Source organism: Wolffia australiana, chromosome 13, assembly GCF_029677425.1.
Source record: "Wolffia australiana isolate 7733 chromosome 13, ASM2967742v1".
NCBI lineage: Eukaryota > Viridiplantae > Streptophyta > Magnoliopsida > Alismatales > Araceae > Wolffia > Wolffia australiana.
In genome coordinates this window covers 12,531,488-12,675,666 of record NC_135847.1, presented here as the reverse complement: position 1 = coordinate 12,675,666, position 144,179 = coordinate 12,531,488, and the positions used below count along the sequence as shown (strand labels likewise).

At 38.7% G+C, this 144,179-nt stretch overlaps 10 protein-coding genes across 19 annotated transcripts in view; 7 read left to right on the top strand and 3 right to left on the bottom strand.

The window, feature by feature from the left end:
* Positions 1–3,378, bottom strand: part of LOC144711475 (zinc ion binding protein) — a 3,840-nt gene extending 462 nt beyond the window's left edge. The window contains exons 1-3 of the mRNA XM_078585490.1: positions 3,168–3,378; positions 979–1,890; positions 1–246 (exon numbers count right to left, since the gene is read on the bottom strand). The exon at positions 1–246 is cut by the window's left edge and continues 462 nt beyond it. Coding sequence (XP_078441616.1) covers positions 144–246; positions 979–1,890; positions 3,168–3,355 — 1,203 coding nt within the window. The 5' untranslated portion in view covers positions 3,356–3,378 and the 3' untranslated portion in view covers positions 1–143. The remainder of the gene's footprint in view (positions 247–978; positions 1,891–3,167) is intronic.
* Positions 3,379–23,586: 20,208 nt separating this feature from the next.
* LOC144711189 (pentatricopeptide repeat-containing protein At3g13880-like) lies at positions 23,587–26,971 on the top strand. The gene is made up of 2 exons (XM_078585115.1): positions 23,587–25,677; positions 26,210–26,971. The coding sequence occupies exons 1-2, from the start codon at positions 23,933–23,935 to the stop codon at positions 26,913–26,915; spliced, it is 2,451 nt and encodes an 816-aa protein (XP_078441241.1). The 5' UTR covers positions 23,587–23,932; the 3' UTR covers positions 26,916–26,971.
* A 19,267-nt stretch (positions 26,972–46,238) lies between these two features.
* LOC144711320 (Tetratricopeptide repeat (TPR)-like superfamily protein) lies at positions 46,239–48,224 on the top strand. Its single transcript, XM_078585274.1, has one exon. It carries the CDS (start codon positions 46,358–46,360, stop codon positions 48,035–48,037), a length of 1,680 nt encoding a protein of 559 aa, XP_078441400.1. The 5' UTR covers positions 46,239–46,357; the 3' UTR covers positions 48,038–48,224.
* Positions 48,225–50,971: 2,747 nt separating this feature from the next.
* LOC144711021 (ankyrin repeat-containing protein At5g02620-like) lies at positions 50,972–56,388 on the top strand. 7 transcript variants are annotated; one of them, XM_078584924.1, is made up of 6 exons: positions 50,972–51,180; positions 51,379–51,413; positions 51,631–51,778; positions 52,460–52,982; positions 53,843–54,252; positions 55,448–56,388. In XM_078584924.1, the coding sequence occupies exons 4-6, from the start codon at positions 52,505–52,507 to the stop codon at positions 56,300–56,302; spliced, it is 1,743 nt and encodes a 580-aa protein (XP_078441050.1). In that variant the 5' UTR covers positions 50,972–51,180; positions 51,379–51,413; positions 51,631–51,778; positions 52,460–52,504; the 3' UTR covers positions 56,303–56,388. The 7 variants fall into 7 exon arrangements, with proteins under 7 accessions (XP_078441050.1, XP_078441047.1, XP_078441048.1 ...); XM_078584921.1 differs by having other exon boundaries at positions 51,591–51,778; XM_078584922.1 differs by lacking the exon at positions 50,972–51,180 and adding an exon at positions 51,187–51,298 and having other exon boundaries at positions 51,591–51,778.
* Positions 56,389–61,357: 4,969 nt separating this feature from the next.
* LOC144711107 (uncharacterized) lies at positions 61,358–64,580 on the top strand. The gene is made up of 6 exons (XM_078585032.1): positions 61,358–61,655; positions 62,456–62,641; positions 62,872–62,988; positions 63,430–63,579; positions 64,208–64,266; positions 64,351–64,580. Exons 1-6 carry the CDS (start codon positions 61,488–61,490, stop codon positions 64,484–64,486), a joined length of 816 nt encoding a protein of 271 aa, XP_078441158.1. The 5' UTR covers positions 61,358–61,487; the 3' UTR covers positions 64,487–64,580.
* A 1,026-nt stretch (positions 64,581–65,606) lies between these two features.
* LOC144711106 (Rhodanese/Cell cycle control phosphatase superfamily protein) lies at positions 65,607–67,818 on the bottom strand. 2 transcript variants are annotated; one of them, XM_078585031.1, is made up of 5 exons: positions 67,110–67,818; positions 66,900–67,002; positions 66,579–66,791; positions 66,390–66,438; positions 65,607–65,956 (listed from the first exon to the last, which is right to left on the bottom strand). In XM_078585031.1, exons 1-4 carry the CDS (start codon positions 67,775–67,777, stop codon positions 66,397–66,399), a joined length of 1,026 nt encoding a protein of 341 aa, XP_078441157.1. In that variant the 5' UTR covers positions 67,778–67,818; the 3' UTR covers positions 65,607–65,956; positions 66,390–66,396. The 2 variants fall into 2 exon arrangements, with proteins under 2 accessions (XP_078441157.1, XP_078441155.1); XM_078585029.1 differs by lacking the exon at positions 66,390–66,438 and having other exon boundaries at positions 67,110–67,813.
* A 125-nt stretch (positions 67,819–67,943) lies between these two features.
* LOC144711105 (Vacuolar sorting protein 39) lies at positions 67,944–78,604 on the top strand. Of its 2 annotated transcripts, XM_078585028.1 has the most exons (14): positions 67,945–69,236; positions 70,227–70,502; positions 71,021–71,217; positions 71,357–71,498; positions 72,131–72,340; positions 72,415–72,487; positions 73,334–73,382; positions 74,999–75,263; positions 75,750–75,805; positions 76,190–76,258; positions 76,351–76,462; positions 77,708–77,797; positions 77,887–78,057; positions 78,225–78,604. In XM_078585028.1, exons 1-14 carry the CDS (start codon positions 68,151–68,153, stop codon positions 78,318–78,320), a joined length of 2,892 nt encoding a protein of 963 aa, XP_078441154.1. In that variant the 5' UTR covers positions 67,945–68,150; the 3' UTR covers positions 78,321–78,604. The 2 variants fall into 2 exon arrangements, 1 of the variants encoding a protein (XP_078441154.1); XR_013583466.1 differs by lacking the exons at positions 75,750–75,805; positions 77,887–78,057; positions 78,225–78,604 and having other exon boundaries at positions 67,944–69,236; positions 77,708–77,736.
* Positions 78,605–89,738: 11,134 nt separating this feature from the next.
* Positions 89,739–93,532, bottom strand: OEP37 (chloroplast outer envelope protein 37). 2 transcript variants are annotated; one of them, XM_078585231.1, is made up of 7 exons: positions 93,426–93,532; positions 92,961–93,328; positions 92,255–92,344; positions 91,612–91,809; positions 91,426–91,520; positions 90,565–90,685; positions 89,739–90,005 (listed from the first exon to the last, which is right to left on the bottom strand). In XM_078585231.1, the coding sequence occupies exons 2-7, from the start codon at positions 93,315–93,317 to the stop codon at positions 89,874–89,876; spliced, it is 993 nt and encodes a 330-aa protein (XP_078441357.1). In that variant the 5' UTR covers positions 93,318–93,328; positions 93,426–93,532; the 3' UTR covers positions 89,739–89,873. The 2 variants fall into 2 exon arrangements, with proteins under 2 accessions (XP_078441357.1, XP_078441358.1); XM_078585232.1 differs by lacking the exons at positions 89,739–90,005; positions 90,565–90,685 and adding an exon at positions 90,700–91,279 and having other exon boundaries at positions 92,961–93,457.
* A 1,994-nt stretch (positions 93,533–95,526) lies between these two features.
* LOC144711389 (protease Do-like 10, mitochondrial) lies at positions 95,527–101,488 on the top strand. Its single transcript, XM_078585377.1, has 8 exons — positions 95,527–95,983; positions 96,354–96,599; positions 98,028–98,223; positions 99,375–99,634; positions 99,711–99,838; positions 99,923–100,126; positions 100,877–100,927; positions 101,093–101,488. The coding sequence occupies exons 1-8, from the start codon at positions 95,572–95,574 to the stop codon at positions 101,306–101,308; spliced, it is 1,713 nt and encodes a 570-aa protein (XP_078441503.1). The 5' UTR covers positions 95,527–95,571; the 3' UTR covers positions 101,309–101,488.
* A 9,308-nt stretch (positions 101,489–110,796) lies between these two features.
* Positions 110,797–114,192, top strand: LOC144711441 (GPI-anchored adhesin-like protein). The gene is made up of 3 exons (XM_078585451.1): positions 110,797–111,698; positions 111,786–112,583; positions 113,633–114,192. Exons 1-3 carry the CDS (start codon positions 110,865–110,867, stop codon positions 113,789–113,791), a joined length of 1,791 nt encoding a protein of 596 aa, XP_078441577.1. The 5' UTR covers positions 110,797–110,864; the 3' UTR covers positions 113,792–114,192.
* The last annotated feature ends 29,987 nt before the right edge of the window (positions 114,193–144,179 follow it).

The following is a 144,179-nucleotide window of genomic DNA, read 5'->3' as shown; positions in this document are numbered from 1 at the left end:
AGACAATTAAAATTTATTTTAACTCTGGCAATAAAATTTCCTAAATGCATGTTTGATATCTACATGATTTTTTCCCACGCAAAGGATTTCAACAAATAAGAGAGCACGAAATTTTAAATTAAATAAGCAAAAGTGGACGAAGATCACCTGGAGCTGAAGATGGGCTCAGCCTCTGCACTGGGCTGCGTTCTTCTGGTGTATTTGATGAGCAGGGCTTCGGAAGAGACCCCTGGCACGCTCAGATCTCTGTTGTATAAAGAAAACATGTAATATGGTTTAGCGTCCATGAAAGCGATAATGAGTGGACGTAACGACGATGAATTCATGAACAATGAATCATCATCATGGTTGTTGTCATCATCTTCATCTACTTGTTTTTCACAAGTCATTATCATCATTGTCATTCTCATTGACATACATTAAAATCAAACATGGATGGGGATGACAGATTTATTGCCATTACAGAGTATGGGCTTTTTTAGACAAGGATCAGGCATCACAGTACGCGATCACGACTGCAATGATGATGAAAAATTTGTCATCCTCCGTGCCATCATTGTCAACGAGCATTTTATCATTGACCAATCATCAATTGGAATGTCGACGATAATAAGACAACGGGTTGATGATTTGTTGATGAAGTAGTCAAAATCAACATCAACAAGTCAGGGGTGCTAGTCAATGTCTACCACCAAAAAAATTGACAAAGTCATGATCAACCTGCAGACGATGGTCGGCATCCCATTATCATTCCCATGATGTCGAAGTTATTGGGCATTGAGATTCATGGCACCCCGTCGTCACCATCATCATCATCATGAAAGGGGGTGGACGATGACGATGATGATGATGACGGGAGACGAACCCTGTGTATGGATGATAATGACGATGACGATTACAAATTCTAATGGAAAACAAGGGACAGCAAAGGAAAACTAGGAGCCAAAATCGAAGGAGAGAACCAGAAGTTCTTTCCACCTGATGTAAGGTTGCAGATCTTTCCATGTCCACCTTGCCCGTTCTCGAAACAGCGCCGCAAATCTCTCCTCTGGAGTTGACGGGAGCGCCGAGACGCTATACGGTCTTATCCAAGTCTCCAGGCCAAAGGTCTCAAACAACACCTCTCCCTCTAGCACTCCTAAATCAGCTTTCATCCCCTGGGGAATATTTGACTTCCATTTTCCCATGAAAGCTTCCACCTTCATCTTCCCCCCACGAAGAACCTGTTTAGCCAAGTGAATGGTCACTGGTCTCTCCTCCAGGCTCCAGACGTGGCGGGCTTTGACTTCAACCCGTTGACCGAGAGCGGTCAGACAGTGGAGGACTAATAAAGAAGGAAACCCATCAGAGACTAGCATTGCTACAACTTCCTCTTCATCCAGTAAGTCGATTTTCCAGTCGTGGATGATGCAATTGTTAAGTAACATCTTCAAGACCTCGTCGATCGACTCGTCGGCGATCAATCTCCAATAGCCGTTCATCTCCACTGCTGAGATTGATTTCAACCCAGCCATCAGTTCCTGCTCACTCGCCTGGATTAAGTGTACAAGATCTGCCCATGTGTAGAGCCCTGCACTAGTGTTATCCATCTCTTCTCCTTCTTCTTGGTCTTCTTCTTGAAGAGTGTAAGGTCTTTTGTTCAGGAGGGTTTTCAGCTTATCTAACCTGGGAGCAACTTGAATAAGTTCTATGATTCCTGGAGCCACTTTGAACACTGACGCAGTCTCAATTGATGTGCAGTTGATCAAACCATTTTCAGAAAACTCTTTATGGTCGTCTCCAGGAGGGATGAGAAACACAGAATTTGAAGTTCCAACGAACTTCATAGCATAAGTGGCAGATGTGGTACAAAGAACAGCTTCTTCATCTGGTTCCCCTCGCACAGTAACCCTAAACGATGACGAAGCAACGTAGGCGAGATCAATTTACTGATGGATCAATCCGAAGTTAATGGCAGCCGGAAACCAATTAATCATCATTTGATATTAGGATGTAATTCTACCCTACTTTGAAGTCAAATGAGATCGATTTACTGATGGATCAAAGTAAATAACATCTCCCTCCGAATATAATGAATAACGGAAACCAATTAATCATAATCTGTCATTGGAATGTAAATCTACCAAACTTTGAAGTCCGACGAGATTTATTTACTGGTGGATCAAAGAAAATAGCGTCTGCATTCGAATATGATGAATACCGGAAACTAATTAATGATAATCTGCCATTGGGATGTAATATTACACAAATTTGAAGTCTGACGAGATCGATTTACAGACGGATTTACAGGGGAAATGTGATATAAATCCGAAGATAGTTATTTCAAAAAAAAAGAATCAGTCCGAAGATAGTCTCTACCGGAAAAGAATTAATCATCATCTGCCATTGGGATGTAATTCTACCGAACTTAAAGTCTGACGAGACTGATTTACAGACGAATCGAGTGGAAATGTGATCTCGAGCTGACGGTAGTGACCTCCGGAATACTCAGTATCTGCCATTGGAATCTAATTCCAACGACACTGAAACACGAGGTCGATTTACAGATAGACAAAAATGCGATCTCGATCCGAAGATAACAACCACCGGTAACAGACTAATCATCATCTGCCAACGAAATTGTGAACTGACGACATCGATTTACAGAGGGATAAAGGAAAAAGTAGTCTCGATCCGAAGTTAACAACCACCGGAAACGAACGAATCATCATCTGCCAACGAAATACAAAACTGAAGAGATCGATAGACGGATGAAGAAAAATATGATCTCAATCCGAAAGTAATGACCACCGGAAACAAACTAATCATCATCTGCCAACGAAACTGAAGACTAACAATATCGATTTATAGACGGATAAAAGGAAAATGTGATCTCGATCCGAAGGTAATGACCACCGCAAACAAAATAATCATTATCTGCCAACGAAATTAAAGCCGACGAGATCGATAAACATACGGAAAAAAGGAAAATGCGACCTCGATCCGAAGGTAATGACCACCGCAAACAGAAGAATCATTATCTGCCAACGAAATTGAAAACCGACGAGATCGATTTACATACGGAAAAAGGAAAATGCGATCTCGATCCGTAGGTAACAACCACCGGAAAAAAAAATTATTCATCGTCTGTCAAAGTTATGGACTTCTGACGAACTTGAAACGCGTACTTCTGATCATATATCTCGCGGAGAAGGCCATCATCGACCTCGAGAAGAAGAAGATCACCGTGAGATCCGAATTGAGGACCGTATTTGAGAGAGATCGAGGAACCTGGAGGCAAACTAAGCACAGATCTCGCTCCTCCCTCCACTTTCACAGCTTCGAGCTCGCCATTTGCTCCACAGGCCGCTGCCATTTCCCGCCTATTTTGTTTCTCTCTTCCCGCCACTCAATTTATAGTAGCATTGAGGTTTTGCTTTTAGACCTTTTAAAAACCAGCTAATAAAAAACTTAGCTGCTTTCTTTATTTTAAATTTAGAATTATTCTTCTTCCTCTTCTTCTTATTCTTCGATAAATGCAATTTATATTTATTTATTGCATAAATTTTGTTTTTGGTTCATTTTTTATTGTCTCTAGAATTCAGTTAGTGTCCCACACCGGACAGGATGGGATGGGTTAGGACTACGACGGGACGTGCTGCCTCCAGTCGACGTCTGATCGAGGATGTGGCATACAATGTGTCTCATCCCTATTGTTCACATGTTTGGACCCAGGTATTGGATGCCTCTGTCGAGATGGATGCTGTACCGGATATCCAATATCAGGCTTTACTGCTATCCAGATATTGGATGGCGACGTAGGATATCAGTTGTTACAGTTCCAATATTCGATGATGTAATCCATGCCAACATCCACATAGAGATCCGTTGTATCATGATGTTGGATCCATGCCAACAATCACAGAATTACAGTGCCATGTTCGATGCTCCGCCTTTGACACAAGGGTTGGACGACCTAGATGTCATTATTCCCAATATCCGACATAAAAATTGAAATTAGGACTTAAATGATTTATCATGTTACTTTGAAACATGTAAATGTGTAATCAAGCTATTTGACTTTCATCTTCTTCTCTATAATAAAAACAATGAGCATTGTTAAGTTAATTGATTAATATTCAATTAGGTCAAACAGGTTGAAATCGCTGGAGGAATACCAAGACACTAAAGCAAAACACAAGGTCAAAATCAACAGGAAATTTTTATTAGCCGCACTTAAATCCAAGGGACATTGTATAATTTGTGCATTAAGTTAGGGTTAACTGATCAATCATACAAACGTATTTCCAGGTTTGTTGCTATTTTCTCACTTAGAATCCTAAGCAAAGTATTTATATAATACTTTTTCTCATTATCTTCCAAATGGGACAATGGCTTATTATAAAAAAAATTTGCTATCCGGATTTGGACATCAGTACTCGATACAGATTTCAATATCCACCCGACTTATAATATTGACATCTGAAATCATCTTGACTTCATTTGGATAAAAAATTTTGGGTTGTTCAATATTTGATATTGGATATCTGATGGATATCATATTGGCACATGACCCATTCTCTGCTTCAAGATACATCAGTTCCTAAGTTTCAAAGAGGAGAAAAAAATATAATATTGAGCTCTCATTCCGCTATGAGGAGCTCAGTCACTACAATGATGATAACTTATATGTATATCAGACTTCAAGATACCCGCCATATTTTTTATTACAATTGTATGATATCATGTTATCAAATTTTAGGTTAATACTTCATATTATGAAGCGTTGACCTAAAGTTTCTCAACTTACAAGAATAAGATAAAGTTATGTTATAACATTTTAGTTATATTTCTCAGTTATTTTCTCTTAAATTTCCTAACAGTTGAAGGCCTCCTTTGTATTCAGTCAATGAATATTTACATTAACCCCATAGAAATTAGGGAAATATATATTGAATGCTTAGTACATTGGAAATTGAGACTTTGATTGTCTTGATTGTGCTGGAGAATATTGAATCAAATATGGATCTGACAACTGAAAACATTGATAGAACCAAATCCATCACCTTTGTGTGGATTGAATTCATGATTTCTTGAATCCTTAAATGAGCATCTTCAAGCCATTTAAATGTTCATCTTTTATATGTATTCATAGGATATTTAGAGTGCTAGATCTCCTTTTCTTCTCTTCATATTGTGAGGCTATAAATCTAATTTCTTCTCAATATAGTCTCATTGTAACAATCTAGTTTTGAACCTTGTAGCACTTGGGAAGAGCAAGAGAATAAAGGGGAAGCAACCAAAACGACTTTCATGTGTATCAAATGATAGTACCCTGCTACACTCATACTGTTTGGGAATTTTTTATAAAACTCCAAGAAATTTCATCAAAGTCTCTGCCCCTAGGAACATTAAATAAAAGTCACCAACCTTAGATTATAACTAACAATGTCTAAAAATATAACATGTGACCCTCTAGGCTCATGTATTAGTCTAGTAAATAACTCTAGTGGTCCAAATAATTTCATTGGAAAATTATTATTAAAAATTATTGACAAATAAATTAGTTGATAAAGAATTGATTTAGCCCTATCGATAGGTCATGTTGTGAGTGATGGATATTATGTGGCCGTCCAGCCAACCACACTACCATGTTTATTTAAGTTCATTTAATAAAATATTTGCGTTCATTATTATTCCGTGTGATGTTTATAACGAAGTCCATGAATACGTGCAATGACTTAGTGAATTATGACGAGATCATACTACAGTGATCACTAGTCTTTAAACATGCAGTATAAATATTCCTATTTGATGGATAGCCGAGACAGACATCAAATTATCCGGATAGAATAGCACTAGCTGATCCTACTTATACGATAAGTATAGCTGATCTTGTGGCTATTAATGTGGAGACACTAAGGATACATAATGTCTGCTCTTTGAAGAAAGAGTTCACTGAATTGATCCGTAAAAAATCCCTGAATGGTATTGTATCTAAATGTTAATCAAGTCGATTCATGTCACGGTTGTATAAGTGATCCGCTGACCTGAGACACCAAGGACATTTGGTGAGTGGACGACTACGTTTTGACTATGACTTACGAGCCTCTAATCATGGGATTCAAATAAGTTATAGATCGGATGTAGTAAGAAGCTTACGGAGATGTTTGAGTGGTTAGGATGGGATCATCCGCCCTCAGTATAAGAGGAGATTGACTCGAGGAATATGATGCAGAAAAATCCCTTGCCAAGGTAGTGAGGATATTAGAGAAGACGTTCTCCAATGATCCCTGTTACGCATCAGTACTAATTGAATGAGGGATTAGGGTTTTACGATAAACCATGCCCTAAGTCGTTAGAGAGTCTTGCGTGGATGATGGATTATACATATAAGGTAACCGATGACGGTAAAGGTTCCATAAGAGAGTTTGACACTACTTGGTATCTTCTAGAGCACGAGGCGTAGCTTGGCACCCCATGGGCTGGAAACTTAACGTATCAATTGGGTTAAATCGATCATTAGTTAATTAATCTATATGTTGATATAGTTAATTAATTAGGTCGGCCAATAATTATTATTGGGACACTAAATTTATTAGCTAGAGTGATTCATGGGCCTAGAGGGTCACACGCATAAGGTCATAAGGGCATTGGTGGATATATTTTACTTTGTAGGGTTTTTGAGAAAAACCTTAAGTGAAAAATAAAGTGGGAAAGGGGTATCATTTTAAGCACCCATGAAAGGCTGATTTGAGACACCCTCCTTTCTTCATTCTCTACATCAACCAAGGAGAGAGTCTCCAAGAAGAGTTGAAGAGGAAGAGGTGGAGATCCAAGTGCCGAGTGGTCGCGTGGATACTTCTAGAGGCTAGACGCGTGAACGACTTTGGAAAGATCTCAAAGTGAGCATGTCAAGGGTGGAATAAGTTCCCCAAAACATACTTTCAATGTGTTGTTTTAAAGATCGATTGTGAATTGATTGACACGCTTCCGCATCCATGGAACGTGTTTTCCATGGCCGAACCAAGGCACCGAACCCAACAACTTGATTCTTTGATATCATAGTTTAATACTTCAATAATTTATTTTTCATGCTCTCACTTTTTTTTGGATCAATGATGCTTACTTAGGGGTAAATTTTATCCCCTAGTTAATGACAATTTGTGCTCTAGAATGGTATCGAGATGCTTTTCGATGGCTTAAAATTGTGGATGAGTTCCATGACTCTCATTATCTTGGAGCCACAAACAAATTTGTTGGTCTGTAAAAGGGTTTTAGGATGTTGTGGATGTTGGACGCCATCTTAACTCACTGTGGGAGACTCGCATGTCATAATCCACCATAGCCAAAATTTGAACCTCCATCAAATCATTGACTTCATATTTATCTAATGTGGAATTAACCATTTCATGGGCGTTATTCCACTGTGTTTTGCAGACCTTCCAAGATACGTTTCAGATTCTTTTTTCATATATCTTTGGATGTGTTTACACATTGCTGATGTCATTGAGTCAATGCTAGGATAGTCGTGACCAAGGCTCTTAGTTCGACAACAACATCTCCAAAGATAATTCAAGGTCTTAAAACATTATGTTCAACCTATGATGCCTTAGTCTTGATAAGTTCATCCAAATAATCAATGTTCTATTTTTACAGAACATCGTCTCCATCACAGGCTTCAGTGCCCACCATAGTCCCCTCTTAAGTCTTGGCTGGAACCCCATTTGTACTTTTTGTCAACAAACTGATGCAGAGCGCTAGCCCGAGATCGCAACCATGTCTTTGAAGCCAATCATCATCGTCTTCATCGACCTCTGCCAGCTCACGTTCCGCCCGAGCGGCACGCCCAAAGTGTCCGTGAAGCCACCCGAGTTTAAGCGACCGCCTACGTGCACCGGTGATCCCGTCACCCTAAAGCATTATGCAGCGTCGTCCTGTTCCCGTGGAGGCACCCGGTCGGTCTGCCTTCCCCTACGGCTCCGTCGAGTCGAAGGAAGGCAGTCTGTTGCCCCATCGCAAGAGCCTGCAACCAGTTACGAATCTCGACTGTAGTCGGTCAACGCGGGAAAGATCCAATCAGACGGTGAAGCGGGTCCGTGACAGGTACTCTACAACTTTTTAGCTGGTGGTCACTGGCACCCCCTGCCTACGCCACATTAGATCCACGGTGCTGCACCATCCAAGACCCTGGGGAGTCCACACAGAACCTGTTCCATTGATTCCAGGAACGGTGTCAGCCCATTCCCGCCTATCTAGCGAGTTGAACCGTGATGTTGCACCTCACCACCGAGTTGATTCCACTTGCTCTGGGAGGCTCTTGCATCACCTTGCTTGCGTCTCATTGACCCATGGTGTTCATTCATCACCCCATCTGACAATCGTACCATGCCGTTGCCATCGAGTCCAGCTCGGGGCCACCAACCATTGCAACCTTTGCAGTTCATTCCGGAGCGCAAGGACAACCCCTTCAAGCCGCGTACGCCATTACCGGCTTGGCCAAAGACCATAGGTTGCTCACGGCCCCATCTATTTGGTTGAGCGATCGCGACACCACAATGCTTACTGACTCCGCCCCCCTCCGACATTACTGTTGGACGCTGCTTTCCATAGCCACCCCAGTACCTCTGCGCTGCTTGTCCCATTTCTTTGGGCTCCTCCCCCGACCCCGCATACGCCATCCCTACCCTCTCTAGCGCCTCTCTGCCGCAATCTGCACCAGTTACCACAACTGACGAAGACTCTGCACAACGGGCCACGTGTAGATGAGGTACATTGTTCCCCGTCCGCTCAGCATATTACCCTTTTCAGTATATTGTTGATCATCTCCACCGTGCTCGGGCTAGATAGGTAAGAGAGGAAAGTTGAGAGAAAACTACAAGCACAATTGAGCATCTTTACCGGTACAAACGATTACGTCTGTTACGTGCGAGCCCTACGGATTGATTCCATTCGGCCTATAGGCATCGTCGTCCCTCCGACGAGGTTGGAGAGGCCATCGCCTTCACCTGGTGACCACCTTCGGAGCTCGGAGTTTGGCACTCTCCCTCAGGTCGAGGCCTGCAAGTATGACACGTATGCGCATCACTGCATCATAGTTACATATACCCGTTTAGGGTTTGTTTATCCGTCGGATGACGACACCATCAACTTCTGACATCTCTATCTAGGTACCGAGCGACCAACTCGGTACAGACTGGACGACATCCTAGACGACGTCTGGCATCACAATCCATACTTGGGGGGAGGCACTATAGCTATGGCACAAATGAGTTTAAAATGGTTTGAATGATGATGTTGAATACATGGGCAAAACATGGAATATGTTGATCCATTCTAAATTTTTCATTCACATCCCTCAGCTCTTCATCGAGTAACATTATCATCCGCTCGCTGCTCGTGGGATTCAATGTGACTAAATCATGAAACTAAATTGAATTCGCATTCCTTGAATATGATGGTAAAAAATAGGAAGGGAAATTGTGTTGTTATCAATCCTTATTCTCAGCCCATAATCATCAAATGCCAAAAGCACGATTGTGGGCATATTCTCATCATCGTGCTTTCCTATGAGTTCTTGAATTAGAAAGATAGTTCCGCCAACTGCCCACTTAATGAACTGTGATACTGAGTTGGTTTCACGAATGATTGACAGTCCACATAACCACAATTAGGGACTTTTTAGGGACATTTGATAGAAAATCTATTAGCATTCCCTTTATGACCCCTTACAAATTTAGTATGGTGACCTTGATCACCTTTGAGTATGGCGGACCGATGTCTGTCTTAGTGGCACACTTTCACTTGATCTTGAACCCCCCATTATTTACGATGCTACTTGGTTTTTATGCGAGACATAAAATTTAGGCTATAATTTACTTCGCTTTCTTTGGGATCTTCATCACTACTAAAATCTGTCCATACTTCTCAAGGATGGAACATTGCTCATGCATTCTGTGATGGTTTAATTGGATGTTCACTTGTAATGCCCTTCATTTGCAAACCCATCTTTAATCATTGTTAATCAATTTTGTGATGGTTACACTTTCTGATTGTGACATATTAACCAGGCTCATTTCCCGACCTTCACTATGTATAAAAAGCTTTATTATTTATGCCTTTAAAGTATATCATATATGTGGTGTTCAAAATGAAAAATGCATGATGTCTTGAACATTTTCTGTTGGTGATGCTTGACCAGACTCAACACACACATCGTTTCAAGTGGTAGCCATAAAAACTATGTAAAATACATCCACAGTAAAAGGAAAAAAATGAACATCATTAAACTTTTAAAATTGTACTGATTACTCAATAAATCAGTCTCTGCTCGTCAAAAATACTTCCCCCCCCCACCTGTCACATAGGATGTTACATATTTTAAACCCCTCACTCTTAATTGACCCCAAAAACTGTCAATATATACCAACCCCAACCATCACTAGATACCCCCCCCCCCCACACACACACATAGACACCATAAAACACTAAGCATGACTCTCTGAATACAAGAAACATCAATAAAGAAGCAAGAAAAAATGCATATAAGTGAATTTAATAATAAGCACACATACCACTATAGTTCTGTAAATTAACGTTATTAAGTTATTCAATTATACACACAGTGAATTTACTAATACGTATACATATATGCGTACTAACTAACGGGTCTTTGTAGTTGTTATCTCAATCAGCAAAATAGCAATTATATTCATCACAATATTTCTATCCCATGTGTGAACACATGATTCTATGTATCCCATAACTATTAGAGGAATCATATCGTGAAACTTGGTTATTCATGAAAATAGCTAACATACGTTGTTTAAGATAAATATCAAACTAATTGTCACTGTTTTTTGGACACTCCTATTTAATATTTACAAAGCCAGAGTTGGGATGTTTAGGAACAAACCTACTGTAGGAAAATAGTTACGGTACTAAAATGCATCAACAAATGGGCTGAAAAAACCTAAACCATACAACTATTCCTCTTTTTAAAAGTGATAAAGTAAACATGTGGCATTAAATAAACAACTGATGATGTGAATAAGCAACTGATTCCATTTGATAATTTGAAACAAGTTATTCTTATGCTCTTGGTAAATAAAAAAGTAACAAGTTATTCGAACAACGACGAATCAACCAATCATTTAGCTAAGTCGTCGTGGCATCGTGATTAGAGATGCCATAATTGCCTTCAATGGTAACTAAATTTCATTTTCCTTTGTATGGAACAGGGTGACGTGCCTTAATAATAAAAAAAACACATTTTTTCCCAATAAAGGCACTCCATGGACTGAGGCAATGACGATAAAAAAAAATTATTTTCTCTTTATCTCTCCTTGGGCCGGTAAACGATTGTGGCACCATTGAGCTATCACACGACACATGCCACACACATGTCCTATTCTCATTGGATGAAAAGGGAAATAGCTGACGTGACACACGCTGACGTGCTGCCATGTCAGCTGAGAACTAGATAGTAGACAATATATTACATAATATGCTATTATTCTCTTATTTTGTATTTTCTCCAGAGTAACACGTGTCACAATGAGAGCTGTCAATTGCAGATGACAAGGACGAATCTCAGCCAATGATTGCATTAAATGCTGGTACGAGAAAAAACCCTGATCAAATGACGTGACAACACAAACGAGGATAATGAGAGAGAAATAATTGAATTAAATCAACGGCAAGGAATCATCCAACTTATAGGCTTCATATCTAACGATCTAAAACTCAGATTGAGCTGAAATTTTAAGTGCAGCCTCATTTTGTTGTCCTCTATCCATCCATATAGTCTGATCTATAAAGTGAGCCCCTGATCTTTGTAAAAAACATATTTACACTTCCTTCTAGAGTGGCAGATAGAAAGAAGGTGAAGTTTGAATATTCATCAAGTGTTCCTTGGAGTCTCCATTGCTTATAGAGGTTTAACAGAGAAGTGGGGAGCTTGATCGATAGTAGGAAGGCACCTTAATACGGACAGATATAGGGATCTAAGGTTAGCATTTTGCTTTACGTTGAATCTTCTTCAACACACTTAGGTAACTATCTTAATCTTCCATCTTCACCACCCATCACTGTTACTCATTCACCTTCATCCTCACTAGTCATCTTCTCTTTCCATCATCATCTATGCTTCATTTCACATTTTCCTTGAGCCGTTATGATATCGTTTCATACCTCTCTATTTCCATTTATGCAAACACATATCACCACCTCTCATTTCTACTATCCTCCTACCTCATTCTCACTACCTCCATCACCGAATCTATCCAATACTGTCCATGTCATTACACCACTGTCGTCACAATTTGTCTCATCTCTTCATCTTCATCTATCTTAAACCCTAACTAATAAAACCCTAATTCGCCATCTCTTATCTTACTGTTCACTCCCATCTCGTCTCACAACCTCATTTTTAGTATACCACTCATGTCTACTTTTATCCTCTCATCTTACTCTACCTTTCAGTACTAGTACTAACACGATACTCACATCATTACTACCACCATTGTGATCACTATCATCATGCATTCACTTCCATGTATGATATATATAACTCTTCTCATTGTTGTGACTTCACCCAATTGAGATAGTTCTTTCCCTAACATATGTTCACTACAGAGAGGACTCTTACTTGTCACTAGCTAGCTAAATTAATTATGAGTATAGGTTTATAAATATTATTGATTAAACTCAATCTCACAACAACATAATTTTAACCCCAATTTTGAGTTTATTTGAGATTACCATAAAATATTTTTACAAGCGACCATTCTTGACCTAACAACTAAAGTCTAGGATGGACTTTATCCAGTTTTAACTTATATATAGGGAATTTCCTTTCGCGCAACTAGTGAAAAAAACTATACTATGTGTAGTTTGGTTTCAAACATCAGAATGCACATCAAATGGCTCACATGTAAATTGCGCCACACATCGCACAGAACCTTGTGTGGTGCAAATGTGCGATTTTCTCTACTCTCTTGCTTGCTCCTTTCTCTCTCTCTCTAATGCTTGTCTCTCTTGCTTATTCCTCTCTTCCCCCTCTCCCTATTGATCTTCTCTTACATTCCTCTCTCTTCCTCTAATCTCTCTTGCTCGCTCCTCTCTCCCTATCTCTCCATTGATCTTTTCTCTCACTCACTCCTCTCTCTCTCTCCCTCTCTCTATTGATCTTCTCTCTCACTCACTCTTCTTTCTCTCCCTCTCTATCTCTCTCTCTCTATTGATCTTCTCTCTCACTCACTCCTCTCGCTCTCCCTCTCTCTCTCTCTACCTCTCTCTATTGATCTTCTCTCTCACTCACTCCTCTCGCTCTCCCTCTCTCTAATGCCCATCTCTGTCACTCGCTCCTTTCTCTCTATTCTGCCTCTGTCAGTCACTCCTCTCTCACTAACGCTCTTCTCTCTCGCTTTCTCATGTCTCTCTCTTAGTGGCTCTTCTCTTTCTCTCTCTATCACTCTTTTTTCTCTTTCTCTCAATCATTTGTGCGAATTTGTGCAATGTGCTATGTGTAATGCGAATTTGTGTACAAATTTGCTCCTAACATTGTCCATAGTTTTTAGTGCGACCAAAAGATTCACACAGGTGTGCAAAATTTCAGACTGCACAGCATGACCTTCTTCGCAGTAGAATGAAAATTTATTTTTTAAACCTTGTGTGCACTAAACGAGAAAAAAATTAAGCAATTTCTTATTTATTTGTAATGTACTCTTCTTTTTCTTTTCCAATGTATAACATATCTAAAAGGTTTAAACTAACTGTGCTGGTCTTAAAATAAGTAAAATTATTTATTACTAAATTAGCTTTATTATACTTCAAACTACAACATTTCTTGAGTTACAAAGATGAGAGATATATAGAACATGCTTGGGATTAGGGTTGGTCGTGCAGTCTGGTCTGAATTTTTCGGCCTGTGTGCAATTTTTCTGATCTCAAGAAATCCATGTTCGATGGCCGGTGTGAATTTGTGCGACAAAATTGCATGGAACGTGGCACAAATTTGCACATTCAAAGTCCATTAGTGTCCTTTTTTAATTTTTGTATCTAGAAATGTGACAAATTGATGAAAAAATTGGGAAACTTAGAGAAAAAAGATGAAAGGATCATCTTTCTTTGATTTGAAGAATCTGGACATATGCATTTTTGAAGTCACAATTTTAACTCTCATTTGGCTGCACATATATATAATAGGCTTTGAAATTTATATTGTAATAATTATACATATACATATATATAAATTAATCATTGCTTTGAAAGGTATTTCACAGTAATGAAAGTAATTCAAACACAACTTTTTTATTATTTGAGAGCAGTTATAATGTTATTCAAACTAAGGACCCTAAGTTAGGGCATTATGTTAAATATTTTACAAACACTATTTGTTAAAACGTATGTCATTATGTTCAAAAAGTTTTGTAACAAAGGTGTTAAATATTAGGGCATTATGTTCAAAATTTCAGGAACATTAGGTGTTAGGTGGGCTTATTATGAGAACCAATATTTCTGATTTAGAGATTAATTTTCTTATTATTAAATTTAATCTCAAACTAGATAAAAATTATAGTGGTTATAAAACTCGTAGCATTATGTTGAAATTGTTAGGAACATAGGTGTAAGGTGGGCTTATTATTAGAAACAATATTATGATTTAGAGATTTAATCGCTTATTATTAGATTCCACCTGAAGCTAGATAATAATTATAGTGGTTGTAAAACTTAGGGCATTATGTTAAACATTTTATAAACATTAGGTGTTAGGTGGGCTCTTGGTATTAGAAAAAATATTATGATTTGGAGATTACATTTCTTATTATTAAATTTAATCTGAAACTAGATAATAATTATAGTTGTTGTAAAAGTTAGGGCATCATGTTCAAAATTGTAGGAACATTAGGTGTTAGGTGGGCTTATTATTAGATATTATGATTTAGAGATTAAATTGCTTATTAGTAAATTCCACTTGAATCTAGATAATAATTATATTTGTTTTAAAGCTTATTATGATTCATATAACAACTTCAAACTATATAATAATTATAGTGGTTATAAAACTTGGGGAAAATTGTGTCGTATTATGGATGGAAAAAATTTGGAGACAATAGAAATGAATCATTAAATGTTTACAAAAATGAAGTCAAATGTCATGGCATGTCAACAAAAAATATACAAAACATTGTTTCCAAAAGATCAACATCCTAATCAACACTTGGATCCTCGTAACTATCTTCGTCATCTTTGTTGCTATCATCGTTAACATCCTCATCGGCTGGCCACCAACACTTCATTGTCATGAGTAGCTCGATGCTTTCCGCTGTCAACCTTGTTTTCTTGTAGTTGATGATGGCACGCCCAATAGAGAAAAATCTCTCTGAGGGCGCACTTGTCGCCGAGACTGATAAGAACTCCTTTGCAATTACAATTAAGCCTAGATATGTGTGCTCACCTTTGACCTTCCGCCAATGTAACAGTTCCATCCCCTTGATAAGAGGTGAGCTAATGTAGGCATCTAGCTTGTGCATTGGAATCAAAGGTGGGTGTATGATCATTGGCAACAACTCATCAAGTGCTTCACTGAAAAAGCTGTGGTTGTCCAGGGGGGACAAAAATACCCAAAAGAAACCGAATCAACCATGTTTTGATCATTTCTGCCCTCATGTGTAACTAATAAATTCTACACATAATTGATGACTTTGTCTCAATATTCGTGGTCAATTAATCATGCCTTCATGGATGGATCAATGAGCCCAACAACTGTGAAGGCCTGGTTGCGAGTGAGGATGGTTGACTATTTACTCAGCTTGGTCTTCATTGATAGAAAAGCATTGTAGATAGAAGTCTGGTGCCATGATGAGATGACACTATTTACTTGAAACATGGCCGACTCTCGGATTCCGCACATGACATTATCGAGATGTCTTGTTATCACTCTGAGGATAACAATTGCTTCATTTGCTGTGGGTGACTAAGATTGATAAGAGAGGGCGGTAACCATCATAAGGGGTTGTAGTACCCATGCAAAATCCTTGATCATTTGCCACTCTTCGTCAACCAGCACATGCTTCTTCAACACATCCATTGCCATGACATCAAGAATATCCCTCTTTTTGACGCTCGCAACAAGCATCTCACATGTTGAATTCCACCTTGTCCTGAAGTCTAAGGGGTTCTTCTGGTTTGGTAAGCCGAACTGCTTGCAAAATGATACGTAATGCTCGTTGTGTTGTGTCAACCCATGTATTACAGTCACAATGTCCCTCAGCCGGAGCACTACGTCACCCAACGTAGATGAACTGAAGTCATTATATGGGTTGAACTCTTCACTGTCATTAGCACCACGACTATAACTATCATCCAGAATGACTTGCTCTGATGGTGCCTCCATAACCCGTGGTGAGCTCAGCCCAACCTAGGCTACAAGGTTGATTACATGTGCCATGCATAACACGTGCCTACTTGCGGTGAAGTGAGGGTTCATTTGCTTCAATTCATCTTCTAGAGTAGTGATCATTTTCCTGTTATTTGATGCATTGTCGGTGGTCACTGCGCACACCTGCGTAAAATTACATCATAAATGTGAGAATGACAGCGTACAAACTATTATTGATGAAAATGTTATACATACCTTCAATTTTAAGTCAAACTCCTCCAAAATTTGGAGGACACTTGTGCACAGGTTTTCCCTAGTGTGGGATCCTTTCAATTGGCGTATCCCAAGCACACGATCACACAGTTTCCAATCTGTCTACTCAATGCACTGTCACCCCTAAGAATGCAATGTTGTACTCAGAAGTCCACGCATTAAGTGTTAGTGATATATGATCAATGTCGGCCAATTTCTACCGTATGTTTTTTTCATATCCTTGTAAAGAGCATGTAACAAAGAAGTCTGATGAAGTACTTCTTTCTAACAATTCCCATGGTGAATTGAAAAGACATATGAACCTCCGACAGCTCCGACAGCTCTGTCTATCTTTCTTGGCAACACTTCTTTCTTTCTTGGCAGGGGCTCCCTCCGACAGCTCGGGGATGTTACCGGGTGATAACTTGCAAATTAACATGATTAATTAATGAATTTTACATTATATTTATGTGTTTTAATGACTATATTTGCATGTTATCATATTAAAATAAAGATAAATAACTTACACTTTCATTTTACTATTATTTCTGAATTTGTATCATGTTTCCATGGAATTTAACCTCATTTTAGTGAAGAAATATTTTTTTACAGGGCTTTAAATAATTGACTTAAGGTTGGTAACTGTTTTCATGATTTTTCTGGAATTTTTCCATATTTTTATATAATTTTTTGACCATTATATAGCCAAGAAATGATTTATATATATTTAAATAATACATATTTAATTTATTTGGAATTTTATTATATATATATATATATATATATATATATATATATATATATATATATATATATTAAAGGGCATCCACGTCATTCGCCTGAAATTCGGGCCAATGAGTGGATAATTATTATTAAATAATAAGAGAGAGACTATTATTTTATACGCCCACCGACATGCAAGTGCGCAAGCGTGCATGCGGCGTCGCGTTGCCGCGTGCATTTAACACACGCGGCAACTGACATTTTTGGAATCAACGCTTTACAACGTCGATTTTCTGCGTACACGCGGAAATCGACGCCGTAAATCAATAATTTTTTTTTAAAAAAACTGTAAGCTCACCGCCCTTCTTTTTATTGAAAAAACCAGGCAAAAATTGCGGCTATCAATGGCGCACGTGGGTCAAATAATGCGGCTGTACGATTTAAAATATATAAAAGAGAGAGAGAGAGTCTTTTGTTTATTTTTATTATTTATTTCAGGGAGACGTGGTTCTTTCCTGGCCATTTAAAGAGAATAATTGTTCTCCAATCATTGCGGGCGGCCGACGCGGACAACGAAGTGCCGACACATGATCCAATAAGGTGGAAATGGGCGAAAATCACTTTTGGAGGCTCTCCCCTAGCAATTGGCCGGGAAGGACACAGGAAGGGCTCTTTAAGTCGACAGATCTTGCTTCTGAATTCAAATTTGTAAGTCTCTGATTTGTATTTCAATCATCTTCTTGAACTATTCTAAAATGCCAAGGCATGGGCGAAATGTACATGCCCTAGAAATTTGTTTTGAATGAAATTAGCACTTCATTTTGATTCTGATTCAAGATCTGATTTTTTATCCTTAATTCTAAATCAATTTATAACATTTCTGCATCATTAGATTTTTAATTTAGGGTCGGAATTCATCTTTTCCCCAAATTCTTCACTTCCTCTCTCTAGATCAATTTGTCTAGTTTCTCTCTCTAGATTTCGATTTTTATTATTTAGGAATTTAATTTAATATATAAAAAACCTAAAAAATAAAATTTGATTCGAAAATTCATCCATCTTGAAGTCCAATTTAAAAATCCCTTTCTTGATTATTTAATTCCCAATTTTAATTCATAAAAATTGTCTTAAAATTTTATAATAATTGGGAAATTAATAATCTAAATTAATCTGATTTTAAAATTGGAATATTCCTATCTTGAGCTTTCTGACCGAAATATTTAAAATCAAATTAAGTCTTACTTAATTTTGATTAATTAAAAACATTATTAAGCATAATTAAGATTTATTCGTTAAAAAATTAATTCATCTTTGAATTAATTCATTGAAATTGGATAAAATTCTCACTTGCTGCCTCCCTGTGGTTCGACCCCTTGCTCTATATTCCATATTTAGTTATTAAGAGAAATTATAAAATTTATTGTTTAAGTCTAAATCCAAAATCAACGACATATTTACGTGCATTTTTAGGCTTATCACCGGGTCGATCGTCTCAGCTTGCCGACCCTCCGTACGCGTCGGACATTCTCACCTGCGACCCCATGGGAATGGAGGATCGCGTGGAGCACTCGAGGTGGGAGCGCTTGACCTCTTGCCTAATCCGACGATCTCTCATCTCAAGCTAGAGGGGTGGGCTGCGCCCACCTCGACTGAAGACCTCGCTGCGCACTTCATTGATACCACTTGACGGAGGCGAGGGCATCTTCACAACTGCTCCATCATCGACATGGCGGGGGGCTCTGTTTAGGGACGACGACGCGAATACTTCTCCGAGCACCTACATGGTATCATTTATGCATCATTTCCTTTTCTTAATATTGGCGTGGACGAGTGGGATTCGAGTGTAATTGGGATATTTATGCTCATTCCACGCCTATAAACACTTATAAACACTCCACTTATATATAAAATCCCCTGGGTGGCGTCCAGGGCACGGATGGATCGGTCTACGGGCACAACCGCAGGGTTGGCCGTACCCGGCACCGTGTTTTTTGCCATTCAAAAAAAAAAGAAAAGGACATATGAACCTCAGTAGTTCTTCCTTCTTAATCTCTATCGTACGACCAATATAATACTGCCTCTTAGTACCTACTGCATCAAAATATTCAGCTACTAACCTCTCCCTTGAACACTTTTTCCCTTGCTCTTCAAGGATGCAAACACTTTGCAATGAAATATTTCTAGATGTCTCCACAGAGGAGTGCTGCTTAGATATTTGTTGTGGTATACTATTACATTGTATATGTAGCATCTGAATTTCTGTCGTTCTAGAGACGTGAAGTACCTTACCACATCACATCTATTAAGGGGGGGCTTTTTTTACGTCACTACCATTTGACTCATCCTCCATAGACATTACTATAAACTTCGGGCCGTGCGAGGATTGTCCGCCTTCCATCCTAACAATTATAAGAAAATTAAGACGGGTAAAGCATATGCGAAGTGGTCAGTTCAGGTTCTCTTTCCCCAAGGTTTTGTAATCCACATAAGTGGGGACGACTCCTCTCTCTGTGATGCTTCTTTCAAGAGGGGTAACTCTTTCCCCACTAGACATTCAGTGAGAGAATATCAGAGAGTTAGAGAAGAGAAGAGAGAGAGGACAAGAGAAGATAGAAAAGAGAAGGAGAGAGGACAAGAGAAGATAGAAAAGAGAAGGAGAGAGGACAAGAGAAGATAGAAAAGAGAAGGAGAGAGGAGAAGAGAGCGAGAGGAGGAAGGGGATTAGAGAAGAGAAGAGAAGAGAGGGGAAGAGAAAAGAAGAGAGTGGGAGAAGTGACAATAATAGAAAAGGATAATTAGTGAATAGAAGAGAAGTGAAGGGGATTAGAAAGGAGTGGAGAGTGAGAGAAGTGAAGAGAGTGAGAGAAGACAGGAGAGGGTGATGCGACACGATCAGCCGGGATCGGCGGCTCGCGTTGCAACACAAGGCGAAGGAACGGTCAACACAGAGTAATTCAAAGGATGATGAAAGATGATGCAAATCGAGAAAATAATGAGAAGCACAATCCACAACCAAGTAAGGCGAAGGCCAGGCAGTGATCCGTACGTGCCACATACGATCGGACTCCCAATGACCCGATAGATCATGATGGACACCAACGGTGCGGGTATCCTCGTCGGACTGTATATTCCCGGAGATAGGGGTGAGATGGAACGGCAAAATGGAACTCTCCCCAACCCCACAGAACAAGTAGGTTAAGATGACTAATCCTTGGCGGAGGAGCACGCGAGAAAATATTGGAAGAAGTAACGATGCTCAAAGGGGTGTAGCTAGTTGACCTGCGGGACCATAGTCCGGTAGATCGCGGTGGATCGAAGCCATCTGGTTGGCGTGCATTGGACCATGGGGGCAACGAGCCAGGAGTCGAGCTGAGACGAGAGGCTGTCTGGAGGCTAGGCCGGCGAGTCGTCCTGATGGGATCAACGCCCCCGAACACCGGCACCAGGCGGAGGCGACGGTGCGAATTCCCGCCAGTGGAGGCCCCCAGGTGGGAGCTTATCGGTAGATCAGGGGCGGTGGCGGCTCCCCGAGCGGACGCCCTAGGCCAATGCTGGGGACACCAGCCGTCGAAGGATCAGACTGGGCGCTACTCAGGAGAGTGGGGGGCGGCGTTAACAGGCGGCAGTGGAGGAGAGGCGCCGGGCTGCCGGCAACGGGGTGCCCAGACGAGCGCGGGGGCGATTGAATGGCGCTCACCAGGGCTGGCGGCGTCCGCCCTGAAGAGCACGGTGGCGACCGTGGGAGAAGGCCGTGGCGGTCGGGGACGGACGCCCAGACAGGAACGAGGGCAACCGCGGTGGCGTTCGCGGGCGCGAGCCTAGACGGTCGGCGCGCGCGCGTCCCGGGCAAGGACGACGGTCTCCGCGGCGGGCCTGAGTCGGGTGCGAACCTGAGGGGGCAGTGCGCAGCTCGGGCGAACGCAGGCGGCTTGCTGAAGGGTGTCAAGGAGGGCACCGAAGGGCGATCGAGGGGCGAGCACGGCGGGCAGCGGGCGTCCCGAGCATGATCGGCGACCCCGCGGCGAGGCCTGAAACTAGGCGTGGGCCAGAAGTGGCGGCGCGCGGGCGTTTGCGGGTGGCGCGCGAGCGGCGCGGGCAGCGCGCAGGAGGCAGAAGCGGTGCGCGGCTAGGAGGACTTCATCACTGCACAAGCAACTGCAAAACAACAATACTTCGTCATCTTCCTCTAGGGCACCCCTTATCCCTTTATAGGAGAGTGGAAGACCCTAGGGGTCAGCTCGTAATTAGGGAGAAAATCCCTAATCGAGCTGTAAAACAAAACGTGGTTCGAGATGCGACGGAAGGGCCAAAACACAGAGGCCCTCCCAAAAACACAATAAGGAAAATCCAAGAAGATGCAAAGGAAATGGTTCGGGAAAACTCCCTCCTCAAGCAGTATACTTGAACTCCGGGTCCTTCGCTTCGGCTCGAGCTTCGCGACGTGGCTGCTCGCGTGTCGCAACGGGTCGATCTTGTGCTTCGGCTTGCGGATGGTCCCCCATCAGAGGGAGAGACTAGAAGAGAATAGAGAGAGAGAGAGAGAGAGAGAGAGAGAGAGAGAGAGAGAGAGAGAGAGAGAGAGAGAGAGAGAAGTGAAGAGATGAGAGTGAGAGAAGAAAGTATGATAAGAGAAGAGACTAGAAGAGAAGAGAAGAGTGAGAGAAGGATAGAGAAGACGGGAATGATAGAACTGAAGATTCTTAAAGAAGAGAAGAGAAGAGAAGAGAAGAGAAGGAGAGAAGAGATGAGAATGAGAGAGGACAAGAGAGCGAGAGAAGAGAAGAGGAGAGACTAGAAGAGAAGAGATTGAGAGAAGAGAACATGAGAAACTAAAAGAGAAGAGAGGAAGATAATAGAATAGAATAGAAGAGAAGAGAGTGACAGCAGAGAAGAGAGTGAGAGAATTAAAGACTGAAGAGAATGAGAGAAGAATACAGAGTAGACTAGAAGAGAAGAGAGTGGCAGAAGAGAAGAGAATGAGAGAAGAATACAGAGTAGACTAGAAGAGAAGAGAGTGACATAAGAGAAGAGAATGAGAGAAGAATACAGAGTAGACTAGAAGAGAAAAGAGTGACATAAGAGAAGAGAATGAGAGAAGAATACAGAGTAGACTAGAAGAGAAAAGAGTGACATAAGAGAAGAGAATGAGAGAAGAATACAGAGTACACTAGAAGAGAAGAGAGTGACTGAAGAGAAGAGAATGAGAGAAGAATACAGAGTAGACCAGAAGAGAAGAGAGTGAGAGATTTGAAGACTAAAGAGAGTGAGAGAAGAGTACAAAGTAGACTAGAAGAGAAGAGAAGAGAAGGAGAGGAGAGAGAGAGTGAGAGAAGAGTACAAAGTATTCATTATAATTCAAGTAGATCGACTGTATTGAACCATGATTTATAAAAAATAATTTTAAACTGAAATAGCAGTAATGTTGTTTCAGTCCAGAGATCCAATTAAAATCAGATCTTTGGACGGGATAAATAAATTATTGGTTATAATTCAAGTATATAGACTTTATTGAACCATGATAAAGTACAAGTAAAATCAATATTCAACGTACCTGTTCAGACCAAGAGAGCTTACAAATCTTCAGAAATCCACTGATCACTGATCACCAGAAATGCTCAGAAAACTTCAGCTGAAGTACAAGAAAAAAGAGTATACATTCAGTTTGATTTGTGAACACAATATTAGCCTGAACATTTGAAAAAATTCTAACCTACAAGGTTGCAACTTCAAGTCTTCAGCTTGCCGATTGAACTCGGCAACAAAGTCCTCAAGTTTCGGACGAGGTAAACAAAGCTTGAGTCTTCAGTCAATGGAAGATGTCAGTCGGAAGAGGGAAGAGTGAAAAGTGAAGAGGGAAGAAGGAAGAGGGAAATAGGAAAACGATCTGAAGCGGGGAACGCGACCACAATCCCAATTTAAGGTTTAGTGTTTAGGGTTCGATTTTCTGGACCATCGGGAAGATCAAGCCCAAGCTTGTCAACAGCCGTGTCATGGAGCTCGAGCCGACGTGCAGAACCCCGATTACTAACATCGTTTATTTCTTGCACGTGTCATTTTCTTCGACTTTTATGGAGGTCCCCGCATTTCAGCCTATTTTCCCACGGGTGGCAAGAAAGAACCCACCCTACTTGGGATGGAACTTTACTTTTGAAACCTTACCAAAACAAACCAATATAAAAATGACACATTTGAGAATTCACTATTAAATTAGTTTTCTTCAAAGTATATAACTTCCTGAGTTTCGAAGGGGAGAGATGGATATTTAGATAGATAGATAGATAGATAGATCGAACATGGCGATTTCGTTCTGCTGCGTGGTGCTCAGATTAAGCGAAAGCCAGTCGATTTCTTATTTCTTTAGCTCATTTGGGGAAGGTAGAGAGTCCAAAATCTAAGTTTGAAGACGGCATTTTCAGATTTTCAATGAGACGATCAATCTAGGAGAAGAGAAAACGTGTAACGGAGTTTCAGGGTTTTCTAAGAAGCTGATGGGTTGTTCTTCCCCTGGACTGATCAGATTCCTCTATAGTCTGATCAATTTCTCTGCTGTGCTTCATTTTCGGCATCATTATCATCAAAATCTGTGTTTTCTAAATGCTGACATGCTTGAGAAGGCCAGTTTCTCCGTGCCTTCGAAATCTCGCTGGCAGATCTTCATGCGTCTCGGCGATCTCAATCGACGCTCCATCTGTTTACGAAGAATCTCGAAATCCTCTTAAATTTGACGTCATTTTCAACGACGCGACTTATACTGAACTCCTCCGATCATCCACACGGAAGAAGAATCTGGCATTCGGTAAGCTTCTCCATTGTCACATGATCAAGGTATCATTCAAGAACTCCCTGTTTCTTGACAATACTCTCCTTAACATGTACTGCAAGTGCGGAGATCTCGAGTCTGCCCGCCTCCTGTTTGATCGAATGATCAAGAGAAATTCTGTCTCATGGAACTCTCTTCTTTCTGGGTATTCTCTGATAAGAAACTACGATCAGATGTTGATTTTGTTTCTTCAAATGAAATCGAAGGAAGTTAATCCTGACAAATTCACCTACGCAGCAGTCTTGAGAGCAACTTCTCAGTTGCAGGAGTTAGAATTGGGGAAAATCATTCATAGCCAAGTTGTGGTCAGTGGGCAATCCTCTCAAGTTCTTTTGACCAACACTTTGATCGACATGTACGCAAAATGTGGCTATTTCGATCAAGCAAAGCTAGTTTTCGAACATTCATCAGAACTAGACGTGGTTTCTATGAATTCATTGCTCTCAGGCAGTGTTCATCTTGGTTTCTTTAATCAAAGCTTGGAGATTTTCTCACAGATGCATCAAATAGGAGTTGAGATTAATTCCTTTGCTCTTGGCAGTATTTTCAAAGCTTGCTCTGATTCTACCGTTCATTCTATTGACTTGGGTTCAATTACTCATTGTCTTGCGGTCAAGATCGGTCTTGACGCAGATGTTGTTGTCTGTGGCGCCATGCTTGACATGTTCTTGAAGCGTGGCTGCCTTGAGAAGGCACTCAAGATTTTTAAGCTCATGCCTGAGCATAATGTCATCGTTTTCAATACAATGATTAATGGGCTTTGTGGACCAGACCGGGCGAACCCCGGCGAGGCTGGTTATGCCTTGAATCTCTTCTCCCAGATGAAAAGCAGAGGAATGAAGCCATCAAAATTCACGCTTTCAAGTGCACTCAAAGCTTCTTATCTGGTGGCAGACTTTGAGATTGGAAAGCAGATCCACGCCCAAATTCTGAAGCATGACCTTCAAAGAGATGAATTCATTGGAAGTGGGCTCATCGACTTGCACTGTACTTATGGCTCTTTCGACGATGGATTAAAGTGTTTTAATTCAACTCCTAAGCAGGACATTGTTTCATGGACTTCCATGATTTCGGGTTTTCTTCAAAATGAGCAATTTGACCGGTCCTGCCATTTTTTCCATAGATTGCTTGTTCATGGCCTAAAACCCGATGAATTCACTCTCTCCAGCGTGATGAGTGCATGTGCAAATCTTGCAATTTCAAGGACTGGAGAGCAAGTGCATAATCAATCTTTGAAGCGCGGATTTATTGATTTTACTGGGTTTGTAAATTCGTTGATCTTTATGTATGCTAAGTCTGGGGATTTAGATGCCGCAGGCAGGGCTTTTTTAGAAGCTTCTGACCCTGATGTGGTGACATGGTCAGCTATGATTTGTTGTTATGCTCAGTACGGATTTGCAAACTATGCGTTAACCCTGTTTGAAAAGATGAAGGTTTTGGGCTTTCTTCCCAACAGCGTGACTTTTCTTGGGGTCTTTTGTGCTTGCAGCCATGGCGGGCTACTACAAGAAGGGCTCCGGTATTCATTTTCCATTTCTCCTTTTTACTATCAATGGTTATCTTAGTATTTTTAGTTCTCAATTTTGGAGATTTTTCTACAGATTGTTCTGTTTAATTTATATATTTCCATTTATCTCCTTTCTGGGACAATTTTTCTCTCATTTGCGGCCCACTTAATAATCAGAATTCTCACTTTTTGGATTTCTCTTTTAACTTATACGTGCAAAATGTTGTGTGTACGCATGTCTCCTTTCTAGGACGACTTTTCTCTCATTTCTGTCTAACTTACTCTTCATTGTTAAATTCATTTTTAGTTCCAAATCTGGGGGTTTCCATTTGATTGGTATGTTCAAAATTTTATTTATCCATTTCTCTCTTTTCGAGGACATCTTTTCACTCTTTTGGCCAGTTTAGTCGTCATGGTATCATCATGACCACAGTAATGTTTTTGTTAGTCTCCAAATTTGGTGATTTTTCCCTTAAGGGAAAAATCTCCTTTCCAGATCAACTTTCCTCTCAAAATTGGCTCACTTACTGGTTGACTTTGTCAGATATTTTGATAACATGAAGAGAGATTACAACATGGAGCCAAATTCAAAACACTACGCGACCATCGTTGACCTTCTTGGCCGAGCTGGCAATCTGTCTGCTGCGGAGGATCTGATCCAGAGCTCTGGTTTTAACTCAGATCCAGTACTCTGGAAGGCTCTTCTGGGCTCCTGCTGGCGTCATGCTGATGTCAGTCGAGCAACCAGCGTAGCAAAGAAGATCATCCAGCTAGATCCCAATGAATCTGCGGGATACGTTCTCCTCTACAACACATACACAGATGCAGGGAAGGAATCAATGGCTAATGACATCAGAAACCAGATGAAGAAAATGGGTATTAAGAAGGAACCCGGTCTCAGCTGGATTATGATTGGCCCAAAAGTCCACTCTTTCCCGGCGAATGACAAATCTCACCCCAGAATCGGAGAAATTTGCTCCAAGTTAGAGGAGTTGATCGTCGGTATGAGGAGAATAGAGGGAAATGTTGTGGATAATTTCCACAGCGAGAGGCTGGCTGTGGTTCTGGGGTTGATGGAGTTGCCCAAGTCGGCTCCGATTAGAGTGATGAAAAATCTGAGGATCTGCAGAGACTGTCACATGGTGATGAAGCTGATTTCTTATATGGAGAGAAGAGAGATTATTGTCAGGGACCCGTTCCGGTTTCATCAGTTCTCAGCAGGTTTATGTTCTTGCGGGGATTACTGGTAATTGTTTACACCGTGTTATGACTAGTTCTATTTACCCTTCATTAATTTTTTTCGAAATGCCCCTTTTGTTCTTTCTTTTAGAAAATATAAGACTGAGAGGATGAAGGAGAGGAAGATCAGAAGAGAGAATTGAGCAAGGTGTAGGGAGGAACCGTTCCAGTCTGGGAGTTGGACTGACGAGAGAAAATGATCAACTCACTCTGCAATAATAGTTTCCTGCCCTTATAATGGAGTAGGAAACCAGAAGAGACGAAAACCCAATAATGATTTTCCGAGTGGGAGAAGTCTTCACTGACAGGTTCTTATGAATGATATTATTTTAGTTCTGTTCCTGTGGAATGTCCTTGTGTTGAACATGTACGTGAAAGTGAAGGTCAATGTTCAACGAAGTGAAATACAAAAACACCATCTCATTTGTGACATTTAGACAAGAATATGTCCAAGGTGTGGTATTCGATGAAGCTGCCACACCCTTTTTATGGTTCTACCGTGATGAGCAAGAGTTCAGGTATTTTTGTTCTCAACGATGCTGCAGCTCATAATGGGCATGAAAATTCCAGAATTTTTTTTGCCCATTTTGCAACTACTACTTCCATCGCTATGGAAACCCTAGAATTAGAGAGCCTGTTATAAAATCCGAAACGTACAGCTTTACTTGAGCCACTTTGCCCAAAAGTGCATTATCGCACTGCACTATAAAAGGATTCCTGATTCCGTCTTTCTGTTCAAGAGGCGCCGACCCTTCCCCTCTCCAAACAGACCAGGCCACAGTTGGCAGACCCTGCTTAAAAGCCAACCTACTCCGATACCCAACCCTACTTCCCTGAAATCAAATCACGACTTCCAAGGATTCCTCCTTCTAATCGACCAGGGTTTCCTACCTCCGGATTAACCGCCCTGAAACTCCCAACAAGAAAAGCAGCTCTTTTAAATGAAAGGAAAGAGGTGTTCTCAATCGGCGAAGCCTCACACAAGACAAGCAACTGCTCTTTTTAATGAAAGGATAGTGTCCTTAATCAGCGAAGCCTCACACCCCAAGACTTGCAAGCTCATTTATTTATAAGCCTTTCCCTTCTCAATAGGCGAAAGCCTCACACCCCAGAGTTTGCTAGCGCATTTACAAGCCTACCCGTCTTCGAAATTATTCTTGTATACGGCCCCAAACATGAGAAAATTCTTGCTCTGTCTTCTAACAAATGGCTTCCTCACAACAAACGGAAAACCCACCAAGTTCTAAGCCAAACCTCTCACCTACCGGAGTCAAAAACTTGAGGAAACTTTGGACTCGGTAATTCCAGGTGTTACTTGAAAAAGAGTTGCTCTTTTGTTTGGAAAAATCACATAGTTAATCACAGAAACTTGTCTCATAAGATTAAAGTGCTCGGTGTATAGTCATCAATCGTGACGGTGTATCCTGCTGTACAAGGATGAAACCGAGTGATTTAAGCTGAGGGTCAAGACGAGAAGGCTGTGACTGACTGAAGGATTCATGTCGGGGATATGGAGAAGATGCGGACTCTCCAATAACTTGAGTGATTTCTGGAATCTGTAAAGTCGCCCCTACTGTAAACATTCAACTGAGCGGTCCCCTAGGGCAGAAACCCTGAGATGGGAATAGGGACTAATTCCCCGTGTTTGCGCTAGCGACACAATCGGAACATCCTCTTTCAATGGGGGGTAGGCAATCAACCGACGATGAGGAGCCCCTCACCCATGCAAGTCCTCTGGGAGCTGTTGTTAACTGTTTCATTCTTTGACTTCCTTTTATTTACCCTAAAAAAGAGGACTTCCTTACTTTTAGATTTAGAAACAGAGAATACAAAACCATATAAAAAGGAGTTGATATGAAAAGCGGCCCATCTCTCCTTTATGACATAGATTAGTTTTCTAAAACCCAAAATCCCTTACGAAAGGAATCTCTGTAAACAAGTTTATAAAGCATAATATGAAATCAAAGCCTAAAATGCTCGAGGCCCCTTCTTCCTTGCCTTAAATACTAGGGGCCCTATCTTTCCTTTGATTCAAAACTAGGGGATCTAGTACTTGAACTAAAAACCGAAAGTATAAATGTTACTAAATAGAAGATATGTTACCCCCCAAAGTCCCCTAGGGGGGATTACTAGACTCTTGATCTTGTACTCGAAACTCCTAACAGGACTGTTTGCCAAAAGAAAAAACCTCGTAAACAGACTAGACAAAAAACAATTTTGGGTTCCCACTTCTTAGATCATAGATTTTCAGTTGACCGTGGGTTACTGTTTCAGTTCAAGCTAAAGAATTATGTCTTGAATATATGTTGAGTGATATAATAATTTTGGTTGCAATAGATTCCTCTCAAGTTATTTATAGTTCACTAAATAATCTTTTTGATGCCCTGCATTACTTCAACCTCAAGTGACACAGATTGTCATCATCCATAAAAAATCTGTTCACAAGAAACCCGAGTTTGCAAAGAATACATAATCTTAAAATTTGGAAAGTTTCAGAATAACAAATTTGCAGCAAAAACTCACTCTCAACCCATGACTTGTAGTGGAGGCATTTGAAGATGTCCAAAAATGCCAAGGAAAATGGAGATAAGCAGGGTATTAGCTCATATGAAACTTGAATTTGAGAAAAAACAAACATACCAGTAGAAAACTTCAGAAACTATCGAGCAAAATAAAATGTCAATTTTGTTGTCTAAAGGTAAAAAGCCAAGAAAATTGGTCTTCACTCATAAGAAACCTGAATTTTACATTAAAGAATTTTAATTTTAAGGAATTTTCATAATCTTAAAGAATTTGAATGCTGGAACCAATGTGGTTAAAAATCTTTTATGCTTTTCCAGCCTCAGAACTTTTGCATTTAAATGGTAGCAGCCACATGAGCCTCCTGGTAGTCAGCTATGTGGATGTCGGTGGACAAGAAAGAGAGGCCCCCTGCATTGAAATCACCTTTGAGGCCTTCCATTGGATTATCTTCAGACAAACAGATGAGGGTCAATGAGTAAGAGAGCTTTTGGCAAACATGAAAAGCCATGTTTACAAATAAAATTGTGTGTGAGTCACATATGTGGCATCTTGACACATATTGTAACTTTCCTCAAGTCGAGGAAAGAATATACCTCATTCACAGCTAAAAAATAACTGATTTATTCTATAAAACTGAAACCGGTTGATCACTGTTCTCGAGTGATCTTCCTTATTTTATTAAAAAAATCTACGGTCATGGTAGTCCCTTGGTCAACAAGTCTGCAAAGTTTTTCTTGGTGTGGCTGGGGGATATTCTATGATATTGTTTTCCAATCTATCTTCAATAAAATCAGGAAAATCTCTAGAAGCTTTATCCTCCCTTGTTTTACTGAATCATGAGCCAGTAGGTTGACTCTTTAGAAATGATGACTTTTGATCCAGAAAGATTTACAAATGCCTTGAGCGAGGGCTCTGAACTTGACTTTATCACTAGATCTTGATATGACCTGTTGCTTCTCACTACACTGTGTCACTATATTTGCACAGATAATGGAAAAACATCTAGTCATAGTTCTTCAGTAAAATAATGATGGAAGAAGATAGTTACTACAATTGATTAAATATCTCATTTATATTTCTTATCTCTTGTGGCCCAAGTCCTGCTTCCTCTATTGCAAGCCCTACCATATGAGATCTGTCCCACTTCAATCCAGCAAAGGGGAGGTGACATTGTGAGGTATGTGTCTCCCTCTTTCTCAGACTCTCCCTATATGTTTTATCCTATAAAGAAATATGAAATTATTGTCAACAACTTCACCAAAATTATTTGTTTGGTGTGGAAATGTGCATGTTCTGACCCTCTGAGAGTTGAAAGGTAAAAGATAATCAGAGAAAATACCAGTTTTATAAAAGCTTAAATAACTTCCATCATTTATGTGGGCCACAGAATTCTGGCTGTCTTATAAAGCTGAAATATGAAAACTATCTATATATTTCCTTGTATTTAAACTAATATGTTTCTCTCCTGATGTGATTTTTTAAAACTAAATGGGTTGGGTGCTCAACATATGCAGAAAATGATGTAGTTTAATTTTTATTGAGGTATTTCATTTATCTTTCTCTCTTATGTTATTAGATAAAAAATGGATTAGGTTGTGAATTTTGTTAGAAATAACTATTTGGCTCTCTATCTACCTCTCCCTATTTCTCCCTCCACACTTCTCTCTCTTACCAATTTTCCTTGGATTTTTCTCTCATGAAGTATTTTTCTGTTCCTTCCAGGAATTTCTATTCCATTTGCTATCTGAGTAAATTTCTTTGAACCGAGGAGTTTGATAAATCTATTCATATTTTCTATCCATAAAAATATTTATAGTGTACTGATAGAGAGAATAAGGATAATCATATTATAAATGAATACCATGTAAGTTTTTTAGCCCTACTTACTTATCACTAAAATATTCATGAGAAAAATGAATTCTAAAAAGTTTTTGGTAATATTTATCAAAATTTTAAGTCATAGTTATAATTTTATTTTATCTAATAGACGCAAATCAAGGTTGGTGAATTTTGATTTTGATAACAGGACAAAAACACCAGTGATTTTTGTCCATACAATTATTTCATCCACAAATATGATGGTGACTAAACCTGAAAAATGTGCAAGGAGGAAAGAAATTCCAAACCAGAGGTCATTCCAAAGGAAAAACATGGTTTCACCTTTACCCAATGGTGGCATTTGAGAAAGTTTTGTCCAGTTGTCCATAATAAGATTCTTGGTCAGATTGGGTATGGTGTGTGGACAACAAGCTTTAGTGGAAAGACATGTGGGGTTTAAATCCCACATGGAACGAAGGAAAAAAAATTATCCTTTGGGGACCCTTCCTTTGGAGATTAAAACTTAAGGGCCTTATTCCAGTAGTGACATGGCTGAGGGACTTTTTTGTCCTCGGGCCCACCTATAATTAGACATTTTCCACTACATCACTAGTTATAGTTGAAGTTTTTGATTGGTTAGTGAAATATATTTCCAAAATTGTATTCACTTCAACTCGGATTTAGTAGTCCTATTTGGGCAAACTATTGGGGGAGTTATTCGGTCTACTAATTCCTCAAAATTCAATCTAATAATCTAAGACATTGTCAACAAGTAGAAGTTGATATATGATGACATCCCTTGTAAGAAAACTGATGGATATTATGTGGCCGTTAAGCCAATCATACTACCATGTTGACAATTCATTGAATAAAATATTACGTTCATTATTATTCTACTGTGATGTTTATAATGATGTCCATGAATACATGCAATGACATTGTGAATTATGTTGAAATCATAATACAACGATCACTAGTCTTTAAACATGTATTCTAAATATTCCTATTTGATGGATAGTCAAGACGGACATTGAATTATCCAGATAGAATAACACTAGCTGGTCCTACTTATATGATAAATATAGTTGATCATATGGCTATTAGTGTAAGGACACTAAGGATGGTGCTCTTTGGAGAAAGAGCTTATTGAATTGATCTGTATGAATCTTTGAATAATATTATACCTAAACGTCAATCAGGTTGATTCATGTCACAGTTGTATACGTGATCCACTGATCTAAGACACTATGGACATCTCGTGAGTGGATGGCTACGTTTTGACTATGACTGACGAGCCTCTAATTATGAGATTTAAATAAGTCATAGATCGAATGTAGTAAGAAGCTTATGGAGATGATTGAGTGGTCAAGACGAAATCATTCGCCCTCGGTATAGGAAGAGATTGACTCAAAGAAGAGGATGCAAAAAATTCTTGGCCAAGGTAGTGAGGATATTGGAGGAGGAGCTCTCCAATGATCCCTGTTACGCATCAGTACTAATCGAATGACGGGTTAGGGTTTGCCGATAAAACATACCCTAAGTTGTTTGAGAGTCTCGCGTAGATGATGGATTATACATATATGGTAACCGATCATGGTAAAGGTTCCGTGAGAAAGTTCAAACACTACTCGGTATCTTCTCGAGCACGAGGTATAGCTTGGCACCCCACAGGCTGGAAACTTAACATATCAATTGGGTTAAATCGATCCTTAGTTAATTAATCTATATTTTGATATAGTTATTAATTATTAAGGTTGTCCAATAATTATTATTGGGATAGTAAAGTTATTAGCTAGAATGATACATGGACCTAGAGGGTCACAAGCATAAGGTCATACAGGCATTGGTGGATATATTTTACTTTGTAGGGTTTTTGAGAAAAATTTAAGTAAAATATAAATAGGGAAGGACCACTCATTTCGAGCACCCAAGCCAGCCAGAATTGAGACGATCTTCAACCAAGGATGATGTCTTCATGGTAAGATGATCTTCAAGATTTTCAAGAAGAGTTGAAGATGAAGATGTGCAGATCCAAGCACCGTGTGATCGCGTGGATACTTCTAGATGCCAAACGTTTGAACTGCTTCTAGAGTTCCCCACAAGGTACATTCAATGTTTGATTTTAAAGATCAATTATGAATTGATTACCACACTTCCACATCCATGAAATTGTGTTATCCATGGACGAAGCAAGGCACTGAGACCAACAAAAACTAAACATGAGCTCATAAGATTTATTGTGGGCATAGATTGTCCCTTCACATTAGCGGAAGCCATAGCACTAATTTATTTTTCAAAACATGGTAATGAGCTTTCAGTGTGCTGCCATGCTACTTACATTTGTGATTCTAATGAGACTCAGGTTCTTGTTTTGCGAATAATAGCATATTGTAGTGATGAAGGGAGATCATTGTGCCAACATGTTTTGGTTATCAAACAGTTGATCAGGCTGCAAATGTGAGATAATTTATCTTACTCCTTGTTCAGGGTTTTTATGGAATTTCCTATCATAGACTCCTTGTTAGATGAATTTTATATTGACTATTAATTCATTATTAAAATACTTTAGTATTGGTTTTTTCCACTACTACTGATAATGCCATGAAAAATACATTAATGCTACAATGTTTATCTTTATTTATGGATTATAGTGCAAACTTTGATTGTGAAATATCCTATGGAATGCATTGTACATGTTGTAAATATTAGCATCCAATATGGATTTAACCTATCGGGACTTGAACCTGGACATATAGAGGAAAATCTTGTCAAAAAACTCTTTCAAGGGTTCAAGGATATATCACTAGGTGTCTCTAAAACTTTACTAGGGAAACATATACATCAAAGGAAGTTAACCACTGCTATCAATGCCACCTAAAATGATTATTCACTATCGCAATATGTTTGAAAATATCCTCATGTGAAATAACAAAAAAATTAAGATGGATTTCCCCACAAGATGGAGCTTTGCCTTTGAAATGATAATTTAATCCTTTTCAAAATGAAATGATTTGTTAAAAAAAGAAACGAGGTTTTGAATATGTCAAAAAAATGTCTCATCATTAATGATAAAGAATATAATATTTTGAATGTTTTTTTGCTGTGGCATTGGGTCCTTTTAAAGATGCAATAGAGAGGCTTAGTACCTAAAAGTCTGTATCCATATAAAATTTTATCCTTATAATTTAATTTTTATTAAAATTTTAAAATATAATGTTTATTCTCTAGATGCCAAAATAACAGGCAATGACATTAAAGCGTACGCATGATGTCATGCATATGAAATTCTTATAATACAAACAAGTCTTGACACATAATTCACCCTATTTTATTGCCATGATCCTGGATTAGTGATAATCATGTATTATGTAGGTGAATTAAACGTGTCACTAGTATTTAGCTATGAATAATAATCTATACTCCCTCAATAAAATTATACAAAATGTAGAATGAGAAAGGGATAAGTCCACTCGGAGGTAGTTATCCAAAACAATCTGAATTGATTTTCATTGCAATGCATGCGCTTTTCAAAGCTTTGTTCGTTCAGTGCCAAAAGGTACTCCTAGGACTCCTTGATGATGCTTATCCAATGCATCAATTGCAGATCACAATTGATTGGCTAAAACTTGATACGCCTAACATCTCATAGTATAATGATAGATATAGTGTCTGTAGAAAGGCATACTCATTTAAAGTTCATGATACCATGTCCCATAGAAAAAAGGCTCTCTGATGGAGCACCCGAGGCACAAATTGCAAGGAATTACTTTGCAAGTACTACAAGGCGTGGATATTTTTCCGAACCAAATGTACACCACCAATGGAGTGCAGACTCATGAGAACCAATAAAACTTTCCTTGAGGTAATCATCCACTTCTTCTCGACTAGATTTCGATGTTGCATGCTTACTTTGTTTTTTGGGCTCCATCAATTCAATCATCACTTTTGATCGTTTGACATGTGTAGTAGGTGTATCCTCCATATTTGTCTGGTCACTTGAGGTTGATGAGCTGGAGAATTGATTAGGAAGCCACAAAACAGTATTGATAATGAAATACTTTTCATCCTCATGGATAAATTCAACCTTCCTTCTTGAATCTAATATTGTTGCAATGGCGAACATTTGTTTCGTCGCCGATAGAGATTGATACTCTAACAATTTGTCCTTCTTTGCAATGCATCCACTTTTCGAAGACTTTTTCGTTCAATGCCAAAAGGTACTCCTAGGACTCCTTGGTGTCCAATGCATCAATTGCAGATCACAATTGATTGGCAAAAACTTGATACGCCCATAAAACAATAGATCCTGTAATTACATGTTACTGTGAAACAATTTTAGTAATCGCCCAAAAAGATAGGAGTTCTTGTGAAAGTATTTTCAAGAGATCCCACTCCTCAGCTGTGATAGAATAATTAATTTTGTTTGTATTCAAATAATCACTCGCCATTTTGTCTAATACTTTCCTCTTCTCCCATGATGCTTCAATCATATCATTTTTGGAGTTCCACCTGGTGGGGACGTCTTCAATGAGAAATTTTTTATTATCCATGCCCAACTCGGGGCATAAATTTTGATAGTGATGAACTCGTTGCGGTGAAGCTCTAGCTGCAATGACAACTTTTTGAAGCCTAAACATAATTTCTCTAAATGAAAGTTGCATATTATTCACGGAATTGTTACTTTCATCGTCATCCTCATCATTTGATCTTATAGCCCGTGTAAATGGATGAAAGTATGTCACATACATTTATTAGAGAAACAATAAGATATAAATCATCATAAAGTAGATTACCTAGCTCCTTCAAGCCTCGTTGTACAACTAAATTGAGAACATGTGCCATACATGGAACAAGATATTGGTTGGTGAACTTTGAGCCACAATTCTTCAAAGATCTTTCCAATGCATCAACCATAGTTTTGTTATTGCTAGCATTATCAGTTCTTGTAGCAAAGACCTATAAAAAGAGAATAACTCAAGCAGAAATTAAGTTAAAGAATTCATAATTATATACTTACCTTCTGAGTGAGGTTATAATCCTTCATCACGGAACACAATACCTCTGCCAAATATAGACCTTGATGAGATCCAACTAATTCTTGAACAGAAAAAACTCGTTCACGGAGCTGCCATGCATCATCAATCCAATGCATGGTAATGCCAAGTATGGCAACACATTTGGAGGTGGCCCAAGTGTTCATTGTAAGTGACACTTTTTCAATTGGGTGGAGCAACTCTTTCATCTTGGATATTTTCTATTTAATTTTTTCTGATGCAGCACGTCTTATCGACTCTGTGCTTGGAATAGTCACATTTTCTTGGGCCATGAATTCACAGAATTTTTGAAACTTAGGGTGATCTATAATTGAGAATGGCATATCTGTGCTTACAATCAGATCCAAAATTTTTTCTTTCATTCGTTCTGCAGTTCTGCCCGGAAATTTTGGTGCCCTAGAAAAATAACTGGAAACAGGTTTCACATGGCTAGAACCCTTAAGCTTCCTATGAACTTCGATATGAGAATTTCGTAAGTGGTTCCACAACTTCATTGTGCTACCAGTTTTGTCGTGTTTCACCATCGCCTCTTTTCTTTTGCAAAGTTGGCATTTACAGTCGCCATTAGTACTTTTGGTAAAGTACTCCATCACAGGCGATGGTTTTCTGCCCTGACAAACCTCTATTCCCTTCATAGTCACATCACCCATATAATGTAAATAATTTATTCATGACAATAAGTGTAAATAATAAGTCAAATTAAATATCATAAAAATTAAACACAAGAATACCTCATATTTACCCAACTCCATCGAGCGGGTTCTGTTTCACAGACTGATAATGAGAATGAGAGTGAGAATGAGCTTGAGAGTGTGAGAAAGGGAGATAATTAAAGAGTGAGAATGAGAGTGAGAGAGTGAGATGAAAGGAGAGAATTAAAGAGTGAGAATGAGAATGAGAGGGTGAGAAGAAGGAAGGAGAGCATGAAATAATGGGGGGTCACATGGGGGAAAATTAACTGTAAGAAGGAATAAAAGAAAGGTAATGGGAAAGTGAGAGAGGGAGCGAAACATGGTGATAAAGGAGAGAAAGGGAGAGAGTAAGAAGATAGAGGAAGAAAAGGAGAGAGTGATAGCATCACTTTGACTTTGAGGAAGAGAGTAAAATAAAGTAAGAGAGAGAAAATGAGAGGGAGAGGCGAATAGTGAGAGAGGGAAAGGAGAGAGGGATCTAATGAGAAAGGAAGAGGGAGATAGTGAGAAAAGGAGAGAGGGAGAGAGCAAGAGAGGGAAAAAGGGAGAAAATGAGAGAAGAAGAGGGAGATAGAGAGATAAGGAGAAAGGGAGATGATGAGAGAGGAAGAGGGAGATGGTAAGAGAGGGAGGGGTGAGATAATGAGAGAGAAAGAGGGAGATAGAGACAGAGGGAGAGAGTGAAATAGTGGAATAGGGAGAGAGTGAGAGAATCGTAAAGGGAGCTAATGACAAAGGAAGAGGAAGATACTAGGGAGGGAGAGAGGGAGAGAGTGAAATAAGGGGAGAGGGAAAGAGCGAGAGGGAGGTAATGAGAGAGGAATAAGGAGATAGTGAGAGAGGGAGAGAGGGATAAAGGGGGCTAATGAGAAAGTAAGATGAAGATAGTGCGAGAAGGAGAGAGGGAGAGTAAGAGTGAAATAGGGGGAGAAGGAGAGAGCGAAAGAGGGATATAATGAGAAAGGAAGAGGGAGATAGAGAGAGAGGGAGAGAAGGATAGAGTGAAATAGGGGGAGCATGAGATAGTGAGAGAGGGAGAGAATGAAATAGGGGAATAGGGAGAGAGCAAGAGAGGGAGAGAGGGGGCTAATGGGAAAGGAAGAGCGAGATAGTGAGAGAAGCAGAGAGCGGGAGAGCGAAATATGGGGAGAGGGAGAGAGCGAGAGAGGGAGCTAACAAGAAAGGAAGAGCAAGATAGTGAGAGAAACAGAGAAGGGGAGAGTGAAATAGGGGGAGAGGGAGAGAGGAAGAATGGGAGGTAATGAGAGAGGAAGAGGGAGATAAATGGAGAGGGAGAGAGGAATATAATGAGAGAGGAAGAAAGGGAGAGGGGGAGGAAGAACATGGTGGGGGAGAGAGTGTGCGGGGGAGAGTAAGAGCATGGAGGGGGAGAGAGGGTGCCAGGGAGAGGAAGAGGATGGAGGGAGAAAGAGGGTGTGGAGGAGAGGAAGAGGATGGAGGGGGAGAGGAAGTGCATGGAGGGGGAGAGAGGGGGGGGGAGAGGAAGGGCATGAGAGGGGGGGAGGGAGAGCGGGAGAGGGGGAGAGAGGAAGCGGGGGGAGAGGACGAGCATGGGAGGGGGAGATGAAGAGCCTGAGAGGGGGAGAGAGGGAGAGGGGGGAGAGGACGAGCATGGGAGGGGAGAAGGAAGAGAGTGGGAGGGGGAGAGAGGATGAGGGTGAGCGGGAGAGTGTAAGAAGGGGGCAATGAGAGCATGAGAACAATATAGGGGGAGAGAGGAAGAGAGGGAGAGTGCGAGAGGGGGAGAGAGCAAGAGGGAGAGAGTGTGAGAGGGAGAGTTTGAAAGGAAGGGAATGAGAGCGGAAGAGAGAGAGAGAGAGAGAGAGAGAGAGAGAGAGAGAGTGAGAGAGGGAGAGTGTGAGGGGGAGGGAATGAGATCGTGAGAGAGGGAGAGGGGGAGAGGGAGAACATGAGAGGAGAGAGCGGGAGAGGCTGAGAGAGAGAGGGAGAGAGTGAGTGAGGGAGAGAGGGAGAGGGGTAGAGCGAGACTGGCAGATGGAAAGAGGGAGATAATGTGAGGGAGGGAATGCAAGAGGGAGAGAGATAGGGAGAAGGAAATGAGGCTTACGAAGTGGGGAGAACAGTGGTGGCAGCGGGTGACGGCGAGTCTGGCAAACTAGAGTCCAGCAAACGTGGTGGCGGTGACAACGGTAAGGGGGAATGGCGTCCAGTCTGGATCCTCTCCCAGAGAAGTGTATAAAGGGAATGGATTGATGGAGTGGAGAGGAATGGGGGAGAGGTTGACCCATTCCTCTTCCTCCATAGTTCTTATTGTAATAATAATATTAATATTATTATTTATTTAGGAACAGTCCTGAGTCCGGTTCGACTTGTGAACCGGAGCCAGACCGAAAGGTTCAGTCAGCCCCAAAATGGCTGACCAACAATCCGGTTTGGTCCGGTCTGATCAAAGTTTGGTCGGACTATGTCCTTCCCTAATTTTGAGTACGTTGAATATCCTCCTTCACTTAGACAAGCTCTACTCACGCTCTATCATCATCAAGATACCATCTCGATTGCATTGGAATGGACATGAGCTAAGGGGCAAAGGGAAAAGAAGGGGAAGACCCTGAATAATTCTGTCATGTATTAATTTTGTTCAAGGTCATCCCTTATTTATACTACGTGTATTTTGCATAAAAAATCTCAAAATTTAAGTATATCTTCTGATGTCCCGAGCCACTTGTATGTGACCCTCTTGGCCCATGTATTAGTCTAGTTAAGGACTCCAATCGCCCAATAATATTTATTGGCCATCCAAATAAGTTAGCCGTATCCTCTTATAGATTAATTCATGTCAGATTGAATGAACACAGTCGATAGGTTGAGTCTTTAGCCAAGGGGGTGTCAAGCTACTCGTGCTCTAGACGATACAAAGGAGTGTGTATTGATAAGTTGAACTTTAGGTGGTAAAACTAATTGATGTGTAATTTTGAGACTTATGCAATAAACTTTATTATTCACCCTTATTCACTTATTACTGATGTAAATTTGTGAGTAAGGAGTCGAACTACAAAGAAGGTTTAGTGATTAAGATTGATTTTAAAGCAAATTAACAGTTGAGAAAGAGAATTAGGTGTAAAGAGTGTGAAAGAAGAAATAATTAATGTTATATGATCATTTAATTTAAATATTTTATATGTATAAATTCTTAATTCTGACTCATAATAATTATGAACTTATAACATAGATTAAGATGGTATTAAAATCGTGGAATAAGGATAAGATGAGGGGAATAAATGGATGTGATGAAGAAACCCTAATTAGGTGTTTCCTACGAAAACCCTAATTAGGAATGGGTGATATAAGCTATTAATCCCAACTCATAGGGTTTAATAAGTTATGAAGAGAGTGAAGTGATATGAGAATGTGGAACGGATAGGAAGATGGGGGAAATAGGGAAAAAAATCCTACTTAAGTGTTTAGGACTTACCTCTTCCTTTGGTGATGTGCCCAAGCATTAATCTCCCTTCATGAACCCGTATATTACACCCGGTACTTTAACGTTTTATGATAGACACAAAGATAGATCAAGAGAGGGAAGAAACTAACTTTTGGAAAGAGGAAAAACCCTAAATTGGCACTCGTACACCTTTGTTTCACAGGGTCTCCTTCATGGAGAAAGATTAAATGAAAAACAAGAAGATCCTAATTTCGAGATCTATTTATAGGCTCAACCATAGGTTATGGAAAGAGAAATAAGGGGTGGATCTCCCCACAAAACTTCAGCCAAAACTACCCATGTGATCAGCATTTATGGCCATTTGAATTTTGAGCATTTTTAGGCAGTCATTTATTTGAGTAGTTCCACCAAAATAGGGAGCCACAAGAGTATGTCACATCATCCATCCTTGTAGGGCACTAATTTGACTTGTTGCACAAGAAAAGAGAGCCACCAGTTGCTCCACATCATCTCTCCTTAATGGGCCTTGATTTTGTCATTTTTTAACCTAAAAAAATACTTGAAAAAATCAAGTATAATACATAAAATTCAAAATTAAATATCTCTTTATCTAAAAGTCCTTTTTAGATGAAATTTTCACCAAACTTGTTCTTTTTAAATATACTATCAATTTTAAATAATTATAAACATAAAAATATACTGACTTTAATGAAAGAACAAGTATTTAGTGGACATATGTATTTTTGGTGAAAATTACATAAAATTCATGATAAAACATATAAAATTAGCTTAATTATGCTCTAAAATGCATGAAATAAACATGAATTATCATGCTTATTTGCATGTTATCATGTATCAACTCACTCAAGTAACCTATCTATCATTGGTTATTGTGTACATATAGTCCCTCATTAACTTGATGCTCATAGTACGGCTTAGGATATGGTCATCTGTCAACCCTAATCAATGATTCGAGTTAGTAATGATGCATTTGGAAATAATCAGAGAACTATTTTATGATATTTCACTACAATAGCCAAGGACTTCATTGAATCATCTTTCTTGAGATGTCGCCTCTTATATCGAGGATGATCGATTCCATTATGACCCCTCAATCATCTTTGTGGAATTCTTGATGCACTCAAACTTAGATTCTTTAGGATCCCAAGATTAGGTCCTCGTACGTCATACCCAAGGTACAACTGTCCATCTTTGGTACCTTAGGTCTATGGACCACTTATACAACTATGATGTGAATCAAACAGATTGAGTTTTTGTTATATTGCCATTTAGGATTCAAAGGATTCAAAGGATTTATATGGATCAATTCAATGAACTTCCAATAAAGAGCACCCACCATCTATCCTTTTTTTTACCCACTATCTATCCTTAGTGTTTCCAAACTAATGGCTATAGGACCTGCCATACTCATCACATCAGTGAGAGTAGATAGTGATACTCTATCAAGATACTTTTATATCCTTCTTGAGCATCCTTTGAATAAGAATATTTAGAACGCATGACTGAAGTGTTGACTATTTGTATCTATTTATTGAACTATGACCATTATCATCTGCAATGTCATTATTGTTTTTGCTTGTCCTTTATTGTTGGGGGTAATCTGATCATCCACAACATATAGTTAAGCATATTCATCTTGTGGAGTAGAGGGAATAATGGCTATTAATATCTTCAAAACAGGAATTTACAGAGGCAAAGGAATGATTTTTGCTAATGCCCCCTTGTTATAATTGCTTTATATAGGTAGGATATGCCTAAGAGTTGGGGAGGGGTGAATTTTAGGATTTCAATACATTTATTGTGTTAATTCATCACAGGGTATACTTTCAAGGTGTTGAATGAATGCCTACCCGGGTTGAAAAGCCCCCTACGCAAATACTTGGAAATGTGATATACACATAAATCAAAGAAAAAGAAAAGTCGGAGTCACTATAATGTCCTCAACCACTTATCATTGGGGACCATGTTGATGTCGGATGTCATTGATGACATCGTCCGGTCGGTATCGAGTCGATGCTCAGATATCTAGATGATGTCGGATATCGTCAGTGACATTGTCCGATGGATAATTCCCTAACGGGATATAACTATGTGATGCGATGAAAATCGTAGGTAGACGTACACATAGGCCCCGACTCGTGGGATTCGCCGAGCTCCTAGCTCTAGGGTGAGCAACCGGTGACAATGACAGTGACCTTCTGACCCTCGTCGGAGCATCTACGGCATTGACGGAAAAGTTTCGTAGGCACCGCATGTAACGAATGGGCTCGACTCATACCTAGGGAATCACTCGAGACGCAGGTTTCCCGATATATAATCTCTAACGTATTCTAACTCGAGCGCAGTAGGGAGCAGCCAAAAATATACTGAAAGACATAATATAGCTGACGAGCAAGGGGGACGTGATACCTCGTTGGCGCCGGCGTTCGTCGTCAGTGCCTTCGTCGATGCACGAGTCGGTACAGTCGGATGCGGTGGAGGAGTGCTAGAAGAGGGCACGAGTAGCTCGACTGGCGGCGATGGGAAGCGTAGGAGCGGGGTGTCGCAGAACAGGGGTGAGGACGAGGGAGAGAGGTCTCACCAGCAACATAGGAGACTCGGGTGGCTAAACACGGAGCAGGTCGCGATGGGTCCAGTAGGACAGGGATGCGGGCACGATGGCAGCGTTGTGCTTGGCAGTGGACAAACGTTATGGTGGCGTAGCAGCAAAGGTGTCCTAACAGCTCAATTGGCAATGAGTCAGTGTCTGGGTGTCGCAATAGCAGGTTCGATAGGGCAGAGGGTAGTCGATTCGTGGCGAGTAGCCGGGCAAGGCAATCGCAAGGCTCGGGGATGTCGAGCGAGGCTAGGATGACCAACATGATAGTGAGCTGTGCAAGCCCATCATTCTGCAGTGTCGAGCTGGTGGAGGGCGTCATAGATGTAGGAGGCAATCTTGGGCGTGACAAGGTCGCAAGAGACAATCGTGCGTGATCGTCGGCCAAGGGGGCCACGCATGCCTGTGGACCGTTCGCATCAGATGACACACACACCCTGATATTAGGCAGGAGATCGTGGTCCGTGGCGTGTGCAGGATCAGTCTCAGCCCAACCGTCGTGCATGAGCGTCGCCCAAGGGGTGGGGGTCTCGCAGTTGTGTGATTCATCAGCGACAAATCATACACAGCCCCGTCAGAGGAATGTGATTCGCAGCCACGATCGTTGTGATTGGCACCGTGAGGGTTGACCCAACGGGTGGACTTTTGTGCGCAGTGTCGGCATTCCATCATCAACCCTAGCAGAGGACACTACGAGGGTCGTTGAATCACACAAACACGCGAACTCCTCAACGGACGGTGCGGCAGTAGTCAGCGGGGTCCACGAACTTAGTGAGCCATAGATCAATCAGGAGTCATCATACGGTGGAGCGACGAATTTGATGGTGAATATTCGCAAGCTCTGGTAGATGAAACCGTGAGAAAAGGAGGGGAGTAAAGGGGTCCACGAACCTCCTTATCTCTCTTCTCCTCCCTTCTTCTCCCTTCTCTCCTTTATTCTTCCTACACGAGACCAAGTGGAATGCAAACTTCTTCAAAAATGAAAACCTGGTATGCGAATCTAGGTCACCATCGTGCCCCTTTTTATAGGGGCACGATGGCCCTTACTAAGGGCAAGGGTGCCCTTACTAGGGGGGGGGGGGCGGGGGCGGGGGGTTTCTTATACATAGGACCTCCCCCACTTTAGCACAAAAATACAAATGACTTGATGTGTACGTTGACGACACAGGATGACACAAACACTTGACGATACGAACACGTACGCGACACGACAGATCTCCTCAGCTAAGTCCAAGGAGGCTTTGCCGATTGAGATCACCTCAGCCAAAAGGCAATGGAGGCTTCGCCGATTGAGAACACCTTAGAGGCTTCGCCTCGACATGACAAAAACAAAAACACAAACACGATAAAACGAAGAAGGCGATACTAAATCAAGATACGAGAAAGATAAGGATGTGCTTTCACCCAGGGTGTTTGAACCTGGGTGTTTCCTCTTCAATTTGGCATGCCGATCCGGCTGGATGCGAACTGGCGGGCTTACGACGAGGATGCTAGCAGGTTCGATGATGTCTCCGATGGAGCAAGCTCGCGCACTCCATCACATGTCCTTGATCTGGATGAAACAAAGACAATTCTAGATGCAGAAGAGTGGGAATGGAATCAAAATGACATCGATAAAACAATGGATCAAATCACTTGGGAACATATCGCATCCATGGTTTAATAGATTCTTTTGAGATGCTTGTGAATGCAAACTCTAGACATATCCATATGATCATTGGCACGACAAATCTCCTCCTCCACCATGACTAGCTCTGTTCACGCTCCGACATCATCGTTATGTCGTACTGATCGAATTGGGAATGGAGGGGATCTAGGGGTAGAAGGGAGAAGATACATATGTTACCTAGTACACGTTCATTCCACCATTTTAGATGAATTTGAGATTCATTAATCAACAGAAATCTAGAAATTTAACTTGCCATAATGCAATGCTAAGCCCGAAAAATGATGTATGCATGGCCATGATTTATTGGCCAAAAAGGAGGAAAACATATCGATGGAGTATCTGCAAGTCATGCTGCCTCGTCATGCAATAAATGATAGATTCTGACATGTTATTTGAAATATTGTAGACACGAGTCAAGTCATTAAAAGGAATATGCAGAAATAAAGGTGAATCGTAAGTTGGGATTCAACAAAATTTGAAAAATCTTCAATCAGTCAAAAGGATTTTGTGACATGTTGGTGATCTAGCACGTGGATTAATCAAGAGAGAGATAAATTAATAGCTCAGAATTATACTAATTCACAATGGGACATCTAACACTAGAAGAAGAAATATAAACAGAAAATGAGAAGGCTTTAGATTCTTCAATAGAGAAACAAAGAATTATAAATAAAAAGAGTTTACATGTGATAGATTCTGTTTTTCTAGGCCCATCAGGTCAACGATTTAAATAAAATTGCAAAATGATGTGACATGTATTAGGTTCCATATGATACATCATATTTCTTTATTATACACCTCCAAATAATCAAGACAAATGAAAAGACTTTATCAGAGAGTTAAATGAAGGCACACAATTTCGTACGAAGACAGCAAATGCAAACCTTTTAGTCCTTCCCGCATAAATAGTCTCGTGCTTATCAAGATGGGTGAAGCCCTAATGTATATGGACACGTTATTACTGAAAAATTAGAAGCCATTTTCTGTTTTCAAATAAATCTGAACTTGTACTACTTTACTCGTGGAAAGAATCAAGTAAGTCTCATTAATAGCAGTATTAAGATGAATTTTACGTTGAGGTATATATCATATCCCTCAAGTTTAGAAAATTGTTTTCACAACTGAAAGATTAGTTATCACTTGATATTTTTTTCCAGTGAAAAAGGTAGACCTGATGCAATCAATCATTTGTATGCTTAATATCACAACCCTCAAGTTTAGCAATTTTCTAAACAATTTAAAGACTAGTTATCAATTGGTAAAACATTTTTTCCCAGTGAGGGGGGGAGTTCTAAATAATCAATCATTTGTATGCTAAATTTCATAACCCTCAAGTTTATAAAATTGTTTTAACAACTGAAAGATGTTCTATCAAATGTTATATATTTTTTTCCAATGAATCATTTGCCTGCTAAATTCTCAATCTGATAATGAACAGGACTAAACCCCATAAAATTTATAATACCACAGTCCATAAACCGGAAACTTTATACAATTAAATACTAAAAGTAAGTTAATATACCTTCTACAAAGTACAAACCTCATAAACCTCTTCTTCTTCTTCCTTGTTCTTCGTCTTGCTAAGAAGGTGGCCGCCTCCGAGGGAGAGATCGATCGGTATTCGCTGAAGTAGCGTTTCTAACAACGAAGGAGAAGATGTGGAGATCAAGAGCCGCCGCTCGGCTTCTTCTATCATCAACACGGCGTGTTCCTCAACAAATCCAGGCTCGATTTCATTTCTTTGCTAAGTTTCCCACATTATACCCCAAATACTATGATGGGTCTTCTGCTTCGCTCGATCGTGCTCAAATCTGCCGATTTTTCTCTAATGAATCCGTCCATGGAAGTTTTTCTTCTGCAAACGATGATAATGGCGTAGCCGATTCCCCTTTTGATGATTTGGGCTCCGAATCTGGTACTAGTAGTGAAGATGAGAAGGATAAGGCAGTTGATCTTGGCGAAAATTTTTCAGAGGAGGCTGTTGAGATCGATGCAGAGAAGATCGAGAATTTGCTGTCTTTCTTGCAGAGTACAACTGAGGATTCGTTGGATGTGAATTTTGAAAAAATGGATTTGGAATTGAGCGAGGATTTCATCGTTAGAGTGCTTGAAACTCCTCTCACGCTTCCTGATAAATTGATCAGTTTCTTCATCTGGGCATCTCAGAGGCCTGAATACAAACCCAGTTCAAACACTTTAACTATCCTCGTTCGATCAGTTGCATCTTCTGCTGTGTGCAACAAGAGAGAGGCATACATGTTATGGGATTTGATAAAAAACATCAGCTTGAAGGATAAACAGCTGCTCACAACCGAGATTCTAAACCAATTGTTATCTTTGTTTGGAAAATTGGAGAAATCCAAGGCTGCTCTTGAGGTGTTCAATCTGTTCGACGACATTGGATTGAAACCCATTGGTGAGTCTTATTACTTGACAATCAACGCTCTCAGCCAGAGAAGCATGATCGATGCGGCATGTTCAGTCTGTGAGAAGATGATCAACTCAGGGGAGCTACCAGATGCTGATCAGATGGGCAAAATCATATCTTTCTTCTGCAAGATGAAGAGGGCCAAAGAAGCATACCTTGTTTATCTGTTATCAAAGGAGAAGTCCAAATCCCTACCTGGTTTCTACATTGACTTTCTTGTAATTGGTCTTGCTAGAGATGATGACTCTGTTCTTACAGCCTTGGAATTGCTCAAGGATTACTCAGGCGAAAGGCGTAAGTACTCTATAAAGCCCTTCACCTCTGTGATCAAGGGTCTGTGTAGAAAGAAAGAGTTTCCGGAGGCGAAGAACCTGGTTAATGAGATGATTAACTCTGGGCCTCCGCCGGGGAGCTCGGTGTTTAATCACGTCATTAGCAGCTTATCGAAGGCCGGAGAGATGGATGACGCCGTGTCTCTGCTGAGATTAATGGAGGGTCGCGGTCTCCGGCCAGACATCTTCACTTACAGTGTGATTATGAGTGGGTTTTCAAAGGGAGGCTTGATGGAGGAGGCGCGCAAGATCTTTAATGAGGCTAAAGAAAGACATCCCAGTCTGATCTCCACTGTGTATCATATTCTTATTCGGGGGTATTGCAAGATTGAAGAGTTTGATGCTGCTCTTGAATGCATGCAAGACATGAAGAATGATGGGATACAGCCTAATGCAGATGAGTATAACAAGATGGTGTTTTCTTTGTGTCTCAAGGCTTTGGACTGGCGTTCTGCGGAGAAGCTGTTGGATGAGGTGAAGGAGAGTGGGTTGACTCTGAATCCAATGACCAGAGGATTGGTAACAGCCATCAAAGAACTGGAAGAGGAAGAGACTAGATCTTCGGTGTTGACTTAAGTCTTCAGTTTAGCCTTCATTCCCAGGTGATGATTGATATCCTTGGGACAGAGTTGGATTCATGTTTAAGAAAAAAGTATTTAATTCATGTTTTTTTCAATTTACCCATGTCTGGATTCTGAGGGAATGCACGGTTTTGGGGTTTTTGTTTTCCAAATGAATTTCCTGATATGATCCTATGGCTTTTTGTCTAGGAAGTTTGATTAGTTCACCCCAGGAGGAGTATTTTGGTCATTTAACTTGGGTAGTTTCTTTAAATAGTTTTAGCTGTACCCTTTATAGGGCTGTGAAGAATGATTGAAGATTGTTCATTCGCTCAGCTCCTTGTTCCCCTACCTCTCAAAGAAAAATTCATGTTGAAAAAAAATATCACATGCGGATTCTGTGAATGTGAGGAATCCAAAAACACTTCTTTGGAGTTATTTCCAAATGGGCACCTTGATATGATCCTATGTCTCCCTCTTTGAAATCTTCAACTGTTCAACTCGGGACAGACATTTTGGTCATTTACGTTTTAGGGGAATTCCCTTAAAATATTCAAATATTATTCTTCATTATTGGTTGCATGAATGAACACTTAGGCTTGACTTAGATTGGTCCCACATTTTCGTACATTCTTTGAAATTGAAGGAAATTTGATTATCCAGCGTTATTCTTGTTTGTATCCTCAGCCGACATGCCAGTTTTATGAGATCTCTAAAATTTTAACTCCAAGAAGAAAAAATGTATTTGTGACATTTCAATAATCAGAAGAAATTGTTCTAAAAGAAATGCCATTTGTCATCGTCTTTGTTGGACCGTCTTTCATGAAATCATGTCAAACATCTGGTCCGTTCTGTCATAGTGCCATTGGTTGAAAAAAAGTGGATGCAATTTTCATCAATTATCATACTTGAATAAATGAAAATGATTAATCTGCAGTAGTTTTCATCATTTGTTGACTTTATTGCACTGCACTAAGCAATAACTCGTTGACGGGCATACTATTTTGTACAGTCAAAGAAAAAACGGAAATTTAACTATCTGGCGGTTTTCTCAATTAAATCCTCAACGGACGTGGCAGTTTCCTGAGACCTCAAATAAATCAAACACCAAGCTATAAAAAGTAATTTTTTCTTGATTTTCAATATTCAGAAGTGAATGTTTGAAAGAATGCTTCCCGTCAGAGATTATTAAGAAGTTGACTGGAAGCTATAAAAGTTTTTTTTTAACTATCCATCTCTCTTCTTGTTTATATCATCGACAGAAGTGACAGTTTCCAAAGACCTCTAAAGCATCCAACTCTAAGCATTGAAAATGTTTTTTCTGAAATTTCAATATTTGGAAGGGGTTTTATAGAAAGAACGTCACTTCATCATAGTTTTGGAGGACGGATGACATTATGAAGTTATTTCTGTCATTAGTCATCAGTCATCTGATCCGAGATGATGGATAATGATCGATAGGGAGTGAGTCACTTCTGTCATTAGTCATCAGTTATTATCCGAGATGATGGACAATGACTGAACTGGACTGATGACATAAATCCTCTGGATGGATGACTAAACGGTCATTCAGTCCCATCACATCCATCCATAACTGTCATTTGTCATCCGTCCTCTAAACCTACTTCATTATCGTTGTCAGTCCATCTTATCTATCATGTCAAAAAAATTGATTTGATTTTCACCAATTATTATTTGTCATAAGTTAGTGGACTAAAGAATGCGGGTGGGGATAGACAGAACAAGACATAACAAAATAGGACAGACGGAATGGGACGACCATCTTATTTATCATGTCAGAAAAAAATTGATGTGGTTTTCACTAATGATTGATTATCATGGTTAGTGGACTAAAGAATGAGGTTGGGGAGACGGAAGACAGATAATGAAATAGGACACACGTAAGACGGATACCGTCTTACATACCATGTCATAAAAACTTTTATGTGATTTTCATCAATTCTCGTTTGTCATGAGTAACTGGACGAAAGAATGAGGGTCATGGCGGATAACGAAATAGGACACACGGGGCGGGATGAAGCGGATGCTCAGTCAGTCATCTGTCACAGAGGCTGCAATTTATAAACAAAGATTTGACAAAGTTTAACAAGGGAATGGATGACGGATGACGTAAAGGGCCGGAGCCGATAACAGTAGTTCTGGATCGTTCGGGACGTGGACGATGGAGGGGACGGGACAAAGATTGTCTGGTCTGACGTCTGGATATTCAATTTGTGCAAACCATCCCGTCCAGGGATTCGTCCATTGAAGAAAAAAGTCGTCCGCGTTCCGACTTTGCCAGTTTCGTCTTGTCCGGAGAAAAACCGTCCCGTCCCTTGTCCCAGACAAAAAAAATCATATTTTAAAACTTTAATATACTTTTCTAAGTTTTTTTAGGGAAATATGGAGGAGAGAGAAAGTGGAAGGACATATGTACAATTACTTTTGGGGGCCGTCAGCTTGTGTGCGAAAAAAAAACAGGGACTATAATGCAAAATGTCAAGGAATTGATTAGCGATGCCACGTGTCAAGATCTCAACCGTTGGAAGCAAATCTGACAAATTTTCGTCCATCCCTTACTGTCCATCGGCCGAGACCTCTGGACGGGACGGTTTTTCGTCCGACGATAGGGAAACCTTCCCATCCGTTCGTTCTGGGACGAAGTTCCATCCCGGTTTTAGTACAATCTCGGGCGAAAAAACCGTCCCGTCTGCGTCCCTGCACTATACCCGTAACAGATAATTATCTATATTCTAAGTACTAAGGAAGGGAGGGCCTTTTTGAGATTAAAAAGTTCAAAATGGACTATTTCAGAGAAAAAATGCCATTTCCTTGTCCTCTTCCTCCGTAGGTCGTCGCAGTTTCTTCTTCCCCCAAACCTATTAGTCCAAATCCATACTTTCTATCTCTTCTTTTTCTCTCCTCCCTGGCTCTTTCTCTTTCTAGAAGTTGGGTGGTGGGCTCCATGGATTCTCTCTCTAGCCCCAGCAGGGGTCTATTCTCTGCTCATCAGCAGAGATGGCGTAGCCGGCGGCTTTTGCTGGCCCACGGTGATGGCGACAGCCATGACAGACAGAGCCGCGGGACACTGCGACCTTCAAACGTCGAAGAATCGAGGAAAAAAGAGAGCGCAAATTCGCAGAACGAAGGTGTCGGAAGGTATAAAATCGACCCATCTCGCTGTTTTTTTATTCTCTTCGGCTCTCGATTGAGAAGATTAGGATTTCGATTTGAGGAGATTTGTCGTCTCCGGGTGGCTCTCAAAATTTGATTTTGGGTCGGTTTTTGTTGGGTCTGTTTTTCTTTTGAGGGAATCGCCGATTCTGATGATGAATTGTCCTTCTGGGGCAATTGCAGATCGAAAGTGAAGAAATTGTCATGGCTGACGGAAGGTACTAATTGACCCATCTCGCTGATTATTGTTTTTTTTTTGCTTTTTTCTCCTCTGCTGTCGACTGAGAAGAAAAAGGGCTCGAATTGAGGAGATTGAAGGCTCTGAAAAATTGATTTTGGGTCTGTTTTTGCCCCGTCTTTTCAGGCGAACCTTAATTTATCTCTGTCTTTTGTAGCGGGAATTGCCGATTGTGATGATGATTTATCCTTCTATAGCAATCGCGGGTCGAAAGTGATGGAATCGCCGTGGCCGAGGAGGAAGATTTAATCGTCCGTTTTCCTCCGCTCCCGCTCTCCGCCTGAGAAAATTGGGTTTCGTTTTCCACGATTATCGGAAGATTCTGAAGTCTGGACTTGAATTTAGGTCAGTTCTTTCGATTTCTGCGCGTTGAGCTAACATTTCTCTGTTGTTCGCCGAAAGAACCACCGGTTTCGGTGATAATTTCTTCATGATGAATGTTTCGGGAGAAATTATAGCTGACATAGTGACGAAAATTGCTGTTGGATTCCAAAATTGCAGGACCCAATTCATAGCTTTATCCCATTTGGGCGGGTCTAGCATATATTCCACCGCTCAATCGTGTAATATATTGGGCCGAGTTTAATTGCATGGAGGAGAACAAAAACAGAAATTCCTGAATTAGTTAAGCTTAGGTTTTACTTGATACCTAGCTTGTCTACTGCTCTCAATCAAATTTGATCGTTTTCAATATTTGAAGATCGCCCTCCATGGATGAAGCCCAGGGCATGGTCTGGAACAAGAGGTATGGCCACGGAGAAAAAAATTGATTAGGTTTTCAAGAGGAAGAACTGCTTACAGAGTGAACAAGCTTTTTGGACTGCGACGTCCAATTATTGGGCTGGGTTAAAAATCGTTAGTTTAACAATCAAATTAAAAGTTAATGATTGGGCCGTGCTTATTAGCAATTAGAAAAACAAACACAGGAATTACTGACTTAGGAACATCTATCTTAGCTTCTTTTCTTCAAAAATCTATTTTAGCTTCTCGTCCGAACTGAAGTTTGATCGTTTTCCATGATTGAAGCTCTCTCTCCATGGATGGAAACTAGGGTGATCTGGAAAAGGAGACATGGCCACAGAGAAACAGTTCCTGCGGTCTTTGACGATGGAAAAACCACAGCGCTCAGCCATGAAGAGATTGGAGAGGCGGTTGAGCTTCCAAGGCATCGAGAAACCGAGATTTCTCAGGATAGAAGAAAGGGAAGAAGAGATGGGCGTGACGGATGAGAGGAAGAAGAAGAAGAAGAAGAACAAGAATAAGGGACCTGCGCAGAAGAGAGGGGACAGCCCTCTTCATCTTGCTTGCAGGTCTGGTGATCTTCTTCAAGTAAGGGAGATTCTGTTCAATGGAGAGCAGAGTGGAAATCTGAGGGGCCTCATCTCTGGGCAAAACATTGAAGGGGAGACGCCTATTTATGTTGCGGCGGAGACTGGCCAAGTAGAGCTTGTTCGTGAGCTGTTGAAGCATTCGGATGTGCAATCGGCTTCAATCAAGGCGAAGAATGGGTTTGATGCATTCCATATTGCTGTCAAAGAGGACCATGTCGGTAAGAATTCCATTTCTCTGAGATGTTTGTGAATTTATACGACTTTATGAGCTTCAATTTTGGTTAGCTTTCTTTAGCGAACAACTACATGGGCTAAAATTGATTATGTGAGCAATGCTTTAGCGATGTAAATTTTCTTGTATTTGTGGAGTGGACCTTTTCCAGCACCGAAAGCAAAAGAAATAATATTTTTTGTGGCCAATGTTGGCCTAATGCTTCATACTTATTTGGAAAACAACTTTATGAGCCAGCCATATTTTCTGAGAAAATTTAAACAGCGCAACATTTTTTGTTCATACAGTTACCTTTTTTAGCTCTGTAATGTGAAAAAACTACTTTTTCCCGGTCAATGTTGGGTACTGTTTCATATGTTTTTGCTAAGTAGGTTGATTCGGGAACAAATTGAATTTCGGTTAATCTGAAACATCTTTAGTGTTTCAGTTGAATAAAATTTGGCTCTTAAAGATTATTAAAGAACAATGAAAAGAGCCAAGTTTTTCGCTTGTGCATTAAAAGTTTTTCATCTTTTGAATTTGAAATGAAATTTCATAGCCAACTCTGGTTTGTATTTCGGCGTTTTCTTTTGTTTTTGCTTTCAGGGAGGTCGTTATTTGTTTTTTCATTTTATTTGTATTCACGAAAGGTTTGTTAAGTTTACTTCAGATTTATTTCTTTCTGGTTCTTAATTCCTGTGCGTTTGAATATTATTAGCGTTGTTGATTCTTCGAACCTACATATTAAGGGCTCATATAGCACGTTTGACTCTTTAGCTCTTGCGGATCAACTTTGAGGTTTATTGGACTGTTGTTTATGGGGATCAACGGATCATTAATTTTTGAGTGTTTGAATTCAAATGCTAGATGTGTTGACGGAGCTGATGTCATCGTTGCCGGAGTCGGCAATGACGGTAGGGCCCTCTAACGTGACGGCGTTAGACACGGCTGCCAACCAAGGGCACATCGACGTGGTCAATCTGCTGCTGGAGACTAATGCCAGCTTGGCAAAGATCACGAGGAACAATGGGAAGACGGTGTTACACGTGGCTGCTCGGCAGGGCCATGTAGAGGTGGTTAGGGCACTGCTGGCAAAGGAACCCGGGTTGAACTTCCGGTCCGATAGGAAAGGCCAAGCGGCAATCCACATGGCGGTCAAAGGACAAAACGTGGACGTAGTCACAGAGCTGGTCAGGCCTGACCCTTCGGTGGTCAATCTTGAGGACAACAAGGGAAATTCAGCGCTTCACATTGCCACCTCCAAGGGCCGATCTGCGGTGAATCCTCTTTTTTTCATCTCTCTCTCTTAGTTAAACTCACATGAATTATCTAGACTGGTTTAGTCAACTTCACTCTTGCTTACTCAACTGGAAGGTTACAAAGTATGAATTACTTGGTAACCTTTCAGCAGTTCAACCAAAAAAGCTATGCTTACACACAAGACTATCTTTGGTCTCATTCACATCATCCATCATGCCATTTATCTCTCTTTATCTCTCTCACTCATCCTATGGACATGGGGCTGTATCTCTTAGTCTTCTCTCTGTGTCTATCTTTCATTCGTTGTATCCCACAAACAGTCTATATCTTTCTTCCTATCATTCATGTCATCCATGATGTCTCCCTCTGTTGTTACTATTCCTTCATCTCATCCGTGATTTCCCTACTCTCTCTGGTTCATTTCATCCGATGATCACTTCCACAATCTTCCTACCCTTTCATCATTCATGTTTCTCCTCTATCTGCTTCTTGTTCATGACATCTCATCCTCAGTATCTTTGGTCTCTCTTCTTCTCTCTCTATCACTTTCATCCCTTTTCCAGTCATTTATCTCATAAATGAATCCCCAATCCCTCTCTCCCTATAGTTTGTTCAATGTATCCTGTGATCATTCTCCTCTGGCCTTCATCAGATAATTGATGTACCTCATTCCTTTCTTTTCATCTCTCATTCGTTGCATTGTATGTTCGATCTCATCTGCCAGCCTATCATTTACTTCATCCACGATGTCCCTGACCTCTCTCCTCTTCTTTTGTTCATTCCATCCCTGATCACTGTTTCTCCTTTAATTCACATTCCCTATGGTGCCCCTGTTCTCTCTCTTATCATCATTCATTTCTTTCTCCTCTCACTCTCTCCTTCAACACATCCCAGCATCACTCTCATCTCCATTCATCCATCTAATCCATGATGTCCCAAATCCCTCAATCTTCCTTGCATCCCATGATGATTCTCTCATCTCCACCTATCCTTCATCTCTCTTCATTTTATCTTTATGTCACGGACCTCTCTGTCTCACTCTCACTCTCCATGGCATTCATCAGTACTATCATCTCTCTTCCTAAAATTGGTCCCATCCATGATGTATCTGATATATCTCTCTCTCTTTATCTCTAATGCATAAATACAAAAGCACTGACCTTTGGTCATCGTGTTCTCATATTTGAATCTGACGGATGCCATGGCGCGCAGATGGTCGAGAGCCTGCTCAAAGTGGAGGGTGTGAACGTGAACGCCTGCAACAAGCAGGGGGAGACGGCACTCGACATCTCGGCCAAGAAGCGCAGCGAAGATATCACTTCCCTTCTGCGCCGGGCAGGAGCTGTCGCAGCCTCTGACCGCGCAGCCCCAGCTAGCCCTGCCAAACAGCTAACACAAACCGTCAGCGAGATCAAGCATGATGTCCACACCCAGCTGCAGCAGACCCACCGCACTGGTGTCCATGTCAACCGAATCAAGAAACGCCTCAAGAAGCTCCACACCGCCGGCCTCAACAATGCCATCAACTCCAGCACTGTTGTTGCTGTCCTCATTGCCACCATCGCCTTCGCCGCCATCTTCACCCTCCCTGGCCAATACGTGGAGGAACCCACTCCAGGTTACCGTCTCGGTGATGCCTACATTGCAACCAGCGCTCCCTTTGTTGTCTTCTTCGTGGCCGACTCGCTGGCACTGTTCATCTCCCTGGCGGTCGTCGTGGCGCAGACCTCCATCGTCGTGGTCGAACACGAGGCCAAGAAACGGATGGTGTCAATCATCAACAAGGTTCTCTGGCTGGCCTGCCTCTTCATCTCCATCGCCTTCGTCTCGCTCACACACATCGTTGTCGGGCAGCGGAGCTGGTGGCTCACACTGGTGACGACTGCCATGGGGACCATCATTATGTTTGCAACCCTGGGCTCCATGTGCTACTGCATCGTCTACCAGAAGATGGAGCAAGGCAATAAAAGGAAGCTGAGGAGGAGTTTTGGGGGGAGCCAGTCGCGTTCATTGTCTGGTTTTGATTCTGATTCAGATGTCCACAATAGCAGCATGTATGTTCTTTAGTGGCTATTGATTGAATTCTGCTAGTTCTTGGTGTAGAACTATGAGGAGGAAAGATATAATGCAAAAATACACAATGATTACTGGTCTGGATTGGAGAAACACAAGACCAATTCAATAGTAACGTCTCGCTGTACATGTATTTTACCCTGAAGCCAAAATATCCAAAATGCGTCTGAAAGTTGGGGACTGGAACAAATTACTCGGTCTGATCCTCACGTGAGCATTCAGCTTAATCTGAGGTTCAAGTGACTGAATTCCATTTGACACCTGGTTAATTATCGAAGTTCGTGTGATTCATGTTTCTATAAATGAGGGAATCAATATTGCCTGATTCAATCGATGATGTTGTTAGAGGATGATGATCCACAATGATACACATGATTATTGTGCAATAGTTTTTTGCATGTGGAAGGTTAATCTTTTGTGTTATCCAATTCCTCTGGCATTCCTATGCAAATATTGTTTGTTGAATCATAATAACTGAACAAACATGAGGATTGATTTAGCGGAAGAACTAAGTACCTCAATTCTGCTCTGTCAAATGCTCCAAATGTTAAATCCTATCAAAAAAACTGAATCAATGTTTGCTCCATAAACGACAGTGGCAAAAAGAAAGCAGGGAGGAAGGCGATGCAATACCTGAATAATACAACATTAGGTGATCCTTGTGTGATCACATTTGAAATTAAGATGCTGCAAACACTAAAACTAGATGATTGTGGCATGATCATCTTGGAAAGTAAGATGACATATTTGTAATATTTATGCATGTCAAATCCAACGAGCAATCAGCAGTTGTTTGAATCTTATTGAGATAGACGATGCAGGTTCTTGGGAATGTACCATAGTACAATAATCATTTAAAGCAAGATGCTGAAAACATGAGATCTGCATAATCTGTTACTATTGCAAGATAATATGTTACACATGCTAGGCGTTACTATCTGTTGTCAATGATGAATCTTGCCTTGAGATATTGTTCTGAATTTGAAAGGAGGAATGCAAGTCCTACCAAATATGGAGATCCTATGATCAAAATTCCAGAGTCTTCCTTCCTTTTATAGCTTCCACTTTGGCCAGAGAGATTGATTTCAATTAAATATTATCAAATTGTTCCGTAAAGTATCAACTTTTTAGTAAACAACCAAATCCCTACAGCTAAAATTTGGGGTTTGGCCAATACCAGTCTGACTTGAAAAACCTATGAGGTCAATCATGTATAGTGGGCAAACTCAAAGTGAAAGTTCAAAATTCAAGTTCATAATCAAAGTTAATTAAGTTCATGAAAAGGCAATAAGATTTCAATAATAAAAAGGTAAAGGTTCCTTGCTTTGCTTCCAATTGGCCATTGCATTGCTTCTAATTGGGTGTTGCTTAGGTGCCTTGGTGCAAGATCTCACTCAACTTTTCAGTATGAAATAAGCCTGATAATACATAATGATTATGAATCATACAAATAAACCATATTTTTTCATAAAAAAATTAAGACTACACAAAAAAATTCATGGAACAGTTTGGGTTCCTCTTCTTTATCTTCCTGTACTTCAGACTCCACATTAACCTCATTAGTCTGACATTTTATTATAGTGTCAATCTATTTTGTCTCAGCAGTTAACTGATGGCTTAAGTCTTGTTTATGTTTTGGTTTATTAGATTAAACTACATATTAGCTTGAATGCATTTCAGAAAAATTGGATATTTTCTGATAGAAAATTTGGGATTTTTTAAAATCACTTTTTTAGATAGGAAAGATCTTGGTTTAGGGGAGAATTAAATTGATATAAAACCTCAGAGAAACATAGGTGATTAAAGGTCTTTTATTGCCACGAATCTCAAAACTTCAGATCCAAAGAAAACAAAAAAAACTAATCTAAGAATTTAGCGGTTATAATCTGTATCTATATTGAAAATTGATGTTGACTGAGCAAGGGCAAAAATTTAATCTGATTGGAAATGAAAAATTGAAGGATCAACTTATAGGTCTCAACTTCCCACTAATTTCTCTTCATTATAGTCCTTGATTCAAACTTCATTTTCTCCTTCTGTTAATTATACATTCATGTGAACTTACATTTGAAAGAAAGGGCTGGACCTTAGATTTCCAACCAACACAAAAAATGTATTGGCATGGCATAGATGTTTCCCAAGGTTTGTACAAAAAATAGACTATCATTATGCACTTGTCAAATGATACTCAATAAATAAATATGGATTGAATTCATTATTTATTTAATGCATAAACATATATAATGGACTTAAATGGGAAACAATTAATGAATGGGTTAATGCCTGAGATACGATTTTATACAATAAACTAGTAATAGAGCTCAGGTTTTCAGACTTGAAAGAAACTTTAAACTACAATTATTTTTAAGTTCTTGGAGGTCTAATCTAGATGAAAAGCTTACAATTGATTCACAGCACAAGACTTAAAATAGAATCGTAACTGCATCTACAAAACCATGAAAAAAATCACCTTGGCATGGATTACATCCATGATTCCTTTGATCATTGAATGAGTCATGTAGGGCTTCTCAAGTGTGCAGCCTCTAGAAGTCCTCGAACGAGTTCTCGACACATCGAATCTCCTCCTTCGCCTTGACAAGCTCCGTTCACCCTCCGTCATCGTCATTACGCTGTCCTGATCATATTGGGATTAGAGAAGGGCTATGGGAGAAGGGAGAAGAAGGAGAAGGCCCTTAAAAATTTCTGACTTGAGTGAATTTTGTTCAGAGCCTTCCCCTATTTATACTAAGTGGGTATTTTTCATAAACCCCCCCAAACTTTATGCATTTCTTCCGATGTCCAAAAGATCATTTGCGTGTGACCCTCTAGACCCACGTATCAGTATAGTTTAATGACTCTAGTGTCCGAATAAGCTATATTGACCTTCAAAATTAATTAACCATATCATCATATAGATTAATTAATGTCGGATCAATTTTACCTAATCGATAGCTTAGGTCTCCAACATGTGTCGTGCCAAGCTACACCTCGTGCTCTAGAAGATACAAAGGAGTGTGTGTCAACTCACTCATGGAACATGTCCATCATTTGTTACCATGCACATGTAGTCCCTCATCCACTTATGCTCCTAGGATAACTTAAGGTATGGTCAGCTTTTAAACACTAATTCGTCATCCAAGTTAGTATTGACCCATTTAGAAATCATCAGAGAACTCTTCTTTGATATTTTATTGTCTTGGTCAAGCACTTCATCGCATCATCTTCCTTGATCTGTCACCTCTTGTACTTAGGGTGGACGATCCCAACTTGACCACTCAATTGTCTTCGTGAACTTCTTGATACACCTGAACTAAGACTATTTAGAATCTCATGATCATCACATTTGCACTATAATGAATATGTTCTACTAATGAACATGGAACGAGATATGGAATGTGCGATTGGTTCGCCGCTCACATATATTTCCATCACGCCAACCCTAATTGCCACCTACTAATGCTGAGGGTGGTTGAAAAAGGAACATGTTAGGTGGATAACAAACGAGATTGGAACAAAACCCTTCAATACATCAGTATTTGATATCTATTTTCGAATCCATAATCTAGACCATATCATCCAATTCTGAACCGTTGACCACCTTGTGACCAGTCGTCAATTGTCATTCGGCCAGCAACCCTAGCAGGCATCTACTAGATAAGAGGGGTAAAACAGGATTTTTTAGTTGGATAATGCATGACATATATCAAATATCAAAAACAGTGTCTTCTTTCATGAACAAAATTGTAACAAAATCCTTAAAGATATGGGTATCCGAGAGGCAGTTTAGTACTCTCAGTTCTGAACCCTTAACAGTTTAGTACCTTAACGATATCGGTATCCAATATCCAGCTCAGTATACATATTCTGAACGGTATCATACAATTCTGAACTTCTAACAGTCTTGGGAATTTGTCTCCAGTTATCCGCCATCCTGTCACCAACCCAACTGCCGCCCGCAGACGCATAGGGGAGTATAACGGAAAATGTTAGCTGACGATGACCCAAAATTTTCATCATTAACATAAAGAACATTTTAACGAAAACCTTAACGATTTCAGCATCTGCAAGGCAACTAAGTACCATCCAATTCTGAACCATCAACAAGCTTCTGACCTGTAGTCATCCGCCATCTGTCATCCCTCACCCGTCATCCTTACTCCATCATCTGTCATCCGTCCTCCGTCATCCCTCACTCATCATCTTTACTCCGTCATCTGTCATCCTTCATCATTCATCCTACATCCGCCATCGCCATCCGTCATCTGTCATCTGTCATCCGTCATCTGTCATCCACCATCCGCCACTGCCATCTGTCATCCCTCACTCGTCATCTGTACTCCGTCATCCGTCGTCCGACATCCGACATCCACCATCCGCCATCGCCATTCATCATCTGTCGTCTGTCATCCGTCATCTGTTATCCGCCATCCGTCATCTGTCATCCGACATCCACCATCCGCCATCGTCATTCGTCATCTGTCATCCGTCATTGCATCTGTCATCTGCCATCCGCCATCCATCATCCGTCATCTGTCATCCACCATCTGCCATTGCCATCTGTCATCCCTCACTCGTCATCTGTACTCCGTCATCTGTCATCTGCCATGCGACATCCGACATCCACCATCCGCCATCGCCATTCGTCATCTGTCGTCTATCATCCGTCATCTGTCATCCACCATCTGTCATCCGTCATCCACCATCCGCCATCGCTATCCGTCATCCCTCACTCGTCATCTGTACACCGTCATCTGTCATCCTTCATCCTTCATCCGTCATCCGTCATCCCTCACCCGTCACCCCTCATCTGTCATCCATCATCCATCATGCGTCATCCATCATCTGTCATTCTTCATCCCTCACACCTCACCCATCATCCGCCATCAGTCATCCGTCATCTGTCATCCTTCATCCCTCATCCATCACCCGTCATCCACACTCCGTCATCCGTCCACCAACCCTAACGGCCGTCTACTGATGTAGACAGGGGTAAAACGGGAAATGTATTTTCGGAAACAGAAAGAAAAATGAAATCGTCTTTCTCCCTCGCCCATCCATTCATATCTCCTCGCTTGCTCGCTCGCTGTTCTTCCTTGTTCTTCGTCGAAGAAGGGGGAGGAAACGAGAGAAAATCGAGCGATTCGTGATAAGATAGTGAAAGGAGTTCAATAGAAAGAGCATGGGATCTCCTCTGAGGCTTCTCTGCATGGGCGGTTCCTTCTGCTCCACCTCCGTTTCCTCCAACTCCTCCGCCTATCCGCAGCCGCACAATCCTCGCGTTTTCTCCCTTTTTTCTCCGAGAAGATTGAATCTGAGCCCCAGCCCCCGCCGGCAGAAGATTCAGACGGTATGATTGTTTCCTTGCCGAATGCTGTTCTTGTGTGGTTTTATTTTCTTCGTGGGTTCTCTCTTCAGTTTGAATTATTCATCTTGATTGAGTAAACATCTTCCGACAATTGGGTGATACAAGGGTAGATTTGAATGCGGCTTGTATCCCTCTGTCTGAGACTGTCTGTTGATCGAATGAAATGTAGTTCGCCGTGATTATTTCCTTTGATTCTGTCTTTTGACCTCGTGTGTCTCTCCTTGAAGTTTGGTCGATGGATGCATAATTTTTTCGTTTTAATGACTCTTTATAGTGAGAATTCGGGGCGTACTGATGGTTTACCATCAAGGCCTTTTTTTCGATATCATATGGTTGGCATCCGGTTAATAATGAGAACGAATGAAATTTAGATCATCATAATTATTACAAACCGATTCTCACCCTACATCTCGTGTATTTCTCCTTGCATTTTTTGTCACTTCCTAAATGTTTTTTTTACAGACGATTCATCATGAGGAATTCGGTTTTTTACTCCATTAATTAATTCCCATTAGGAGAAACTTGTTTTTTACTGATGATTCACTACCTGGCTTTTTTTGTCGTAGATGGTGTAGTTGGTTTGTGGTTGATATTGAGAACGTAAGAAATATCGTTCATCATAGTTCTGCCAACCGATTCTCCCCTTTTATCCAGTGTCTTACTCCTTGAATTTGCAATCTATGGTGGCCTAGTTTTTTTCGATTTAATTAATCGTCATGATTGGAAATTTGGTTCTTACTGATGATTTACTACCAGGGTCTTTTTTGTTGGTGGTGATTTAGTTGGTTTGCGGGCACGGCGGGCACGATGGAATCTGGAGGAGCGAAGTCGAGAGGGGGACGAAGATGCTAGGGTTTGATCAAGACGCTCCTGGCCAAGTTCCTACCCAAGCGCAGTCTCTTGTTGAGGGCTCTAGCACTGTGGTAGTCTCAGAGTACAAGCCAATTCCTGATCTTGAATACTTACAGGTTAAGTTATTCTATTTCTCTTTGAATAGATCTTGTGTTAGATTTCTGTCTGTAGTATAAGGCCCTAGTTTATTCGTTATTAGAAATTAATATGAGGATTATTATTACATTTTGGATTTCCAGTGCACGTTTTTGTAAGTTAATGCTACCAAATGTGGTCATAGCGTAGTTTTTTTATTTCATGTGTTCATAAAAACTAACACATTTATTGTGAATTTACGTTTATTCAGGAGCTATTAGCCATCCAGCAGCAAGGTCCGAGATCCATTGGGTTTTTTGGAACAAGAAACATGGGTTTCATGCACCAGCAGCTTATTGAGATTCTGAGTTATGCCATGATCATAACTGTAAGATCCTCAGATGTTGGTTATAATTTCATGGACCTTGATCTATATCACAGCTCGATGCAGTACTACGAAAGTACCTAAGTATTTAGTTTTCTCTTTCTTCATTCAGTCATACATTAGTAATTCTGGAGGAATGAATGAAATTTCCGCTTACTTTTCTGATTGAATTGATTGTAAATAAGTTAAGAATATCTTTTTTCTTTCAAAAAAGAACAAATTTTGATTTTAAAGGTATCAGTATTAGTTCATCATTTTCTGTTTTCGTGTTCTCTATTTTATAAAATAGTTTATTGTTTTTTATTTCAGAGAGAGTTGAAAAAACAGAAGGGAATTAGGAATCTTGAATTCATGTGAAAGGCCAGCCTTTTAGCTCACATGTCTACCTCTATATCTTCCTCAAAAACCCATACATTTTTTACTGTGGCCTTCATAAATTTTCAGAAAAATCACATTTATACCTCGGGGGCTTCTGGAACAAATGCAGCCGTTATCCGAGGAGCATTGCGGGCCGAAAAACCTGAACTTCTGACCGTGATCTTGCCACAGAGCTTGAAGAGGCAGCCGCCCGAGAGCCAAGAGCTCCTCTCAAGAGTAAGATGATCTGTCTTTGAATATATTTTTCACCGAGCATTGATTATTTTCTAGAACAAGTTAATCCGTGACGGGGATTTCATGAGAATTTAGTCAAGGTAATTGGGACATTACAGCCATTTATTAATTTGAACCGAATAGGATGTTTGACGAATAACTTCTTTAAATATTCGGCAACTCATGTTCATTTTGCTCTTCTAAGTGATATTTATTCATATTTTTATTGCTTTGTTGAGTCCCATAAATTTCTAAGATCTAACCACTCTCACTCTGGAAGCATTCTTTATGGGATTTGTACCAGAACCTCATGCTGATATGTATTTTCATTTTGTCATCAATACATTTTAAAGCAAATAAGAAAAAAAAAGTAAATAACCATCGGATTTCTTGGACTACATAAAATTAAGGGAATCAACTAATTGAAGATTCTGCTTAGTACTGCCTAAAATCGGCTATGCTTCTCTTCTGGAATCTTGGCTACATTAATTTTATCAATCTGCAGTGCTATTTTTTTCTTTTGAGGTTGCACTTTTCTGTCTTATACATGCGTTGGGAGTATAACCACCTTTTTTGCTTACCATCCAAGAATTAAGAGATTACATTAATAAAACACATGGTATTTTTTTAGGTGAAAAATATAGTGGAGAAGCCCCAAAACGACCATCTGCCGTTGATTGAAGCCAGCAGGTAATTTTATACATTAATTACTTCATGATTTCACCAATGTCGGCAACCTATTATATATCTTATGTGATTTATGATGAAACTTAGGCTGTGCAACAAGGACATCATCTCCCACGTTCAACAGGTTATCTGCTTTGCTTTCCATGACAGTAGGCTGTTGATGGAGACATGCCAGGAAGCAAAGAACCTGAGGAAGATCGTCACCCTGTTCTACCTGGACTGATCAAAGTCCCCACTCTTTCTCCCCTGAAAGTCTTTCTATTTTCGGCCAAACGAGCTCTAGTTGATGAATATCATTCATTTGATTCTTGATTGGATGCCGGAATCCATGATGTGTGTATAGTTTGGATGCCTCTTTTCTAATATCCTGATTTATCAAGAACAACTTCAAGAAGAGGTTACTTACTCGAGTGGCTGAGATACTCTTTTCCGGCCGATCGCTATCGACCTCAATCTTGTGTTAGAGTCCTGATGAGATGACCGATTCTTGAAATTGAAGGGTTATAAATACCAACTTGTAAGGACATTAGAGGGACTTTTGATGAATGATTATCATGTGGTTTCTTGGCACGGGTAGCTGTATCCGGCTCTTGTGAGGGCAAGAACTCCCGATTTGGAGGTTCTTGAGAGTTTGTTCACCTATCGCTCTCTCTTACCTCTTCCATCCCTCCTATTTTCCTCTCTATCCCTCGTCCCGTGTCTTGATTTTGTTAGATCTCCATGGGGATCATAACAGCTTGTCGCCGAATACGGCTTGCTCCCCGACTCTTCTCCCCGAAAACCGATCTCTGGTATAATGCTCCTGTCATATGCTTTGATGTTTTGTTGATGCGACCTGTAGCAGCGAGTGTGTCTTCTTGTTCTTGTTCTTGGGTCAGCAACTCGGAGCTCAGTCTGCCGCCAAATTGGTGCTACAAAATCATTGTCATTTCACCACAAAATAATCTTTTTAACATTAGTTTGTATTTGTGTTAGTATATAACAGCAGTTGTATAAGCAGTTGTATTGCGAAACATCATGAGGACTAATAGGATTTTAAATAAAGACTAGCTAGTAAAAATTGAACACGTGCTCTTATACTCATTATGAGAGTCAACGGCTAGGATTCAATATAAGTTTAAAGATTAAATCTAGATAGGAAACATTTTAAACGGTTAGGATTACATTTTAAACGATCTGGGCGACCAACAGACCAAAGCTGTCGGAGCAGCCGTGGCCAGGAGGGAGAGATCTCTCGAGGGAGATCTCAATTTATATTTTACTTCATCGTCGCATTCGTGATATGTACAAGATACATTAGAATTCTATTCACGCATGAAGTCAATCTGCCATATTTGGTAATCTTTTTCAAAATTGAATTTTCACAATATCATTGATACAAATAAGAATTGTCAGAGACCTGGTTTACAAAAACATAAATGAAGAAGTATTTCTCTGGAACCCATGAAAAATATTTCTCTGAACAAGTGTTCATTACTTTAGGAGACTGGCAAAGAAAGTGCCGGTTTATACACTCAAAGAAATTGTGATTAGCCCATAGAGTGGCAAAGTTTCATATTTTTTAGGAAAATTGGTGAAGAAAAGAAGCAGGTTATACAGAGAAATAAATGGAGATATCTGCAAGAAGCGTTGCATAATGCTGTTGCTACGGTTTTGATGGTGTTGGCGATGACGGCGGCTTCAAGTCTGGGTACTGCACCCACATAATCAATCATTTAAACTAAGAAATATAATACATCGTCATGGTTGACGGACATGGAAATTTATAGCAATATTATGATATAAGTAAAATACTGTGGCGCAGCTATCATTTCCAGGAACCCCCCATAATCACATGACTTATTTAACATATTAGAACCGAAATTCCATCATTTTAAGTTTTACCTCTGAAATATTGGCTAAAAATGGATGCAAAAAAAAATTCGACTTTTATGTCAAGAAGTTAAAGATCTGAGGATTTCTTATGTCCAAGTGAGGCAGGTATTATCTTGGAAAGACTGACTAGGAAAATGAATAAGAAAATACAGTTCCTGTCATATGATTTTTCAGAACTATAATTATTTTGGAGCGGTTCAAGCTAAATGAAAGTGAGGACTTCCTTTTTTTCCAAGTTCGGCAGGAATTACCCCGTAATCACTGGCTTGAAAATAAATGAACCAGAGGAAATCGCCAAACCTGAGATATGATAATGAAGATATAATATATGATTTCTTTTTTGATGAGGTTCATTGATTCTTGTTCCATAATTTTTCAGAAATAAAACTATCTCGGAACGATTCAACTAAAAGTGAAAAGAAACAAAATAAAATGCTTACATTGGGGTATGGTGATGAAGATCTGACCAAGGATTTCTTCCTTAATGAGTTTTCTCTCTTATCCTGAACCGGCTTTGCCTTCCCAACTTCATTCATCTCTCCAGAAATCTTCACCTGAGGATCATTTCTCCCTTCTCCACTGGAAACAACTTCTTCTGATGGACTCTTCCTGGGATAAACGCGGACTTCAGGAGGAAGAAGTCCTTGTATGGCCTGACAGTTCATCAGAAATTATCATAATTAGTCAAAGATACAAGTTTAATGATCTCAGAACAATGTAAATTAGCTAATGAAAACATTATTGAAATCATCATTTCCAACCTGCCATCCGTCCTTGCCTAGTAATCCACCTTTGATTGCATAAGCCTCTTTGAACCCGTTCTTCACCAACATTTCAGCTACCTTCAGAGACCCATCATCGAAGCTACCTTGCACGACAAAGATCACACTCAGAAACCCACCAAGATCGAATTACGGGTTCATTTCTAATGACATTTCTACAATCTGAAAGATATAAAAGATTTCTCTTACTTGTCAAGAACACAGACAATCGTGTTGGATGGATCGCGCAGTTTGTTTTGCACCTTCTTCTTGAATTCTTCTTCCTGTCCTTCTGTGAATTCGATCTGAACGGATTCTTTATTGATGCTCTTCAGATTCGGCGAGTTCAACGAATATCGGCTCTGTTCCTTCCTGATATCGATCAACTGGCAGCTCGGATCTTCTCTGAGCTTGACGAAAGCATCGACCGCGGGAACGTACTTGTACTTCTTCCCATATTCTTGAGCGAGGGGGATGACAACAAGCCATACGACCGCAACACCGGCGGCGACGAAGGGATACCGCGCGAAGAAATCATCGAGAGAAACGAGCAAGGATTCCACGCTAATCTTACTCGAGACCTGTTCGGTTTCAGCAGCGATCGAAGCGAGGGGGAAGCAAATCATGGACATCACGGAAACCGGAACGTGAGCCTTCAGAAAATTTCCGATTTCCGAGCGTATAATCAATGACTGTTCTTGAGGAAAAAAAGATCGATTCGTCGAATTGGCGACGGATTTCGGTCTTCGAAATCGATTAGATGAGAAATTGGATTGAATCCGAGATGAGAACGACCGATTTGGAGATCTCGACGCGCTGCATTGCTCTTGGCGAGGCAGAAGAGCAGAAGAAAGCTTCGAAGCCGCGAGAAGTTCCATTTGCAGTAGCAACTGTCGCGCTTCGTCTGCGAAGAGGAAGATAAGAAGGGGCCCAAAGAAAAGAGAAATAAATAAACGTACTTTGAGGTCTTTTTGTAGTTGTATGTTATTAATTGGGTTTTGATTAATTAGTTTTCTCTATAAATCCCGATCTCGATTTTTAAATCCTGTTCTTCTCCAGTGCTGGCATGGAGTTTGAAAGCTTGAGGAAGAAGTTCGTCGATGGAGGCTTCTTCGCCGGCTTGATCTTCGCCTGATTCGTTTGTGTTGCAGATTAATCGGCTTGTTCTTGTTTTGATTCTTTCGTTTTTGTTTTTCTGGCGGCGAATTTTGTTGGATTGATCTTCGTCGGCCATGCGAGGTGATATCTGCCATGAACAGAAGCAGCAGACCGAAGAACAGGAACATCCTGAAGGCTTTTGCCGAATTCGATCCTTCCGAGGCCGGCGATTCTCCTCTGATTATATGCTCTCTTTCAGTCTCCGCCTCGTCTGATGATTCCGAGACTCGGATCTACGCGGGAACTCTTACCGGCTCGATCCTCCTCCTATCGGTCCAGTATCCACCGTCGGATCGTCCTGCAGGCGTTGAGGTCGTGAGATCGACTTCCGTGGGCAGATCTGCTGTCGAGGAGATTCAAAATTTCACCGAGATTAGTAGGCTGGTCGCGCTTTCGGAGGGGTTTCTCTTCTTGCTTGACGTCCTTCTGCTTCAGTCTATTCAGAAATTGGAGGTCAGTGGAGCTACTGCTATTGCAAGGAGGCTGGTTTGTAGTGAACTAGCGAGTGCGGATCCTCTGGGACGTGTTAATTTGAAATCTGAGAGCTTTGTGAGCGGGCAAAGGTTGTTTCAGAGATTCGGAGGTGGAAATCGAGCTAATGGTTTGAGATCTAGAGCTCATGGGGAGAGAAAAAGGGAAGAAGTTCATTGTTTTCTTGCGGTTGCTGCGGGAAGGAAGCTTAAATTGTTGGAACTTAGTCTGCAGGATGGTGTATCTGTTTCCTCCAAAGAAATTCTCGGGGTTGAAGGCGTCAGAACCATTGCATGGTTGGATGATTCTGTGATTGTTGGTACTCTCGATGGATATCTTCTTTTCTCAACTGAAACAGGGCAGAGTACTCCGCTGTTTTCGCTTCCTGAGTTCTCTGGACCTCCTCAATTGAGACCCTTGTTCAAGAGTAAGGAGGCGTTGCTCTTTGTGGACAACGTGGGTGTTGTTGTTAATTCTTTTGGTCAGCCTGTTGGAGGGAGTTTGGTTTTTCAGCAGGTACCGGAATCCATCGCTGATTTCCCGCCTTACGTTTTTGCTTCTGGAGATGGTTGGGTGGATTTTTTCAGGAAGAGTACCGGTGTTTGTGTCCAATCGACTTCCTATCCAAAGAGCAATGGCAGATCTTGTCTCGTCTCCTGCGATGACATGGGGAGTGGGCAGTTTGTGGTTGTGGCAACTCCATTTAAGGTCAAGCATTTAAAAAATAAACTTGTAGTTTATCATATTATGTAAAGAATGTAGTTTTCTTAGTGTTGTACTCATTTATTGTTTATATAGGTAAAGAGTGAAGACTTAGCCAATAACCCTGATAACATGATTCGTTTCTTTCTAGAAAAGGAAAGTTCATTGAAGGTCAATCAAAAACATCTGTTAAGCACAATGTCCTAAAATGATGCAAAGATAATGTCTTTGTGGCTGACCATATCCCGGGAGTGCGTTGTGTTACATGCCCATAAGTCCAAAATTTTTAGTTCGTATTCCACTTTTTGTCCCTGCTATATGCTTCCGTGAGGTTTTCCAACGAATTTGCAAGAGAGCAAAGTCCGTGCAATTGGGATTATATTCATTTCGTAGTCATACTTTATAATCTTTCTCTGAAGAAGTTGATGGATGTGTAAGATATAAATTTATAAGGAAGATGCCGATGAATTTGCTTTTCTTGAAAATAGTAGCTAATTGACATCATGTGGTGTACAGTGATCAGAAAGTGTAAATAGATAGCGACAAATTGCAAAGAGTAAGAAGAATGATTGGACATTCGATGCTTCCTGGACAAGAGGACTGGGTCGCTGGAAGTATCTAATAAAGACTTCAATATTTTCACGCCTTTTCATTTTTATTGTTAACCGTAGGAGTAGAAGACATCAGGTGAGCTGGGTATGTTATGATTGATGAAAATGGATTGTACTTATGTCGAAGTGTGTGACCCCTGCGCATATTAATAAAATAAAACTGAGGTGTTTCTCGTCGTGAGTTTTGGTGAAAACTTAAACAACTAACGTTAAATATTGCTGTTATTTTATGCAGAAAATTTTATGAGGTCGTTTTGAATAGAGGAGATTCAAAATGACATTTAATACTGAAGGAAGTTAAACTTGTGAAAAGATTTTTCCTCATCAATACGTGGGACAACCAGCAGAGTTCATTGCTCTGAGATCTACAATTTCCCTTTTGCAGATCAAATGCTTTCAAATTATATCTGCCGAAGAACAGATCAAAGATCTTTTGAGACAGAAATATTTCAAGGAGGCTATCAGCTTGGTTGAAGAGTGTGAGTCTGAGGGTGAAATGTCGAAGGAAATGCTTTCCTTTGTACATGCTCAAGTGGGTTTCCTTTTGCTTTTTGACTTGCACTTCGAGGATGCAGTAAAACACTTCTTACTTTCGGACACAATGCAACCTTCTGAGATATTCCCATTTATTATGCAAGATCCAAATCGTTGGTCAGCATTGGTCAGTTGACAATCACCATAATGTTTGCTTATTTTATCTGATTTCTGTTTTTCTCCTCAAAATATGCGAACACTTAATGTATTGTGACCATCAAAGTTAGTTGAGGGAGTATTCTGTAAGGATATTCGAAGATCTTTGCCTCATACTTTTGGTATTTTTAATCCCCTTTTATCGCCATCCGCGTCCTTGGTCAACTACAGTGCGTAATAAGTTTACCTTTCATTCACCGGCTATCATTATCTGCATCTTTATGAAGGAAAAATGATGAACACCCTGTTTTCCTGTATATTTTGGATCTACTGTGAGATTCATTTTTTCTGGTAATTCCATGTTTGGTTCTTTAACAAGTTCTTTTAGTCGGAACTAATTTATATTGAACTGAATACACAGACGCTATGCTGCGAGCTTCTGGTGTTGATAAAAATATCTCACGTATTCATAATGCTTTCCGTCTTGTTATTCACTGCATATCTTTCGTTTGAATTTGTGGAAAGACAAGGCTATAATTTGTGCTGCAGGTCCCCAGGAATCGGTATTGGGGATTGCATCCGCCTCCAACTCTTCTTGAGAATGTGGTCGACCAGGGCTTGGCAGCCATCCATCGAGCAGTTTATCTCAGAAAAGCGGGTATAGATACAACTATAGAAGAGGATTTTCTTTTAAATCCTCCCAGTAAAGTTCATTTATTGGAATCAGCCATTGAAAATATCATCAGGTTATTATACACATTAGCTTAAGTTACGTGAGATACCTTTCTGATTCACGATCTCTCTTGATTATTCGATTGATTTGGTCGCTGTAATTTTTTCTTGCTTTCAGAAAGAGTTTCTTCAGGTTTCTTGAATTGAATGCAGATATTTCCTTATTTGCCGGAGTAAAGAGTTGAGCCCATTTGTTAGGGAGGGTGTTGATACACTTTTAATATATCTTTACCGAGCTCTGAATCGCGTTGATGATATGGAGGAACTGGCATCTTCCTCCAACAGCTGTGTTGTGGTGAGTGTTACCCAATAGTTACTCTTTTTCTGTAGTCATACCTTGATCTTTTGATAGTACTGATTGCTTGTCTTCATTTATTCGGCGTCATTACAGACTAATAGAAAGACAGTAAATGCTTTATATGGTACGATCTTGAATCCTATCAGGTTGATCTTGAACAATGTAACAACAATTGTTGCAATGATTTCTTGGTACTTTAAGAAATGATATTCAATTCCAATCGATTGAGTGATATAGCCAGAGGAGAAGTGAGAGGAAGGACGAAGTGAGAGAGAGAATTTTTGTTGATGCCATCCTGAAGCATGTCGTCCACAGATAGATGGGAGAGCAGCAGCAGGCAGAGAGAGAGATAGAGAAGAGGAAGAAATCAAGAGAGGGTAAAGAAAGAGACGAAGATGATGAGAGGAAAGACTCACGATGATTTCTTGCAGATGGGTTGATCTTGCTTCGTCGTATTTATACTGGTGCTATGTTGTTGGCCTGGGCCTCCTCGGGCTGATGGAAAGGCCTTGACATGATACCAGGGTGGCATCTAGCATAATATCGGCCCAGTATCATATCATAATACTACTAATCAGAAGCAGCTTGAATAGTATATCTTTTGATGTTTGTAATTTTCTCGGCTTCAGGAAGCATTAGAAACCTTGTTGGAGGACTCTGGGCATTCGCGAACTCTTGCACTGTTATATGCTAGTAAAGGGATGGACTCAAAGGCCCTTGTGATTTGGCGAAAATTGGCGAAGACTCATTCCTCTAGGGCAACGGATTCAGCACTTGAAGCGTCAAAGATTCTTGAGAAGTCATCTGACCAGCATCTTATCTTGAAACATCTGGGATGGGTCAGTAAGCCTTTTCCCCATATATTTTTATATTTGATTTGTTTGTTTTGCTTATGAAGGCTTTCTCTTTGTAGATCTCTGATGAAAACGCAGACCTTGCAGTTAAAATTCTATCCTCAGAAAGGAGATCTCATCAACCATCTCCCGGTTGCTCTCTTATTTATCCTGTAACTTGTCCTTGAATATGAAACGACTTAAATATTCTCAGTGCAGTTCTTTCATGCATCTATAAGACAAATGTTTAGGCTGCGCTGTCCTTGCTGACGATGACGAGAGAACAAAGACATCATCATCTTTGTCTTGTCTATACAACGATGATGACGATGAAGTCGTCATCATCATTGTGTGGAGGCATCGATGACCAAACTATGAGTTTATATTATCGTTGTCATACTGCAGGCAGACGAATGATAGGATGATGACGATGATAATGAGAGGACGAATATATTCAATATACTATTCTCTCTGTCTCATATGACTAAAGAACAATGACAATTTGCCACGTTCCTCATCATTTGTCTGGCCCAGGATGGCAGTGACCAGGACATGTCATCCTTGTTTGGATGATGATGGACATACTGTCTTCTATATGCTATCCGCAGACCATGACAATGATGATGAATTCATTATCGTTCACCAATATACAAATGGCTCTAATGAGTGCTTATTTTGTTGGTGAAAGGATTATTTACCGGCTCTGAGTATTTGCCTTGATATTGAATATTATGTGGATAACATGGGAAATGTGAGTAAATCCCGATTATAGCTATGCGTTGGAATTTATTTTCTTTGTTTCTCTTTAATCTGATTCCGTGTTAATCATGCAAAACTCAAGGAGTGGTGATTGCTTGTATCTTAGCATTTTCAGCGTTTAAAGAACATACTTAGTAATAATGCTAAATGGGTTTGATATTACCTCCTGTATACACTTTGATTACAATATTAAGACGGGAGTTGTTGTTTCGTGCTAACATAATTTCATGTCTCCTGCAGAAGAAGTTCTTGCTGCAATTGATCCAAGAAAATATGAGATTGGACAAAGGTATTGCTTCCTCTCCTAGAAAACCTTAATTTTCCTAATGTTCAATGAATAGTCTTTAATTTGACCTTCCTTCATCAAGAATACATCTCATGTTAATTCGTTTCTCCCCCTGTATCTGATATGGATTATGTTTTCTGTTGCTGTATTATTGCTAGTCATCTGCTTCGTTTAAACAAAATATTGTGTATTAAAAATTGAAATGCGCTAATGCCTTTGGAATTTTCTCTAGAAGATTCCTATTGGTCTGAGCATATTGATTCTGGCAGTAGATCAGCAAACAATGATCGTCTGGCTGGCTAATATATCCTTTGCCAGGTTTTGAGGGCAAGTTACTGAATGAAATCGTTCAGTTTATACTGTCATTTTTGCGAAATTAGAATGATATTCCTGGATTTTGTTTCATGGGGCCTATCATGGGAAATTTGAATGATGCTCATGGAGTGATTCAAGGAATCAACTTCTTCGATTAGGAATTCAAGAATTTAAGTAGATTTCATTGGAGATGCAAACGATACATGCAGAAAAGAACTGACACGATGTCAGTGTGTGATACGATGCTCTATTCCAGGGGGTATTTTTGTCACTTAAGCTCATTAGGGGCATTTTTATCATTTTGACGTCACATTCCTCTCTCCCCCTGGCTCCTGGCCTGTCGTCTCCCTCCATCCCTTTTCATCTCCCTCTACGGCAAAGCAACTGTTTGTTGCCACCCTTTTGGGATGCCCAACCCCCATCAGGGGTGTTTTAGTCTTTAGCATAGATATTGTTCCCTTTAAATTCTTGTAGCGCATATGCTAGAGTGGGGTGACAAGAAGTTGAATTGGCGGGGAGATCCTCCCGGAGGAGGTTCACTCACTGATCTGGGCCTGTTACTGATATGAAGCTTGATCTAGGCTCATATCGGAAGGGGGGTAGAGGACGAGTAGATGTAGAGAATTCCCGGGGTGGAGAGGTGAAACGGGAAGGGTAGGAGAGGAGGCCGAGCAGGGGAGGTAGGGATCGGCCGGGGACGAGTCGCCTGAAGACGCAGTGAAGCAGAGACTATCATGAGAATGGGGATGGTGGAGGGAGATGGAGCGTGGATATGGAAGAGACGAGAGGGAAGGAAAAACCAACATCCAGTCTGCCCTCCCCAGAAGGAAGGCTGGGCTATTTAAAGGAACATAAAAGGGAAACATGACGAGAATGCCCACGACGTGGCCCGGGCGACCTATCGATTACCATTTTGCTTCTACCTTCTTTCAGTCTGTCCCTCACTACTCTTCCAAGAACTTCCCCCGGGGACACCTACCCAAGCACCATCTCAGGAGCAGGAAAAACCAACATCTTGTGTGCATTTGCCCAAAGGGAAACCCCTTAACTATTTATTGCTATGTGTTAAGCCCAGTGGCCTGACCTTATCCCTCCGTGCTCATCAAAAGGACGATTGTGAGTTGGATTCCATTACAATTTTTTTTCCGTCATTATACTTTTGAACTGCAAGCTTTGAAGAATCTGCCTGCTTTGTTGTATTAGTTATGCTCTTTCTTTTCAAGAGGTGATGTTCAGGTCTCTTCCTGTTTTGTGAAATGTAATATCACCAATAGTCATTGCCTCTTATTTCGGATCTTATACAGGTATCTACAATGGTTGATTGAGGACCAAGATTGTGATGACCCTCATCTTCACACCCTCTATGCCCTCTCTCTTGCAAAGTCGGTGGTGGGGATCGATGAAATTGGCGGGAAAATTCTAACTCCAGGATTGAGTCGAAATAGTGTTGAAGATGCTGGAGTGGAGGCCTTAAGAGAAAGGCTGCAACTTTTTTTACACGGGTCAGACTTGTATGATGCGGAGCAGGTCCTCTTTGTGATTGAAGGATCAGAGCTATGGTTAGAAAAGGTTAGTCAATCATATTTCTTGACTTCTTTGAGTAGGGTTTAGGCAGATGAAAAAATCTCTTACCCATTTGCTTTGTTTCTGGAATTCAAAATCTTTTGGCGCATGTCAACTTCCTCATGTCCTGGCTGGGCCCCTTTTGCTGTGTTTTTCTCTTTAATTTTAAATGAGAATCTTTTGAATTTATGGAATGGTGATTATTTAGGATGCGAACAAGGTCCTTTAATTCTTCCTTTTGCCAAATAGCAGTACTCTGTTTTTTGGAAACAACTTCTGCAGCCTTCCCATTTCGGGAAGAAACAAAAACTGCTATTCTCTCCTTTCAAGTTGAGTAATAGGCCGCTCACTAAGAAAAATCCTGAATTTTGGGAAAAGATTGACTATAAAGGCCTGTCAGTGAATGCATTTTTTGTTGAAAATGGATGAAAATTTCATGATCGTCTTTTATTACTGGAGTTGTTTCAAGCACATAATTGCTCCAAATGACAGGCGATCCTCTACAGGAAGCTGGGGCATGAAAACCTGGTTCTGCAAATTTTGGCCCTGTGAGTTTTCTCATCTTCCAAGCCAACGAGTTCTCAGTCCATATTACATGATAAAACTGCAAAAATATTGGGAAAGAGATGAGATTGATTAGGATCGACATGCCAAGAGGTTTGTCTCATTATTTGTGGATTTTTCGGGACTAATCAGTGATTCATCAAACAGAAACAGAGCTGTAATACACGACCAAAAATTTATCGAGCAGTGGACATTAGATAATCATTACTTATGCTTGTAATCTCATGAAAGTTTGCTACTTAGTCATCTCTCGTGTTTATTTTCTCCGTTTGTCAACAAAATCTCCTGGCCAATGAGTCGGCAGTGTATCCTCTGTTTGTTGACTCTTTTATATGCTTATGGTTGACTTATTATCGGTTCCTCGTCAGGAAGCTAGAGGACAGCGAAGCTGCAGAACAATATTGCGTGGAGATTGGTAGGCCTGACGCGTTCATGCAGTGAGTTTTCCTTTACTCGTCTTTCTCTCCAACCCATGACTCTGAGATGAACAAGCTGAATCTGTTTATTTTGTTTCCTCTACCTCTGCCAGGCTCCTTAAGCTATACTTGGATCCTCAGAACGGAAAGGAACCCATGTTCAAGGCCGCAGTCCGCCTCCTCCACAAGCATGGAGAATCTTTAGATCCGCTGCAGGTCCTAGAGGTAAGGGCTTTCGTGAAATTTGCATTTTATCTCATTACTCCAATTAAAGAGTAGAAACCCTTTGTTGTAAAATTTTAGTTTATAAGCTGTAACGTCTTCCATGGGCTCGAAGCCGCTCTCCTACTTTCGCTCTTCCAGGGGGTGTACAAATGAACCAAAGAGGCATCAGGCCTTATTGTCCTCTTGCATGACGATTCCCCATCGTCCTCTCATCTGAGAGGATTGCATTGAGAGAGAGAAAATTAAATCATATACTTTACTTGGGTATCCATAGTCTGATACGAACCTGGATCTAGGCTCGTATCAGAAGGGGGGGTAGACGGGCGAGGCGAGGTAGAAGTTCCCTGGGAAGAGTGGAGAACAGGAATGGTCGGGGGAAGGCCGAGCTGAGGGGGTAGGGATCGACCGGGGACGAGCCGTCTGGAGATGCAGTGAAGCAGAGATGATCACGAGGACGGCGATCGTGGACGGAGACGGAGGGTGGATAGAGAAGAGACGAGAGGGAAAGGGAAACCAACTATCACTTAAACTCCAAACATTCAGTCTAGATATTGCAATGGCAGGCAGGTCAATTCTTCTAGTTTACATTACATTAGTAGAATGAATGGGTGGCATAGGGGAAGAAGCACTACACTTAGAAATCAACAACGCGAAAACTTTGTTATAAATGACCCCTTTTACTTACTTATCGGTATCGGGACTAATCAAAAAAATGGTTGGGACAACAAACATCCATCTCGTTTGTATTTTGGATACCCATATAATCATCGAAGATCGTTGAAGTGACTAATTCCTGAAAATGGGGCGTTAGGGACAAAGAAATAGTTGGAGTTACCTTTTCTATCTAACTAACACTTATGATTGTTGTTAATAAAAAAACCTCTTGCAGGAAGGATGGCTAGAGATTTCTTGTAAAAATACCAGTCCTGCCCTCCTCAAAAGAGGGTTGCGCTATTAAAAGGAAACATAGCAACATGATGATAATGCCCCCAACGCATCTGGGGAAACTTATCAATAAGGAAACATAGCAACATGACGACAATGCCCCCAATGCATCTAGGGAAACCTATCATAGTTCATCGTCCTCGTCATTCATCTGCGGCAAGGATGATGATGATGATGATGATGATGACGACGACGACGACGACTTGTTATCATCCTGGATGCGAAACCCTTGCCTGCTGTGTAATTGTTTTTGAATTAAGTGGGATAGAAAAGTTACGATGCTATTGATTTCTGCGGCAGAGGCTTTCTCCTGATATGCCCTTGCACCTTGCCTCCGAGACCATAAAGAGAATGCTGAGAGCTCGGGTCCACCACCATCGCCAAGGCCAGGTATATACTTGAAGTATTTTAAATGGCACGTCTCGGTTGCTCGGATTTTCCTTTTTTTTTCTGACCTAATATGGTGGATTCAATTGCAGATAGTGTCGAAGCTGTGCCATGCCGTGAAAGTGGAGGCAGAGCTGGCGAGATTAGAAGAGATGTCCAGGCATGTGCAGATCAGTGATGAAAGTATCTGCAATTCTTGTCGCACCCGCCTTGGTACAAAGCTCTTTGCGATATATCCTGATGATTCTGTCGTATGTTACAAGGTATTCTTCGTCTTCGTCTTCTTCTTCTTCGTCATTTTTGTCTGTTATCGTCTTCTTCCTCTCTCTCTCTGATTCTAAATGTATCACCTTTTTTTGTGGGTTTATATAAACACTTGTAAATTCATATGAGCTTTGCAGTGCTAATTGCGATCAACTTGTTCTTGCAGTGCTATCGGAAGCTTGGGGAATCAACCTCAGCAACGGGCCGAGACTTCAGGGAGGACAGAATATTCAAGCCAGGCTGGCTTGTCAATAGGCGTTGATGAGAGAAAAAAAGGGCCGACAAAGCATTGGGTTATTTATTCAAGTTCCAGATGAGAGATTCATCTCAAGAACACGTTTTTCCGACATCATCAACCCAAGATAAAAGCACTGGTGAGTGAGTTAAACTTGTGTTAGGGCTAACCTGTGACGTTTCAATAATTTTCTTTTCATGTATAGTGTACCCAACTTTCATTTACGTTCTTCCAATCGTAGGCTGTTATTTCTGAACTCGGCAACTGCGCTTATACATTATTGAGTTATTTATTTTATATATATTAGGTCACATTATGTGCTGCATATATTTTTATACTTATCAATCTGAATGTCCAGTCTGAAAGTAACGAGGATTCGATGACATACTGATAATCTCCAAAATTAGGGTTTTAATTCGTCGTTGGTATTTTTAAGATTAAGCAATAAAAATATAAATCTGTACTCGCTAAGTAAATTCAGAGTGATTAGTGAGATGAGATACATATAAAATATAAAGTTGAGTGACAATTAAATGTGAAGTGAGATAATGATAATTAGTACTATAATTAAGATGATGATAGTAGATAGTAAATAGTAATCATTAAGATTTGAGAAGATCGAGTGTGGGTGAGGATGGAGTGATGATAATGAGAATGCACTGGAGTGAGGTAAAGAGTGAGTCTTATAAGGTGAAGGACGAAATAAGATAATGACGAGACTGTGATGTGAAGGTGGGAAGATGTGATTAGATTTAAATCAATCTAAGCAAACGATGATGTCAAGAAGGAACAGTGTAAGACGAGGATATTTATTGTATATCCTTACATTTTGTCAGGTTCATAGGGATTTGCGAGTGTTGGTAAGCTCCCCCTCTTCCATGTTGCCTCTTCACACACACCCAGGACACCATGAACAAGATTGATGGACTTCAAAAACTCAATATCATTCAATCAGCCCACATGAGTAGAAAGAATTTAAGGATGATTTTGATAATGATCTACACCTCTATTTATAGATTGGAGGGGATAGATGGAAAGAAGGGATGAAGATGAAGTGTCTCTCGAAATTTTAGCTCGATTGGCCTTCTAATCCTCAGATATCAAGCTTTGAAGCTAGACCAATCCTAGTCGTCCATTATTTCTCTCTCCTCATAATCGATGTTGTCGCTTCCTTGTTTTCAATTAGCGGGTGAAAATTTCCAATCATCAATCAGTTAATGATTGGCGTGATTGTTTGGTCTTCTATGATTGTGTGCTCCACGAGTGCCATGTGTACTTGTACTAAAGAAAAATACAAAAAGGACTTCAAATATCATTATTGAATTCTAGTGATGTAGCGGCACATCACTCTTTTCCTTTTTTTTCATCCTTTCCTAGTGAATAACACCTTGACAAGGGGGAATATTCCCTAATGATTGTCTGATGAGGCACGTGTTTCCGTATGTCAGGTTAGCATCTATCTCTTTTCTCAAATCAATTGTAGTGGTACATGTGCGTGACACATATACTGACATAATTTTTTACTTTTCCCTCTGCTTTTTTATTATCTTTCTTCTCAGCATATGAATCGTATTTATTGTAATTTAAATCCCTCTTTTCTTCTATTGGTCCACATTTTCCCTAATGAATAAAAAAAATCTCCGTCGTTAATGTTTGGTGCGTTATGCCATCAAAATTCGTGATGCAATAATTACACTTTTTCGCAATGATTAGGGGTAATCATTACAAATGCATTTGATGGTGGCCATTTGATTGAATCGATTGGCGATATGTATCAGGGCACATTTTCAATGTGAAAATACAGTAATAAATTATTATAAATAAATACTAACTTAGAAAAATATAATAAATATATATATATATATCAACTTAGAAAATATATGTATTCGGAATCACGAAATTAATTTCATTAAGGGTATGATGTTGTAAAACTCCTTAAAAATACCACTAAATCCAGAAAATTCAGAATACCACTTCAAAAATTGATTTAATTGTTTAAACCTTGATAACACCCATTTATAATTATTTTAATGCATAAAAAATATCAATTTCACATTAATAACCCAATAATTTGTGTGTTATCACATAAAAAATATGAAGTGTAGATAAAATTTATTGCTTTCTAGAAAAAGGATAAACGTTATTGCACTGTTTTCCAAATATTTTGCTCAAAATTTATATGTAATTTTTTCTCTCTTCAGTCATTAGTTTCCCCTCCCCCCCTGCCACATTATGTCTCTTTTAGTACCTAATTTCCCATCAATGGCAAAGTACATCCTTCAGCTTGTCTTGTCACCATTACTAGATAGTCTTTTGGCATAGAGTTCTAAAATGGAATTTCTTTTATATGCATGTCATCCATCTAAATGTAGTAATAATTTTATCTTTTAGATATACTTTACATTTTTCATCATGTAATGTTCTTTAGGTCATAAACTGCCATATTATTCATAAGTTTGTTCTCTGGTGTGTTTAAGTTCAAAATCCAACATCCTAATGCATTTGCACCTTTAGAGATGTTTATATTGAACTTATTAATTCTTTTCTATTATAATAAATTGAGAATGTGCAATGTTTTCTATAAAAATTGGAATACCGATTTCTCTAGTAAATATCTCACTGCATTGATATTTATATCTTTACAGAATAATAAGCATCTCATTTTAGAAATAGAGCTGCAGTATTTCCTTGCCATCTCATTTATTTTATTGATATCATCAATTGATTTTTTACTGCAGAAATTTTCTGTAGAATCCTTTAATTTATTGAGATATCAAGAAAACACAAAGAAAATGCTTAATGAAATTTAAAATATGGATATTAGAAAGTACATACGGGATACATAAGACCTCATATGCGGGGATATATTGGTTATTTTTTATACCATGCAAGGGATGACTGGCATAATCATATGGGGCAGAGGAGGTGAGGATATATGGATCTAACAAACATGTGTATTATTATGATTGTTGTTTAGATCTAAATATCTACTGATATAAAATACATGGTATAGGATCAAAGCATCTATATCCCTATTCTAGGAGGGTATCCCACTATAACGCATCCAACCTCGGAGTCAAATTTTCCTCTTAATTGTGTGCATGAATGTATACCACACATCTGAACAGTCAGCTTCAATCTCATCTTCAATATTACATGTTTGCATGCCTCTGATTGCATTACCTCTAAACTTTGATATGATAGAACCCTTGGAGGAACTCCGTTTGCTGAATTAACTGAGATAGAACTACTTCACCCACAAATACTTGCGAATATTATTTAATATCACAGCACGGGTGAAGTTCAGTTATTACTAGACATGGTCGTACTATTCTTTTTGTGTGAATTTGTGCGAAGTGTTCATTCTGTTCGGTTTTCCAAACAGAACAAAAAAAATTAGAACAGAACATCACACAGACCCGTGTGCGGTTCTTTTGTTCGCTTTGTGCGAATTTTGTTGTAGTTTTGTGCGAATGTGCAAATTTGTGCGAATGTGCAAATTTTTTTCGTTTTTGAAAAAAAAAAACAGAACAAAGAACAAGGCCCTGTGACGTTCTTTTGTGCGAATTTTTTTTTGTTTAAAACGAACAGAACAGAACAACCATGTCTAGTTCTTACAAACCGTACATCAGATAATTTTTGAATGATACATCTGAGAAAGTACATGATTCAAAAATATCATAAAAATGAACTATCATTCACCTTATATCATAAACTTCAAGTAATATTAAAAAATAAAATAATAATGGTGAGTGTTAATCTGAATTTGTGATTTATATAATGTTGAATTTATGTAATTTAATCGATATTAAATTTGAGGAATTTTCCATTGGATGGGAATCCATTTAACCAACTAGAACACATTTATGTGAAAATGGGGGGGAATGGATGATTTAAACTGAATATTTTTATTACTATAAATATTGATGGTTCCTTTAAAGATTTGTTTCGATTAATTCTTTGCTATGATTAAGTGAAATTGTGAGACTGGACACACACTCAATCCTACTAAACCAATAAAACCTAGGAAAAATACCACTGCACAAAGGATGACCAAGTGTGACAATATCTCTATGAATTGATTAAATATTTTCTAACTACGATACAATATAGACTTTCTTGTCAGCAGAAATATAAAAATTAAGGATGTATTAGGTGACCCCAAAACCTGACTTTGATACTACATGGAGAATAACAGATGGATGTTAGGAGAATGTGTAACTGTACTCTTTTAAACAATTTAAACCTTTTTATGTGTTAGTATCTCCCAATTAACATTGTAACTTTGTCGTCTATGAGTACTATTAGATGTGTACCATGTAACACCAGGTTTCGAAGAGTTTTTTGACTAGTTATGTGTATGGGTCAAGATACTAAGAAGAGGAAGAAACCTCTATTTTATGTATGTGCTAAGAAAAAGTTTGGCCTGGTATTAAAATATATTGTGTCAAATTAGTCTTAGTTCAGATATAGCAAGAAGTACATGAAGGTGATTGAGCTGTCCAGATGGGATAGTCCGCTCTCAGTATAAGAGTAAATTCACTCTAAGAAGAAGATGCATTAAATCTCCATTCAGGGTTGTCGAGACATTAGAGAAGATGTTCTCCAATGATATATGTTTTGAATCAGTAATAACTGAAATGACATATTCGGGTTTGGCAGTTAATCATGTCCTAAATCATTTGAGAGTTCCACCTGGAGAAATGATTAGATAACAGTAATTGATGATGATAAAGGTTCCATGAGAGAATTTATTTACTATATATCTTCTGGAGCAAGACGTGTAGTTTGGTAGCCCATGGGCCGGAAACTTTATACACATTCTGATATAGCTAAGTAATGACTTTAGAGAATTAAATGTGATTGGACCACTAATTTTATTAACTATAATGATTCCTGGGATAACATATATGCACATTTGTGGAATTACTTAGGGATTTTGTGTAAAGTTCCAAAATAAGTATGAATAGAGGGGGTGCCCATTTTATGTGCCCATGCCAGCCAAATCTTGGCAAACCCCTTTGTCTTCTTCCCCTCTCAATACCACTCCCTTTGAGTGAGACCTGATGGTGGGAAGATCAACTAGATCTTCAAGGAGGGTTAAAGAAGTTCAAGATGAGGTCCATGGTTCCAACAATCATGTATTTATACCTAGAAGTCGTGAACTTGAATGACTTTGGGTGCAAAGTGAGAGTGGAATCAATTCCGCACAAGGTAATTTGATCATCTAAGGTTTCCTAGATCAGTTCTGAATTGATTTTTTTATTTTCACGGCATAAAATCATGTTTTTAATAGTGAATCAAATCACTAGAACCTAACAAATACTTCCAAAGTGTCCTCTAATACATATTCATGAATATTATCATTGTAAATACATAATAATTGATAAATAATTTGAATGCCAAAGAAATTGTATTAATGCCAATTATTAGAAAGGAGGGAATCCCTATGCTTAACCAAATGTTCTAAAGGTTCTAATAAATTTTATTAAAGTGCATGGTTCTGACAGTGAATCTAAAACATATTTTTCGTTTTAAAAACTCTAGATATTCATTAGATACGTACAATTAAATTTTAGATGAATTGAATGAGGTATTTAACCTAAAATCAAATGTTTAATAATTTTATTAAATAACTTATTATGAAATACTTATCACTCATCTTGCTTACGACAACAATTACTATCTGTCTCCGCTATTTCCATCAAGATCTGGGTTATAAGTCCAAATGAAAAGAAACAGAAACCTTTTCTGCTAAAAAAATAGACAATCATTGTGAGGAAAATGATTCAAGTTATCTAAAAGGACCCTAAAAAGTAGCTATAATTTGATTTCTTATTGTTGATACGCATGTAAATTTATGGCTGAAACCAGTTTTTCCATTTAGTATTGTTGATGGCGCAGTTCATACATTAAATGTGAGCATTATATCTGTGGACCTAATGTATCATTTTAGGGTTTGATAGATGCCTTACCTTTGTTGAGTATATGTGATAACACACATAATAGGGGGTTAATATGATCCCACTTGCATGTTTACTTGCATTAAAATGATTATACTTATGTGTTTTATCAAGCCTAAAATGATTAAAATGATTTTTTTTGAATGATTTTTTGAATTTTTGGATTTTTGTTATTTTTATGGACTTTTTTGACATCATATTGAGTTGGAATATAATTATTTTACCAATTTTTGTACATCTAATTCTGAATGATATTATTTTCAGGAATTTTCTGACATTTTAAATCTTTTTTTATGAATTTTCTGTCATGTGATTTTTCAAATGGTGAACAAGTGTCATGCAGCTAATCATTACAAAATTATTCCATCAAGGCATCATAAATCATGATGCCATAATGGCCAATCATTGCTTGACATGCCTTTATTTTTTTGTAATGACGTAGACCAAAATAAAATGGAGTGACTCAATTTGCAATAAATGTGCGTACAAAGAAAAAATAAAAAAGTATCAGTTGTCACGACACTTTTAATGATTTTAAAGTTGGGTTGAAAATGAGAAAAGTGTAACACCATAATTGGATAAATGGAAACATGCATGCTGCCATAGTGCATAGAGACAAGCCACCACTCCACGTGTATTAAACATTGTTTCATTGTTTCAACGTTATTATTTTGACACTATTTGACCATACCGGGTAACATGTGACATGACACACGATGATGTATAATCACATCCTGTGTTCAATGAGTGCTTAAGTTTGCCTTTTAATTTTCAGGGATATAAGAAAAAAACAGAGTCAATATTTGAGAGTATATGGAAAATTTGCTGCCAATGATTGGCCACATTATGGAATGGCTAATGAATAAAACCTTAGATGAGATGCAACGATAGTGAAGGCGAAGAGGAGAAACAAAATTCTCAATTAAATCAATGACCAGGCTTCATCTAACTTCCAAACTTAAAATATGACGATCCATAAAGTTGATCAAGCTGAAATTTTAAAGGCTGATGGAACTTCTTCTTTATAATATGTTTATATAATTGGGTATAAAAGAAGAGGCTCCCATCTTTGTAAAAATATTTTAACTCGCCTCCTACCTTGGTTGCCTGATTGAAAGAGAGGTAGGTTTTGGAGATCCATCACATGTTCCTTGCTATCTTGAGTGCTTGGAGAGAGACAACACAGAAGAGGGGATGCTTTCTGCATCAGAAAAATATTGTGGTATTGGCAGAAGGAAAAGACGTAGGGTAAGTTATGTTACCTTACATTGTCTTCTCTCCATGACATTTATTAGGTAGATCTAATTCCTTCTTCATAGTTCATTTTACCATCATCATCAACTCTCATTCCACCATCTTGTTCTTGCATTGTATTATCATCTCCACTCACTAGCAAACTCTGATTTAGGAATTTCTTCATTTCCACCTCTTTACTCTTCTATTTTTTCTAGCTCCATTCACATCCTACTTTCTACTACTAGTATTATTATTCATCTTCTTCTTATTAAATTGAGATTTTCATTTCTTCACCTCGCCATTTCTATCACCTCACTATCCACTATTTTATGCATATCACCTCTTGTCTCTATTTAATCACCATTTAAAGAGCATTAAATCACTAATCACAGTTACCTATGGATACAACCTGTACTCATTGATGGAAATATTTGTGTCCAGCAAGCTAATCACACATTTCATATCTCGTTCCATGTTCATTAATAGAACATATTCATTATAGTGCACGTGTAATGCTTATAATGAAGTCCATGAATACATGATCAGACTTAATGAATTATGATGAGAAGGTAATACGGAGATCACTAGCCTTTAAGCATGTCTTCTAAATATTCTTATTCGAAATACCTGAGAAGAGTTCTAAATATGCTTATAATGTGTTCTAAATACCTGAGAAGGACATCAAAGTAATTGGATAGAACAACACTATCTAGGCTCACTCATATGATGAGTATGGTCCGTCCCATAGCCATTAGTGTGGAGGCACTAGGGATAGATAGTGGGTGATCATTAGTGGAAAGAGTTTGCTGAATTCGTCCACATGAATCCTTGAATGGCAATATACCAAACTATCAATATTGTTGATCCATATCACAGTCCTGTGAGTGATCCTTAGACCTGAGACACCAAAGACATCTTGTGGGCAAAGATTTGTACTTTGATTATGACGTATTTCTAATCGTGGGATTCTAAATAGTCTTAGTTTGGGTGCATCAAGATGTTCATGAAGATGATTGAGTTGTCGAGATGGGATCATCCACTCTCAGTATAAGAGATGATAACTCAAAGACGACGATGTGATGAAGTCCTTGGCCAAGACAACAAAAAATCTGAGAAGAGTTCTTTGATGATTTCCGAAAGCATCAATACTAACTCGGATAACTGATTGGGTTTGACAGTTGGCCATACCCTAAGCCATCCTAGGAGCATCATGTGGATGAGGGACTATACGTACATGGTAACAGATGATGAACAGGTTCTATGAGTGAGTCGATACACACTCCTTTGTATCTTTTAGAGCACGAGGTGTAGCTTGGGATCCCACGTGTTGGCAACTCAACCTATTGATTGAGTTAATCGATCCGACGTTAATTAATCTATATGTTGATAGAGTTAATTAATTTGTAAGGGTAATAAAGGTTATTAGGCCACTGGTGTCGTTAACTAGACTAATACATGGGCCTATAGGGTCACACGCAAATGGGTTTTTCGACGTCAAATGATATACTTAAGTTTTGGGGGTTTTTATGAAAAATATCCACTTAGTATAAATAGGGTAAGGCCCTGAACGAAATTCACTGGGGCCAAAGTTTTTATGGAGCCTTACTCTTCTTCTCCCTTCTCTGCACACCTCTTCTCCATTCCCGATGCGATTGGGACAACATACCAACAATGACAGAGGTTGAACAGAGCTACTAAATGTGAAGGAGGATATTCGATATGCTGAAGACCGCGTGGATACTTCGAGAGGCGCACACATGAGAAGCTCCATGTGACTCATTCGAGGATTAAAGGAATCACGGATGTGATCCGTGCTGAGGTTATTCATGTCATGATTTTAATGATGTCGTTGCCATACCATTTTAAGTCGTCCATTGCGTATCATTTTGAGTTGTTCATCAAAGTCAGGGCCTCTAGGACCCAACACTCATCAATTGCAAGATTTACTTACGTTAGTATCATTTTTTTATAAATTTATTGATTAAACTCAAAAGAAACATGACAATATTGCCCTAATTTTGAATTAATCAATTGGTGTCATTGCCGGGAACAATAGTCATCCAGGATTTTATTTATTTTTATTCAGTGATTTTATTTTTATTACACTAATATCTTCTGAGAGTGAATTCAATCATCCAAGAATGACGAAATCTTCAAAGTCATGTAGAAAAATTATTTGATTACACCTTTGATAGTCCGTCGTTGTGTTAAGAATGGACATAACTTTTTCTAATTGTATTTTTTATTGTAAAAAGAATTCATTTTTTATTAAAGGAATTATGAATATTATGATGATGAATATGATGGAAATTTTTATCATTATCATTATGGTTTTCAGTCATCTTGTTGAAATTTTATAGATTTCCCTAATCATGTTTTCCAAAAGTATGATGCTTCTTATGCTCATCATTTTCAATATTCTCATAATCGAAATGTTTAACCTTCATATTTTAAAATGAATAAATACCCCGAAAGAAAAATAAATAATTATTCATTGATCGAAAGTAGAATTTGACACTGAGATGATTATTTTGGTAGTTATCAATTATTTCAAGGCGCACCAAGATGATTTTGAGTCTCAAATTGTTTTCGATATATTTAAATCATTTTCTAGTCCCAAAATTATTTTTATATGTAGTTTTCAATGCATAAAATATTTATCTAGTAAATTAGAATACATAATTTATTATTTCGTAGGCTTATAGAAAAGGTGAGCTAAACACAAAAAAAGTTAAATTATGATTTCTATGTTAATACATATCTCTTGAAATTTTTCTGTATTTTCCATTTGTGTAAAACCTACTGTACTCTAATGTAGAAAATTAATCCTATCTATTTAATCAGTGCGTAGACATTTCAATTTTGTCATAACAATTATTTGACATATCTAGATCCATGGTATAAACAATCACGTCAGTAAAACCCAGCGTATTACTGGGACAAAAAGTATCTATGGTTGTTGGACTAGGCTAAATTTTAAGGTTGATGTTTGCTGCCGGTGCTGAACTTCGCAACAAACCAAATTAGTCTATAAGATTATAGAAAAGGTGTATTTATTTACCAGCACTTAATAATGTGGCAAACATGATGCTCTTTAAAATAGAAACTATATATAATATTCAAATTGTAATATTACCACGGTTTCTAATCACAATTCAACAAAAGTATACTTTCACATGGTGTTTTTTAAGTGTGTATTTAATCAAAAGTCATCAATCCAATTTTTAATGTAGAAACAGATTACCCTGACAATTTTACCAGCACTTAATAATGTGGCAAACATGATGCTCTTTAAAATAGAAACTATATATAATATTCAAATTGTAATATTACCACGGTTTCTAATCACAATTCAACAAAAGTATACTTTCACATGGTGTTTTTTAAGTGTGTATTTAATCAAAAGTCATCAATCCAATTTTTAATGTAGAAACAGATTACCCTGACAATTTTATTCTTCAATGTACTTACTATAAAGAAAATTCTGTCATGATTTTACTACTGACTTTCTTAGAATCAATAAATAATATAATTTGATCATTACAGTATGTCACAACATCTACTTCAACAAATATGACTTGATTTGAAGGCAGGCGTCCGAGCTTACTAACCCATATGAGTTGAAAACTTGATCAGAAATTTATTTTTCTTATTTGTTTGGAATCCATCAAATTTGGATTAACACACTTAAATACTTGCATTTAAATTCATGACATCCATAAGGAAACTCATCTTCATAAATTAGGTAATTATGCAACTTTTTTAATCTAACTAGTACAGATATTCACAAGGTTTTTCCCACTGATTCCTTTCTTCGCGTTTATAACAGGAATGACATTCATAAATATAATGTCGTCTTTTCCCAGGTTCTTGTATATTTGAGGCCTAGTTATGAAAAACTCATTATTAAAAAAATTACTTCTGCGTTGTCCAATTGAATGATGGAAAACATAAAGTTCATTTTCTCCCAAAAAAAACCTGCAAAGAGAGCTTATGATTGGAAAAGCCCGTTAATGTAGAGAGAAAGGTTTGATTTAAATCAATTAATAGGATGAACGATGGAAATCATAAAGTTCTTGGCATAATCTTCTCACTGAAGGAAAATCCAGGCAAGAAAGTTATGGTCAGCAAAGCCCTTATAGCTTATATTCGGAAGAAAGAAAGCTAGAGCTATACTTTCTGTGTATTGCTGGATTGAACGATGAAAGCATAAAGCCCATATATCTTATATTATGGGATAGATAAATAGATAAAGATAGAGGATATTATTACTACTCAAATGGAGAGATACTCAACAGAAGGCCTACAAGAAAACATGACCAAAGAAACCAACAGAGATCAAAGAATATGTGCAAGAAACTAGGGTGGAAGGGGGGGTCCCTCAAAAGTCCCATCTTTTCTTCACCCTGAACATGAAGAGAGGGTTTAAGATATCATCTTGAGGTACCTGGACCATTAACTGAAGCTTCATCTTCATTGGCGCTGATTTCGTCTTACCTCCTTCATCTCCCACCTGAAAGAAAAATAATCAAAACCCAGATCATAGTGTGATACACAGAGAGAAAGAGAGAGAACTAATCACAACCCAGTTCAGAGAGTGTGATAGATACAGAGAGAGAAATAATCACAGCCCAGGTCACAGAGTGTGATAGATACAGAGAGAGAAATAATCACAACCCAGTTCACAGAGTGTGTGATAGATAGATAGATACAGAGAGAGAGAGAGAGATAGTTATATAGAAAGATAGATCGATAGATAGATTTAGAGAGAGAAATACTTGTGCAACAGGTAGCTCTTCTGTCCCAGAAAATGAAAAGGATAGGCAAACATTCAACTTGAGATTCATCAGAACATCAATAAAAGGACACAAAATTGCCTAATTTTTGGAGACGAGCCACTACGGTGAGAAAGTTATAATAGTAATCTTTGTAAATAACCAACTCTAAATGGAAACGATATTCAGGAAGCAATAATGAACAAACTAATGAGGTATCAAGAACACGTCCGATAAATTAGTTCAATAAGATTTTCCATCTCCATATGAAAGGTATGTTGGGCACGAGTTTCTCACCCAGAGAGATGCCCATCCAAGCCGCACCTCCGAGTCATAACCAACCTTGAGTTTCATATCCTCGCTGAGCCCTTTCTTATACACGGCATTAAAATCATTGGAGTGGAAATGATAGCAGTAGCTGAAAGATGAAGCAATCTTATCACAAATGTGCACATTTATACGCGAACAAAAGCAGAGACAAAGAGTATGAATAAAAGTCTCTTGTGAGATGCAAGAGAATAGATTGAGCAAGGGAGGTAGGGATGAATTGGGACGAGCTGATGAAGATCCAGAGAAGTAGATACAATCATGGGGGTGGGGACTGTAGAGGACTGAAGGAACAAACTAGGAACCTTATCTTCAATTTATAGATACTTTGTCTTCTCTCTGCCCTCGTAAAGGGAGGGTAACAGGTATCTAAGGGGGAAAGGAAAATTGCACTCGCCACAAAAGATGATAAAACCCCTAGTAGGCCAGAGAGACAAAAATACCCCTGAGTTATGGGATTGATTGGGGACCAGCCTGCTGAAGATCTAGTGAGATAGAGATGACCTCCTTAAAGGATGGCTACATGTATTCAAAGAGAGAAATGCAGGAAAGGTTAAAAAACTTAGCACACCCCTCCCCTTTTAAGTGAAAATGGCGGAAATGCTCCCCGGAGGGCTGAAATGACTAAAGCACCCCTAGCACGCAAAAGAAACCAAAATACCCCTGGAGGGGATGGGGTTCTTATCTGCCATAAAACAAAGTATCAAAATTTCAGTGAAATAACGGGCGATACCAAAGGTTTTCAGATGTTCACAACCTGCTAATATCCTGGGTTTCTCTAAGTAGAAGTTTCTATCGTTATGAATTTTACATGAGGAAGCCCAGGCATACCTTAGCTTGTCTGATGGCCCAAACTGTCGTTTGAATGTAACAGAGACAGCGTTGTAGGGCAGAACTATTTCGGGGATGAAAGTCATTTGTTCATCCTGCAATAGCAGACTGCCAGTTATTCGTCCTCACATAAGTATTATCTAGCCAGGCACTTTAAAAAAAATGCAAAGACTTCTTTGCAACAACCTTGTAACAGTATCTCAGTTTCATGTTCCTGTCGGAATCATTTGCCTTCAAATTTGCGTCCACAAACTGCGCGGTGCAGACACCGCCAAGGGCTTTACCTCTTAAAATCCCATCCATTGACAGAGTTTTTTGTCCTTGCTCATCCTGTCTTTCTTCAATCGAAACTTCACCACGCGGAAACTGCAGTCTGGCTTTGGGCTGAAGAGGCAACATCACACAATCTTGGTAAAAGGTTGATTACTTCTCATCGTCAGAATAATCAGATAAATTTGCTACTTTGTATCGGTAATTGACAAGAAATGGATAAGGTACTAATTTAAGGTAAAGGACAGGGAAAAAACAGTTGCCCCAATGAGTTTGACTAAGATTTTGACCAAGGACCTTCAGCAGCTGTCCCAACATTCTGAAAATATACATATATCATACGATCTAACAAACTCATAAAGGGTCAGAAAGAAAAGGATAATTCAGTAATATTGAGGAAAATAAATCAAGCGGTGGACAAAAGTAGGTGGGATTTTCATGAGAATCAAGACTTCCAGTCAGAAATAAACATGGTCGAGCAATAGAAATGGTTGAGAATGAAAAAGACACGAAGATTGAAGAACTTCGAAATATATGCAGAGTTCAGTATTCCACTTACGAGGGAAAAAGACGGAACAGCCGATACCAAAGAAAGCTTGTAGGATGGCTGGGCAAGAATAGTGGTCATCATCACCTCGCCTTTTTTTTCCTGAAATTATTTGAAAATGAGACTCTTTTTAAATTATAAAACCAACTGAAAAGAACAAAAAATTGTGTCTTTTTACAATGCCCCAGCCAGCAGGAGAAAACTGCCTCATGGGAAAAGAAATTGCAACATTGAAGTGGATCTCATTACAATGAACGAGATTTCCACTATTAAACCAAAATCTTTGTGTTAAAGATCATTGATCACTTAAAAACAAAGCAAAGGGTGAACGTTGTGACAGTTTAATTACCACGAAGAACAATGCTACGTATTTATAGAAGCATCATGTAAAGAATTGAGTCAAGCAAGCCCAAAATCATACTTCTAAACAATGGACGAGATTTCCACCACTAAATCAAAATCTTTGTATTAAAGATCATTGATCATTTAAAAACAAAGCAAAGGGTGAACGTTGTGACAGTTTAATTACCACAAAGAACGAATGCTACGTATTTATAGAAGCATCATGTAAAGAATTGAGTCAAGCAAGCCCAAAATCATACTTCTAAACAAAGTCGTTTAGCCTCCAAATCCACCGTAATTGGAATCAAACAAAAAGAAATCTCAGAAAACGTAAATTGTCAAACAATTATCATAAATCCGAAGACGAGCTCATTACCTTCAGATCATGGTAAGTCTCAATCTCGACATTCTTTCCAACATCAAAAGTCCCCCTGACGAACGCATTTCGAGCTTCAACATCGTAATCGACGACCAAACGCTTCCAAAGGTCGAGACGAATCATGGGAGTCGAAATCTCGCCATCTCGATTGTTCATGAACGAAATTCTGAGCTTGGCGAGCTCATCGATGATCTTGCAAGAAACTTTGTGGTAGAAAACCTGGCTATCGCTATCGTACTCCGAAGTCACTCTCACAGCAGGCCTGCTACGGTTCTTTGGCGCCGCCACGGAGACCGACGCGTCGGAAGAAGGCTGCTGAGCTACCTGCAGCGATTGCGCCGCCGGTTGCGCCATCGCCGATCGATCTGAGATGAGAAAACAGCGAATGAACGAGAATTTGAGAAGAAACTACAGAAATTCCTCGGATTTCCGAATCTATTATCGCTTCAGACGTCGATCTACCTCGAAATTTTCCACAGCCACAGGAATTGGCGGGGATTCACGCCACCTTTTTATTGAGAATTTTCATGGGCCGACCGGGCTGATGAATGTTGGGCTTCCTTCTTAGCTTGCCACCTGTAGACAGTCAAAGAAGTTATCCTCGTCGTCGTCATCATTGTCATCATCGTCGTCGTCATTGTCATTGTCATCGTCGTTGTCATCATCGTCCTCGTCGATGTCATCATCATCCTCATCTTCGTCATCATCGTCGTCATCGTCCACCAAAACCCATCATCTGTCATGTCACCTGTCATCATCGTCCTCATCATCATCGTTGTTACCGATGTCATCGTCGGCATCATCATCGTTGTTACCGTTGTCATCGTCGTCCTCCAAAACCCCTCATCTGTCACGTCACCCATCACGTCACCTGTCATCGTCATCATTGTCGTCATCATCGTCGTCGTTGTCATCCTCGTCGGCATCATCGTTGTCATCGTTGTCAGCATCGTCTTTGTCCTCCAAAAATTGTCATTTGTCACGTCACCCGTCATGTCACTTATCATTGTCATCATCGTCGTCGTTGTTACTGTTGTCGTCGTTGTCATCGTCCTCCAAACCCCGTCATCTGTCACATCACCCCGTCACATCACCTGTCATCGTCGTCATTGTTGTTGTCATCATCATCATCATCGTCATCATCATCATCATCATCGTCATCGTTGTCATCGTTGTCGTCCTCCAAAACCCGCCATCTGTCACGTCACCCGTCACATCATCTGTCGTCATCATCATCGTTGTCGTGATCATCGTTGTGTGATTGTTGTCGTCCTCGTCATCATCCTTGTCGTGAACGTTGTCATCGTCGTCATCCTCCTTGTTGTCATCGTCATCATCCTCGTCATCATCATTGTTGTCATCGTCATCATCGTCATCCTCCAAAACCTGTCATCTGTCATGTCATCAGTCACGTCACCTGTCATGCATCTGAACTTTGGAATTACCTATACTGTTGCCTAATGTCAGGTGGCCTTCACTAGCGCAGCAGAAGTCTTTGAGTACATTAATAGTTATAGTGTTGACATCGCATCATTATGCTGACATGAAGATTTATTCATCGTCGTCCTAGTTAGGATGAATGATTTATTTATAGTTATCCCCTTCTCGTTGACAGCAACCACTACTTCCGCCGGAGAATATCATGTGATCATCGTCGTCATAGTCACAGGGACGGAAGGTTTGTCAGTGAACAAACTTCTAAAACCATGTTCGTGTTTGTGTTTGGTTTGTTCTATTTAGTTCCAGATAGAATTCTCAAAACTTCATTTCCATCAAGAATTAAATAAGGTTTTCTCATATTTGGATCAGAAATCTAATAGAGATATATTATGAATATTCTTAAAAAAAAAGTGACATATGAAAATGTTATGCTGTTCATTAAGAAATTCAACAAATAAAATCATATGAAAAAGGCCATTTAAAATAGAATTTCCATGCCCAAAGTTGAATGACAAAAAATTACTTCTATCAGAAATATAAATGACATTAAAAATATAATCTAGATGAACCAGGGAAAATCTATTATCATAATATAATAACAAAATCAATATTAGTTGAAAACTGGAGTTCATGTTCGTGTTTGTTCGCACATTCACGACCGAAAAAAAACAAATCTTCCCATGTCTACAACGTCATTAGCGTGGATCACGTCGACGACGACACAATCACTTAAGGTTTCGAGACATCCAAAATAAACAATGGAACATCCAAAAGCTCGGGCATATCCTCAGAATCTATCTTTGCAAGGATACGCACTTGCAGAATTGATAGAGAAATTCATAAACAAACGAATAATTAAAAAAAAAGATGAGTAATAGTAGAGTAAACAACCCAGGCTAGTGTTTCGAGACGAAGACGAAAAACTAGTATATAGTCATCAAAGCAAGGTTAACAAAGGGATCATGACTAATCACTTTCATTAGTGGCAAAGAGAACACTAGTCTTAAACTCTTAATTCCCCATAATGGGCAAAGATGGAATTTGGTATTAAATGAAATATTTATATTAAAAAATTTAAACCTCTCTAAAGTCTTGAACCTAAATTTAAACCTGTTCTTCACTCTTTCAGACAGTTCTCTCTTGCGCTGTTCAATCGCTACTCGAGACGATGATCTCTGCGCGCGCGTTGCGAAGAATCAGCGCTAATCTTCGTGCCTCGATCTTCCTTTCCAGTGCTTCTTCTTCTTCTACTCGCCATTCTCTATCCGTTGATCCTATTCGCGTTAACGGGTACAATCGCCATTGTTCAAAGCTTCCTCTTTTCAGTATTCGATCTGGTTGCCCTGGTTTTACTACTCGTGCTGAGGATCCTGCCGTCGAGGATGGGTTTGGGGTGGGATGTAGCGTCGCCCCATTCGATGTTGTTGACGATTGCGAAGTGCTGCGATACCGCCAGACGAGCGCGTATGCGGCGATCGAGCTTGCCCTCGACTCTGTTGTGAAGATTTTTACCGTTGCGAGCAGCCCTAATTATTTTCTCCCCTGGCAGAACAAGTCCCAGAGAGAGACGTTTGGATCTGGTTGGTTGAATTGTTGTCAATTCTTGGAATTTGCTTATTTAATGGACATGGCCCGCGTTGCCCTTCCCGCCATTTGCGCTATCAAATATTAGGATGTAGTTTGATTCGGAGAATTCTTGTTTCTCTTTGTTATTCAGCCAAATTTGACTTTACATGCATAGTCAGCTTGTTTTACAGTGGCTTCTTCTTATTATTGTTCTTAAGTTTCGAAATTTTGTGTGTGGAATTTTATGTGGGCCTATTTAATCCTGTTAATCAATTGAATTTCCTCTTTAGAGTGCTTAATTTGTTCAAACACGATGTAGAGCTTATTTGCGCTGTAATTTTTGGAGTTATTCTTACCAAGATGGTTTTTTTAATGGCCCACCAGGTTTTGTTATTCCAGGAAGAAGGATCTTGACTAATGCTCACGTTGTTACCGATCACACCTTCGTTTTAATAAGAAAGCACGGTTCGCCCAACAAGTACAGGGCAGAAATCAAGGCTGTTGGCCATGAGTGTGATCTGGCCATTCTCACTGTTGAAAGTGAAGAATTCTGGGAGGGCATGAGCTCTCTGGAGCTCGGTGACATTCCTTTTTTGCAGGAAGCTGTCGCTGTTGTCGGCTATCCCCAAGGTACTCTTGCAGCAAGAATAGAGCATTTTATTTAGTTAATTATTCTAGACACGTTGAGAGCTTTCTTTTCGTTTACATAATCATCTCACTCACTCCTCGTGGCATAGAGTTTATTCTTTTAGAAAAATGAGGACTTTCTATTTATTTAATGATGATAATGACGAACAGAAAATGGTTATGATGATGAAAAACCATCAGCACCATCCATCCGTTGATGAATCATCATCATGATCATCCGTGTCTCTTCATTCGTCCAAGCCCACCCATGGATGATAATGACGAAATTTGTGCATGATTAAGACAAAGTCGTCATCATCTTTCAACCTAATTTGATACTCTACCAATCATCTCATATTTCTTTAAATTTTGGACTTGTGCTGGAATGTTTTCGTAAAAATTCTACTATATACCTTCCTTTGTTTACATATTCTAAGATTATCTTCCTCAAGCATATATCGTTACGTATATATATTTTTTGGCGTGGGAATTCTACAGTCTATCATTTTTCGCCGCAAGCGTGTGTGACTATGACTCCTTTGGATATTGAGATAAAATCTTGGATATTTGACCGAATCTGCCCAATTTTCATCCAAGACCTAGTTTGATGGAGAGGAACAGATGGAGAAGAACTAGTAAGATGAAAATATGAAGGATAAGAGGATCAGAACTATCCCGCATTAGCTCTGCTTTTCCAGCTCAGGAAGATCTCCTGCCATTGGTCTAATCACTCCTGCAATCCAGACTTTCCAAAAATGATATCTGCTTCTCAAAGGTGTCAGCCACCTCTATCCAATAACACTTCTTCATGGCCTTTATTTTTTATTTAATCTGCACGAGTCTTCCCTGTGAGCATGTGGGCATCTTCCTTGTCTTCAGCCTCAGATTGGACATTGGCAGGTCCTTATCAGACCATTGTTGTCAATGATGACTAGTCATCGCCCTTTTGTCATCCACAACAAGGGCAATAAGCTCATAGCAGCAGGGACTGAGAGAAGGCCTTCACAGTAAGGGGGTGGGTAAGGCGAGAAGGCCTCCAGCAGTGTGACAAGAAGTTCGCGGCACGGGGGACCAGAGAGTGTGACAGAAGGAGACCAGGGATTCATCCTTCCGTCTTCATTTTTGTTGTCCTCATCATTCCCATGGCTAATATGACAATGGTGATGCGAATTTGATCATCATCATCCTATTCTCAGACATGTGGCGACGACACTGACTATCCAGTCATTCTCATCATGGCATGGAGGAACGATGAGGATAATGATGTTTCATCATCCTCGTTCTGTCATTGTCATTGAGGACAGGAAACCCTCCTCCAGTCTCTTAATATCTCCGAGTCTGAAACCCTATTCCTCTCTCTTAATATCTCTGAATCCAAAAGGTCAGCATTTGATTGATAAATGATGCATGGCAGCTTTTAAAAAAATTCAGGCGGAGATAATATATCTGTCACGAAGGGCGTCGTCTCCAGGGTGGAACCAACACAATATGTTCATGGTGCTACACAGCTAATGGCTATACAAATCGATGCTGCCATTAACCCTGGGAATAGTGGAGGACCTGCGATCATGGGAGATAAGGTTGTTGGGGTAGCATTTCAGAATCTCTCTGGTGCAGAAAATATCGGGTGAGTCCTGTGCCATTTTTTGAGTATTTGGTACTCTCATCTCTTCTGGAGTTGTATCAATTGGTTTATAAGTCATGGTCTCTGACTTTATTTTCTCTTTTTTTCACTCACTTTTACTTTAAGAAAAATGATTTCATTTGAGTAGATATTTATTACCTAACGGAACCAGACTGCTTCAATTAGAGTTTGATGACGGTACTGTCTATTACGCATGTCCAGTCTCTTCATCATACCCGACACAGAATCAGATACAATAGCTTGGATCACATCTTAGGTTCTGTCCCAGAGCCCAAGACAGAAGATGAGATGTGATGTGACTCGAGGAGTGCGTCCTTTGAAATATGAGTATTATTATTTATACTATATAAAGAATGGAATAGATATATATTCATCGGCTCCATCTATCCAAAAATGAGTTTTTGGTGAATATCATAATGGTTTATTATATATACTGAGCCCCTCCTGGGACACATTACTGGTTGAGTCTTGCTTGCCGTCCACTATCTCTGGATGCTGGTTGGGTGATATGGTTCTTGTCATTTATAGGGTTAATTTGTACTTTGTCCAGAAATAGGAACATTTTTCGTCATTTGCTTTCCTATATGTTTCCCTTTTAAACATGGCAGTCCCCCCGTATGAGGCAGCGAAGAAGTATCAAGAAGTGAATTTGTTTTCCTTTCCAGTAAAGTCCATCCTGCCGTTATTTCCTTTCCGGGCAATGTCCGCTCCACCAGCATCCCTCCCCTTGGTGGTGCCCATTACACCTTCTCCTCTCTCCTCTCAACTAGAAGGCGACATCCACTCCGCGTCTAGTTCGTGGAGAAGTCCACTCCGCTGTCTTTCGTTCTCATCTCGTTTTCCTTTCATTCTCGCTTTCCCACAATGAGAACCAGGTTCTTTTCATTGGGTTTCGGTTTGTCCCGTTCCTTCCATCCCTTCCCAGAAACAAGTCAAACTATAGCTCTAATTGTCCTCCAAAATCTTCTTGTTGTTCCATGACTTAAAACCACACAGATTTTCACACTTAGATCTGTTCTAGAAAGGGAAGTCATATAAATATGTCTCTGCAATTTTCTAAGGTATATTTTTTTAATATTTATTTGATGAAGGGAATATTGTTAAATATTCTAAGTATAGTATATATTTTTCAGGTATATTATACCCGTACCCGTCATAAACCACTTTATTGCTGGGGTAGAAGACAAAGGAAAATATGTCGGATTTTGTTCATTGGGAGTATCTTGTCAGCCCACCGAAAATCCACAGCTCAGAGAGTCTTTCGGAATGAGCTCCGAGATGACTGGCGTGCTCATCAGCAAAATCAATCCTCTGTCTGATGCACACAGAGTGTTGAAGAAGGATGACATTCTCTTGGCATTTGATGGTGTTCCTATAGCAAACGATGGCACAGGTAAATCATATATTCATCATTTTTGAATCCCTTTGCTTTTCTTAATTTTTGTGCTCCAATTGATTGTTATCTGCAGTTCACTTCCGCAATCGAGAGAGGATAACATTCGACTACCTTGTTTCAATGAAAAAGCCAAATGAGACTGTAAATCTCAGAATATTGAGGGATGGGATCGAACATGAGTTGAATGTTACTCTTCGACCTGTTAGTTCTCTCTCCTTTCTCTCCCCTCTAAATATGCATGTCATGCTCTACTTTCAAGTTTTAACTCGTCATCTAACTTTTCAGTTGCAACCTCTAGTCCCTGTTCATCAATTTGACAGGCTGCCGAGCTATTACATCTTTGCTGGGCTAGTCTTTGTTCCATTGACACAACCGTATCTTCATGAATATGGCGATGATTGGTATAATTCATCTCCTCGTCGTCTATGTGAGCGTGCATTGAGAGAACTGCCAAAAAAAGCCGGTGAACAGCTCGTCATCCTATCGCAGGTATATCGCTTTCCCAATTTCTTGGCGTCATTCTTTAATAAATTAATTAATTAGCTACGATAACTGAATCAGATTGACTCTGTTGGATTGCGATTGGATAGAGGCCTTCGATCAATTAAACAGCTTTGATAGAGATTGAATCAGGCGATCTGATCAAGAGAAAATTAGTAGATCAATCAAAATGCAATCTCGTATAGTTGATAAAGTTGGTTGTCTTTCTGGTTCTTTTCACCTGGTTTGTTTGCCGTGTATGATGTATTTGTTGGTCCTTTAAGTGTTATCAGACAATAACAAAAATTATTAACGGCATCAAAAACCCGTTGTTGTCGGCAATTGAGTATTGATTACATGCAATCGTCATAAGCATCCTTGCCACAGTCCAAGGATATTGCCGATGATGATTTCGTTATCATCTCTCGCCATCTGAGTGACGATAACTGAGAGAGTGACAAGAGGCAATGACTGTACAGAATTGTTGTTGTCATCGTCATCCTACCAGCGGACAATAGATGATGACTATGACAATCTAGTTATCTATATGTTTTCAAAAAAAAGAAAAACAATCTAGTTATCTTCTCCCTGGAACGCCCAAATGATTGGGGGAGGACAAAGACGATGATGACTCCAGGTCCTTTTTGCCTTACCTGACTTATTTGCCTTGGCAGTTTTTTATCATGCTGTACCCGTAAAAAAGGTTGTTTAGAAAAAATTCCTATGTGCATAAAATTACACTTTGGCCCCATGCTTCAGGTGCTAATGGACGACATCAATGCCGGCTACGAGAGGCTATCTGAATTGCAGGTACTCTTCTACCTCTGAAATCATTTCTTAAATTTTTTTATTCATTATCTTCTTCATTAATCCCGATTTTCATAATTTTTCTTTAAAGTAATTACCTTATTATTGAAAAAATAATAATTAACATTTTGGAGGGTCATTGACACTGGATGGATCGGCACTGACCAGGTAAAGAAGGTCAACGGGGTGGACATAACCAACCTGAAGCACCTCTGTAAGCTCGTCGAAGATTGCACTGAGGAGAGAGTGAGATTTGATCTGGATGAGGAGAGAGTGATCGTCTTGGATCATCGGAGGGCCCGAGTAGCAACGGCCAGGATTTTGGGACGTCACCGGATATCGTCTGCCATGTCCAACGATCTCTTGGAGAGTCTAAATGACTGATTCACAAGCCAACATGAACAGCCGAGCTCGACATCTCTGGCTTCATTGCTGACAAAAAATAGAAAATTAAAGCCTAAAATTTTCTTTCTACCATTTAATTTTACCTTTTTTAAACTCATTCAAATATTTATTCATTTTTCTTTCTATATAACACTTCAGATCGTATAAGTTTATATGGACCATTTTCTGTTCTTACCTGTATTCTTTAATTCTCCAAGTAAATGTCCGTTTGACAATCTTTGTAAGAACTTAGGACAAGCAACAATCTGAATACATAATGTAGTTGCATAAATTAATTGATTGTTTTATATGAGTGACATGCCCGTAATATATTCAAAAGAGAAAGTGCAATTCTGGACTCTGCAACTTTTGAGATTTTTTATTAATTTTCCTTTTTTTCCCATTTTCCATTTTCGATCCATGACATTAAGACAGATGACGAGTTCAGTGTGATCCTGGTCCGTTTGTCATGTACCCACGACTCGTAATTTAGCCTATATCAGCAGAACATATTTTCATAAAATAAATAACAACTCAACCTTAATCACACACCTGTAATATGATCTGAATATGATGGGTGATTTTGGAAATGGGAGATTCAAAATAAAAAGGGGAAAAACCATCTTCTGGGAAAGGATCAACTTAATTATGTATTTATATGTTTTATACTAATGCAAGAGATTATTTAAATTATATTTTAATTTATATGTCGGATATAAAGACAATGGATATCCAACACTAAAATCTGATATTGTCAACCAACCTCTGAGATGAAGATGGCACATACAGCAATCAATGTCCATGAATAAGATGTAACTCAAATAGCTTAATTGTCTATATATATGTTTCTCACTAATAGAAAAAAATTATCTAAATTATATCAAGATTTATATATTGGAGATAAAAAAGCGGATATCGAACATTGATAACTGACATTGTCATCGAATCCCTGAGATGAACACAGATATTAATGATTATTTAATAATAGGAATGTAGCAACTAATATCCGGGTATTGGTAAAGCCAGGTTTCTCATTTCTGAAAGCCGTTATGGTATCCAATATCTATATTCGATATCATCATCCAACCTCTAAGATGAAGATAGATGCCAATATCGATAAAGATAGATTTCAGATTTTGTATTTCTGATTGAGAGAATATTGAGAATACCAAATAAACATAAAACGTTGCACACATTTCATTACTTTCACACGGGTTTTATACAGAGGAGATCACAACGGCTAGAAAATGTAACGGCTACTCTTGAGCCGTACACGGTACAGTACGTGGTCCCCACATGCTCGATAATAATCCCATAACACCTCCCCTCAAGCGGCAGAATGAATGTCTTCCATTCCTAGCTTGGACACCAGGGCCTCATGTTGGTCCTTTTTGCAGAGCTTTGGTAATGATGTCAGCCAATTGTTGTTTAGTAGGGATGTAGGCAATGCCGCTGACTTGGGAATAAAGTTTGCCTTTGATAAAGTGACCGTTGATCTCCATGTGTTTGGTGCGATCATGTTGGACTGGATCATGGGCCAGGCTGATAGCAGATTTATTGTTGCAACGAAGGAGTGTAGGTTGGTTAGGTGAGAAACCGAGCTCCTGGAGGATGCCTCAAATCCAGAGTGCTTCACAGATGCCCTTACTAAGGGCGTGAAATTCCACTTCAGTACTGGATAAAGACATGACGATCTGCTTCTTGTTGCGCCATGTGACTAAGTTACCGCATAGTAAAGAGTAGTACCTAGTGGTAGACTTGCGATCAACATGCGGGCCAGCATAGTCAGAGTCAGTATACAGTTTGAGTTGCAAGGACGTACCTCGAGTGAAAGATAGACTAAGCCCAATCGTCACCTTTAGGTAACGTAGGATCCGGAACGCAGACTGCAAATGAGATATTTTAGGATGATGCATAAACTGGCTAAGAACATTGACGGCATATGAAATGTCGGGCCGAGTATGAGCAAGATAAATGAGTTTGCCAATAAGACGCTGATAAGTGAGAGAGTCAGTGTCTGGCTCATTATTGTCTTGTTTAAGTTTTAGATTTGCTTCCATCGGTGTAGATACTGGTTGACATTGCAGATTGCCAGTTTCATCAATAGGATTATATATGTAGTTTTGCTGTGAAAGAGTGATACAACTGGATGAAAGACTGACTTCTATGCCTAGGAAGTATTTGAGTGGACCTAGACTTTTAATGTCGAATTGCTCGCTGAGTTGTTGGCTTAATGTGGTAATCCCGTGAGAGGAGTTTCCCCTTATGATTATATCATCAACATAGACAATGATATTCACAGAGTCCGGAGTTAACCATTGAAAGAAAAGAGTGTGATCCCCATTTGATTGTTGATACTTAAGTTGTTTCATGGCCTGGGTAAACCACTCAAACCATGCACGAGGAGATTGTTTAAGTCCATATAGGGCCTTATGAAGACGACATACTTTTTCTTCAGGTATCTCATAATGGGGGGCGGCGGCTTCATGTAAACTTCCTCATTCAGATTGCCATGTAAAAATGCATTTTTTACATCAAGCTGTAGCAGATCCCATTGTTGATTAGCTGATAAGGAAATCAGAATCCGTATGGTGGTCATTTTTGCCACCGGTGCAAAGGTTTCTGTGTAATCCACTCCATGTTTTTGTGTATATCTTTGTGCCACCAACCGGGCTTTGTAGCGTTCCAACTGACCATCTGCTCGATACTTAACCATGTATATCCAACGACAGCCAATAGGGCATTTACCCGGAGGCAGAGTAGTTAGTTCCCATGTCTGGTTAGCATATAACGTGGTCATTTCATCATTCATAGCTGCTTTTCAATGTGGTTGAGCAAGATCCTCATGAACATTTCTTGGAATGTTGATTTTCTGCAGATTCATTAAAAATATTTTGTGCTCTGGGGAGGAATTCTGATAAGTGAGAATATTGCTCAATGGAAAAGGAGTAGTGCTAATGTTGGGGGGAATGTTAGTTGCTGGTGAGGATACATTGGAGCAGTTGGTTGTGGGGGGAGCAGAGTCAACTGGAGTAGACTCAGGATCAACTGTAGTAGGGATAGGTGGTGCCCGTAGGTGTGTTCGGATGAAATGTTTTGGGAAGGGTGGTAGTAGACTTGACTGACAGATAACAGATGTATGTTCCTCACGTCCAACCTCTGAACCGAGCTCAACTGATGTTGACTCGTCTTCATGGGTGGGTGGCAAATGTAATTCTGATGAACATGGCACCGGAGGGGAGTTATGCATAATTTTATCACTTAAAGTATGTGGATAATAAATTTTTGATTCATTGAAAGTGACATCTTTAGAGATAAGAATACGGCGTGTGGGAGGATGATAACACTTATATCCTTTTTGAGTGTTAGAACATCCAACAAAGACACAAGGGAGTGCACGTGGGGCTAGTTTATGAGTTTGATGTGGATATAGATGAACATAGCATTCACACCCAAAAGATATGAAGTTCCAATTCATGATGTGGCTGAGCATTAGGAAAAGTGTTATTCACAACCTGTAAGGGAGTTTTACCGTTAAGTAAAGGAGTAGGAAGCCACTTTATAAGATAAGTAGAAAACATAGCAGCTTCTCCCCAAAGAAAGTTGGGAGCATTACTTTGAATTGTCAACACCCTGGTCTTTTCTAGGATATGACCACGTTTGCGTTAAGCCACTTCGTTTTGTTGGGGTATATGCGGGCAGGAGGACTCATGAATTATACCTTGTTCTTTAAAGAATGATGCAATGGTAGCGTTCATGAATTCTCAACCATTATCCGTACGAAATCGTTTGATGTGTGGCCCATACTGCCTAGAAATCATGGCCACAAATTCACGGATTATAGTTGGAACATCCGATTTGTGCTTAATGAGATGAATCCAAGTGAACCGACTGACATCATTGGTAAGAATTAGGAACCAACGGAAACCATGTAAGTCCGCAAATGGAGATGATCCCCACACATCACAATGAAATAACTCAAACACGTGTAGCGGAGAAATGAGATGTAGGATATGTAGTGAGTTTATGTTTATCCATATGGCACACTTGACACACAAACTTATCCATACATAATCCTTGACAAATATCTGGAAAAAAGGTTTTCAGCAAATGAAAATATGGATGTCCCAATTGACGATGAAGGAGCCAAAGCTGCTCCTCCTTGTTTAGAAGAGAGCTGGGCGCAGACGGATCCTCTGTCACTAAGTGTGATACCAAGGAAGTTGGACCATTGGAGCATAAGTAATAGAGGCCATCTTAAATCCTAGCTAGCCCATGCTTCAGACCCGCCACCTTGTCACAAAGGAATACATGTACCCTATCAAAGATCAGTTTAAAGGATGTCAGTTGTGCTAATCGTTGGACAGAGATAAGACTGACACGTAGTTAAGGGACATGTAAGACATTAATAAGTACACCAAGAGGATGAATTTCAATACTTCCAATCCCAGCAATTGTAAGTAAAGTGCCATCAGCAGTCTGGCCCTTTTTAGCACGATGGCAGAGTTCATATTTGGTAGATGCAGATTTTGAGGGGGTCATGCGGTCAGTAGCACCAGAATCAAGTATCCATGTTATAGGTGAGTTGGGTAATGTTGGTGCAATAGGAAAACATAAAGCAGTACCTGAGTGAATAAGGGATGTGGAGCCAATAATCTCATTAGCCTTAAGTTGAGTGCGGAGGGAATGCAATTCCGCTTTTAATGTGAAAAGTTCACTGTGGTTGTCCACGAGCAGCACTTGGGCTGATTCTTCCGTAGTAATCATACAGTTGCTTTTGCTATGTAGTTTCTCAGCCCAAGATGGACAACCATGGAGTTTCCAACAGGTGTCTTTCGTGTGGCAATGACGTCGACAGTGACTACACCATAACTGATCTTTATCATCTCCTCGAGGCCCCTTATGTTGGATCTTCTTGGACGATCCTTCTAAAAGAATGGGCATAGGAGCTCGAGGGGCCTGACTTGGCTGCTGCGGTTGTTTGTGTTGAGGAAGGAGTTCCAAACTCGGCTCTCGACGATGACTCAAGTTAGGACCTAATTAAGATTAGTTACTAAAATGAATCTATACTCTATATACTCGTTAGAGGTTTAGAAGATAGGGTCCAATATAAGTTCAAACATAGTTAGGATTCAACATAGTTAGGACACACAATGGACGGCCAGGATTAGATTAGAAAGGATTATAACGGTCAAGATTATAACCGTTATACATAATGGGTCCACGGCACAAATCGACGGCTACGATCGGTGCACCCATCTCATTATAACGGCACAGATTTAATCTAAACAAAACGTTGTTTGAAAGTATACCGATACCGAATCAACGGTCACGATCGGTGCACTCATTCTATTATAACGGACTAGATTAAATCTGTTCTTTTAAAAGAATATATCCGTTGTAAACTGTTACAACGGATATATCTACATAAACGGTAACTTCTAATTCTAGACAATACGACTATTATAAGAATACAACAAATTGTAACTCAACGTACGGGGAAATACAACGATCTTAAGGCCATTGCCTGTGTCCTCTCTTTCTTCTTCTTCTCTCTTCTTTACTTCTTCTTCTTCTTCTTGCTACTGTCCAGAATCAAGATTCTCAACAGTTTGACCATGAAAGCTGAGTTTTGAAGTGTAGAATTAGGCGGAGGCGTAAGTCGGCTTTCTTCTTTGCGAATTTGACTAACAGTGTCTTCAAAATTCAGTTTATGTTCTCAATGGAATAGTTGAGCTCTTGCAGTTTCGAATTCCGCTCGCTATCCCTTGAGATATCGATACACCCGATCACGTAAAACATTCTGTCGATCCACTGAATTTGCCGTAGGTGGATGGTAAAAATCTATTTCCTTCCACTGGGCTTGAAGTTCATTTGCATATTCTAGTGCCGTGTGGTTTTCTTGAAGCAAGGTCATAGATCGATCAACCAAATCCACAATCTGAGATTCGTCTACCCGCATAGAGAATCTCTGCTGAACTAGATCCCATACTTCTTTGACATTCTCATAGTCTGAATAAGATTCACTAATTTCAGGTAGCATAGCATCCAATAACCAGGTGAAGAGGATATCCTCTTCACACCGCCACTTTACATATCTTGGATCACTTTCCATAGGTGGGTCATCAATTAGATGATGTAATTGACCACGAGGACGAAGTGTACGTTGAATGTACTTTGTCCACTGATAAAGATTATGACCGGTAAATAGATTTCTGGGTTGAGTTTGTGGAAGATGGGTACACCACTTATCACCCATCTGAGTGAGTGGGATTCCCATATTCAATTCCATTTTAGCCATAAGAAGAGGCTAATCTTGGAAAAAAAACAGTATCTAAGTCGATAAAACACAAAGTAATTGAGGAGCAATCACACCTAGAGAATCGTCCCCTAGATGAAGAGAGTCATCTGCTCACTTGGAGAATAAGAGAGGCTGCAGCTGTAGTATCCCGGAACAGCTTGCAAACGGGTCTACTGAGCTGTTCAAGTTGGATATCGAGCTGAACGAACTGCAGTATCGAGCTCCAGCGTTGCCTCAGCAAGAAGCTTGGCAGCCAAGGAAGCTCTCTCAGAAGAAGCTTCGCTCTCGCAGAGAAAAAAAAACGTTACCACAGAAGAGGATATGGCGAATGTTTTCGCAGAGAAACATTGCCACAGAAGCAAATCTAGCAGAAGATGGATCTTCGCAAAGTATTGCCATAGAAGCAAATCTCGTGGAGGATGAAGCTGCGCAAAACGTTGCCGCAAAGAAGACTTCCTCGCGATAGGAAAAGATTAGGGCACGGTGCAACTGATTACTCCTTGCTCTGATACCATGATAGAACATTGAGAATACCAAATAAACATAAAATGTTGCACACATTTCATTACTTTTACACGGATTTTACACAGAGGAGATTACAACGGCTAGAAAATGTAACGGCTACTCTTGAGCCGTACACAGTACAGTACGTGGTCCCCACATGCTGGTTAATAATCCCATAACACTGATATCTGTACCAGCATCCAACACCGGTATCTGATATCGTCATCCAACCCCTTAGATGAAGACATAGTCTAGCATCAATATTGAGTATTGGTACTGAAGCAAACAATATCCAGATATTGGTAAAAGCCAGATATCAGATTTCTCATTTCCAATATTCGTTACAGCATCCAACATTGATATCTGATATCATTATCCAACCCCTGAGATGAACATAGATGCTGATAACAATATTGAATATCAATGTTGTAGCGACATATATCCAAATATCAGATTTCCCATTTCTGATATCCATTACAGCATGCTACACTTATATCTAATTTCGTCATCCAACCCCTGAGATGAAGATAGTTGTCGATAATAATATTGAATATTGGTACTGTAGCGACACATATCCAAATATCAGATTTCACATTCCTGATATCAATTATAATGTCCAACGCCGATATCTGAAATTGTCATCAACACAAGACAGATGCCAATAACAACATTAAATATCGGTACTGTAGCAACTGATATCCAGATATCGGTTAAGCCAAATACCGGATTTCCCGTTTTTGATACCCGTCATAACATCTGCCCTGATACCGGGATTGGAAGGGGAACAGTAGGAGAATTCAAACTTAAACATGAAGGTCAATTTTTGAAATAAAAGATGTCAATAGGTTTGGACATTCTAGACCGAGGACCAGTTAAATTGGACCCAACCGGGGCTGTAGGTCCACCATTCGAGGGTGGACTGGTTGGTCGGGCAGGTTTTGGTCTTAGCGTCAACCGGACCGGAAGTAAATTATTAAAGATTTTTAAAATATTTTTCATAAAAAATCTAAAAAATATTAAATCCTAACTCGTCGAAGAGGTTTCTATTGAGCTCAGTGTAGCCGCCATTTATTTGATCATTTGTGGGCATCCACTTGATGCATAGGAGTTTTTGTTCGAAAGCAAGCCGCAAGAACCCATTAAAACCCATTTCTCTATTGAAAGATTCTTCCTTCCTATTCACCCTAGTAGTTCTCCTTGAAGAAAGAAAGGTGTAGAGCGAGAAAGATCTAGAGAGGGGGGAAAGAAGGCAAGAGAGACGAAATGGAATTTATTACCTACGGTTTCAAAGCTCTGTATGTCGATATACATCATAATCATCAACATAAATTTTCTACTTTATTACATTGAATAGTAAACTCTACCAGACGAGGCCCGAACAAGAACATACCAGAATCGGACCAAACTTTAGGTAAGACTGAAGTCTTTGTCAAAAACCTGGACCGGACAGAGACCGTCCAACCCTAGTTAAAAACCCGGACAGGATCGAGACCGTCAAACCCTAAGTAAAAACCCGGACCAAAGCAAGACTGTCAAACCCTAGTTAAAAACCCGGTCCGGACCAAGACCGTCAAACACTAATTAAAACCTGGACCGGACTAAACCCTAGTTAAAAACCCGGACTGGACTGAGATCGTCAAACCCTAGTTAAAAACCCGGTCCGGACTGAGACAGTCAAACACTAATTAAAAACCCGGACCGGACTAAACCCTAGTTAAAAACCCGGACCGGACCGAGATCGTCAAACCCTAGTTAAAAACCCGGACCGGACCAAGACCGTCAAACCCTAGTTAAAAACCTGGACAGGATCGAGACCGTCAAACCCTAGGTAAAAACCCGGACCAAAGCAAGACTGTCAAACCCTAGTTAAAAACCCAATCCGGACCAAGACCGTCAAACACTAATTACAAACCTGGACCCGACTGAGACCGTCAAACCCTAGTTAAAAACACGGACCGGACCGAGACCGTCAAACCGTAGTTAAAAACCCAGACCCGACCGAGACCGTCAAACCCTAGTTAAAAACCCGGACCGGAACGTGACCATCAAACCCTAGTTAAAAACCCGGACCGGTCCGAGACCGTCAAACCCTAGTTAAAAACCCGGACCGGACCAAGACCGTCAAACCTTAGTTAAAAACCCGGACCGGACCGAGACTGTCAAACCCTAGTTAAAAACCCGGCCCGGACTGAGACCGCCAAACACTAATTAGAAACCCGGACAGGACTGAGACCGTCAAACCCTAGTTAAAAAACCGGACCAGACCGTGACCATCAAACCCTAGTTAAAAAACCTGGACCGGACCGAGACCGTCAAACCCTAGTTAAAAACCTGAACTGGACCGAGACCATAAAACCCTACTTAAGAACCCGGACCGAACCAAGACCGCAAAACCCTAGTTAAAAACCCGGACTGGACCAAGACCGTCAAACCCTAGATAAAAACCCAGACTGCACCCAGACCGTCAAACCCTAGTAAAAAACCCGAACAGAACTGAGACTGTAAAACCCTAGTTAAAAACCCGGACTGGACCAAGACTGTAAAACCCTAGTTAAAAATCCCGACCAGACCAAGACCGTCAAACCCTAGTTAAAAACCCAGACCCGACCGAGACTGTCAAACCCTAGTTAAAAACCCAGACCAGACCGAGACTGTCAAATCCCAGTTAAAACCCTAGTTGTCAAATCCCTCCAACAGAGATTCAAAATAAAAATGGGGGGAAAATCCCTCTTCTGAGAAAGGATCAAAGCTATGGAGAGGGCCGCCATTAACAGATCGGCCAAGCTCGGGGGGAGCTCGTCGTCCTCTTCCTCGAAGCTCTCCGCCATGAAATCTGCAGAGAAGCCGAAGCCAATCCGCCCAAGGAACGCTCTCAAGGAGCTCAACTGCAGCCATCTTCGATCTTCTCAACCGAGGGAGAGCTCCAGGAGCGGCTGCTTCGGCGGTCTTCTCTCCAACCCGTCCTCTTCCTCTACGGCCGTTTCCTGCGGGAAGAACGCGCTCCGTAACTCGAAGAACCCCCCAAGAACACCGACTTCAGCTCCTCCGATCTCCAAATCGATCCGGCCTGCCGTTTCTCGGAAGAATCCCGCAAGACCTAGTTTTGCGTTTTTGAAGCGCTCGGTAGGAGATTTGGATAGGAGGAAAGTTCCAGAATCGGTCTTGAGTAGAAGAGGGAAATCGGACAAGCTGTTCGTCCTTGGAAGGGAAATCTCGGCGGAAATTTCTCTTTTTAAACATGGGACAGGTCCAAAAGATCGATCTAATTCCAAATCTCGAGAAGGAAGAGAAGAAGATCGGATTTCGAATTCGAAGACGCCCACTTCAGGAAGAACAGCAACGCCTCCTGTTCAACCCACTATTTCGCCGGAGTTTTCTACTCTGTCTACTCTCCCGACTCCCGCCTGCTTCGCCGCTGGCCACCTTCTAACCGGAGTTCAAGACAGGAGGAAGTGCCGGCCAAGAGGCATTCTCAATGGAGGATTGAACTCCATTGATTCCATCACTCTTGGATCTCAAGCTTCCTTCACTCCTCCACCTCCCGTAGAAGCATCTGTTAAATGGCATTCCTCCCCAAGCTCGAAGGTATGTAGAAATTTTGGATCCAAAGATCTTGAATTGTCTCTCAGTGTGATTTAATCTTGCTTTTACTCTGGTATTTTCTTCATTTAGAAAGTCTTTCCACGTTGTTCTACATCTGGGTGCGTTGCTGAAGCTTCTTCCATCATTGAGAAAAATTCTACCGACAAGTCTCCCTCTGATCGACATCTACTGAATACTTCTCCTGAAGCTTCTTCCATTAATGGGTTCTTCTCCCCTAAGAAAAAAAATTCAGAGAAATCTCCTTCTGATCATCATCTACAGTATACTTCACCAGTGTTGGAGATCTATCGCTCTCCTGACAGTGGCAGTGGCCTCAGCCCTTTCTCTATGATTCTTCAGAAGGCGTCTGGCGTACAGAGATTGAAGAACTGCGACCCAGAAACCAGTGTCAATTCATGGGGTGATTGTAATGTTATGGTAACTCCTTCATCTTGTTCTAGCTCGGGGAGGATGATCATGGAAGAGGAGGCAAGTGGGGGGTTCAGTTGTACACCATTGCCAGATCAAAGTTTGTTTCCACGGTCAATTCTTTCTGAAAGTTTTGGGTTTGGATGTTCTCCTATCTCTCTGGGATCTGTTGATCTGTCCCGGTTTCAAAGACCTTCACATCTTCAGATTTCTCCAAGGATTTCATGGAGAGATGGGCTGATTAGCCGGATATGGTCTCTGGAAGAAGGTGAGATGAGCAAGACACTTGAGGGTTGCTCTGAAAATTCTGACTTTGAAATGGTCGAGGACCAGGCTTCTGCACAAGGGTTTGGGTCTTTTGAGCTCTGGAGAAAGAAGGGTGAGGATATAAGGGAGCATTATATAATGTCGCCGGATGATTCCGAGTGGACTCTCTTCTTCAAGAATCACCTGTTTGAGGTTTGATTTCTTGCCCTTGTATGGTATTTTTCTTAATGATTGCTCATAAATTTTTGGGGATTTGGGTTGAAGTAGACTGTAATCTGTGTCATTCTCAATAACCTATCTTCCCTCATGTATCTATTCTCCCTTCCCGCTTTCTCTCACTTTTCTTTGCCTACTAATCCTCTTCCTTGTCTCTTAAGTTTTCTCTGAAAAATGTTATAGAGGCTACCATGGGCGTTAATGACTTCCTATGACCAGATTTATCTTGTATTTGTGTAATCGAGATAGTTTGAGGGTTTGGAATATATGCGAACATATATGAATGCTTAAATTTCAAGAGTAGAGAAGACAAGTGAAAGTATAGAGATTATTTAATTAGTGAGAAAACTAATTACATATGTAAGAAAAATCTCTAAGTTGGTATAGCTTACCAGATAGAGGAATTAATTTTTGTTTTTGATTAGAAAAGCTTAAGTGAAAGGGGTAGTAATGAGAGTAGAGAGAGATTGGTTTGTATGTATATATCGACATTTATATATATCTAGATGTTTTAGAGCTTTATGGGAAGATGTAATATCTAATTTAAAAGAGATCTGAGGAATTAATTAAGTCGTAGGGAGAAAGAAAGAAATAATAGAGAGGTTGAGAATAATTAGATAGATCTTAAGGTGTTTTCATGATTTTTATATTTATAGTTGTCTTTGGTAGATAGTAATAAAGTTTAGATAAGAATTATATTTCATAAATATTCTTTTTAGGAATTTTCTAATAGGAGAAATTGGAAGTAATGCGAGTATATCTGTCAACACCTAGCAGGTGTTTGACAGAATGCCTCTACAAGGCCGCAAAACAGAAGCAAGTTTGATATGTATATATATACGTATATATATTTATAAGATAGAATCAATAGGAACTTATATAAACTGGTTTATATCTTTGAATGCACAATTCGACGAAATGCCAAAACAAAAATGATTCACAGAAATCTACTGAAATCAATCTTCTCTTCTATTCAAACTGTAATTAATTAACTCAATAGTGCGCATTAAATGATTTCCTACCAGGTCGAGCATAGATCCGACCTGCTTCGCCTTGATCCAATGAGCAAGGGTGGAGGTGCTGGTCGCAGTTGCCTAACCTCGGTGCCATCTCCCTTGCTCTTCGCATCTGTGCTAGTGTGGATCCTCTTCTCTTTGGGCTCTCTTTGGCGCTGTTCTAAATAGTTGGATTCGTTGGAGCAATGTCAATCTCCCCTTCAAGCTCTCGCCGCCGTCAGAAGGGTCCTCCGCCACGACCTCTTTCTAGAAGATGCTTGTTAAGCCTTTCAAAACATGCTTTAAGGGGGTCGAGAGGGGTTCTCTCAACCCTCTAAGGAGTTAGGTCTGATCCAGCGGCTCCTCCGGGGCCATTGGGTCGATCTGTGGTCCCTCATCAGCGGCCTCCGCCGGCTGGCGACTATGAAGGCAGCCAGGGTGAAGGACGATAGGATTTGCTACTTCGTGTGGCCCCTCGGCCGCGTTAGTGCCCTACAACCAATCAGAAAATATTAAACAATCATGTGTATTAAATCTCACAGTCCGATCTTCTTTAAGAAAATTGGACAGTTGAGATTAGATCAGAATGTTTAAGAAAGCCCGTCATGGCTTGGGCTTCGGGCCAGGTCAGTTAGAGGCTCAGTCAATATTTCTTCTGTTCTTCTTAAGATCATGGTCCATCTCATTCTTATCATTATGCCGCTAGACATGCGCCAAACCGTGCAAGCGGATCGCGTTCGTGCAGTTGGGCGCATGTGCGGAGCGGTTGTGCAGAAATCCGCACACGATTTTCGCACACCGCACCGCCCACCGCACAGGGGTTGGTACGGTGCGAAAATCGGATGATGTGCGAATTCTGCCCCGCCGTGGCACACCGCGCCGCCCCCCTCGACCCACCCTGCCCCGCCGTGGCCCCCCCTCCTCCCCTCCCCCGTCGGCCCCTCCGGTCGTCCCCGCTGCACCCCCCACCCCCTTCTTCTCGTACTTCCTCCGGTCGTCCCCGCCGCCCCCCCAGGGCGCGCTCCGCCCGCCCTTAATTCATTCATTGTTTAAGCATGAATCATTGTTTATTCATGCTTAAACAATGATTCATGGGGACAAGGGCAAAGCCTATCCATTCTAGCACTGTTCCATTAATACCCATGACAAAACCTCTTGTTGTGAGTAATCTTTTTTTTATTGGCTGGACCATGGCGTGCTAGATCTTGGGCTCTACCTTCTTTAGAAATTCAGTCTTTAGCTTTGATTTTTGGGGACTTGTCTTCATTGATGTGGTGGTTGTTGTCTTCTTTACGACCTCAAATCCATCCTCGTTGCAGGAAGGCCTTCAAGATCCTAATATCATATCTAAGATCTTGGAGCTATCAACTAACTATTTGAATTTCCCTATTAATTTTTCTAGGTATTCTTCTTTTATGAAGTTCTAAGATATTCCGATATCCTTTCTACCTAGTTTTTTTATCTACTGGGGTCTCCTAACCTATTTCTGAAAGAAGATATAAGGGACCATTTTTGAAGAAGATATAGTTTTTTTCATCTAAATTTGGATGAAAAGAAATCTTCATTAGTATACATATCATTTATATAGTTTTCTCTATTCCTTGTAGTGAAATAATAGTAGTAACTCAAATTTCCTTTCTGTATCACATTCTTTTCCGATTATTCTCTATATTTAGTTAAATTAATAATTATTATTTTACTCTTTTTTCATATATTCTGTTTATTGCATAAAGTTGTATAAAATTTTATATTCTATAAAATTTTTGAGGCCATCCCCCTCAGAAAAACATATTTATAAAAACACATTATTTATTGCACTTATTTCTTAACTTGTTATTTATTTGCATTAAAATAGTTGTATATGTGTGTTATCAAGCTTAAAATTATTGATTTTACTTTTAGAATGATATTATGATTTTTTAGATGTTATGATATTTTAATGGAATTTCTTACTTTGTATTCTTAAAGAAAACACTTTACAACGTCGGAATATTTTTTGGTTAGAGTTGTCTGACATTAGATTTTTAGAGATATTAACTTTTTAGTCATGCTATATATTTTTAGGATTTTCCTGAAATATAATTATTTTACTAGAATTAATGAAAATGTTTGATGAATTTTTGTGGGTTTTATTTCTAATGTACCATGTGTTCTCATCTGCTTTCATTGATGTTAAACAGACCTTGGAATTTATTTGGAATTAGCTCAGAATAACCCATATATTTGTCGATGGAGTGAAGTAATTCAATTTTACCCTCATTTATCAATAGCTTGTCGCATTGTTTGAGTCAAGGTCCTATAAATTTTGTTAATCAAATCAAATATCTACGATGTATTTATGCCCCCAAATTTGAGTTCGTTTAATCAAATGAGGCTAAAATTTTCATATTTAAAAAATCATCTACTTCATTATACTCATCTTTCTCTCTAGTAAAAGTCGCATCATCTTCTTTGATGCACATCATGAAATGTTTTGTCTTCTTGTATCTTTGCCTGATCTAAAGTTGGCTTCATCTCTCTTACATTTACCTTTATTCCTTTATTTGTTACCCTTCTTTGATAATTTTGATAAATAGAATCCTTTGTTACCACAAAAAACATCTATTTATATTTTCAAAGCATAAACTTTACCACACGTCATCAAGTGTTGACTCCCATGTGCGGATAGCTTTCTGCTTTCCTCGTTGGTGAAGAGCTCTATGGTCTTCAACAGAAAGATCTTTGGCTTGTACTTTGACATTCTTAGGATAACTAGTTCATTTTGGGCTTAACTACGAAACCCATTCATTTCCCCACTGGGATCTCATCCAAGTGCTGAGATTATTCAAATTTCACCTTCTCCCTTTTCAAGATGTCTAATGGAAACTTAATGCAATATTGAGTTGATATTTAAGTCTTATTTCTCATTGAAATTATACTCTCAAAACATAATCTGCATAGTCTCCAAACAAACTTGAACCATTCTTGTTGACTTCATAGTTGTAGGTACCTAATAAAAAAATCAATATTATAGTAGAGGGCATTTTTTGGTGGTAGAATTTAATTACATATTTCATGATTTCTGCATTGTCATTTCTATATATTTTACACAGCCTATTTTTAATGATAAGCTAAATCTCGAGCATGTTATCACGTGATATCAGGACAGATGCAATAGCTGATGTCAGAAATGGGAAATACGATGTCCGTTTGTACTGATATCTTGATATCAATGGCCAGAATACTTATATCCAATACCATTATCCGTCCCAATGTTGGCATCCATCTTTATCTCCAGGTTGGATGACGATATCAGATACTGGTGTCCTGTATCGGTTTTTTAATATCTGACATAAAAATTGAAATTTAATTTAATTGATTTCTCATTAAACATATGGATGCATAATTAAGCTATTAGCCTTATATTTCTTATGTGTGTGAATAATATTAATGATTTTTAAGTCAATTAATCAATATTTAAATGAGTTGGACATGATGAAGTTTAAGGAGAAATGTCAAATTTCAAAAGGGATATTTATTGCCCTGGTCCCAAAGGCCTTCGACTTCAGGAACTCTATGCCAAAGCACAACCTTTTTTACATGTATTTGTTTTAAGTAATTTATACTGTTTTCTTTTTTCATTTTCTTCCAAATGGGAAAATATGTCCTTATAAAACCAAACACATATATGGATCTCAGATATTGACTTTGGTATGGATTTCAATATTTCATATCGAGATATTATATTCCTATATCTGGTGAAGGCACCTGCCACTTCGTGTCCCGTACGATATTTGTCCTGGTATCCGATATCTGGTGTATATTCATGATCTGTTCGACATCAGATATTTAAATATCAGATATCAGTTGTCCAATATCAGATATCTGGCGGATGTCAAACGGGCAAATACTATTTCAAGGTAGCTCCTTTATTGGTGAATGGTCTTACTTTTCTTATATCCTCATGCAACCAATCTATTTGGAACCATCCATCCTTCCATCTTGCTGGTATTTAACCACCAGGACATCTCTAGTTGCTTGAGTGTTGGAGTCTCTAGTTCTTGCAAAGATATCTAGGAAACCATGGGTGATTTACTGATAGATTCCTTAAAACGACTCACCAGAAAAGACAAGTTCATGATAAGCTCCATCAATGACTGAGCCTTTCGCAAGGAAGCAAATTCTTGGATAGTTATAAGGCTATAAATACCCTTTGTAAGAACATTTGTCAAACATGAGACAAGTGAACATTGAGGTTTATTCTAGGTATGAGCTAGCTGTACTCAGCTATTATGAGGGCAATAGTTTCCACATTTGTAAATTCCTGAGGCTTAGGCCAGTTTTGCTTCTCATTTTCTTCTTATTCTTGTCTCTTATTTCTTCCTCAATAGATCTCCATAGAACATCTACTTTTTCACCGCTGATCTGAGATTTTATCCACAATATGAGTCTCTTCTCTATCAACTCATTCAAATGGAGAAGACTTAAACCCTTAAGATGGAAACTTTCAAGTGTGTGTATAGAAGACGGTTGTCGCCAAATTCTTCATAATGTTCCTTTGTTTTCTATGAATTTTATTTCTGGGGAGTAAGTCTTATATTTCTGTGGAGTTAAACATTTTTAAAAACATCACTTGGGTAGATGGTCAAATGGGAAAATATATGATGGCTATGTTTCTTCCATTTATTTTAAGATATGAGATCACACAAAGGATTTGTGTTACAAATCATTAATCTCATATGTTTCTAAGGTAATCTGATCTGGTAAAATCATAACATATTCGATCAAATTATATGTGATGATCCAGTTTACAATAAAAGCAAAAGATTTTATAGATGATTAAGGATCACAAATGACCAATATGATCCATTGGGGTATGTTTTCTCTTTGATGTCCATTTAGATTGAAAAAATTGACCTTAAAGATGTTGTATAATTGACCATTAAGCATAATTGATACATTCATCCGTATTAGAATGGGCACCTGAACTCTTTAAAATATTTCGAGCGGAGGCCGATAAAATGCTAGTAAGGCCACCAAAAAATGTCTACCTAATGAATTTTAACATGGTGAGGCCATCAGCAACACAACAATGCCCACTAGTGGGACTGCCAAAGCCATCAGTAGCATAGCTGATTACATGTAAATTACCTTAGAAAAATTATGAATTCTACATAAAATATCTGCATCTAAATGAAAATGTTTGCATGTTAACATGGCGCAAAGTTATTAAAATAATGTTCAATATAGAAGTATGATGTAACCATATTTGTATACATCTTCAGAAAGTTTCAGACTTTAGATCAGTGAATTGGTTTTACAAGTTGGATGATTTTTTGGAATTTCCAAGGACAGTTGTTAATTTTTACGGAGTTTGCTTCCTTTTCTGGAATTTTTATGACTTATTATTAAATAACTTCATTTACAAGCCATAGTGAATTTAAAAAGATATATTTCATGTTTTTTATTGATCTCGATCACATTATCAGTATTTAATTGCGTCTATCCATGTGTTATTTCTCATTTTTCCTTTTTCGGCCAAGTTTCTACTTTACTAAAAGCTAAAAGAGGTATTTAAGTGACATCATAAATAGCAATGTCATAGTTTCCTAATCATTGGATATAATGCATTTTAAAGGTTGACGGGACAAGTGATGCGATGTAAAAAATCTAGTACAATTTAAGGGCATAGAAATGTTGATGAATAAAAAACCCATTATTTTTTGTGAAATTAAAGCAGAATGAATCACATACAGTTTAAAAATAAGATGCTTATACAGTCATAATCCCTGTTGATATTTTTATCTTTGTTGATGGTACCCATATTTTTCTATTCCATAAGGTTTGTCTTGAATCAAGGCCCAGGTCATGTAAATATATTATTCTTTGATGAAAGGTAAAAATTAAAATTAAAGTTATCTATGAATTGCAGAATCTAATTAATATTTTATGGTGGCCATTAAATCCTTTAAGATAGTTTCAATAAAGTTTTTTATATAGTTGTGATTTCAACAAGGTATTTTTCTATGAAAAATTGTCAAAAAAAAACCAATGTATATATTTTTATTTTTTTTAAATTACATTTTGAATGAATAATACTTCCATGTTTAATAAAGTACCATCTCAAAAGATTATAAAATATGCATATCTTTAAACATATTTAAAAAACCCAAAAAGAACATGATGCACTCATCACACAGAAGGGTACATAACTGGCCCATGATAGAAACTTTTTGTTTTAGGTCTAGATATTTCTTCCTTTCCTTGGTATCCTGTGGACATTCTTCAAGCATCTTGATTACAATCCTTGAAAAACACCAAGAATAAAAAAATATTTTTTTTTCAATTGAGCACTAAATATGGTTTGGATACTGTTAAAGTATTATAAAATGTAAATTATTTACTTAGGGTTTGTGCACGCACACATAACCACTATTCTCCCATGAAATGCAAGACTCCTGTATTTTTATACTTGTACCTCAAGAAAGTGAATGCCTATAATTTTTCAAAGCATGTGCTTCTCTAATAATTTTCTCTGCTCCAGACATGTATCTTCTTGAAATATATGTGGCCGGCAAGCCAATCACACATTCCACATCTCGTTCGATATTCATTGGCAGAACATATTTATTATAGTGCACGTGTGATGCTTATAATGAAGTCTGCGAATACATTATCAGACCTGGTGAATTATGATGAGATCGTAATACAGAGATCACTAGTCTTTAAATATGTGTTCCAAACATTCCTATTCGAAGGATACGCGAGAAGGAAATCGAAGTATCCGGATAGAATAGCACTATCCTACCTCACTCATATGATGAGAATGGCCGTTCCCGTAGCCATTAGTGTGGAGACACTAAGGATAGATAGTGGGTGCTCTTTAGTGGAAAGAGTTCACTGAATTGATCCGCATTTAATCCCTGAATGGTATTATACCAAACTGTTAATTAGGTTGATTCGCGTCACGGTTGTGTAACTGGTACTTAGACATGAGACACCAAAGACATCTTGTGGACGGACGGTTGTACTTTGGCTATGGCCAACGAGTCTCTAATCATGGGATTATAAACGGTCGTAGTTTGAGTACAGCAAGAAGTTCACAAAGACGCGATTGAGTGGTCAAGATGAGATCGTCCACCCTCGGTATGAAAGGTGACAGCTCAAGGAAGACGATGTGATGAAGTCCTTGGCCAAGGTAGTGAAATAATAGAGAAGAGTTCTCCGATATGTTTTGAATGCATCAGTACTAACTCGGATGACCGATTAGAGTTTGACAGTTGACCATACCCTAAGTCATCGAAGGAGCCTCAAGTGGATGAGGGATTACACGTACACGGTAACCAATGATAAACATGTTCCATGAGTGAGACGATACACACTCATTTGTATCTTCTAGAGCACGAGGTGTAGCTTGGCACCCCACGTGTTGGAGACTCGATGTATCGATAGGGTTAAATTGATCCGACAATAATTAATCTATTTGATGATATAGTTAATTAATTTGGGAGGCCAATAAAGGTTATTGGGCTGTTGGAGTCATTAACTAGACTGATACATGGGCTTCGAGGGTCACACGCAAATGGTCTTTTGGACGTCGGAAGATATACTTAAAATTTGGGGGTTTTTATGAAAAATACCCACTTAGTATAAATAGGGGAAGGCCCTGAACGAAATTTACCCAGACCAGAATTATTCAGGGGGCCTTCCCCTTCTTCTCCACTCTCCCCACGCCCCTCTCCATGCCGATGCAATTGGGATGACAAAATGACGCCGATAGAGGTTGAACGGGGTTTGTCAACGAGAAGGAGGAGATGCGATGTGACGAGGACCGCATGGATACGTCTAGAGGCTACACACTTGAGCAGCTCGACTTGTCTTGCTCCAAGATCAAAGAAATCATGGATGCGATATGTGCAAAGGTACTTTGTTTCAATGTTTTTGTTGATGCCGTTCGATTCGTTCAACTCTTCTGCTGCGAATCATTTTATTTATTCATCCATGTCAAGGCCTCTAGAACCCAACTGTATCATGTTAACCCCTTCAAGCATCTCAATTTATATCCTCATGTAAGGGTTTATTACGCCCAAGCTCCACGGAAATATACTATTTTCTATCCCCAACTTCTTTTTTCCTCTTTGATATCGTCTCCCATGAGAAATTCAATGTCTTGGGATGATGGGGTAATGATATCTCTATTTTTGTGTATGTTGGATAATTAATTTGTAGAGTATAAAGGTCTAATATGTTATTCAAATGAATTTTAATATAAAATATTTAAATATCAGTAAGGCAGAGTCTAGAAGTTATTATGATGTGTAACGTAAGTGATCGTAGAATTCTTCTTGAAAATTTTTATAACTTTTAGTGGTTCAATACTTAAGACATAACTTAAAAAAAGATTTTCCCATTACGTTCCATCAGTATATGTCTAAGTGGATTGGACTTAATAGACTCTCCTTGATCTAATGAACACTTATAGTTCATTAGAATAGAAACACGTTGTAAGGGTACTTGACCTTTATGTATTTGAAAATAAGAGTCAACCTTTTAAATTACGCATTTTCTTGGAATAGCTGATTAATGCTAAATAAGTAATGTAGTCAATCAGTATTTTGCTTCATTTGATCTGGTAATTTGTTGTTTATCCTTTTCATCATCATTTGCTACATTATACCAAGGATTTCACCATTATCCGATCCATTGTAAGGAAATAACACATATTGACCTTGCTGAAAACAAGTTTAGATGGAGTATTTAAGTTTTCAAAGAATTAAAGCCTGAAGCAACAAATATGGTTCCAAATCCTATGGATCTGGGTTAGTAAAAAAACTTGGTGGTGAAAGATATCCCAAAAACAACTTTTTGATTTCTGTAGAAACCCAGAAAATGTTTGCTCCTTGTATTGCAATTTTCCACCAAGAGAGGTAGAACATAGAAGTTTGAAATAGAGATTTATCTGTCTATATGGATTTTGAAATTGAAAGGTAAATTCTATAACTGTCAGAAGCTTAACTGTCAAATTAATCTACCATCAAAGAGAAAAATAAGTCACTATAATTGCTTCAGTTTTGAATTGTCAGAAGTAAAAATTTGTCATTCACTTTATAAACTAAAGAACATAAACTTAATAACTGAAGTTCCTACATGAACCAATGTAAAATAACTCATAAAAGTTAGTTCAGAGATCTTAACTTATCTTCTTCATAATATCATTGATAACAAATTTAATTTTTCTATGTTTATGCTCTAAGAAAATAAGTTAGGTAGATAAGATCATGTAGGCCATCATGTTTCACTGGTCAAATGTTGTTTGATTCACACAAATATTTGACCAGTGACATAGGTCTGGTTATCAATGTTTCATAAAATCTCAAGTCCTAACTTAATGATTGTCCCTGTTGACCAGATTGCCAAACATTACATATCTTTATATAGAGGAAGGTAGTCATCCAATGCATGTATGAGTTCCATGGTTCCAATCATATAAAGTTAGTTATCTTCATATCCACCATGAACACCCATACTTAGGCATTGTAATAAGCCTGGTATTCACTATCTTTGGGTAATGTTTTAATGAAAAAATAATAATTAGTTTTTCTTATTTTGGCATGAATTATTCCAAGCCTCAAGTGAAGAGTTCACATAGAAATTTTGATTTCTTCCTACTCTCGAGTCGGAAAACTATTTCAATAATCACACTTACTTACATTCTGTCCAAACCATGAATTTTTCAGCGTGTAAGTGAAAATAATTATAAATGGGAGAAAATTACAAGATTTAGATTAGAACACAAGTTTTATTTCTGGCTGATTTTTAAAATTTAGTCAAACAGCTATTTAGGGGAAATATGAAAGCTAATCTTTATAATCAAGCACTTCTCATCATATAAAGATTAAGAAGGGAAATAAAGAAAAATAAAATATTATTCTATCCCTCCTTTGATGTGTTTGACGCTAACAATTGATCTATTAACTTCGATGATGCCACCGTATTTGCCTCAAGCTTCACATCAATTATGAATGATGAACTAATGTAGCTTGTATTTATCTTACTCAATTAAATTTAATTACTCCCTAATATCTTGAGATCATGCTCTTGTATACAATGAAAAAACATAAAATCACCTAGGTACTAAACATTAAACTCATGTACAATGATTGACACGTGTATTGAGTATCTATTACATGTTAATAAATTTGTGTCAATGAAGATTTGCTGCAATGAACCATTATAAAACCTTTAAAATATGTAAAGTCAATGAAATTAGCCTAATTAAATAAAATTAACTCAAAGTCATGCATATTAAATTAAATGTATTTTTCATAACATTACAACACACTTGTATGTTATCTCCTCCAGATTGCAATTTAGAAACAATAAACTAGAAATTAGGTTTCTTCAAAAATGATTAATCATGAAAAAATATTAAACTTATTGTATTTAACAAAAAACATGGTAATTTTATGTTAAATTGAAGGTTGAAATCATCACCAAGCTGAATGAAAAAATACAGATGGATTTTCTCATAAACCTATTTTTTTCTATTTGATAAATATATTTATGAAGTGCTTTAAAAAGTACACCAACATTTGAGATATTTTTTTATTCAAAAATAACTTTTTCCTAGTTAAGAAACACAATACTAGGTATGATAAATTAGAGGGTCATGGTAATAGATGGCTGTAGTGATGCCTTGGACAATTCACATGAATCTTTTATAAATGCAAAATTTTAATGTTTGATCAAATTTGAAGGTTCGAAATGACTACAAACATCACAATTCAAATACATACCCCACGTACATGCCCATTAGAAAAGGGGAATGCATGCAACTGTCATAACTTGGAGGGCCAATGAAAATGCTTCATCCCATCGGCTCTAATGCATGAAAAAGTAGGGGTTGTTTTCATTTTTATTGAATACAAGAAGATATTGTGGTGATATCATTTCCAAAATAAGAAAGATAGACAAAATAAGAAGTGAAGGGTATCATAACTAGTACAAAGACTATCTTCTCTACCATTTGTGTGTCTTCTCAGTGCATATTCCGATGTTTCTAATGAAGTATCTGAATGCATTCAATGACTTGGTCACTTAGAATGGGATATTATACATTGATCGATAGTTTTTAAGTATGTATTCTAGATAGTACTATTTGTTGGATACCCATGACGAGTATCAAGTTATCCGTATTGAATAGCACTATCTAGTCTTACTCACACAAGAAGTATGGATGATCCTATGGCCATTAGTGTGGAGCCACTATGGATAGACGGTAGGTGATCTTTAGATAAAGAGTGCACTAAAGTGATGTGTATGAATCACTAATTTGATTATCCATCAATGAGGTTCATTCATGTCACACTTGTGTAAGTTTTCCACTAATGTGTGATATTAGTGGCATGTGTTGTATGAATAGCCTTGTTTTGACAAAGATGTACTAATCCCTACCCTTGGGATTCAAACATGTCTTAGATCAAACATATGAAGAAATACACGAAAGTAATTGAGTGGCCAAGATGGGATTGTCCGCCCTTGGTATAAGGGAAGATTGACTCAATGAAGAAGATGCATCGAATCCCTGGCCAAGGTAGTAGGGATATTGGAGAAGGTGGTATCCAATGCTCCTCATTACACATCAGAACTAAATGAATGATGGATTAGGGTTCGAAGACTAACCATATACTAAGACATTGGGGAGTCTTGTGAGGATGAATGATTATGTACATATATGGTAACTGATGGTGGTAAAGGTTGTATGAAAGAGTTCACACACAATTCTGTATCTTTTAGAGCATTAAGTCTAGCTTGTCACCCCATAAGCAAGAAATTTAACATATTGATTGTGTTAAATCTATCCTTGATTAATTAATCTATTTGTTTATATACTTAATTAATCATTTTAGTCTTTAAATGTTAGTGGGTTTTGAAATTTATTAACTAGATTTATATATGAGGCTAGAGGGTCACACATATAAGATTAAAGGACGTTGGAAGATATCTACATTATATAAAGAATAGTATGACAGGTTCAAAATAAGTATAAATAAGGAGACACCCATTTTAGATGGTTATGCCAATGCGATCTTGTTTCCTCCCTTTTCTTCTCATTTTTCACTGGAGCACTCATTCTGTTAGAGAGTCCTGATAGTGAGAAGATAAAAAAAATCTTCAAGAAGAGTTTGAGAAGAGGAGTAGATCCAAAAGTCCCTACATCATGTGGATATGTCTAGAGGCTGAACATATAAACAATTTGAAAGGACTCTCCCGGGGAGAAATTCAAGGGTAGGAAAATTTCTCCGCAAGGCAATTAATGTTTCCCATGTTTTAGAGATCAATTATGAATAGATTTTCAGTCTATGCTACTTGGAATATAGTTTTCCATACATCCATTCATGGCCTAGAGCCGACATCTTCTCTACAATCTTCTTAGTCAACTAGTCTTCTTGGTTATACTATTTCTTAAGGGTGTGAGATTGAAAGAGTAGCAATTCACATGCTATGTCTTAGAAGAACAAAAAGAAGAAAAAAACACCATTAGAGCCCTTAACTGGTGTGAATATAAGGTTGGGCTATTGAATCTAAATTTTCAACTCTTTTATCTTGTTTTTTTAAATGGTTATCCATCAAGAAGATAGCCTACCTCTAGACTTTTCTAACACCATGAACCACGCCTCAAAATTTAAAGCATTTTTCATTACCCACACACCATAGCATAATTCTTCTATTGACCATCCACACCCATTTCCAAATGCCACCTGATTTTTTGCATGGGCATCTGTAACTGCTATTTGAAAAATGCTAATGACTGTAACTGCTTTTGCATGGGAAATCTCTAGCTCGGTGGTGATGAGGGCAAGCAGGCTGGGACTCCCCACATTTTTTAGCATGAAAGGTAGAGTGCAATTTATGATTAATAAGGCTCTAGAAAATGGGTTTGTTGTTGTCATTACTTGATGTTTGGTGCACTATATTGGGTTCTATATGACTAGATCTGGATGAGCAAAATAAAACAATCTGCAACAGAAGACTTAAGCAAAATCATGCAACATTGATAAATCATTGAATTGAAGAACCTGTGCATGGATTGCATCTGTGATTTCTTGGAGCTCGGAGTGAAATGAGTCAAGCTGCTCAAGTGTTCAGCCTCTAGAGGTATCAATGCGGTCCTCGTCACATCGCATCTCCTCCTCCTCGTTGACAAGCCCCGTTCAACCTTTGTCGTCGTCATTTTGTCGTCCCAATTGCATCGGCATGGAGAGGGGCGTGGGGAGAGTGGAGAAGAAGGGGAAGGCCCCCTGAATAATTCTGGTCTGGGTAAATTTCGTTCAGGGCCTTCCCCTATTTATACTAAGTGGGTATTTTTCATAAAAACCCCCAAATTTTAAGTATATCTTCCGACGTCCAAAAGACCATTTGCGTGTGACCCTCGAAGCCCATGTATCAGTCTAGTTAATGACTCCAACAGCCCAATAACCTTTATTGGCCTCCCAAATTAATTAACTATATCATCAAATAGATTAATTATTGTCGGATCAATTTAACCCTATCGATACATCGAGTCTCCAACACGTGGGGTGCCAAGCTACACCTCGTGCTCTAGAAGATACAAATGAGTGTGTATCGTCTCACTCATGGAACATGTTTATCATTGGTTACCGTGTACGTGTAATCCCTCATCCACTTGAGGCTCCTTCGATGACTTAGGGTATGGTCAACTGTCAAACTCTAATCGGTCATCCGAGTTAGTACTGATGCATTCAAAACATATCGGAGAACTCTTCTCTATTATTTCACTACCTTGGCCAAGGACTTCATCACATCGTCTTCCTTGAGCTGTCACCTTTCATACCGAGGGTGGACGATCTCATCTTGACCACTCAATCGTCTTTGTGAACTTCTTGATGTACTCAAACTAAGACCGTTTATAATCCCATGATTAGAGACTCGTTGGCCATAGCCAAAGTACAACCGTCCGTCCACAAGATGTCTTTGGTGTCTCATGTCTAAGTACCAGTTACACAACCGTGACGCGAATCAACCTAATTAACAGTTTGGTATAATACCATTCAGGGATTCGTACGGATCAATTCAGTGAACTCTTTCCACTAAAGAGCACCCACTATCTATCCTTAGTGTCTCCACACTAATGGCTACGGGAACGGCCATTCTCATCATATGAGTGAGGTAGGATAGTGCTATTCTATCCGGATACTTCGATTTCCTTCTCGCGTATCCTTCGAATAGGAATGTTTGGAACACATATTTAAAGACTAGTGATCTCTGTATTACGATCTCATCATAATTCACCAGGTCTGATAATGTATTCGCAGACTTCATTATAAGCATCACACGTGCACTATAATAAATATGTTCTGCCAATGAATATCGAACGAGATGTGGAATGTGTGATTGGCTTGCCGGCCACATATATTTCCATCACACTAATGGAAAACTTGCAAAACCATAATAATATCAACCTTTCCAGAACTCATATATGAGGTAGGCTATATAAATGAGTCGGTAAGGTGTAATCTTGGAGCATTCATATTAGGAGAAGAACTTCTCATAAAAGTCTAAGGATGTTGGTGTAGTATGTGTAAAAATACTAGGAGCTATTTTGTGAGAAATGGGTGACATCATTATGTAGAAATTATACCATAGAACATGAAAGTTAACTTCATAATGGATTTCCAAACTGATGTGATGACGAGGATGGAGGCCGCGTTGCATAAAAGGTCAAAGGAAGAAAGAAACATGTATGATAAACATTGACTTTTATATGCAACTCCCTAAGCTTTATTAGGTACATGCGCTCAAAAAGAGCGATTTCCATCAAGCTTGATAGTGTATATGGAACGCCTGATAATGGACCCAAGTTGGGGTTAGTTTCCGCAATCTAGTGTAAGATTTCTAACAGGAGTCCATGTTTCTCCATTAGGAGTCTCATGCTACCCATTAAAAAATGAGTCAACATTAGCCAAGAGTGATGATGTATAAGGCGAGAGTGGTTAGCCTACATGTATTCGATGGTTGTGAGTTGTATTATGCAGCAATTATCTCATGGCTGACTTTTTAGTGGATCAATTAGGATGTTTCTAGCTGATGGCATTGCCATGAACATAATAGCTTAGGGTCTTTAATATTGGCCTTGGATCAAGCCCACTCCTACTACTTAACCGATATCAAGAGCCCAAGAATAAACTTATGGTCTGCATTCACTACACTAGCTTCTTTTGAAGTATATCTTCGATATCTTCAATATCTTCAGGCTGTTAGATACCTATAACCCTATTTTATATTGGTCTAATGACGATGATGATGGCCCTCTAGTTGCTCAAGCCATGAAGTTCACAAAAAGGTTCTTTATAGTCAGAGATCTTGGAGGGATTAAAAGTCCACGGCCAAACTAGAGGGTGTGAGATAATCAGAAACCTGATTCTCATAAATATGGTTGGATGAGGCCTTGAGTGATCACTGTTGAGAGTGATCTATTTATGATTTATTCTACCAAGATGAAAAGGGTTGGAGAGACAAGATCACCTTGTTGTAGACCTCATGTGGTAGTCAATGGTTGAGCGGAGTTTCCAACCACTAAGATATAAAAAATATTCTCTCTAGTGCAATCATGTTGAGGAATAAATTTGTGAATCCAAAGAAGCCAAACAGTTAAGGGTAGTCTTATCAACTCTATCAAAGATCTTCTCCATCTCAAGTTATATGATGAAGTTGATTGAGGAATCTAGGGCTCTAGCGATTGTGCTTGTTTGTTAATTCTCATAATATTGTCATGGCTCAATTGACCCTTAACAAAGATGCACTAATCAAGTGAGAGTTATCTATCAAAAAATTCTGAACTTAATTTATAATATCTTTTATGCAAGTTTGTATCGGATGTCTCAACTGATAAGGAAAATTGTTGTAAAGGAATGGGATTATCTATTTTGGAACAAGCGCATGGAAATTGAAATTTATTGATTTTTGGAAATACTTTATGTTGGTGTTGATGATATTCCAAAATGCTAAACAAAATTCTATAGAGGACCCATCAGGCCTTGGGTCCTTCGTTCTAAGTGAAATACCACATCCTCGAACTCCATACACATAGGAATGGTTGTGAGGGTTGTGTTTTCTTGGTTTGTCAAAAAATGTGGATAGGGGAAAATATATCCTAGGGCATAATAATTTTTTGAGAGGTGATAAGTCCGAGGGGAAAATGTATGTCAACTAATGGTGCACACGACCACGTAGTATCACCGGATGTGACACCACTACTGCACGAGACGTCCTGTGTCATGACAAGTCGCCAATGTCAACTTTAGAACCATGATCTGAAGGTCATTTAAAATTACATTTGAATTTTACAGTTATCTTATGTTTTCTCTTTCCTCCAAGGCCTATACATAGGCCAATGCTGTAATGGACTACTTGGTGATTTTTCTTTTGGAATTGAAGTTTTTCTTCTTCTAAGAGAAGTTTCCCTAGTTCCCTCTCTGCTGACGCCACCTCTTGCCGCTGCCGCCGCCGTTGAGGGAGGAGTTTTTTGCCATAGGTGTCGCCCACACCCCCCCCCCAGCACACGTCTGCACATGCCCGACAGGCGCATGGCCACCTGCCCGCGCCCGCCCACGCTTGTCGCGCGCAGCACGCTCGGCCACATGCGCACGCGTCGAACACTGCCTCCTGCCAACACCGCCTCCTGCCAGCTCAGCTGCCATTTGCAACCGCCAGCGTCATCACCTGGCGCTTGGCCATCGCGTGCAGTCGCTTACCCCAAGGTTGCCCGGGCAGCCACTCGTCTCTACGGCTACCGTTTAGGTTTGGGGCGCCGCCCCAAACTCCGCAAGGGGTCGACTCCCCCCTTGACCCCCCCGCAATTGACTGCGTAGTAGGATCCGTGACACCCTGTTGAAGCGTATGTCACTCGCCTTCGCCAACGACGTGTCAAGAATTTCCTGCATCACCTCTTCGCACTACTCCTGTGCCAAAGGTACATTCTTCCCTCTTTGGTGTCGGTGTTTCTTGTCTAGTGTTTCTCGTCTTTTTTCCACCACCTTCGGACTTAGTTGAATAGGTTTGAATCTTCTCGTGATCGACTGTTCAAGATATTGCATTTGGAGCTTTGTTTTCACTGCAGTGGTTGTAAGACAGTCCTCCCGCCCTCGACCGAGGAAAAGGCTGCATCATCAACATTTTCACCGGATTTAAATGTTCGAAATCACTCGTGTGATTTGTGGTCTGTTTTATCCATCCCTAGTTGAGTTAGCCTATCCTACCCATGTCAGTCCTAGTCATCCTGCATCATCAACCTCTTGAAAATGATATGAATCATAATTATACGCTACTAATAAGAATGTATAATTTCTTCTTGTTGAGTGTTTGTTAAACTTGTGAATGAAATTCATGCATATTTCATCATTTGATGTAAATTTTGAGATTCCTTAGGCAATAATTAAAGTTCTCCATAGGGAAATTAGAAATATAAACATGCAAATGATGGTGCACAAGGCTATGAAAATACTCATGCTGAAGTCACATGGTTTGAAATGGGAAATGAGTTACAGGGACTTTTGAGGTTTATTTTGGAATGAGAATCATCTAGTGAGCAGAGTAGGATTTAGGCAGTTGTGCAACTATGAGATAACATTGTATCAAGCCAATCCTGATGCTAAAAGAGAGATCTCAAAGATCATACATACCATCTCCAGCTTGGCATTCATAATTTCATGTCCAGACCTCACCAATATAAGATGGCTCCACAAATGCTTCCTAATTTGTGTAATAACTTTGAACTCCCACACAGACTTAGCCCTAGGAATTAATGTGCCTTGGTTCCTTAGCTACAAATATTTGGTTCCTCTTATCAAGTGAAATAGGGAAAGAAAAACTTATGGGAATAGTGTGGAATATGTTTTGTAGGATCTGCTTAAAATGATTCACATACTAGGTCTCTATGAGAAACATAGACAACAGTGAATGTGTAAGTCTGCCAAGCACATTGCAGGACCCTAGTAATATATTGAGTTCCTTCGGCAAGTAACTTGAATGAATAAAATCAGGTCCAATATAACCACATTTATTTGAGGAGGAACAACATTATTAATAACATGGTAAATGGGACTAAAATTCAATGCACTTTATATTCATTAAAGGATTTAGTTATAGAATTTCCCCTTTTATTAACTTATTTATAAAGTTTTCGATTTCATAAAAAATAAATTTGATGCATATTAATGAAAATTTTAATACCCCTTCTTAACTTATATGTTAATAAATTTTATAACTGGTGATTTTCACGAGCCATGTATGCGGAAATTCATGGTAACTAAATGGGATGATAGTCAATGGGATGGATCATCCCATAATTTAAAGCTATTCATTTGGTATATTGAGCCAACTTTGGGGGATTTCAGCTTTGGGCTTCAGAGCATTTAAAGGGGTTTGTTCCTCATCCTAGTTCCTATCTAATTTCCGCTGTCTTTCTTCCTCAAGAGGAGCACAATGAGAATTAAGAATTCAACCAATCAGAAAAGAGGAAGGAATGCCAAAAGAGGAAAACATCATGGATTAGGTATAAATATTATATTCGTCTCTCTTTTACCTCATTCTTGAATTTCTCTAGCAAGCACTAGATAGCTTGACAGGGTTCTCCAATATGTTGGTTGTTTAACCAGATTTATTGAAGTCTTTTGAAGTGTTTATCTCATGTTTTTTCCTTTTACACAAAATTCTTTATCATAGAAAAAATATAAGGATCCAAGTTTAAGAAGGGGAATTTGGTGCAAAAAAGACGAGGATTAAAATTTTAGGAACCTAGTTTGGATTTCCACCATCATACCTTTCTGTTTCCTCTATATTTTATAATGTCAATTTCCCTATTGATCCACCCCTTTTTTCATTACTTCCTATCTCTAGAATACAAATTATCTCTCTTTGTAAATCCTACATACTATCTCTAGTTTCTACACCAAAATTTTTATAAAAACATCATTTTTCCTTCCAATTTCTTGTTCTGTTTTGTCTCCATTAAACTTTGTCTTATTTCTTCCAAAATTTTGATCTATAACCATTGCATTCCATTCCATTCTATTCTCCGAATGAGGGCTGAGTGATCCTTTGAGATGATGTAAGAGAGATTGGTCTAGGGTGATCCCCTTGACCCGGGCACCTACGACTGAGCGACCAAGTCTAAGTTTCCATTCAATCATCCGGCAATGCAAATATCTATAAAGACATACTTCTAATATTAAAGCAAATATTCTAAGAGAATTTTCAAACAATACTCTGTATCTTCTAGACCATGAGGAGTATCTTGGAACCCCACATGCTGGAAACTGAACCTGTCAATTGGGTTAAATTGATCCTTGATTAATTAATCCATATGATGATATGCTTAATAAAAAGGTTGGTCCTTTAAAGTTATCTACTAGATTGATATATGGGCCTAGAGGGTAACACATAAGAATAAATGACATTTGAATACACACATTATTAGTGGGCACCTTTATGAGAGGTTTCAAATACGTGTAACAAAGGGTTCAACCATTTTTTTACAGATTAATTTTGAATTAATACGTAGATTTCCTGAAATAAAAATCATTTTCTAAGCATCCATTCATGGTCTCAAACCTATAACATGTTATTAATGCATGTCTAAGATGCATGTTATCATACTTCGTCTTGAATAATTGCTAAACCCTTAGCAATGGAAATATATGATCTATCATAGGAACATAAAGCAACCTTGAAGATCCATGGGTTGAGCATTGATAGAACATGAAATAAAAGTTTTAGAAAATCCTCTGGTAGATTCTTTGCTTCACCATGAAGAGCAGGGGTCCATTTTACATTATATAATTATAAATAGCCTATGAGTAGGCAAATAAAAAAATCCATCTATACGAGGTTATGGTCATATTACCTCTTGCTAATAACCACATAAAGTCAATCCCACCCATTAAATTAATTGTAACAAGTAGGCTCTTCATTTTTAAGTCTAACACCTCTACTAAATATTTCATAACTAATTCCCTTCATGACAATGGATGGTCGGAATTCTCCAGAATTTGAAATTCCATGATTTTTTGGATGGGGTTTTCTTCTACTATATTTGGTTTTGCTTTTTTAACATTAAATGATTTTTAGTCTTGACATATGATATTAAGACCATTTCATCCTAAAATGTGCCATTAATAACCATATATTGGCCATTCCGCATAGAATGCAATTTTCCCATAAAAAAGTATAAGAAGAGAATTATAAGGTCAAAAATTATCTTTAAAATGAAAAATTAATATGCTTGTCATTTGAGAAATTTTTTTACATATCTGATCATTGTGAGTTTTATAATTTATGAATCTCTTCAAGATGGAGATGTTTATTTTTTCTAGATTTCCCTCTAGAAGGCCTGAGTTTTTAAATAACCCAATAAGCCTGATGTTCAAGATCATTCAAAAGGTTGTTAGGAAGGCCATTAATAACCTGTAAATGTGACATCTCAAGGTGAATCATGAATCTAGTATGTTAAACACATTAGGCATCAAATAATTTTACTATCGATCTTCCCTGTACAAACACATTATTGTCTTTATTATCTTCATGACATTTCTATTTATAATTTCTATTTTGATACTTTCTTTGAAAATAGTTTTATATAAATGGTCCTTTATTAATAACATTAAAAGAGTTACTATCATGAAATGTGTCACTAATTTCTCCAAGCTTAGTAACTTGGAGTCAAGAAATGATCATGATGAAAATAGATGTGGCCAGGAAGCCAATCACACATTTCATATCTCATGCCATATTCATTAATTAAATATATTAATTATAATTCATACATGATGCTAATACTGAACTCCATGAATGCATGATCCGACATAGTGAATTATGAAAGATGATCATGATGAAAATAGATGTGTCTAGGAAGCCAATCACAAACTCATATCTCATTTCATATTAATTAAGATATTTATTATAATGGATCTGTGATGCTAAAAATGAAGTCCATGAATACATGATCTGACATAGTGAATTATGATGTGATCATAATATAGAAACTACTAGTATTTAAGAATGTATGCTAAATATTCTTATTGAAGGATAATCGACAAGGTCATGAAGTCATCAAATAGCACTTTCTAGTCTGACTCATATGAAGAGTATGGTTGTCCTGGAGCCATTAACATGGATACACTAAGGGTAAATAGTGGGTGCTCTTTAGCAAAAAGAGTTCACTGAATCACACCAAAGTTTGGATCACGTTGATTCATGTCATGGTTGTGTATGTTGTCCTCAGACTTGAGGTGCCAAAGACATCTTAATGATGTGTGTTTTTTCTTTCACCATGATGTACAAGTTACTAATCATGGAATTTAAAACAGTCTTAGTTCGGATTAAGCACAAGTTCATGAAGATGATTGAGTGGTCAAGAGGGCATAGGACAACACAACTAAAGGAAGTCGATGCGATGAAGTAGTTATCTAAGGTAACATAATATGGGAGAAGAGTCATCTGATGATTTTTTAACATATTAGTACTAACTAGGATGACTGATTAGGATTAGACAATTGATCATACACTAAATCATCATAGGGTTATTACGCAGGTAAGGGACAACACATACATGGTAATCGATGATAGATGTGTTTCATGATTAAAAAATACACACTTTTGTATCTTCTAGAGTGTAATGTGTAGCTTGGAAACCCACGTGCTAGAGCCTAGACCTATCAATTGGGTAAAATTGATTTGTCCTTGATTAATCTATATGATGATATATTAATTTGGAAGCCCAATAGTGTTTCTTGGACATATTCCTAATCATACGAGTTAGCTGATGATATATGAAACATTTATATTTAAATTTTTGGATTTTTATGAAACATTTAATCAAAATGAATAGGGAAAGTCCCGAAATCCAATTTATCCAGGCCACAATTCTTCACGGCCTTTCTCCTTCTTCTCCCTTTCCCGTGGCTCTTCTCCATTCCCATCCAATGGGGAGGGCATAAAGATGGTGGGAAGTGAGAACGGGCCTCATTAGAATGACGACATAGATTTTACGTGCTAGAGATTGTGTGGATACATCTAGAAGTTGCACACTTAGAGCATCCCAACATGTCTCCCTAGAGGAAATTCCAGGAAATCAGAGATACGACTTATGCCCATGTTATTTGATCATTTAATTTGTGATGTCATTATAATTCCTTTTAAAGTCTTCTTCTAGATGAATCATTTTATTTCCATCTAAATCAAGGTCATAGATCCATCAGATTAGCCCCACAATTTTAGTGCATTCATCCTTAATTTCTAAGTCAAATTCTTGAAAGTCTATAATCCATCAAATTAGTTATGCTTTGGCCTCTTTCTTGGGAAGTAAGGGAGGAATCAGTTTAAAGTCTTCAATGAAATAAACATGGAAGACATATCTAAAGGGTGTAATTTTTGTGGAAACTAATTCAGAGAAATATATGCACTTCATAAAGAGGCAAGTTGAAAACTGGGCCTATCAGCAAATATTGTCTTACAAAGAAATGTATGCATGTCCAAAGCACTCATTGATTTAAATTAGTGAAGCAAAATTTAAATATGGAAAATATGGGCGGAGATATTAGAAGAATGGGTAAGGCTATGGAGGAACTGAGCAGTTAAAACTTTTATACAGGTTTCCAAGGACACGTAGCCACGCTTTGGATCTATCAAACTTGTAGAATTTTGTGTTCCTTATGTTGAACTAAAGAACGATATCATGACTCATATCCGATGAGTAAACATGATAGCACCTTGCATGGAATAGATAAATCATGGGCCTTTGAGCACAAAGTTTATGGAGCGCAGAATTACAATAAGTGACAAACCCCTTTCAACCAAAATAATTTTTCCTCCAACATTCAATGACTAATCCTCATTACTCTAAATGTATTTACCATTCCTCTTTTTATAATGGTCAAAGGGATTTATGATGAGAAGAAGGGAAATTGAAGGAGGTTTGAGGAATGTGAAAGCTATATGAAAGAGATGAGGATGGATATTGAGACATTGAATGAGGGCCCACGAGTAAAAGATCCTCATACAAATAAGAAAGTTATTATATTAAAATTTAAAATGGATGGATTTATTCCCAAGGCTTAAAGATCAGTTTAACTCACAATCTAGCATATAATTAACAGTACAAAATTATCTTTGGTAACATAATAATGTTTCTTAGGTTAGTGTTAAATGTACTGAATATGGTTTCAGTGTTTTTTATCCTAGTAATTTTCATGTCAGATAGAAATGATGCATGCAGTTACTAACTTCAGGAGTAAAAAAAACAATTCTTGCTCTTTATGAGCCCAGACTTAGAAAAAAAACATGAGGAGGCTGAAAATGTTCTAATGAAAGCACTTCCATGAGAAATATGAGAAAATCAAAAGGATTATAGACCACCTAGTTCCTAGCCTAGTGCATTGTAATAATTTAAATCAAAGTCAAAAGTTAATAACCTACTATAGATGTTTTAAAAAAAATGATACTATCACTTTTCCTTGATTTTATATGATTCAATATATTCCTTCATAATAAAAAATATTAAAAGAGCTATGTGAACCTTATAAGAAACAAAAATTTTCATATTTGTCCACGCAAAACTTCCAAATTTCTTAGGGTATGGTTAGTCAACAAACCCTAATCCATCATTTAGTTAGTACTGATGCATAATAGGGATCACTGGATATCACCTTCCCCAATATTTCTACTAACCCAGCCATGGATTTAATGTATCTTCTTCCTCAAGTCAACCTTCTCTTCTACCGAGGGCGAATGATCCCATCTTGACTGCTAAATTTCCATCATGCGTTTCTTGTTATGCCTAAGCTAAGATAGGTTTGTAACCCATGGTTTGGAACTTGCATGCCTTAGCCAATATAAGGTCATCCATACACAATATATCCATGGTGTCTCATATCAATGTATAACTTACACAACCATGACATGAATCAACCTCATTGATGGTTATAATACCATTAAGGGATCACCTCGGTGAACTCTCTGCCTATAGTACTGGATACTGCTACTCTATCTAGACAACTTGATCTCTGTCTCGACTATCCAACGAATAAGAATACTTATGATATACGTCTGAAGACTTGTGATCACTATATTATGATATCATCACAATTCACAATATTTTTTCATGTATTCATGGACTCCAGTATAAACATCACATGATATCCATCAATAATTTTGTAGTTTTAACACTTATTTTTCATGACTCTGATGCATAATATCACTATTTTATGATACTTACGTTATTACCATGATGTTTCACCAAGTCCTTATTTTAAAATCTTTTTATGTTTAATGAAGTGCTTATTCATGTTTAACCTTTTCCAATGTCAAACCACTTCAAATTAACCTCACTTGTTGAGTTTAATGATTCCAAGAATATCAAAAAGAGATCAAAGAATAAGAAAATCAGAAGAATTAAATAATTTAAAACATGTCTAAAAAGCAAAAAATGATATAATGATGTATTCACACTCGACATTGATGCATCATCAAGTGGTTGAGCACCAGCGCGACAACTTTTAGCTCCACACAGTGGGTGCACAGTTCATAGGTAATGTATAGGTGATGCCCAGGTGGCGCAGAACTGGCACACAAATCTTATAGGATTAGTAGATGGCATATTTTTGTCCCATCAAGACTTTGGAAGCTATGTCCTCGTAGTCTTTATAAAACTATCATTCAACTTCATTTTCTTGGTGTGGGATCAATCGCTTTTGAATGTTTGTGTAGGATCACATGGCGCAACATGGGACACCAGATTAAAATCATATTTATTCTAACACACAATTTTGTGGACTGATGAAACCAAAATGAGACATGCAATTACACATATTTTAAGGCCATTTGACATCATTCTAGTAATGTTACCTTCTTCTTTACAAGAATATTCATTTCATGCATTAAATAGAGTATATGGTAAAAAAATACATTTTAATACATTTTTTACATAGTAGATAAGTCCAATTACTGATTAGTAAAAATGTGTTCAAAACATTGTTAAATTTAATGATATTAATTCTCCCCTAGAATGTAAGTTTAGACTTTTGCAATGAGGAAGTCAACGTTGAAGATATATATATATATATATATATATATATATATATATATATATATATATATATATATATATAATTTTGGGTTTTAAGTGGACAACGATGGCTGAGCTGGGGCACAGCAGCATCTAAGCTAGCCACACGTCCAACAACACTCATTGCTAGAAAAATATATAAGAAACAATATTTTTTACGTTCACCTAACAACAATTTAAAACTTATTTAAAAAAAAAAAAATTATTTATTTGTGCATTAAACATCAAGGTGAGACCTTATGAAAATATTAGACTTCAGTTTGATATGAAATTAAAATAGGTAGGTACCAGATACAATTAAAATATAAATATTGGGAATGGAATTTCCAAAATAATGGTTTATTGCTAAAATTTTAATTTTATTTTATTTATGATTTTATTTCCTTATTAACCCATTAATATAGGGTATTTTTGAAACCTTACGTAAAAATATATTATTCTAAAGAAGGGATATAGTATAGTACTTTTTTCATTTTAATTTTTAAAAATATTTTACATAATCATTTAGCTGAACTAACATTTATAACTCATTGTTTATTATGAAGTATTCAGTCTAGAGGACAGAGAATAGAATGAATGTGATCCATTCAATGAAATAAAGTGTTGATCTGGAATTTCTGGTTTGTGTCATCCTGTTATTAAAAATATGATCAAGTGACAATAAAGCATTCTAATATGGTCAAATTAAAATTTTATTTGCCCAAAAATTTTATTTACCATCATAAAGAGAGGATATTTGCCTAAAAATCATTCATTCAACACCTTTTCATGCATAAAATTGAAATAAATATTATTTTAAAAATATTTTACTATTATTTATAGTAAAATTGAATTTAGATTTAAATAAAAATATTTTTTGAATAAAAAATTTGAAAATAACAATTTGTTTATTCTAAAGAAGATCACAAAGAGAGGATATTAATCCAGTTTAGTTTTATCCAATTGAATATTTTGTTAAAAATATTTTTTGTATTCTTAATCATGACCCAAAATTTGAGATCTGTATTCAGTTTAAAACATAGGTTATTATTATTATATTTTTTCATACAGTGATGAGTAATATAAATACGAAATATCAAAACTATATCTATGACAAAAAGGAAGTAAACACTTTCGCCAAACGTTTTATGCATGCAACAATATCTAGGAAACTAGAAAGTACCACATCTGGTTGTGTCATAAATGTCAATTTTATGTCTCAAAATATTTATTAAGATAAATTGATTTTTATGTGTAAGATGCTTATGACAGATACAAAATTATGATTTTACAGTAATATACTTAACATATAATGTTTATTTCTGAAATTTGAATTTCTCTATTTAATTCAGTGAAAATTTTACCTTTATAAGAAACTTACAACTGAGCCCAAAATAAGGAAAAACCATTATATTTTGGAAATATTACGTATGTAAATTTTTTATGAAGCTTAATAAAAAATAACACCGTGATTCACATAAATTTGATTTGATTTTGTATAGAATGTTTTGAAACTACAAGACATCATTTCAAAAATGATTTAAATATCAAAGAAAAGAATTCTTGACATAAATTATTAGTTTCTAGTCTTGAGTTCAAAATACCCTTAGCGGTTCATAAATATATTTTTGCAATGCAATCAGAAATGTAAAAAATAATGGGCATTAGGTATTCTTTATAATACTCCCAAAAGTAAATGTGAATTCTTTCTCTATTTGCATAGTCTAGGTCCTACAGCCAATTTATAAATTTAATAGAACACTTTCATTAAGTATGGTTTTTCTTCTTTTGATATTTTCCTAAGATCTGTTTTTATATATTTTTTATTTTTGAGACTAACCCCCCCCCACTTGACTTCTTAGATTCAAGTGAATTTCTCATATCTTCTAGGAGTTTTATTTGAAAAATCAGGACTTAAGTTAACACCATGGTGGATTTGTGATACAAATGGGAGTAAAGTAGAAACCTAAGCGACATAATATAAATAATAAGAGGCCCAATACACAAGAAGTCAACTCTTGAAGCCCATTCAAACCTCTTTAAGGATCAGGTCAACTAAATGCAAGAATAGTGGACCGAACCTCCAATTTGAATTTGTAATGCTTGTGTTCAAATATGGGAAGAAGATAATATGGGTCCAAGCGGGAAATCAAGAAATGCGACCCCTCTAAAACCTTTGAGTTAAACCCAATGACTGAGAGAGTTAGGCCCCTACTATTTATTTTCTTCTCCCCCCTCTTTTTATCTCATCATGGATTTCCGCTCCCAACATGTTGTTGTAGACCTCATGCACTGGATTTCTTTGATCCATTATTTTTCTACAAGAGTGTGGGAGAGAGAGTTCAAGGGTGATCTAGATTCATGGAGAAACATCGGTGTTTGGGCCTTGAGGGAAGTGGCAACAAGGTTTGTGTGATCTCCTCAATGTTTGATTTGAATTTTCTCACCTTTTTCTTCAGTAAACATACATCTCATTACTTTTTCTCTAGATTTCATGCTTCCCAATGCATCAAACAGCACTGAAAAATTCCTCCCCTAGCAAAAGTTACTATGTTTTTAGACTACTACATGTTGGTGCCCGATTCTCTCGCCTGACAGAGTGCTGCCGCTGGCAAATTGGGCCCAAAGGTTCTGTTTAACATTAAATCTTATTTCTTGCCCTAAAAAATCCCTAAAAATACCTAAAAGTCACATTTAATTATTATAACTTATCTTAAACAAAATAAGTCACATTTATTTGACTAGTTTTTATTTATTTCATTAATTTTCCTATTTATAAAATACTTAAATAATCCAAAAAGTATGAAATCACCTAAAAAAATTATTTTAAAATATATCTGAATTGCAATCTACTCTCTCATTTATAGTGCAAGGACGGGGACAAGACAGTTTTTTCTTCCCAGGATGAAAAAATTGTCCCGTCTGCGAGGTTGGACAAAAAGCGGGATGCAAATTCATCCTCAGACCTCCGGATGGGACGGTTTTTGTCCACTCAAACGAAAACCATCCCGTCCGGTGGTCTCGGATGAAAAAACTGTCCGGTCCGTGTCCGTGTACTGATTCCGGATATCGCATGGGATGATCTTCATCCCATCCCAGACGATCCGGAACTATACTCTCATTACTTGTTCCTTGAGAATTTGACCCTTACTTACGCTATTCTAAGTAAGGAAAATTGTATAAATATTCTTGCATAAATCAGAGCCTTAAGAAAATTTAATTAACCCAATTCTGGTTTATCATCCTTGAACTTGGCCATAAATCATTTGAATTAGTGTGATATTCCTTCGCAATCACAATTTAATATATAGAAAATATGGAAATTAATATGACACATTTTAGGATGTATTCAATTTCAAAAGGTACATCAAATTAAAGACGCGACTTGAATGTTGTATTCCTTCATAACAAGGATTTAATATACTGCCAAAACTTTGAAAATTCGTATGATACTCTTTAGAACGCATTTTTTAAAAATATGGGTAACCTTGAAAAATTAATTTATGAAACTTTTGCATTTAAAATAACAAACCTATTATCTCAACATAAATATAAAAATCAGTTTTTTATAAAATAATTCTACATAATATGACACCGATGTCAAATTCTAGAGAAGATATTGTGTTTAATGTTTTTAACATAAAATTATATATGATCTTCTTATGAAGAGTTGATCCCTTTAATAAATTCTCATAGGGCATAAGGATAAGATTTCTCTTGAAACCCTTGCACATATTATTTCTAAAGTCTCTTCTATTTGATGACTTAGTTTATTGTGTTTTATCCCACCATATTTGGATATAACTTACTTTTTGTGATGAAGGCTACATAGCAGAAGCTTGCGATAATTTCATTGGGATAAATAATCACACAATAGAATAATCATATCAGAAATATGGTTTCTTAAATGATCTCTCAATTGCAAGTAAAACGTAGAATGGAGGATGACACTCGTGACCATTTCAGCGAGTTCATGACAAGCAACGGAGTCATGGAGTTTACATCTGTCATAACTTGTAGACGTATGGACAACCCGAAGACAGAATTAATGATTTCCTCATATTTATAAATAATATTTTAGAACAATGAGAAGCCATATTAGGATACCGATATGTTTTATTTTCTACAAACGATGTGAACTTTAGGCTGATTCTATAATAATAACCATATTATGGTATTTCCATTCAGTCCTGTCAATTTAAACACATGATACGTACCAATGGGAATAAAACACGTGGGTAGTCATGAATCTGCATCTCAGTTTCATCCAATCTGGGATGAGGAGCATATTCCAAATCACGGAACTAGATGATATCTCTAGAAAAATGAAATTGAGAAAATTTTGTTCTATAAAACTGATACCAGAGTATAAAATGGGTTGTCACGTTGGCATCATGGTTCAGCTATTTAACTATAAAGGATTTTACTTTATAAAATATTTATATTGTAAAAATTTTATTAAAATTTTTCATTGAAAACCTTTTTGACGTGTTAAAAAAGTTCAAAGGAGAGGACACACACATTTTGAACCATACTGCGAGGGGCATATATATCCCGCATTATATACTAATGTAGTCAATCCAAATCATTTAAATATTCAATCTACATTATGGATGTATTCCTTGAAAATTTACTGAACCTTAAAAAATAGTGCCAAAAGGTTTTCTTCGAAGATACAAAAAATTTGAAAGAGTGCGTGGTTTTTATTCCAACTATCTACCTATTCTACGCCAATGAGACGAAGAATACATGAGAAAGAGAAGATCCCACTTCCGCTGGATATCCGGAATTTTAAAAGTTGAGAGATAAAAAGGCGTTAAAATCAATATATATATATATATATATATATTTATTTATTTATTTATATACATCCATTATCGCTATCAAGTTTTACTTAGACTTACCTCGAAACCCATATATTTCTATAACTACGGTTTCGAGTTATCTTTACAATTTTTTTCTGTTTAACAACTTTTGCTCAATGGCACTCTATAGCTTGAGACATCCTTCCTTACCTAAGAAGTTTTTTCATCTCTTTTATTATTTTTATTTAATGTTGGTGTCTGGGCGACCCTTGATCTTTGGCGTGTAATGATGGAAGCTATCGCTCTATTTCTCTTTTACAACTTTCTCGGTTGCTCGTTTCTCTCTTTCGTGATTTTGGAACTCACTGGCTAGAAATAATGTAAGGATGTTTTAATGTGCATCAGGGAAATTCGGCCGTAGCTGTTTGTTTCTGTCGTGGCTGGAGAGAGAGACAGGGAAAGAATGAGTGAGAGATGGAGAGAGAGACAGGGAGAGAATGAGTGAGAGATGGAGAGAGAGGGTGTGAGAATGAAAAAGAGAGAGATAGAAAGTGTGAGAGTGTGTGTGAGAGAGAGATGGAGAGAGTGAGAGAGTGTGAGAGTGTGTGAGAGAGAGATGGAGAAGGGGAGAGAGTGTGAGAGTGTGTGTGAGAGAGATGGAGAGGGGGAGAGA

Coding starts and splice junctions, on each gene's coding strand:
- LOC144711189 (XM_078585115.1), top strand. CDS start 23,933: ATGCTGACATGCTTGAGAAGGCCAGTTTCTCCGTGCCTTCGAAATCTC. Junction 25,678..26,209: donor CTACTACAAGAAGGGCTCCG/GTATTCATTTTC, acceptor TGACTTTGTCAG/ATATTTTGATAACATGAAGA.
- LOC144711320 (XM_078585274.1), top strand. CDS start 46,358: ATGTGGAGATCAAGAGCCGCCGCTCGGCTTCTTCTATCATCAACACGG.
- LOC144711021 (XM_078584924.1), top strand. CDS start 52,505: ATGGCCACAGAGAAACAGTTCCTGCGGTCTTTGACGATGGAAAAACCA. Junction 52,983..53,842: donor TGTCAAAGAGGACCATGTCG/GTAAGAATTCCA, acceptor TTCAAATGCTAG/ATGTGTTGACGGAGCTGATG. Junction 54,253..55,447: donor CCTCCAAGGGCCGATCTGCG/GTGAATCCTCTT, acceptor CATGGCGCGCAG/ATGGTCGAGAGCCTGCTCAA.
- LOC144711107 (XM_078585032.1), top strand. CDS start 61,488: ATGGGATCTCCTCTGAGGCTTCTCTGCATGGGCGGTTCCTTCTGCTCC. Junction 62,642..62,871: donor CTGATCTTGAATACTTACAG/GTTAAGTTATTC, acceptor ACGTTTATTCAG/GAGCTATTAGCCATCCAGCA. Junction 64,267..64,350: donor CCGTTGATTGAAGCCAGCAG/GTAATTTTATAC, acceptor GATGAAACTTAG/GCTGTGCAACAAGGACATCA.
- LOC144711106 (XM_078585029.1), bottom strand. CDS start 67,777: ATGGAACTTCTCGCGGCTTCGAAGCTTTCTTCTGCTCTTCTGCCTCGC. Junction 66,792..66,899: donor TAGGCAAGGACGGATGGCAG/GTTGGAAATGAT, acceptor ATGAACTGTCAG/GCCATACAAGGACTTCTTCC. Junction 65,957..66,578: donor CTTCATCACCATACCCCAAT/GTAAGCATTTTA, acceptor ATGTGGGTGCAG/TACCCAGACTTGAAGCCGCC.
- LOC144711105 (XM_078585028.1), top strand. CDS start 68,151: ATGAACAGAAGCAGCAGACCGAAGAACAGGAACATCCTGAAGGCTTTT. Junction 69,237..70,226: donor TTGTGGCAACTCCATTTAAG/GTCAAGCATTTA, acceptor TCCCTTTTGCAG/ATCAAATGCTTTCAAATTAT. Junction 73,383..74,998: donor AAATATGAGATTGGACAAAG/GTATTGCTTCCT, acceptor GATCTTATACAG/GTATCTACAATGGTTGATTG.
- OEP37 (XM_078585231.1), bottom strand. CDS start 93,317: ATGGCGCAACCGGCGGCGCAATCGCTGCAGGTAGCTCAGCAGCCTTCT. Junction 92,345..92,960: donor AGACTTACCATGATCTGAAG/GTAATGAGCTCG, acceptor AAATAATTTCAG/GAAAAAAAAGGCGAGGTGAT. Junction 90,686..91,425: donor GGGCCATCAGACAAGCTAAG/GTATGCCTGGGC, acceptor TTCATCTTTCAG/CTACTGCTATCATTTCCACT.
- LOC144711389 (XM_078585377.1), top strand. CDS start 95,572: ATGATCTCTGCGCGCGCGTTGCGAAGAATCAGCGCTAATCTTCGTGCC. Junction 99,839..99,922: donor TGAATGTTACTCTTCGACCT/GTTAGTTCTCTC, acceptor CTAACTTTTCAG/TTGCAACCTCTAGTCCCTGT. Junction 100,127..100,876: donor AGCTCGTCATCCTATCGCAG/GTATATCGCTTT, acceptor CCCATGCTTCAG/GTGCTAATGGACGACATCAA.
- LOC144711441 (XM_078585451.1), top strand. CDS start 110,865: ATGGAGAGGGCCGCCATTAACAGATCGGCCAAGCTCGGGGGGAGCTCG. Junction 111,699..111,785: donor ATTCCTCCCCAAGCTCGAAG/GTATGTAGAAAT, acceptor TTCTTCATTTAG/AAAGTCTTTCCACGTTGTTC. Junction 112,584..113,632: donor TCAAGAATCACCTGTTTGAG/GTTTGATTTCTT, acceptor ATTTCCTACCAG/GTCGAGCATAGATCCGACCT.